Genomic DNA, 144,179 nt, shown 5'->3' on the forward strand with positions numbered 1-144,179 from the left:
AGAGAGAGAGAGAGAGAGAGAGAGAGAGAGAGAGAGAGAGAGACCAATAAAGTTGAAGTGAAAGAGGATAGGGATAGAGGGGGCGAGACTAATGCAAGTCTCATTTTATTTTGTAGTACTGGACCTCAATGAGGCGGGGAAGGCATACCCATACCCACTGAGATAACTTAGTACAAAAATAATGGTTCACCCAGAAATAGAAAACTGAGCAATGAAGTACATCCTGAATGGTACATGACATTTTGGCATAACAGAACCATAAAATAATACAAAGTGTCCCATATACATAATGCCCCTGGAAAAACATGATCTGGGACTGAATACAATAATATCTGAGTACATGAGATACAAAGGACATTCCCTCAAAAAATGGGTGGGAAGGAGGGTAGAACAACCGGAGAAGCCTTACTGAATAGGGAATGGCTCTACAAAACTAAATGGATCATCTGAAGGAGACATGCATGCTATGAACACTATGATCAGTAGGAACCAAACCCATCAACTTTGTGGAATTGCATCTGAGGTTGTAGCATCGTAGGAATGCATCCAAGCATGTGGGAGGCTACCTGAAGGGCCACCCCCTCATTCGGACTGAAACATCTCACACATACCCAGGAATCACTGGTATAATCTGCTTCATCACTAGACCATCAAGTGTATGAATCACGAGTATGAAACAACCAATTCAAAGGGAAATAATGAGTCCCTCTTCTCAATCCAAGGTGTTTAACAAGAATGGGAGATGGAACCAAGATACACCACCCTCTAGGTTGTTCTTCTCAAAAAAATCAGCTGATGTCGATAGAATAGGGCTCGTGATAGGTGAGGCAATGAGGATCCTCAACTAAAGCGTGAGGGAAAATAGTAAAGTGGCTGATGGAATGACACCAGAGATAATGGGGAAAAATGGGACTGAGGGACAAACAGATGACTTCCCTTGGCAGAGCATAAAGTGCATGGTTGACCTGACAGAAACTGACTCAACTCCGAAGGGGATGGGGACTGTTATCACCCAGTAATTTCCCAAGGTTAAGGAAAGAGATCACCAGGGTAACCACAAACCAACTTTTAGGCTTAGGATCTAGCCAACCTAACTCTAGAGAGGGCTCTCTCTATATGATTTAGCTTTTTTCGATGGGATATTAGGCTAGTTATGAAAGTACAAGGGGGGTTTTGATTTGTGTTGAAGATTGGGTGGTGGAATTCTTGGAGCAGATGGATAGAGCTAGGTCTTTAAGCCATTGGGCTATGGAGTCAACAAATGGATAGCATAACTGGACCAAATCATTAAAGGGAATGTTCACAGCGCAGGCTAGCAAAGAAAAATGCAAATCTTTAGGCCTAATGGGTGAAGTGATTCTAACCAAGGTGAAGGGGCACTTAAGAATCCTTGGACCGGGATCAGAATGAAGAATAGAGAGTGTTCATGAACAAAGGGTAATTAAGAATCCTTTGCTATAGATGAGAGGAGAAACTACGGAAGCTAAGGAGCAACTAAGAATTCCATAACTAAGATAGTTTAGGAGAAAAAATTCAGAATGTAAAGCAGTCAAGACAAAGTGCAGTTAAGCAATTTCTGAAATATCATTCCTTGTTATACATTTAGATTTTAGAAATTTACACAAAATATTATGGAAAAAACATAAGGAAAATAACATTTAACGTAGGAGAATACTTATTCGTATTTCACTTTACACGAGAACCGTGCAAAATATCTGATCTTTATTCCTTGACCTAGCAAGCCAATCCAGTCATTGGTACAATAGGACTATGATTTGAGAGAAAAAGTCTATAGAATTGTCTTGGAATCCACCCTACATACTTCGAAATGTGAAGTATCTATACAAAAAATAATTAAAAACTATCTCATATCAGTTTGATATTTAGTCTAGGGAATAAAATATCTTCATGCATGAAGATAGAGATAGATGTGAAACTGCTTCTTGTTGTCCCTTTTATTATGGTGTTGCTGGCTGTTTCTATTGAGTTTTGAGCCCTTTTAAGCTGGCTAATAGTTGTGATATTTCCATGCTGGAATCTTCTTTACTTTGATCTTTCACTGATACTCTTTGACTCTGTTACTCTTTGACCCTGCTTATCTATCTTTCACCTGTTTCACCTAGCTGCCTTCAGATTTATTGTGGTAACTTTCTAATGTAAAACTTTTTCATAGTAAATATGTCATTTTTTCCCACCATTCTAACTCAAGCAATCTCACCTTCAACATTCTCCTGTAAATTTTGTCTACCTCTGTCTATTTTGCAAAATTAGGTCTGGTGAGAAACAAATGATTCACCTCATGTTCTAGGAAAAATAAGTTTTCCAATGTATCATATAATACTTTACCATTGGGCAAAGCTTTAATGCCTGAAGAGTTGGCTTGTTCCTTGGCCAACCTCCTAAGTCTATCACTATAGTCCAATTGGGTCATGAGTTCATCATTGATGACCATAGAACTGGGAAGGCCTTTGTCCCTCAAAATTTGAAATTTGGCCATAAACATGTCAATGGCCACCTGCATGTTATGGCACTTTTATTCTAAGTTGAGCAGGAGGTTTCTTTTGGAAAGAACCTTTTTAATATTTATGATGGCTTCAGTCCTATCCTCTACACCAAGCTCATGGAGCTCATATCTATTCTTACTATTTAGGAGGTGGATGAGTCGATCTACATCCTCAAGTTGGTCTCCCAATTCTTCCCTCACTTTCTGGATAGCCTCAGTGGCTACCTTCACCAATTCAGTTTGCTCAAATATAACTTGAATTGATGGCCAAATATCATTAACAGAGTCAATGATATTGGCCCAGAGCATCTCTTTAGTCTATCCTAGTGGCTTCTTCAGTGTAAACTCTTTCTCTAGGACTTTGATTTTCTCACCCATCCTTAGGGCCTTCTATGTCTCTTCTCTTTACTGAATTTGGGTAAGTTTACAATTATTTTCTAAACTTGCCACTTTATCCTATAATATTTTTAGCTTTGTAGCTTGGATGGACATCTCCTCCATAGCTATTACCAGTTCTGTTTTTTTTTAGTTGAAGTACCTGTTGTTGTAGTGGACTCAGTTGTAATTGGTAGTGTTGCGGCAGTTGGAGCTATAGGTGCCAATGATGTTGCCATTGTGGAAGGAACTCTTGTTGTCACTGTGGGGATGGCAGTTGTGGAATTTGCGGCCAGGTTACTTTACTTGGACTAAATCAAAGTTTCCAACTCCTTCTCTATTTATTTAAGCTGATCATTTAGCTTTAGGACTAGGTCCATAAGCTCTTCATGACCCTTTTGTGCTTCTAGAACATCCATTGTTTAAGGGTGATGTAGCTGGGGAATTTTGAGTTGCTTCTTCAGTGCAACAATGTCATCATTCTTATTTTTAATGAGCTGCTATGTTGCTTTCACATCCTTGGGATCATGTCCCAATCCTATCACTAAGTCCTCTAAGGACTTGATTCTTTTTCTTTGGCCTATGAAGAGGCCTTGTCCCACTGAAATTGAGCTGACATATTGTTTAAAGAGTTCTGCAATTGGTGGGATGCTATGGCTTTCCCTGTCAATGTAGAATAAATCATCTCGCCTGTCTGCTTATGCAGCTCAATCTAGTGAATGGGATGAATATCCCTTGCCAGTACTTCAAAATCCACTCTTTTAAAAAAAATTCCTGTCCTTGGCTGTTGAGTGGTCAGTTTGATGAAGGTCACTTTCATCTTCCCCTCTTTGACATCATAGGCTGACATGAGCCTTGTTTGATTGGTAGGGGTCATTTTCAGGTATTGTTCATAGGTTTAGGCTTTCAGCCTCTCATTTCTAGCCTTTATCTCTTTGTATCTCTCTTTGATGTCTTGGTCTTTATCTGCTGGCATTCTGAAAGAGGATACCTCAACACTTTGATGTCTTTCCAACATCTGAGTGTGTGGTGTGGAAGGTTCTAAGATGCCTCCAAATGGAGTGGCATTCCTGATCCAATCTCTTTCTATGCTAGTAACCTCAGTTGTCTCCTCTGTATATTCCTGTTCAGAGACAGGATTCACTCTTTGCCTCCTTGTCTCGCTTGTTTCTGCATAGGCTTGAGATATTGTTCTTTGTGAAGGAGTAGCCCCTTCCCTATTTATCTTGAGTATTTTCTCCTCATTTAGAGGATTCTGTAAGACTAGGGGGTACTCATGGTAGCCTCTAGTCTATTTTTTTTCTCTGATTGCTCTGGTATGTCTGATTTTTCTGGTACCTCTGATAGGGCTGGTGCTTCTGATTCTTCTAGTGCCTATGATTCTTATTGCACTTGTGATTCTCCTTGCACCTGTGATTCTCCTGGAACCTGCAGGAAAGAACCCTCATCAAGTTGTTTCTCTAGATCAATTAATGTGTTTTCCACAGCAACTTCAGTACTATCCCTATCCTCTAAAGTGTTTTCCACCCATTCCAACTGGTTGGCATACTTTTCTATTTCAGGGATGTGGTGATGAATGTAGGGAGCCATATTGTTTTTCTACCTTTTGTTGCAGATGAAATCCAAGGGATCATATCTCCATATGAAGCTCTGTTTTATATTTAATCTTTGAAGGATTTGATCTTTCTCCTTTCTAGCTTCTCGGCTATTACAAATAAAGGGACCTAATTGGTCTTTGATCTTGAGTTGGGCCTTCTTTTTAGCTTTGACAAAGTGTACCTCATATGAGTTGATTATCTACCTGGAGTACTCCAGAGCAAATAACCTCATTGGGAGGTATTTAGGTAGTTTGTATGGGCCTAGCTCACAGCCATAAATCCTGATCTCAGTGTGACTTTGGTATAAGTACCAATCCCCCACATTGGATTGTTTTGAGAGTTGAAGGATCCTGTTTATATCTGAATTGATTCTTGGAGGAGGGTTTCCTATCAGCATTGTCACAATGGGATGTACAAATAGGTCTATGAAGTCTGTATATGAATATGGGGAGTCATATTTGTGGATCAATGGAGTCTAGAAAATTACTAACCTAGGGTGACTTTTTGTGTCAAGCTTCTGGAGAGTAAAGGGGAACTTATCTGCTTGGTAGTATAGGAAAAGTTGATAGAAAACAAAGGAATACTTGCAGACTCGCTCAATACTCATCCTAAGGAACTGGTCATGCATCCTATCAGCTATAAACTTGGCATAATCATAAATAACAGCAGGAGGCTATCCTGGATTGTATATGGACATGAAAGCTAGGATGATTTCATCTATATACTCACTACTGGTATAACCTAGGACACTAGATATCATTGCTACAATGTCTTGGCCAAATGGGGAAAATATGGTATACACATATGGAGGAGGATCTTTGGGGGTATATTTCTCTTCTACAATGAAGGTTTGGATAATTTGGGCCAATCTTGCAAGGCTGAGCTTGGGAAATGAGTCCAACAGGTCTCCAATGGAGAGAGAAGTCAAGTTTTGCCCTGGTTGAAGTTGCAGCATCTCATTTATTGATTCAGCAGTGATGGTGAAAAGTATAGTCTGGTTAGGGGACATCATCGCTCTTTGATTGGGGATATAGTTTGCATGGAAGGAATGGACAATTTCGTGGAAAATGTGAACTTCAGCGAATTGGTACTTGGGCAAATTGGACTCCCAAAAACCAATTTTATTAGCATGGTTTAGGTATTGGTCTCTGTATTGACAGTAGAGTTTGAGAGGGGTGAACGGTAAACTTTTTGGTGCCACTATGTTATCACTCAGAAGTTTTCCCTAGAAGTTATCAAAAGAAGGAATCATCCAAGGTAACCACAAACCAATCTCTTAGGCTTCAGCTCTAGCCAACCTAAGTCCAGAGAGGGCTCTCTCTTTATGATTTAACTTTGTTTTTATTAGATTTTAGGCTAGTTCTTAGTGTTCATGGGGTTTTGATTTTAGATTGAAGGTTGGGTGGTGGAATTCTTGGAGCAAGAGGATAGATCTAGGTCTTCAAGCCATTGGGTTGTGGAGTCAATCAATGGATAGCATAACTGGACCAGATCATTAAAGGGAATGTTCACAAGGCAGGCTAGCAAAGTAAAAGGCAAATCTTCAAGTCTAATGGATGAAATTATTCTAACCAGGGTGAAAGGGCACTTAAGAATCCTTGGACTCGGATCATAATGAAGAACAGAGGGTGATCATGAACAAAGGGAAATTAAGAACCCTTTTCTATAAACCAATGGAGAAACTATTGAAGCTTAAGGAGCAGTTAAGAATTTCGTAGCTAAGATAGTTTAGTAGAAAACATTTAGAATGTAAAATAGTCAAGAGAGAGTGCATTCAAGCAATTTTTGAAATATCATTCCTTCTTATACATTTAGATTTTAGAGAAAGAAACAAGATTATGAAGAAACATAAGAGAAACAACAGTAAACATGATATAATACTTATTTGTATTTTGCTTCACACAAGAATCCTATAAAATATCTAATCTTTATTCCTTGATCCAACAAGCCAATCCAGTCATTGATACAATAGAATTTTGATTTTAGAGAAAAAGTCTATAGAAATGTCTTGGAATCCACCCTACATTCTTTGAAATGTGAAGTATTTATACAAAAAATAATTACAAAATATCTCATAACAGTTTGAGATTTAATCTAGGGAATAAAATATCTTCATGCATGAAGATAGAGATAGATGTGAAACTACTTCTTGTTGTCCCTTTTATTGTGGTGTTGCTAGCTGTTTCTGTTGAGTTTTGAGCCCTTTAAACTGGCTGATAGTTGTGGTATTTCCACTCTGGAATCTTATTTACTTTGACCTTTCACTAATACTCTTTGACTCTATTACTCTTTGACGTTGTTTAACTATCTTTCACCTGTTTCACCTGGCTGCCTTTAGATTTACTGTGGTAACTTTCTGATGTAAAACATTTTCATAGTAAATCTATCATTTTTTTCCACCATTCTACTCAGGAAATCTCAACTTTAACATTCTTTTGTAAATTTCGTCTGCCTCTGTGTATTCTTCAAAATTAGGCTTGGTGAGAAACAAATGCTTCACCTCATGTTCTAGGAAAAATAGGGTTTCAGTGTATCATATAATACTTTACTAGTGGGCAAAGCTTTAATGCTTGAAGAGCTGGCTTGTTCCTTGGCCAACCTCCTGATTCTATCACTATAGTCCAATTGGTTCATGTGTCTAGGAAGTCCCTTGTCTCTCAAAATTTGAAATTTACCCATAAACCTGTCAATGGCTACCTGCATATTATGGCATTTTTCTTCTAAGTTGAGCATGAGGTTTCTTTTAGAAAGAACCTTTTTAATCACTAGGATGGCTTCAGTCCTATCCTCTACACCAAGCTCATGGAGCTCATATCTGTTCTTACTGTTTAGGAGGTAGATGAGTTGATTTGCATCCTCAAGTTGGTCTCCTAATTCTTCCCTTACTTTCTGGATAGCCTCAATGGCTACCTTCACCAATTTAGTTTGCTCAAATATAACTTGGATTGATGGCCAAATATCATTGAAAAAGTCAATGATATTGGCCCAGAGCATCTCTTTAGTATGTCCTAGTGGCTTCTGCAATGTCAAATATTTCTCTAGGACTTTGATTTTCTCACCCATCCTTAGGGCTTTTTGTATTTCTTCTCTTTGCTAAATTTGGGCAAGGTTACAATCAATTTCTAAACTTGCCACTTTCTCCTTTAATCTTTTGAGCTCTGTAGCTTGGATGGACATATCCTCCATAGCTTTTACCAGTTCTGTTGTTTTTTATATGAAGTACCTGCTGTTGTAGTGGACTCAGTTATAATTGGCAATTTTGTGGTAGGTGGAGCTATTGGTTCCAATGATGTTACCATTGTGGAAGGCACTATTTTTGTCACCGTGGGGATGGCAGTTGTGGAAGTTATGGCCAAGTTATTTTTCTTGGACTGAATCAAAATGTCCAACTCCTTCTCTATTTCTTTAAACTGATCATTTAGCTTTAGGACTAGGTCCATAAGATTTTCATGTCCCTTTTGGGCTTCTAGGACTTCCATTGTTTGAGGGTGATACAGTTGGGGAATTTTGAGCTGCTTCTTCAGGGCACCAATGTCATCATTCTTATTTTTAATTAGTTGCTCTATTGCTTTCACATCCTTGGGATCATTCCCCAATCCTATTACTAAGTCCTCTAAGGACTTGATTCTTGTATCTTTGGCCTGTGAGGAGGCCTTCTCCAACTGAAACTGAGCTGACATATTGTTTAAAGAGTTCTACAATTGGTGGGCTGCTATGGCTTTCCCTGTTAATGTAGAATAAATCATTTCACCTGTTTTCTTATGCAGCTCAATCTGGTCAATGGGATGAATATCCCTTGCCAGTACTTCAAAATCTACTCTTTTAAAATATGTTGTTGTCCTTGGCTGCTGAGTGGTCAGCTTGATGAAGATCATTTGCATCTTCCTCTCTTTGACATCATAGGCTGATATAAGCCTTGTTTGATTGGTAGGGGTCATTTTTAGATACTTTGCATAGGTTTGGGCTTTCAAACCTCTCATTTCTAACCTTTATTTCTTTGTATCTCTCCTTAATGTATTGGTCTTTATCTGCTGGCATTCTGAAAGAGGATACCTCAACACTTTGTTGCCTTTCCAACATCTGAGTGTGTGACGTGGAAGGTTCTAGGATGCCTCCAGATGGAGTGGCATGCCTACTCCCATCTCTTTCTGTGCCGGTAACCTCAGCTGTCTTCTCATTATATTCTTGTTCATAGACAGGATTCACTGTTTGTCTCTTTGCCAGGCTTGTCTTTGTATAGGCCTGAGATGTTTTTCTTTCTGAAGGAGTGACACCTTCCCTATTTCTCTTTAGGATTTTCTCCTCATTTAATGGACTCTTTAAGACTGAGGGGGTACTCATGGTGGCCTCTGGTCTATCAGTTTTCTCTTATTACTTTGGTATGTTTGATTTCTTTGGTACCTCTGATAGTTATGGTGCTTTGGATTCTTCTTGTACCTGTGATTCTTCTTGCACCTGTGATTCTCCTGGCACCTGCAGTAAAGAACCCTCATCAAGTTGTTTCTCTAGATCAATTAGTGTGTTTTCCACAGCAATTTTAGTACTATCCCTGTCCTCTAAAGTGTTTTCCACCCACTCTAATTGGTTGGCATACTTTTCTATTTCAGGGATACGGTGATGAATGTAGGGAGCCATCTTGTTTTTTTGTCTTCTATTGCAGATGAAATCCAAGGGATCATATCTCCATATGAAGCCCTGTTTTATATTTTATCTTTGAAGGATTAGGTCTGCCTCCTTTCCAGCTTCTCGGCTATTGCAAATAAAGGGACTTAATTGGTCTTTGATCCTGAGCTGGGCCTTCTTTTTGGCTTTAACAAAGTGTACCACATCTGAATTAATTATCTGCATGTAGTACTCCAGAGCAAATAACCTCATTGGGAGGTATTTAGGTAGTTTTTATGGGGCCAGCTCACAGCCATAAATTCTAATGTTAGTGTGGTTTTGGTACAAGTACCAATCCCCCACTTTGGATTGTTTTGAGAGTTGCATGATCCTCCTTATATCTAAACTGATTCTTGGAGGAGGGCTTCCTATCAGCATTGTCACAATGGGATGTAAAAATAGGTCTATGAAGTCTGTATATGAATATGGGGAGTCATATTTATGGATCAATGGAGTCCAAAAAATTACTGACCTAGGGTGACCTTTTGTGTCAAGCTTTTGGAGAGTAAAGGGGAACTTATCTGCATGGTAGTATAGGAAAAGGTGATGCAAAACAGAGGAATACTTGAAGACTCCCTCATTACTCATCCTAAGGAACTAGTCATGCATCCTATCAGCTATAAACTTGGCATAATCATAAATAACAGCAGGAGGCTATCTTGGAGTGTATATGGACATGAAAGCCAAGATTATCTCATCTATATACTCACTGGTAGTTTAACCTAGGACACTGGATATCATTGCTACAATGTCTTCGCCAAATGGGGAAAATATGGTATACACATATGGAGGAGGATCTTTGGGGGTATATTTCTCTTCTACAATGAAGGTTTGGATAATTTGGGCCAATCTTGCAGGGCTGAGCTTGGGAAATGAGTCCAACAAGTCTCCAATGGAGAGAGGAGTCAAGTTTTGCCCTAACTAAAGTTGCAGCATCTCATTTATTGATTCATCAGTGATGGTGAAAAGTATAGTATGGTTAGGGGACATCACTGCTCTTTGACTGGGGATATAGTTTGCATGGCAGTAATGGACAATTTTGAGGAAACATGAAATTCAAGGAATTGGTGCTTGGGAAAATTGGACTCCCAAAAACCAATTTTATCAGCATGGTTCAGGTATTGGTCTCTATACCGGCAGTAGAGTTTGATAGGAGATTCATGGACAGAGGTGTCCTTTATCTAGAAATCCTTTTCTGCCAAGGGGAGATGGTCTAGGTCTAGATGAGGAGTGGAAATAGTTCTCACATCCATGGCAATTGGGGCAGCCATTCTTAGTTCTTGTGGATTTGAGAATGGGGGAGGTGATTTTCAATTTTTTAGGGCAATGGTGTTTCATTACAGAGTAGGTTTGAGCTACTAGATTTTCTTTAATTAATTTTTTACCTTATCTAAGAAAACTCAGTGACTGGTTCTAAAATTGACAGGGTGTTCCAGTGAATTATGGTTTAAATACTTGGAATTAAGGAGAACTTGCTCTGAACATGGAAATTGGCAACTGTGAACAGTTGAAAAGGTTCTAAGTAGGCTGGAAAGCAAACTGGGTGCTCTATGGCATCTTTAGGGTGCAATTATATGTAAGTTGATAGCTTCAACATTTGCGGGTGCATGCATGAAGCTTTTCAGTTGAAAAAAAGATAAAACAAATGACTTGGGGCTTTTTGGCTTTATGCACGAAAGTCAATTTTGGCGGTTACGAGTGAACAGTAGTCATTTTGTCATCTAGAGGAGTGAAAAGTAGCTATTTTGGCATGTAGCAGGCGAGCGGTAAGTGGCTTCCATCACACCACTTTTGGGTGCTCAGTGGTATTGGTGGGAGGCCGCCCGATTCCACATGTTGTACGACACGTAGCATTAGCGGCTCGGTGGAAAACAACTCCTTTCAGGTGGGTATTGTTCGGACGTCGGGACCATCTGAAATGGATAAGGGTCATCAGATGTGAAGGGAAGTGATCGTGCGGTGATCGGGCGGGGGAGTTGCACGGAGGGTAGTGGGGGGGGACAGCAGGTGATTAAGTGCGGCAGTTTTTAGTTAGTGAGGGATTAAGGTGGGGCTAAGGCGTCGGGGTCATTAGCAAAGGGTTTAATTGGGTTTTCTTACTAACTTAATCACAGATCGATTAGTTACTAGGTTTGTCGGGGTTTTCGTAGAAAATCATAGTTTGTATAATTAAACTAGGGTGGGGTTAATTAATATTGCGGGAGTTAAATATATATGGGAAAAGGGTTTTTGTTTGGAATTTAATAAATAAATTAGTAATTAGTAAAATGAGCGGAAAGGGGCACAATACCTTAAGTATATGATATTTCATGTTTTAATGCTTTTTCGATAATAACATAAAAACTTAGGATATAGTGTTTTCGTGGGTTTTTAATATGAAAATGGTTTATGTGGGGAAATAAATACTTTTCCTAGGTAAAAGTAATTTAACCTTAGGAAAAGAGTATTATTAGGGAAAATGAATGAACTGAAGGGGGGATGAATTTTTATAAGGAGATTTTAGTACTTATTGTTGTATAAGTCATTTAGCCAAGTGTCTGGTCCCTCCAAAAGTAAAAGAAATGCTCCGAGCCTCTTTGGCTTAGGGATTTTAAGTAGTTTGAACTTTATTGTGGGAAATTAGTTAAGTAAAAGGTGAAATGAATGAGGGAAGTTAATTAATTGACTTTGATATCCATCTACATGCTTGATTTCCCATTCACATTTGAAATACATGTTGAAAGATGATAAATGTGCTTTTGTCTAATCAATCATCATACTTCTACAGCCTTTCTTCTACTTACCCATATACTCATCCTACCATTTTTAATTCTCTTTATTATGGTGCATTTGAGCTAGCAAACCCTTATCAAACATTTTTCTTTCTCTTTACAATAGTAAACTAGCTAAATCTAACATTATTACATCCAAGGGCTTAGATTAAATAGTTGAGCTCCTTTTATTTACTCTACCTATCTAATTATCTGACAAGGTTAAACTATTTGGCCAGATTTTTATTCTCTATCTATAGACATGAAATTTAAAACATGAAATAGCCAAGTTTGAACATTTTGACTATCATGGATTGTGGCAAATATTACAAACTTCACACAATCATTATTATACACAAAAGTTAAATAGTAGTGGAATTTTCGCTTGCTCACTTTCATGGTATTTTTTCTTTTCTTGGGGTTCATATTTTTCATCTTTTTTTACCTTTTTGTTCTTTTTGTCCTTTGATTATTCTTTTAGGACATACTCTCTTTACATTTTTTAATTTTTTGAATATGGAAAACATTTTGTAGAAAGTAAAGGTATGTACATATTACAGGTTTAATCTCAGACATTCAAAATTATGGCTCCTATTGGTATAGGAACCTAACAGTGGCTCCATTTGGGGATGGCATTTCCTAGTGAAATGTCAAGAACTTTGTAGACCAATAGCCTTCAGAATTGTTGTGATCTTACCCTGTAACTTTTCCTTTTCATGTTTTTGCATTATTTCTATTTATGACAGTAAACCTTTTTGAAGCTTACAACCTTCTCTTTGGGCTTCAACTTTAAAAATCACCATCCTCTCAACTCTAGACTTTTGGAAAATAAAGTATGTACAGATGATCAATGAAATCAGTAACTAGGTTCAATATAGCGTTTGAGTGTTTGACCATTCACTGGTCCTCCTTCTGCTTCTGTGCCATCCATTTCTCTAAGGAAGAAAGCATTATTACCTCTGAAAACATAAATGATATATGGGCCTTTCCATAGGAAATAAAATTTCCCATGTTTACCTTTATCTTCTCTCCTTGAATCCCATTTTAGAACTTTCTCCCCTGGGTAAAAATCTTTCTCCGTAGTCCTTTTATCAAAAGTCTTCTTGATCCTTTCCTAAACAACTTGAGATCTGACGTACACTTCTTCCCTGGTTTGTTGTAAGTGAATTGTTTGGTCGATTCTTCTTTGGATGTCATTTGGTTCAACCTGCAACTCTTGGAGTAGCTTCATCGCTGGTGTTCCCAAGGAATATGGGAAAAAAACTTCCATTCTATAAAATAATTGATAAGGACTAGTACCAATGGATTTCTTTGTGGTTAGCCTATCTACCCATAAGGCATTTACTAGCTTTTTATTCCATGTTTTCTTGTTATCCTCTAACAATTTTTTGATGATATTACCAGACTTTTGTTTGAGGACTCCGCTAGTCCATTTCCTGGAGAGTAATAAGCTATAGAGTGGCCCAGGGTTATAAGATACTTATTATAGAAATCAATCATTCTTTTGGATATGAAAGCTACTACATTATCAATGACGATCTTGGTTGGGTGCCCAAATCTAGATAGGATGTTGGACACGAGGAAGGTTATTGTAATAGTGTAAGTGGCTTGTCTTGATGGTATGGCTTCTATCCATTAGGTAAAATATTTTGTAACAGTGAGGATCCATTTGTGTTGGGCAGAGGAAGGTGGGTGAATTTCAGTAATGAAGTCAAGACCCCATTGTTGAAAAGGTGCTTCAGCAGAGATTGGTTTCAGGGACAGGGGTAAAAACTTTTTATTTCCTTCAAAATTTTGACATTTATGACATGAGGTTACAAACTTTTTTACATCAGAAGAAAAAGTATTCCAATAGAAACTGGCTCTAATAATCTTGCCAACAGTGGTTTTCTAGTAAAGATGTCCTCCACAGTCACCTGCATGAAACTCTTGTAACAATTTGACAGATTCTTATTTCAATAAACATTTAAGAAGGATACCTTCATGATTCCTCCAAAACAAAGCATTGCCGATTATGCAAAATTTTAAAGATTTCATTTCCAAAAATTTTCTTTTGGTCTTGGGTAATTCAAGAGGAGCTTGTAGATTTTGTAAAACATATATGATTTCAGAATACCATGGTGATACAATAAAGGCCTGGTTGATTGGTGGAGTCGACATCCCCTCTCCATTATCCATTTCTGCAATAAAATTTATATCTAAGGCCTGATAGTTCGATTCGGCCATGAGCTTGGTTAAACCTTGGCCTTTGATTAACTTTGTTGGTTTGATTTCTAGGTCATATTCTAATATAGTAGCAATCCATTTCCCTCTCTTTCCATCTGGACCATCCTGAGTTAGGATATCCTTGACTACTGAATTGGGGACATAGGCTATTACATGAGAATATAAAATGTAAACTCTAAAATCTTTGATAGCTTTGACCAAAGCAAAGGCTTTCTTTTCCATTATATTATATTTTAAGGGGGCATCTCTCAGGGCTTTGCTAAAAAAGGCAATAGGTTGTTCATAACCCTCATTATTCTTTTGCAGTAGAACTGCAGCAATTGTGTGTTCTGTAGAAAAGGAAAATATAATGAAATCTCTATCAATCTTTGGACTGATCAAAATTGGTGTTTTTGTTAAGGCTAGCTTAATATCTTCAAAGTATTTATTAGCCTCAATAGTCCATTTTATGGTCGAATCTTTTTTCAGCATATTGTTTCATGACCTAATTAACTCTGCTAAGTTAGAAATAAATATCCTAAGAAAGTTAATTTTCCCTAAAAAGGCTTGTAATTCCTTAATGCTCCTAGGATGTTGTATCTATAAAATGGCTTCAATTCTTGCGGGATCTATTCGGATACCATCGTTAGAGATTATATGGCCTAATAAATTTCCATATTCTAACCCAAATAAAGATTTTTTGGGATTCAGAGAAATTCCATACTTCCTACATTTGATGAAGACCTGCCTTAGATGATCTAAGTGTTGTTTATCAGATTTTGAGAATACAGTGATGTCATCTAAGTATATTACTAGGAAGTCATGAATTTCCTTAGAAAAATCTATGTCCATGGCTCTTTGGAAAGTGGCCCCTACATTATTTAACTCAAAAGGAATCTTCACATACACGAATGTGCCCTAAGGAGTAGTAAATGCAGTTTTAGCCTAGTCATCTCGGTGAACTAAAATCTGATTATAACCAGAAAACCCATCCAATAATGAGATTCTGGTTGACCCTACTACCCTCTGTAATATATGATCCATATTAAGGAGAGGGTAATTGTCTTTGAGTGAAACTTTATTAAGGTTCCTAAGATCAACACAAAGTCTAATCTCACTATTTTTCTTCCTTGTTGGCACCAAATTTGAAACCCAATCAGAGAATCTAATTGGTGCTATTATCTTCACCTCATACATCCTTCAGATTTCCTTTTCAATAGAAGGCAATAAGATGGGATTGATCCTCCTAAGATTCTTCCTGAAAGGTTTTCGATTTTCTTTTATGGGGATAGTGTGTTATATGATGTTGGTGTCATAGGACTTGAGGTCCTCATAACTCCAAGCAAAGACATCTTGGAATTCCTTTAATAGTCCAAGGAATTTCACTTTTTTCGATGGGGGCTAAGGACTTTGAAAGTTTGATCAATTTTGGATTTTCCTTAGTGCCTATATTACACCCATCTATATCATATTTTTAGGGTTCCATCTTTGGTTTTCTAGGGACATCATTTTGAATCAAACAAGTCTTCCAAAGGGGTTAATCCTTTGGGCAAAAAGTTGTCTTTGAGATTAATGATTTCAAAGTCATCGTTAATTATCTCATCAATTTCAATTTGCTTTAGTTTTTCTACATCTAATTTTGTAAATTTAGTGGGATGAAATCTATCTATATTTTCATCTTCTATTTCATTAATGTCTATTTTATCTTTAAAATCAGGATCTAATGTTATGTCAGTGTCTATATTACTATTTACAAATTCTTCCTCTAAGGTTAAAAAATTGTTTATCTGTTTGTCATTAGCAAATAAATGCCAGTTTTTCAAGTTTTCTAGGATGGAATCTCTCTGCCTGACCTCAGCAGTGTACTGATGGTTAGGTTGAAATGGTAACTTACACGTGTTGGCAAGCATTGCTAAACTATGAGCCTGCATATTATGCTTCCTAGGAATTACAGCAACTTTGGTTTCTAGGAAAGTGTTTAGTATTTCTATAATAGTTCCTCTGTAACAACTTAATCTAGGGTCTTTGGTCATATATTATGCTTTAATATATTTTATCACTAATTCAGAGTCTCCCATTACAGAAACTCTTATAGCTCCTAACTTTCTAACTAATTTAAGACCTAAAAGAAGTCCTTCATACTCAGCCATGTTGTTAGTGCATTTGAAATTCAGTCTATAAGCATGGCCCTCTGAGTGATCATTCTCCAGATTATATATCCACACTCCTACTCCTGCTCCTAACTTATTCACTGATCCATCAAATTCAAGGTGCCATAATATCTCATGTTCATAATTTTCACTGTCAAGGGGGAGAAAATTTTCCTTGTTTGCTACATTTTGATTATCTTGTTTATTGGAAATCTCTTGAGTTTGGACAGTTTCATTTTTAGCTGTAGCTACAATTTCTTTTGGTTCTGAAATAATATTGTTGAAGTGGTTTGTTGTGTTTTCTCAGCATTATACAAAATAAAAGAATCAATATCTAAATGCATGGAGTAGATAGCAAATTTTTGAGGTCTATCCCGACTACTCACCACATATTTCATTAGGGTTTCTCTGTACAACTTTTTAGGTTGTCCAAAGACTGAGATTGTAGCATATGACATGTCAAGTTGCAAATATCCTTGGAGTTTAGCTCCCCATGATCTAGATAATAGCATGCCATATTTAGGTAGGATGTCAGCAACTACTATATCCATGAGAATGATCTTAGCATGATATTGTACTAAGGAAACACACAGGTCTTTGATTAAGCCTAGACACTTGACTTGAGTCAAATGATAATAAGTCCTTGTAAGGTCTAGTAATGTCCAAGTTTAACTTTTCCATAACCAATTTAGGCATTAAGTTGTGTGAAGCCCCTAAATCTAACATTGCATTGTGTAATATTTTATCATGAATGCTAAGGCCAATATAAAAGGGTGGTATCCCTCCTTCTAATGGTTTTCCATTAACATCAGGACCGAGTATAAGCTCGGGATGATCATCAAACAAGTTGACAGATTCTTCATTCTCAACAAAGTTTAAGGTTTTTCTTATTTGAGACTTACAGGTTTCATTTTTAATCAGCTTTGTTAAGGGAACTGTAATTTTTAGTTTAGCTACCTGTGCTCCCAAATTGAAAGGCAAAGGGCCTTTTTCTATTTGAGTGCTTGGAATTTTCATAGCAGGAATTGGAATAGGTTGCTCTTCTTCTTCTGCATTTGAAGTCTTTTTCTATGGATTTTCTAATATGGTGTTTGGAGATTTCTCCACTGTCTCCTTGGAGGGGATTGAAGTGGATGGTTGATCATTAGGGGCTTGGTCATGTGTTATATCTACAATGGTGGGACCAGAAGGGTTCTGATTTGGTCTAGGGAGGATATGGAGAGTCTTAGAAACTGGAGCTATTTTGATTTTCTTAGGTTGATTTGGCACTATTTTCTTTGTTTGGTTAGGAGTATCAGTATTCTTTTTACTCCTCAAGTTGTATTGTTTGTGTACTTCAAAAATGGCAGAATCATACCCTTGTTTATAATCAAATGATTCTCCGAATTGGATCTACAATTGCTACAGCATATGCAGTTCCTGCTCATCTTGGGTCAAGAAGACAATTTCCTCATCCTCTAATCCCATCAAGTTAATTTGTGTGTCTTGTTCAGGGTCATATGAATGGGACGTTTTAGCATAGTTTTCTTGAAAGGGGGGCCTAATGTTCTGGACAGGTCCATTCTTTCCAGTATTTTTATTCTGATCCTTTCTAAAGTTTGGATTTCTCACTGGAGGTGCCTGTCGATTATCCCATTGAGGCTTTCTCTCAATGATCTATATCCTATCCATCAATTTTTCCATACCCTTGGTTAGAACATCTATTTTAAGGTTAGAGGGTGAGACTTCATCTTTGGCAAATCCTCTCCTCTCATTCCTAACCCTAGCTCTTTTTGCTAGCAAGTTGGCTTCTACACTAATTGCTACACTTTGCATGTCTTCTAAAGTTGGAGGATTTCTCTCTCTGAATTGGAATGCCATATCAGTATCAAACCCATCAGGAAAATTTATCAGAGCTAAGCCAGGTGGGGGTCTAAGATTGACTAGTATTGCATTGTATATATTGTTAAATCTGGTATAGTAATCCTGGACTGTTTCATTTGGTCCTCTTCTGATGTTTTCGTATTCTGAAAGGATCTGCAGAGGGTTCTTTTTCTTGTCCCATCTATTTAAAAATTGTTGATAAAATATATCTAAACTATCTATGCTATTACCATGTAATGATCTAAAGCATTTCCTAACATCACTAGCTAGACTCTGAGCAAAAAGTCTCATTTGAACATCTCCAATATCAATTTCATGTAATTCAAAGTAGCCTGTCATTTTGTTTACATGATGTTGTGTTGTATAAGGTCCTATGCCATCAAATTGGACAATTTTGTGTTGGTAATCTTGTGGCATGGCACCAAGTGGAACAGGTAACACAAGAGGAGCATATCTATTTTCTATGGCTCTAAGTTGGGTGGGGCTAAGAAGTGGGGTTGGGGTACCAGGAGATGATACAGTAGTAGATGGATAACTAGGAGTAATAGGTGATTGATGGGTAATGATAGGTTCGTAGGGAAGTGAAGGTATAAATGGAGGTGAGGAATGAACTTCAGAGGTGGAAAGTAATAATGGTGAACTAAGGGTAGTTGAGACTGGTTCAAAAAGCTGAGGGATCTTAGCAGTAGTAAGGGATGACTGAGGGGAATTTAGAATATACTCATCAATTGACTAGTTTTCCTTTTGGACTTCGAGTTCCGCAATAATCTCTCGATCTAGAACTATGTCATCAAGTGCACTTTTAGACTTGGTTCTAAATAGGGAAAGGTCAAATGACTCATCAAATGCGAGGTATTCTAAAAAAAACCACTCCTTAGGGCATGAATCTGCTTTGATTGAAGGTGTTGGACTTACTGAACTTTCTGGTCTTTTGAATCTTCTCGAAATTAGGTTGGGATTATCCACTACTGAGGCAGGGTTTAGATCTGGATTATCCCTAGTATAGTGAGTTCTCTTTGAAGCCAAAATTTCGAGCTTTCTAATTACTTTCTTTTTTAGAAAGTTTGTAAATAACTTCTAATAACCTTCAAGAGGCTCGAAATAAAGATTTGAAATTTTCTCAAAGGTTTATTAAGACTGAGGGTTTGAATCCCCAGTGGAGTCGCCACTATGTATCACTCAGAAGTTTTCCCTAGAAGTTATCAAAAGAAGGAATCATCCGAGATAACCACAAAACAATCTTTTAGGATTAGGCTCTAGCCAACCTAAGTCCAAAGAGGGCTCTCTATTTATGATTTAACTTTGTTTTTATTAGATTTTAGGCTAGTTCCTAGCATTCATGGGGTTTTGATTTTGGATTGAAGGTTGGGTGGTGGAATTCTTAGAGCTTGTGATTAGAGCTAGGTCTTCAAGCCATTGGGATATGGAGTCAATCAATGGATAGCATAACTGGACCAGATCATTAAACAGAATGTTAACAGGGTAGGCTAGAAAAGCAAAAGGAAAATCTTTAGGTCTAATGGATGAAATGATTCTAACTAGGGTGAAAGGGCACTTAAGAATCCTTGGACTAGGATCAGAATGAAGAACAGAGGGTGGTCATGAACAAAGGGCAATTAAGAATCCTTTGCTATAGACCAGTGGATAAACTACGGAACCTTAAGGAGAATTTAAGAATTCCCTAGCTAAGATAGTTTAGTAGAAAACATTTAGAATGTAAAACAGTCAAGACAGAGTGCATTCAAGCAATTTCTGAAATATCATTCCTTGTTATACATTTAGATTTTAGAGAAACAAACAAGATTATGAAGAAACATAAGAGGAACAATAGTAAACATGATATAATACTTATTTGTATTTCGCTTTACACAAGAATCCTGTAAATATCTGATCTTTATTCCTTGATCCAGCAAGCCAATCCAATCATTGATACAATAGAATTTTGATTTGAGAGAAAAGTCTATAAAAATGTCTTGGAATCCACTCTACATACTTCGAAATGTGAAGTATTTATACAAAAAATAATTAAAAAATATCTCATAACAGTTTGAGATTTAATCTAGGGAATCAAATATCTTCATGCATGAAGATAGAGACAGATGTGAAACCGCTTCTTGTTGTCCATTTTATTGTGGTGTTGCTGGCTATTTCTATTGAGTTTTGAGCCCTTTAAGTTGGTTGATAGTTGTGGTATTTCCATGTTGGAATCTTCTTTACTTTGATATTTCACTCATACTCTTTGACTCTATTACTCTTTGACCTTGTTTAACTGTCTTTCACCTGTTTCACCTGGCTGCCTTCAGATTTACTGTGGTAACTTTCTGATGTAAAACTTTTTCATAGTAAATCTGTCATTTTTTCCCACAATTCTACCTCAGGTAAACTCACCTTTAACATTCTTCTATAAATTTCATCTACCTTTGTGTATTTTAAAAAATTAGGCTTGGTTAGAAACAAATGCTTCACCTCATGTTCTAGGAAAAATAGGTTTTCCAATGTATCATATAATACTTTTCCAGTGGGAAAAGCTTTAATGCCTTAAGAGCTAGCTTGTTCCTTGGCCAACCTCTTGAGTCTATCACTATAGTCCAATTGGGTCATGAGTTTATCATTGATGACCATAGGATTGGGAAATCTCTTGTCTCTCAAAATTTGAAACTTAGCCATAAACCTATCAAGGGCTACCTGCATATTATGTCATTTTTCTTCTAAGTCGAGAATAAGGTTTCTTTTGGAAATAACCTTTTTAATCTCTAGGATGGCTTCAGTCCTATCCTCTACACCAAGCTCATGGAGCTCATATCTGTTCTTATTGTTTAGGAGGTGGATGAGTCGATTTGCATCCTGAGGTTGGTCTCCTAATTCTTCCCTTACTTTCTGGATAGCCTCAGTGGCTACCTTCACCAATTTAGTTTGCTCAAATATAACTTGGATTGATGGCCAAATATCATTGACATAGTCAATTATATTGGCCCAAAGCATCTCTTTAGTCTACCTTAGTGGCTTCTGCAATGCCAAATCTTTCTCTAGGACTTTGATTTTCTCACCCATCCTTACGGCTTTTTGTGTTTCTTCTCTTTGTTGAATTTGGGCAAGTTTACAGTCAGATTCTAAACTTGCCACTTTCTCCTTTAATATTTTGAGCTTTGTAGCTTGGATGGACATCCCCTCCATAGCTTTTACAAGTTCTGTTGTTTTTTCAGTTGAAGTACCTATTGTTGTAGTGGACTCAGTTGTAATTGGTAATGTTGTGGCAAGTGGAGTTGTTGGTGCCAATGACGCTACCATTGTGGAAGGAACTATTATTGTCACCGTGGGGATGGAAGTTGTGGAAGTTTTGGCCAGGCCACTTTGCTTGGACTAAATCAAAGTGTCCAACTCTTTCTCTATTTCTTTAAGTTGATCATTTAGCTTTAGGACTAGGTCCATAAGCTCTTCATGTCCCTTTTGGGCTTCTAGGACTTCCATTCTTTGAGGGTGATGCGGCTGGGGAATTTTGAGTTGCTTCTTTAGGGCAGCAATGTCATCATTCTTATTTTTAACTAGATACTCTATTGCTTTCACATCCTTGGGATCATGTCCCAATCCTATCACTAAGTCCTCTAAGGACTTGATTCTTGTATCTTTGGCCTGTGAGGAGGCCTTCTCCAACTGACACTGAGCTGACATATTGTTTAAAGAGTTCTGTAATTGATGGGATGCTATGGATTTCCCTATCAATGTAGAATAAATTATTTCACCTATTTGCTTATGCAGCTCAATTTGGTCAATGGGATGAATATCCCTTGCCAATACTTCAAAATCTACTCTTTTAAAATCTGTTGCTGTCCTTGCTTGTTGAGTGGTTGACTTGATGAAGGTCATTTGCATCTTCCCCTCTTTCACATCATAAGCTGACATAAACACTGTTTGATTGGTAGGGGTCATTTTTAGATATTGTGCATAGGTTTGGGCTTTCAGCCTCTCATTTCTAGCCTTTATTTCTTTCTATCTCTCCTTAATGTCTTGATCTTTACCTGCTCGCATTCTAAAAGAGGATACCTCAAAACTTTGTTGTCTTTCCAAAATCTAAGCGTGTGATGTGGAAGTTTCTAGGATGCCTCCAGATGGAGTGGCATGCCTGCTCCTATCTCTTTCTATTCTGGTAACCTCAGTTGTCAACTCTCTATATTCATGTTCAGAGACAAGATTCACTCTTTGTCTCTTTGCCTGGCTTGTCTTTGCATAGGCTTGAGATGTTTTTCTTTCTGAAGGAGTGACCCCTTCCCTAGTTCTCTTGAGGCTTTTCTCCTCATTTAGTGGAGTCTGTAAGACTGGGGGGGTACTCATGGTGGCCTCTGGTCTATTTTCTTTCTTTGATTGCTCTAGCATGTCTAATTTCTCTAGTACCTCTAATAGGTCTAGTGCTTCTGATTCTTCTTGTACCTGTGATTCTTCTTGCATATGTGATTATCCTGGCACCTGCAGGAAAGAACCCTCATCAAGTTGTTTCTCTAGATCAATTAATGTGTTTTCCACAACAACTTTAGTACTATCCCTATCCTCTAAATTGTTTTCCACCCAATCCAATTGGTTGGCATACTTTCCTATTTCAGGGATACGGTGATGAATGTAGGGAGCCATCTTGTCTTTCTGTCTTCTGTTGCAGATGAAATCCAAAGGATCATATCTCCATATAAAGCTCTATTTTAGATTTAACCTTTGAAGGATTAAGTCTACCTCTTTTCCAACTTCTCAGCTATTGCAAATAAAGGGACCTAATTGGTCTTTGATCTTGAGCTAGGCCTTGTTTTTGGCTTTGACAAAGTGTACCTCATCTGAATTGATTATCTACCTGTAGTACTCCAGCGAAAATAACCTCATTGGGAGGTATTTAGGTATTTTGTATGGGGCCAACTCACAACCATAAATTCTAATCTCAATGTGGTTTTGTTACAAGTACCAATCCCCCACTCTGGATTGTTTTGAGAGTTGTACGATCCTCCTTATATTTGAACTAATTGTGTCAAGCTTCTAGAGAGTAAAGGGGAATTTATCAGCTTGGTAGTATAGGAAAAGGTGATACAAAACAGAGGAATACTTGAAGACTCACTCATTACTCATCCTAAGGAACTAGTCATGCATCCTATCAGCTATAAACTTGGCATAATCATAAATAACAGTAGGAGGGTGTCCTAGAGTGTATATGGACATGAAATCCAAGATGATCTCATCTATATACTCACCGGTGGTATAACCTAGGACAATGGATATCATTGCTACAATGTCTTAGCTAAATGGGGAAAATATGGTATGCACATATGGAGGAGGATCTTTGTGGGTATATTTCTCTTCTACAATGAAGGTTTGGATAATTTGGGCCAATCTTGTAGGGTTGAGCTTGGGAAATGAGTCCAACAGGTCTCCAATAGAAAGAGGAGTCAAGTTTTGCCCTGATTGAAGTTGCAGCATCTCATTTATTGATTTAGCAATGATGGTGAAAAGTATAGTCTGGTTAGGGGACATCACTGCTCTTTGACTGGGGATATAGTTTGCATGGTAGTAATGGAAAATTTCGGGGAAAATGTGAACTTCAAGGAATTGGTACTTGGGCAAATTGTACTCTCAAAAACCAATTTTATCAGCATGGTTCAAGTATTGGTCTTTGTATCGACAGTAGAGTTTGAGAGGGGATTCATGGAAAGAGGTGTCCTTCACCTGGAAATCCTTGACTGCCAAGGGGAGATCGTCTAGGTCTAGATGAGGAGTGGAAATAGGTCTCACATCCATGGCAATTGGGGATGCCATTCTCAGTTCTTGTGGATTTGAGAATGGGGGAGGTGATTTTCAATGTTTTAGGGCAATGGTGTTTCAGTGCAGAGTAGGTTTGAGCTACTAGAATTTCTTTAATTAATTTTTTGCCTTAGCTAAGAAAAGTCATTGACTGGTTCTAAAATTGACAGGGTTCTCCAGTGAATTATGGCTTAAATTCCTGGAATTGAGGAGAAATTGCTCTGAACAGGGAAATTGGCAACTGCGAATGGTTGAAAAGGTTCTAAGTAGACTGGAAAGCAAAATGAGTGCTCAGTGGCATCTTGATCTAGGTGGATATTGGTGGCCACCTGCCAAGTCCACCTGGACCCCCACCATTGTTTCTCTCAGCATTTTCAGTTTCCTTAATTGTAGCACAACTTACTATTTTTAGCAGTTTTTCGGGTCCTGAACTTCTGGAGCCGTTTTGAGGCCCTTAACGACGTTTTTTGGGAAATCTGGGGGCAACATGGGTCCATGGACCGATGTTTCCCTTTCCAAAGTGGTAGTTCTCAGATAGATCTTTCTAACAAGCTATTGTACGCGTCAAATGGAGATCGTATGCCAAAGTTACGACCCGAGGAAGTTGATGTACCAATTTACCCAAACGGGGCCCACAGTTTGGTGTTTCATCTCCTAGGGTTAGGTTTTGGAATGTTAAGGGTTTTCCATTGTTTCTCAACAATAAATAGGCCTTCGAGCCTCATTGTAACACAGTTCAGAGGCATGTAGCCACCACATCTCTTCTCAGAGATAAGCTACCATCACCCTAGCTGGTTTATTTCCATTTCTGGTTGTAAGCATATTTCCGTATTTTCCACTAATGAAATGAAGCATTATTTCCACTGCATCTTTGTGTATATGGTTATCTCTGTAATTTTTTGCATTCCTATTTAAATCCGGATCAGTGGTATCAGAGCGGTCTGCTTTTTCTCTGTTTTTCTTTGCATGTCCCCAACAAGGTCGGGATATAAGGAGTTAGGGCTTGAACTAGTCGAACCTTTGCAAGACCAGCCTCGCAAATCTCGACGGCCTCCCATGGTGGATGAGAAGAAAGACGAGGGGGAAGGAGATCCCATCAAAATCTTGCTCGAAGAAGCCCTCAAGCGACAACGGAACGCGATGATGGACAGCTTTGCCCAGATCCTTCAGCGGCTACCCAGAAGCGACACATCGGCTTCCAGCAGCTACTCTGGAAAGGCCACGCCATTTAAGGTACAAGTTAATTTTGAAATCCCCATATTCGAGGGTCAGATAGATGTAGATGCCATAGATAAATGGTTAAATCTGCTAGAGGGTTATTTTTCTGTACATGAATTTTCGAGTCGGGAAAAGATTATTTTCGCTCTTCTCAAAGCAGCCCCCCACGTCAAGGACTGGTGGGAAACCTACTAAGAGCAGAAGGATGAAAGTACTGGCTCACTATTTTCAGCCGCACCCACCTGGAATTCATTCCGGGATGCCATCAAGGAGCAGTACTACCCTGTCGGAAGCTATGAGGATGAATACATAAAGTGGACCACGCTGCGGCAGGGAAGGGACCAAGATGTGCCGGAGTTCACCAATCTTTTCCATACCCTTCGCACAAAGTTGGGTATCAAGGATTCGGAGCAACATTTGATACTCAAATACCGTGGCTGCCTGCATAAGTACATCTAGGAAGAAATACAATTCCTGAACATCTCCACGCTCGGCGCAGCATATCAATATGTCATCAAGGTCGAGTAGAAGTTTAAACAAAAGAAGCGAGACTTTGGATCTGCGAATCCAAAGCAGGGGAAAGGTGCCCCTAAACCACGGAACAAAGGAAAAAGCCAAGGCGTGACAGCCCAAGAAAACCCACCGAAGCTGTAAGCAAAGAACAGCGCCGCGAAGCCTAAAAAGGACACTCGAAAATGGTGTGAGTTCCATAAGAGCTCCACTCACAACACAAGTGAATGTCGGGCCAAGTAGTCACTGGTGGCTGAGCTAAAGGTTTCAGAATCAAATGCATGTTTCGACTCTGAGTCAGAACCCGATAAGGGGAATGACAAAGGGAAGCAGATCATTGATGTGGATCCCAACGCCACTGTTGCTACCGCCAAGATCCAGAAAAATGAACCCGAAGATCCAGAGGAGGAGGAGCGTCTCTTCCACTCCCAGATGTGGGTAAAGGGCTCCCCGATACAATTCATTGTTGATAGTGGGAGTCAAAAGAACCTCATTTCGGCAGAGGTCGTGAAGCGGTTGGGCTTACCAACCACATCACATCCACAACCATACACCATTGGGTGGCTTCACCAAGGACGAGATCTTCACGTGAGCCAACAGTGTCGACTTCCATACAACATCAAGCCCTTCATGAATGAGGTATTGTGTGACATTGCTCCCCTTGAAGTTTGTGATGTATTATTAGGACAGCCATACTTGTGGAAGCGACATGCTATGTATGAATCAAGGCCCCGTGTTGTTATTATTACATTGGGAAATAAGTTGTGCAGGATACCAGAGGTAGCACCACCTATCGCCATCTCTTTGATTACTGCAAAACAATGCAGTAAGATCATTTCCAAAACCAGGAAATTTGTTTTCTTGATGATACGCCCTCAAGGAAAGAAGAAGACGGTGGCCGCGGCCTCCAGACGGGGTCCCTCTGCACGACAACTACAAATGGACAAGGTTGTGGAGGAGTACGAGGACATCTTCACCTCCCCTGCAGGGGTTCCTCTGCACTGTCAGGTCAAGCACTCCAACGATCTGACCCCAGGTGTGCCGCTACCCAATGGACCAATTTATCGGCGCTCCGTTCTAGAGAACAATGAAATCAAGAGGCAGATTCAGGAGCTCCTGCAGAAAGGTCACATCCGTCTGAGTTCATCGCCTTGTGGAAGCCTAATCGTGTTGGTATAGAAGAAGGATGGGATGTGGAGACTCTGTATTGACTATCGGGCACTGAACAAGATCACTGTCCGTAATAGGTACCCGATCCCGCGGATTGATGACCTCCTGGACCAGATAAAGGGGGCGAAATATTTCAGCAAGATCGATCTGAAGTCAGGATATCACCAGGTACCAATCGAACCCTCTGATGTGTGGAAGACTACCTTCAAATCCAAGGAGGGCCTTTTCGAATGGTTGGTTATGCCTTTCGGATTGACGAATGCTCCTGCAACCTTCATGAGGCTAATGGATGACATCTTCCGACCATTCACCAACTCCTTTGTAGTAGTATACTTGGATGACATTCTGATCTTCAGCCAGAGTTGGGAAGAGCACCTCCACCACATCCGACAGGTTCTCCAAACACTGCGACAACACAAGCTATGTGCCAATTTGGAGAAATGCACTTTTGGCATGACCCAGGTTTAGTATCTAGGATACATCATTGATGAACAAGGGGTGCATGTCGATCCAGCCAAGATCCAAGTCATTCGGGATTGGCCATCTCCAACCACTCTAACAGAGCTCCGCAGCTTTCTAGGTCTTGCGAACTTCTACCGCAAGTTCGTGTTGGGGTTTTCTCATATTACTTGGCCCTTGAGTCAAGTCACCAAGGGAGGGGCGAAAGCAAAATTCTTTTGGTCTGAATCTCAACAGAAGGCATTCAGGGAGTTGAAGGATCGCCTCTGCATGGCACCAGTGCTCGCGTTACCAGATTTACAACAACCATTTGAGGTCGAGACAGATGCCTCTGACTATGTTATTGGGGCAGCCCTTACTCAACATGGACATCCAGTGGCATATCACAGTGAAACACTTTCAGACACAGTCCGGAAGTACCCCACTTATGATAAAGAGATGTATTCCATTGTACAGGCCTGCTGACAATGGAAGCATTACATTTTGGAGAAGGAAACGGTCATCCAGACCACCGACCCCTGCAGTTCATACAGACCCAAGGGAAATTGCAGAATGATCGCCATCAGAAGTGGTCTACATACCTGCAACAGTTCCACTTGAATATCAAGTATAAGAAGGGCAGAACCAATAATGTTGCAGATTGCCTCAGTCGACCACCGATCATGGCGTTAACCACCGTGCTCAACTCTTGTGGGCACGAGACTTCTGATTGGCCACTTCTCTACAAAAGCAAACCAGAATTCGGCCACATATACCAGACACTCTTGGAGGGTCGGCATGTTCCAGATTTTCACCTCCAGGATGCCCTGTTATGCCACCTGGGTCACCTTTGCGTTCCTTCAAGCGAGTGTGCCAAGATGATTTGGGAAGCACGCTATAGTCAGGCTGCTGGGCATTTTGAGGTCGAGAAAACAGTGGCAGTACTGCAAAATTATTTCTATTGGCCGAATCTTCGACAGGATGTTGGGAAGTACATCAGATCATGTACTGCCTGTGCCATTGCCAAACCGACCATTAAGAAGCACCGCCTCTATACCTCGTTGCCTACCCCTAGTCGACCTTGGGAATCCATCTCCATGGATTACATGTCAGGCCTTCCTTCCACTAAGCACAGAAATGACTGTGTTTTTGTGGTCGTCGATAGGTTCTCGAAGATGGCCATTATGGTGGCCTGCAAGAAGAATATCACAGCAGAAGCCACTGCTAAACTCTTCTTTGAACGAGTGTGGGTGCACTTTGGGATCCCACCATCTATCATCTCAGATCGGGACAGTCGGTTTCTCAGCACATTTTGGTCGAGTCTCTGGTCAATGCTGGACACCAAACTCACGAAGTCCATAGCCTTCCATCCTCAAACTGATGGCCAGACAGAGGTTGTCAATAGGATGATTGTGCACATTCTGTGCATGTATAACTCGAAGCATCCACGCACATGGGACGAGAGCCTCCCCTATGTTCAGCACAGCTACAACCGAGCTCTTCACAGCTCCACTGGCCATAGCCCTTTTCAGGTGGGTTTGGGATTCCAGCCACTATGCCCCATTGATGTGGCCATGCCACTTGCAGCTACTCACATAAATTTATCTCATGTCCAATCCGAAACAGATAAGGCCACTAGCTTCATTGAGCACATCCAACATATTCACCAGCAGGTCCATGACATTCTGTAGAAATCAAATGCCAATTACAAGCAGCGACATGATCAACATCGGGTGCCACACAAGTTTCAGGTGGGCGACAAAGTTTGGTTGCATTTGCAAAAGGATCGCCTTACTGGAGCCTATCGGAAATTGAGACCACTCCAATATGGTCCTTACACCATTACTAAGGCTATGGGAGACAATGCATTTGAGCTCAGCATTCCCCCATTCCTTGGCCTGCACCCAGTGTTCAATGTGGACCGCCTTCGGCCATACTTTCCACCATCGGTAGACACGTCCGACATTGCAAAACAGCTCAAACCCACAGAATTAAATCCAGATTGCATGGAACAAGATGCAATTGATCGGATCATGGACACACAGATCAAGAACACTCGCCAACAGAATATCCAACTGTATCGAGTTGTCAAAGCAGGCCAACTCCTTCAGCAGGGCAAGTGGCTCACCAGGGAACAAGTTCAGCAAAAGTTTCCTCATCTCATGGAGGAACTCAACGCACTGGGGACCATTGCTTCCTAACGGGGGAGGAATGATCCAGGTGGATATTGGTGGCCACCTACCAAGTCCACCTGGACCCCCACCATTGTTTCTCTCATCATTTTCAGTTTCCTTAATTGTAGCACAACTTACTATTTTTAGCAGTTTTTCAGGTCCTGAACTTCTGGAGCCGTTTTGAGGCCCTAAACGATGTTTTTTGGGAAATCTGGGGGCAACATGGGTCCATGGACCGATGTTTCCCTTCCCCAAGTGGTAGTGCTCAGATAGATCTTTCTAACGAGCTATGTACGCGTCAAATGGAGATCGTATGCCAAAGTTACGACCCCGAGAAGTTGATGTACCAATTTACCCAAACGGGGCCCACAGTTTGGTGTTTCATCTCCTAGGGTTAGGTTTTGGAATGTTAAGGGTTTTCCATTGTTTCTCAACAATAAATAGGCCTTCAAGCCTCATTGTAACACAGTTCAGAGGCATGTAGCCACCACATCTCTTCTCAGAGATAAGCTACCATCGCCCTAGCTGGTTTATTTCCATTTCTGGTTGTAAGCATATTTCCGTATTTTCCATTAATGAAATGAAGCATTATTTCCGCTACATCTTTGTGTATATGGTTATCTCTGTAATTTGTTGTGTTCCTGTTTAAATCTAGATCACATCTTTAGGGTGTAATTGGACGTAGGTTGACAGCTTCAAAGTTCGCAGCTGCGTGCATGAAGCTTTTTAGTTGAAAAAACAATAAAACAAATGATTTGGGGCTTTTTGGCTTTATGCATAAAAGTCAATTTTGGAGGGTATGGGTGAACAATATTCATTTTGTCATGTAGCTGGGTGAACAATAGCTATTTTGGTGTGTAGTGGGCGGGTGGTAAGTGGTTTCCATCGCACCACTTTTGGGTGCTCGGTGGTGTTGAGGGGAGTTCGCCTGATTCAACACGTTGAAAGACACATAGCATTGGGGGCCTGGCAGAAAACAACTCTTTTTCAAGCAGGTATTTTTCAGACTTCGAGATTGTCTGAAAGGGATAAGGGCCATCAGATGTGAAGGGGAGTGATCGTGCGGTGATCGGGATGGGGAGTTGCATGGAGGGTAGTGGGGGGGGGGGGGCGCTGACGGGTGATTAAGTGTGGTAGTTTTTAGTTACTGAGGGATTAAGGCGAGGTTAAGGCATCAGGGTCAATAGCGGAGGGTTTAATTGGGTTTTTTACTAACTTAATCGCGGATCAATTAGTTAGTGCGTTTGTTGAGGTTTTCGTAGAAAATCATAGGTTATATAATTAAACTAGGTGGGTTTAATTAATATTGTGGGAGTTAAATATGTACGGGAAAAGGGTTTTTGTTTGGGATTTAATAAATAAATTAGTAATTAGTAAATGAGCGGAAAGGGGCACAATACCCTAAGTATATGATATTTCATGTTTTAATGCTTTTCCAATAATAACATAAAAACTTAGGATATAGTTTTCTCGTGGGTTTTTAATATGAAAATGATTTATGTGGGGAAATAAATATTTTTCCTAGGAAAAAGTAATTTAACCTTAGGAAAAGATTATTATTAGGGAAAATGAATGAACTGAAGGGGGGATGAATTTTTATAAGGGGATTTTAGTACTTATTTCCTATAAGCCATTGAGCCGAGGGTCCAGTCCCTCCAAAAGTCAGAGAAATGCTCTGAGCCTCTTTGGCTTAGGGATTTTAAGTACTTTGAACTTTATTATGGGAAATTAGTTAAGTAAAAGGTTAAATGAATGAGGGAAGTTAATTAATTAACTTTGATATCCATCTGCATGCTTGATTTCCCAATCACATTTGAAATACTTGTTGAAAGATGATAAATGTGCTTTTGTCTAATCAATCATCGTACATCTGCAACCTTTCTTCTACTTACCCATCTACTCATCCTACCATTTTTACTTCTCTTTACTAGGGTGCATTTGATCTAGCAATCCCTTATCAAACATTTTTCTTTCTCTTTACAATAGTAAACTAACTAAATCTAACATTATTACATCCAAGGGCTCAAACTAAACAGTTGAGCTCCTTTTATTTAGTCTACCTATCTAATTATCTGCCAAGGTTAAACTGTTTTGCTAGATTTTTATTCTCTATCTATAGACATGAAATTTAAAATATGAAATAGCCAAGTTTGAACATTTTGACTATCATGGATTGTGGCAAAGATTACAAACTGCACACAATCATTATTATGCACGAAAGGTAAATAGTAGTGCCAATTTGGCTTGCTCACTTTCATGGTCTTTTTTCTCTTCTTGGGGTTCATTTTTTTCATCTTTTTTTACCTTTTTGTTCTTTTTGTCCTTTGATTATTATTTTAGGACATACCCTCTTTAAATTTTTTAATTTATTGAATATGGAAAACATTTTCAGAATGCAAATGTATGTACATATTACAATTTTAATCTCAGACATTCAAAATTATGACTGCTATTGGTATAGGAACCTAACAGTGGCTCCACTTGGGGATGGCATTTCCTGGTGAAATGTCAAGAACCTTGTATACCAATAACCTTCTGAATTGTTGTGATGTTACCCTATAACTTTTCCTTTTCATTTTTCTACATTATTTCTATTGATGACAGGAAAGATTTTTGAAGATTAGGGCCTTCACTTCGGGCTTCAACTTCAAAAATCACCATCCACTCAACTCTAGACTTTTGAAAAATAAAGTATCTATAGATGATCAGTGAAATCAGTAACTAGGTTCAATATAGTGTTTGAGCATTCGACCATTCACTTGTCCTCCTTCTACTTCTGTGCCATCCATTTCTGTGAGGAAGAAAGCACTACTACCTCTGAAAGAATAAATGGTATATGGGCCTTTCCATAGGAAATCAAATTTTCCATGTTTACCTTTATCTTCTCTCCTTGAATCCCATTTTAGAACTTTATCCCCTAGGTAAAAATCTTATGCCTTAGTCCTTTTATCAAAACTCTTCTTGATCCTTTCCTGCACAACTTGAGATCTGACGTACACTTCTTCCCTAGTTTGTTGTAAGTGAATTGTTTAGTTGATTCTTCTTTGGATTTCATTTGGTTCAACTTGCAACTCTTGGAGTAGCTTCATCACTAGTGTTCCCAAGGAAGATGGGAAAACAAATTCCATTCCATAAACTAATTGATAAGCACTAGTACCAATGGATTTCTTTGTGGTTAGCCTATTTGCCCAAAGGCATTTACTAGCTTTTTATTCCATGTTTTCTTGTTATCCTCTAACAATTTTTTGATGATATTTACTAGACTTTGGTTTGAGGGCTCTGCTAATCCATTTCCTGGAGGGTACTAAGTTGTAGAGTGGCCCAGGGTTATATGATACTTATTACAAAAACCAATCATTCTTCTGACTTTGAAAGTTGCTACATTATCAGTGATGATCTTAGTTGGGCACCCAAATCTAGATAGGATGTTGGACACAAGGAAGGTTATTATAACAATGTCAGTTGCTTGTCTTGATGGTATGGCTTCTATCCATTTGGTAAAATAATATGTAACAATGAGGATCCATTTGTGTTGGGAAAAGGAAGGTGGGTGAATTTCACCAATGAAGTCAATACCCAATTGTTTAAAAGGTGCTTCAACAGAGATTGGTTTCAGGCGCAGAGGTAAAAGCTTTTTCTTTCCTTCAAAAATTTGACATTTATGACATGAGGTTACAAACTTCTTTACATTAGAAAATAAAGTAGGCCAATAGAAACTGGCTCTAAGAATCTTGTCAGCAGTGTTTTTCCAGTAAAGATGTCCTCCACAGTCACCTGCATGAAACTCTTCTAACACTTTTTCATATTCTTCTTTCAATAAACAGTTAAGAAGGATACCTTCACGATTCCTCCAAAACAAAGCATTGTCAATTATGCAAAATTTTAAAGATTTCATTTTTAAAAATCTGCTTTTGGTCCTGGATAATTCAAGAGGAGCTTGTAGATTTTGTAAAACATATATGATGTCAACATACCATGGTGATTCAATAAAGGCCTGGTTGATTGGCGGAGTCACCATCTCCTCTCCATTATCCATTTCTGAACTAAAAATTATATCTAAGGCCTGACAGTTCGATTCAGACATGAGCTTGGTTAAACCTTGGCCTTTGATTAACTTTGTTGGTTTGATTTCTAGGTCATATTCTAATATAGTAGTAATCCATTTCCCTCTCTTTCCATCTGGACCATCTTGAGTTAGGATATCCTTGACTACTGAATTGGGGACATAGGCTATTACATGAGAATATAAAATGTAAACTCTAAAATATTTGATAGCTTTGACCAAAGAAAAGGCTTGCTTTTCCATTATATTATATTTTAAGGGGGCATCTCTCAGGGCTTTGCTAAAAAAGGAAATAGGTTGTTCATAACCCTCATCATTCTTTTGTAGTAGAACTGCAACAATTGTGTGTTCTGAAGCAAAGAAAAATATAATGAAATCCCTATCAATCTTTGGACTCATCAAAATTGGTGTTTTTGTTAAGGCTAGCTTAATATATTCAAAGGATTTCTTAGCCTCAATGGTCCATTTTATGGTCGAATCTTTTTTCAACATATTGTTTCATGAGCTAATTAATTCTGCTAAGTTAGAAATAAATCTCCTAAGAAAGTTAATTTTCCCTAAAAAGGCTTGTAATTCCCTAATGCTCCTAGGATGTTGTAACTATAAAATGGCTTCAATTCTTGTAGGATCTATTCAGATACCATCTTTAGAGATTATATGGCCTAATAACTTTCCCTCTTCTAACCCAAATAAAGATTTTTTGGGTTCAAATAAATTCCATACTTCCTACATTTGATGAAGACCTGCCTTAAATGATCTAAGTGTTATTTATCAAATTTTAAGAATACAATGATGTCATCTAAGTATATTACTAGGAAGTCATGAATTTTCTTAGCAAAATGTATGTCCATGGCTCTTTGGAAAGTGGCCCCTGCATTCCTTAATCCAAAAGGGATCTTCACATACATGAATGTGCCCTAAGGAGTAGTAAATGCATTTTTAGCATGGTCATCTAGGTGAACTAAAATATGATTATAACAAAAAACCCATCCAATAATAAGATTCTAGTTTACCCTACTACCCTCTATAATATATGATCCATCTTAGGGAGAGGGTAATTGTCTTTGAGTGAAACTTTATTAAGGTTCCTAAAATCAACACAAAGTCTAATCTCACCAGTTTTCTTCCTTGTTGGCACCAAATTTGAAACTCAATCAGAGAATCTAATTGGTGCTATTATCTTCGCCTCATACATCCTTCAGATTTCCTTTTCAATAGAAGGGAATGCGATGGGATTGATCCTCCTAAGCTTCTGCCTGAAAGGTTTCTAGTTTTCTTTTATGGGGATAGTGTGTTGTATAATGCTGGTGTCATAGGACTTGAGGTCCTCATAACTCCAAGAAAAGACATATTGGAATTCCTTTAATAGTTCAAGGTATTTCACTTTTTTGGTAGGAGGTAAGGACTTTGAAAGTTTGATCAATTTTGGATTTTCCTTACTGCCTATATTACACTCCTCTATATAAGATTTTAAGGGTTCCATCTTTGGTTTTATAGGCACATCATTTGCATCAAACAACCCTTCCAAATGGGTTAATCCTTTGGGTAAAAAGTTATCTTTGAGATTAATTATTTCAGAGTCTTTGTTAATTATCTCATCAATTCCAACTTGCTTTAGGTTTTCTACATCTAATTTTGTAAATTTAGTGGGATGACATCTATCTATATTTTCATCTTCTATTTCATTAATTTCTATTTTATCTTTAAAATCAGGATCTAATGTTATTCCAATGCCTATATTACTATTACAAATTCTTCGTCTAAGGTTAAAAAATTGTTTATCTGTTTGTCGTTAGCAAATACTTGCCATTTTTTCAAGTTATTTGGGATAGCAGGTATGTGCCTGACCTCAGCAATGTACTGATGGTTAGGTTGAAATGGTAACTTACAAGTGTTGGCAAACATTGCTAAACTATGAGTCTGCATATTACGCTTCCTAGGAATTACAACAACTTTGGTTTCTAGGAATGTGTTTTGTATTTCTATAATAGTTCCTCTGTAACAACTTAATCTAGGGTCTTTGGACATATATTCTACTTTAATCTATTTTATCATTAATTCAGAATCTCCCATGACAGAAACTCTTATAGCTCCTAACTTTATAACTAATTTAAGACCTAAAAGAAGTGCTTCATACTCAGCCATGTTGTTAGTGCATTTGAAATTCAGTCTGTAAGCATGGCCCTCTGAGTCATCATTCTACAGATTATATATCCACACTCCTGCTCCTACTCCTAACTTATTCATTGATCCATCAAATTCAAGGTGCCATAATATCTCATGTTCAGAATTTTCACTGTCAGGGAGAAGAAAATTTTCCTTTTTTTGCTGCATTTTGATTATCTTGTTTATTGGAAATCTCTTGAGGTTGGACAGTTTCTTTTTTAGCTGTAACTGAAATTTCTTTTGGTTCTGAAATAATATTTTTTGAAGTGGTTTGTTGTGTTTGCTCAGCATTATACAAAATAAAAGAATCAATATCCGAATGCATGGAGTGGATAGGAAAGTTTTGAGGTCTATCGCGGCTACTCATAACATATTTCATTAGGGTTCCTCTGTACATCTTTTTAGGTTTTCCAAAGACTGAGATTATGGCATATGACATGTCAAGTTGCAAATATCCTTGGAGTTTAGCTCCCCATGATCTAGACAACAACATGCCATATTTAGGTGTGATGTCAGTGACTACTATATCCATGAGAATGGTCTTTGCAGGATATTGTACTAAGGAAACACACAGGTCTTTGATTAACCCTAGACACTTTACTTGACTTGAGTCAAATGAAAATAAGTCCTTGTAAGGTCTAGTAATGTCCAAGTTTAACTTTTCCATAACCGATTTAGGCATTAAGTTGTGCGAAGCCCCTGAATTTGACATTGCATTGTGTAATATTTTATCATGAATGTTAAGGCTAATATAAAAGGGTGGTATCCCTCATTCTAATGGTTTTCAATTAACATCAGGACCAAATATAATCTCAGCCTGATCATCAAAAAAGTTGACAGTGTCTTCATTCTCAATAAAGTTTAAGGTTTTGCTTATTTGAGACTTATAGGTTTCATTTTTAATCAGCTCTATTAAGGGAACTGAAATTTTTAGTTTAGCGGCTGTTGCTCCCAAATTCAAAGGCAAAGGGCCTTTTTCTGTTTGAGTGCTTGGAATTTTCATAGCAGGAATTGGAATAGGTTTCTCTTCTTCTTCTGCATTTGAAGTCTTTTTCTGTCGATTTTCTAATATGGTGTTTGGAGATTTCTCAACTATCTCCTTGGAGGGGATTGAAGTGGATGGTTGATCATTAGGGGGTTGTTCATGGGTTAAATCTACAATGGTGGGACCAGAAGGGTTCTGATTTGGTCTAGGGGGGCTTTGGAGAGTCTTAGAAACTAGAGCTGTTTTGATTTTCTTAGGTTGATTTGGCATTGTTTTCTTTATTTGGTCAAGAGTATCAGTATTCGTTTTACTCCTTAATTTGTATTGTTTGTGTACTTCAAAAATGGCAGAATCATACCCTTGTTTATAATCAAACGATTCTCCGAATTGGGTCTACAATTGCTGTAGCATATGCGGTTCCTGCTCATGTTAGGTCAAGAAGATAATTTCCTCATCATCTAATCCCATCAAGTTAATTTGTGTGTTTTATTCATGGTCATCTGAATGGGATGTTTTAGCATAGTTTTCTTGAAAGGGGGGCATAATGTTCTGGTCAGGTCCATTCTTTCCAGTATTTTGATTTTGATTCTTTCTAAAGTTTGGATTTCTCACTAGAGGTGCATATTTATTATCCCATTTAGGCTTTCTCTCAATGATCTCTATCCTATACATCAAATTTTCCATACCCTTTGTTAGAACATCTATTTTAAGGTCAAAGTGTGAGGCTTCGTCTTTGGCAAATCCTCTCCTTTCATTCCTAACCCTAGCTCTTTTTGCTAGCAAGTTTGCTTCTACACTAACTGCTACACTTTGCATGTCTTCTAAAGTTGGAGGATTTCTCTCTCTGAGTTGGAATGCCATATCAGTATCAAACCCATCAGGAAACTTTATCAGAGCTAAGTTAGGTAGGGGTCTAAGATTGAATGGTATTGCATTGTATATATTGTTAAATCTGGTACAGTAATCCTGGACTGTTTCATTTGGTCCTCTTCTGATGTTTTCGTATTCTGAAAGGATATGCAAAGGGTTCTTTTTCTTTTCCTACCTATTTAGAAATTGTTGATAAAATATATCTAAACTATCTATGATATTAGCAGGTAGTGATTTAAACCATTTCCTAACATCACCAGCTAGAGTCTGAGCAAAAAGTCTCATTTGAACATCTCCAATATCAATTTCATGTAATTCAAAGTAGTCTGTCATTTTGTTTACATGATGTTGTGTTGTATAAGGTCCTATGCCATCAAATTGGACAATTTTGTTTTGGTAATCTTGTGGCATGGCACCAAGTGGGGTAGGTAACACAAGAGGAGCATATCTATTTGCCATGGCTCTAAGTTGGGCAGGGCTAAGAAGTGCAGTTGGGGGACCAAGAGATGATACAGTAGTAGATGGAGAATTGGGAGTAATAGGTGATTGATGGGTAATGATAGGTTCGTAGGGAAGTGAAGGTATAAATGGAGGTGAGGAATGAACTTCAGAGGTGGAAGGGAATAATGGTGAACTAAGGGTAGCTGGAACTAGTTTAGAAAGCTCAGGGATCTTAGCAGTAGTAAGGGATGACAGAGGGGAATTTAGAATATACTCATCAATTGATTGTTTTGCCTTTTGGACTTCGCGCTCCGCAATAAACTCTGGATCTAGAACTATGTCATCAAGTGCACTTTCAGACCTGGTTCTAAATAGGGAAAGGTCAGATGACTCATCAAAGGGGAGGTCTTATAAAAACAACCACTCATCAGGGCATGAATCTTCTTTGATTGAAGGTGTTGGACTTACTGAACTTTCTTGTCATTTGGATCTTCTCGAAATCAGGTTGGGATTATCCACTACTGGGGTAGGGTTTGGGTTTGGATTAGCCCTACTATAGTGAGTTCTCTTTGAAGCCAGAATTTCAAGCTTTCTAATTACTTTCTTTTTGCCAAAATTTGTAAATAACATCTAATAAATTTATTTATAAGAAATTGTTATTATAAATTATTAAAAAATTACTATTATTCTGAGAAAATCATTAATTATGAATAGAAAAAGTATTACTATGAAATCTCAACTTTATTATTTATTATTAGTATTAATTTATCATCAGAAATAAATATTATATGATTAGAATTAAAATAAAATTGAAAATTGAATATTATTTACAGAGAAATCAGAGAAATCAAGACCTCTAGTGCCTCCTAGGTTTGCCCTCTATAAGGTTTTTATGTCCTAAAATGAGTCTCTAGACATTAATAATTAACATATAAATATAATAATTTTTAATCTATGAATTATTAATAATAATGAAGTAGTAAGTAAAAGTTATAATATGTACTATTATTATTAATTATTAAGTATGACTATTAAGTGTCAGTATACATATTAAAATTAACTTTTTATTTAATAACTATTAACAAAATTAGTTTAAAATTATATTATATTACTTATTACTGAGTATTAATTGTTATCATTTTAAAATTATTACTTAGTATTACTGAGTATTAATTGTTATCATTTTAAAATTAATATTGATTATTATGAACTATTAATATTACCATTAATTCATAAAAATTAAGAATAAATCCAATTAACCTCTAAAATAATCCTATTTATATTCAAATTAATAAATAATCTCGTCAATATTAATAAATTATCTCATTAATACCCAAATTAAATAGAAACCAATCTCTATTATAATGATATTAATATTTATTATAACATAACATAACATTTATTAATTATTATTAATATTTATTATTTATAAATAACTTTAAAAAATAATAATTTATAACAATTATAATACTTACAATTTATTACTAGTATTGTTATTACTCCTATAAATTAGCATAAATTACTATTATCAATCATTTTATTTTATTAATAAATTTATTTATAAGAAATTGTTATTATAAATTATTAAAAAATTACTATTATTTTGAGAAAATCATTAACTATGAAGAGAAAAGATATTACTATGAAATCTCAACTTTATTATTTATTATTAGTATTAATTTATCATCAGAAATAAATATTATATGATTAGAATTAAAATAAAATTGAAAATTGAATATTATTTATTACACAGCCGACCTTAAAACAAAGCAGTCGACCTTCTTTTTTTTTCTTTCCCTTAATCAAAATAGCTTACCTCATTACTATTTATATCTTGTAATTGAGCTCTTCTTCTATCAACATTCAATAAGAGTCCTGATGATGGATCCCTGTTGGTGTATGAAACGTTGACAGCAAAATGGTTTTTACTGTGGGTTCTCCGGTCACAAAGTTAGAAGAACTTCTAATAAACCCTTCAAGAGGCTCGAAATAAAGATTTGAAATTTTCTCAAAGGTTTATTAAGGCTGAGGATTTAAATCCCCAGTGGAGTCGCCACTATGTTATCACTCAGAAGTTTTCCCTAGAAGTTATCAAAAGAAGGAATCATCTGAGGTAACCAAAAACCAATGTTTTAGGCTTAGGGTCTAGCCAACCTAAGCTGAGAGAGGGCTCTCTCTTTATGATTTAACTTTGTTTTTATTAGATTTTAGGCTAGTTATTAGTGCTAATGGGATTTTGATTTTGGATTGAAGGTTGGGTGGTGGACTTCTTAGAACAGATGGATAGAGCTAGGTCTTCAAGCCATTAGGCTATGGAGTCAATCAATGGATAGCATAACTGGACCAAATCATTAAAGGGAATGTTCACAGGGTAGGCTAGAAAAGCAAAAGGAAAATCTTCGGGTCTAATGGATAAAATGATTCTAACCAGGGTGAAATGGCACTTAAGAATCCTTGAACCGGGATCAGAATGAAGAACAAAGGGTGATCATGAACAAAGCACAATTAAGAATCCCTTGCTATAGACTAGTGGAGAAACTACAGAAGCTTAAGGAGAATTTAAGAATTCCTTAGCTAAGATAGTTTAGTAGAAAACCTTTAGAATGTAAAACATTCAAGACAGAGTGCATTCAAGCAATTTCTAAAATATCATTCCTTGTTATACTTTTAGATTCTAGAGAAACAAACAAGATTATGAAGAAACATAAGAGAAACAACAATAAACATGAGAGAATACTTACTTGTATTTCACTTTACACAAGAATCCTGTAAAATATCTTATCTTTATTCCTTGATCCAACAAGCCAATCCAGTCATTGATACAATAGAATTTTGATTTGAGAGAAAAAGTATATAGAAATCTCTTGGAATCCACCCTACATACTTCGAAATGTGAAGTATTTATACAAAAATAATTACAAAATATCTCATAACAGTATGAGATTTAATCTAGGGAATAAAATATCTTCATGCATGAAGATAGAGAAAGATGTGAAACTGCTTCTTGTTGTCCATTTTATTGTGGTGTTGCTGGTTGTTTCTGTTGAGTTTTGAGCCCTTTAAGCTGGCTGATAGTTGTGGTATTTCCACACTGGAATCTTATTTACTTTGATCTTTCACTGGTACTCTTTGACCCTGTTACTCTTTGACCGTGTTTAACTGTCTTTCACGTGTTTCACCTGGCTACGTTCAGATTTGCTGTGGTAAATTTCTGATGTAAAACTTTTTCATAGTAAATCTGTCATTTTTTCCCACCATTCTACCTCAGGCAATCTCACCTTTAACATTCTTCTGTAAATTTCTTCTACCTCTGTGTATGAAAAATTAGGCTTGGTGAGAAACAAATGCTTCACCTCATGTTCTAGGAAAAATATGTTTTCCAATGTATCATATAATACTTTGCCAGTGAACAAAGCTTTAATGCCTGAAGAGCTGGCTTGTTCCTTGGCCAACCTCCTGAGTCTATCACTATAGTCCAATTTGGTCATGAGTTTATCATTGATGACCATAGGACTGGGAAGTCCCTTGTCTCTCAAAATTTGAAATTTAGCCATAAACCTATCAATGGCTACCTGCATATTATGGCATTTTTCTTTTAAGTTGAGCATGAGGTTTCTTTTGGAAAAAACCTTTTTAATCTCTAGGATGGCTTCAGTCCTATCCTCTACACCAAGCCCATGGAGATCGTACCTATTCTTACTATTTAGGAGGTGGATGAGTCAATTTGCATCCTAGGGTTGGTCTCCTAATTCTTCACTTACTTTTTGGATAGCCTTAGTGGCTACCTTCACCAATTTATTTTGCTCAAATATAACTTGGATTGATGGTCAAAAATCATCAACATAGTCAATGATATTGGGCCAAAGCATCTCTTTAGTCTGTCCTAGTGGCTTCTGCAGTGTCAAATATTTCTTTAGGACTTTGATTTTCTCACCCATCCTTGGGGATTTCTGTGTTTCTTCTCTTTACTGAATTTGGGCAAGTTTACAGTCAGTTACTAAACTTGCCACTTGCCACTTTCTCCTTTAATCTTTTGAGCTCTATAGCTTGGATGAGCATCTCCTCCATAGCTTTTACCAATGCTGTTGTTTTTTCAGTTGAAGTACCTATTGTTGTAGTGGACTCAGTTGTAATTGGAAATGTTGTGGTAGGTGGAGCTGTTGGTGCCAATGATGCTGCCATTGTGGAAGGAACTGTTGTTCTCACCGTGGGGATGGCAGTTGTGGAAGTTGTGGCTAGGTCACTTTTCTTGGACTGAATCAAAGTGTCCAACTCCTTCTCTGTTTCTTTAAGTTGATCATTTAGCTTTAGGACTAGGTCCATAAGCTCTTCATGTCCCTTTTGTGCTTCTAGGACTTCCATTGTTTGAGGGTGATGCAGCTGGGGAATTTTGTGTTGCTTCTTCAGGGCAGTAATGTGATCATTCTTATTTTTAATTAGTTGCTCTGTTGCTTTCACATCCTTGGGATCATGTCCCAATCCTATCACTAAGTCCTCTAAGGACTTGATTCTTGTATCTTTGGCCTGTGACGAGGCCTTCTCCAACTGAAACTGAGCTGACGTATTGTTTAAATAGTTCTGTAATTGGTGGGCTTCTATGGCTTTCCCTATCAATGTAGAATAAATCATTTCACCTATTTGCTTATGCAACTAAATCTGGTCATTGGGATGAATATCCCTTGCCAGTACTTCAGAATCTACTCTTTTAAAATATGTTGTTGTCCTTGGTTGCTAAGTGGTCGACTGATGAAGGCCATTTGCATCTTCCCCTCTTTGACATCATAGGCTGACATAAGCCTTGTTTGATTGGTAGGGGTCATTTATAGATACTGTGCATAGGTTTGGGCTTTCAGCCTCTCATTTCTAGCCTTTATTTCTTTGTATCTCTCCTTAATGTCTTGGTCTTTATCCACTAGAATTCTGAAACAGGATATCTCAACACTTTCCTATGTTTCCAAAATCTGAGTGTGTGATGTGGAAGGTTCTAGGATGCCTCCAGATGGAGTGGCATGCCTGCTCACATCTATTTCTGTGCTGGCAACCTCAGTTGTCTTCTCTGTATATTCCTATTCAGAGACAAGATTCACTCTATGTCTCTTTGTCTGGCTTGTCTCTGCATAGGCTTGAGATGTTGTTCTTTCTAAAGGAGTGACCCCTTCCCTATTTCTCTTGTGGCTCTTCTTGTCATTTAGTGGAGTCTGTAAGACTGAGGGGGTACTCATGGTGGCCTCTGGTCTATCTGTTTTCTCTGATTTCACTGGTATGTCTGATTTCTCTGGTACCTCTGATAGGTCTGGTGCTTCTGATTCTTCTTGTACCTATGATTCTCTTGCACCTGTGATTCTCCTAGCACCTGCAGGAAAGAACCCTCATCAAGTTGTTTCACTAGACCAATTAATGTGTTTTCCACAACAACTTTAGTACTATCCCTGTCCTCTAAAGCATCTTCCACCCACTCCAATTGGTTGGCATACTTTTCTATTTCATGGATATGGTGATGAATGTAGGGAGCCATCTTGTTTTTCTGTCTTCTGTTGCAGATGAAATCCAAGGGTTCATATCTCCATATGAAGCTATATTTTATATTTAATCTTTTAAGGATTAGGTATGCCTCCATCTAAGCTTCTTGGCTATTGCAAATAAAGGGACCTAATTTGTCTTTGATCCTGAGCTAGGCCTTCTTTTTGGCTTTGAAAAAGTGTACCTCATCTGAATTGATTATCTACCTGTAGTACTCCAGAGAAAATAACCTCATTGGGAGGTATTTAGGTAGTTTGTATGGGGCCAACTCACAGCCATAAATTATAATCTTAGTGTGGTTTTGGTACAAGTACCAATCCCCCACTTTGGATTGTTTTGAGAGTTGAAGGATCCTCCTTATATCTGAACTAATTCTTGGAGGAGGGCTTCCTATTAGAATTGTCACAATGGGATGTACAAATAGGTCTATGAAGTCTGTATATGAATATGGGGAGTCATATTTATGGATCAATGGAGTCCAAAAAATTATTGACCTAGGGTGACCTTTTGTGTCAATCTTCTAGAGAGTAAAGGGGAACTTATCTGCTTGGTAGTATAGGAAAAGGTGATACAAAACAGAGGAATACTTGAAGACTCGCTCATTACTCATCCTAAGGAACTAGTCATGCATCCTATCAACTATAAACTTGGCATAATCATAAATAATAGCAGGAGGCTATCCTAGAGTGTATATGGACATGAAATCCAAGATGATCTCATCTATATACTCATTGGTGGTATAACCTAGGACACTAGATATCATTGCTACAATGTCTTGGCCAAATGAGGAAAATATGGTATACACATATGGAGGAGGATCTTTAGGGGTATATTTCTCTTCTACACTGAAGGTTTGGATAATTTGGGCCAATATTGTAGGGTTGAGCTTGGGAAATGAGTCCAACAGGTCTCTAATGGAGAGAGGAGTCAAGTTTTTCCCTAGTTGAAGTTCCAGCATCTCATTTATTGATTCAGTAGTGATGGTAAAAAGTATAGTCTAGTTAGGGGAAATCACTGCTCTTTTACTGGGGATATAGTTTGCATGGCAATAATTGACAATTTCGGGGAAATGTGAAATTCAAGGAATTGGTACTTGGGCAAATTGGACTCCCAAAAACCAATTTTATCAGCATGGTTCAAGTATTGGTCTCTGTATCAGTAGTAGAGTTTGAGAGGGGATTCATGGACAGAGGTGTCCTTCATCTGGAAATCCTTGTCTTCCAAGGGGAGATGGTCTAGGTCTAGATGAGGAGTGGAAATAGGTCTCACAGCCATTGCAATTAGGGTAGAAATTCTCATTTCTTGTGGATTTGAGAATGGGGGAGGTGATTTTCAATTTTTTAGGGCAATGGTGGTTCAGTATAGAGTAGGTTTGAGCTGTTAGAGTTTCTTTAATTAATTTTTTACCTTAGCTAAGAAAACTCAGTGACTGGTTCTAAAATTGACAGGGTTTTCCAATGAATTATGGCTTAAATACCTAAAATTAAGGAGAACTTGCTCTGAACAAGGAAACTGGCAACTGCGAACGATGGAAAAGGTTCTAAGTAGGCTGGAAAGCAAACTGGGTTCTCTGTGGTGTCTTTAGGGTGAAATTGGACATAGGTTGATAGCTTCGACGTTCACAGGCGTGTGCATGAAGCTTTTCAGTTGAAAACATGATAAAACAAATTATTTGGGGCTTTTTGGCTTTATGCGCGAAAGTCAATTTTGGCATGTACGGGTGAACAATAGTCATTTTGTCGTATAGTGGGGTGAATAGTAGCTATTTTCGTGTGTAAAAATCGAGTGGTAAGTGGTTTCCATCACACCGCTTTTGGGTGCTCAATGGTATTGGGGGGAGTTCGCCCGATTCCACACGTTGAACGACACGTAGCATTGGGGGCCCGGTAGAAAACAGTTCTTCTTAGATGGGTATTGTTTGGATGTCAGGACCATCCAAAATGGATAAGGGTCATCAGATGTGAATGGGAGTTATCGTGCAGTGATCGGGAGGGGGAGTTGCATGGAAGGTAGTGGGGGGGCCCAACGGGTGATTAAGTGCGACAATTTTTAGTTAATGAGGGATTAATGCGGGGTTAAGGCATCAGGGTCATTAGCGGAGGGTTTAATTGGGTGTTTTACTAACTTAATCGCAAATCAATTAGTTAGTGGGTTTGTTGAGGTTTTCATAGAAAATCATAGGTTATAGAATTAAACTAGGGTGGGTTTAATTAATATTGCGGGAGTTAAATATGTACAAGAAAAGGGTTTTTGTTTGGGATTTAATAAATAAATTAGTAATTAGTAAAATGAACGGAAAGGGGCACAATACCCTAAGTATATGATATTTCGTGTTTTAATTCTTTTCCAATAATAACATAAGAACTTAGGATATAGTGTTCTCATGGGTTTTTAATACGAAAATGATTTATGTGGGGAAATAAATACTTTTCCTAGGCAAAAGTAATTTAGCCTTAGGAAAAGAGTATTATTAGGGAAAATGAATGAACTAAAGGGGGGCATGAATTTTTATAAGGGGATTTTAGTACTTATTGCCTATAATCCATTGAGCCGAGAGTCGAGTCCCTCCAAAGGTCAAAGAAATGCTCTGAGCCTCTTTGGCTTAGGGATTTTAAGTAGTTTGAACTTTATTGTGGGAAATTAGTTAAGTAAAAGGTGAAATGAATGAGGGAAGTTAATTAATTGACTTTGATATCCATTTGCATGCTAGATTGCCCATTCACATTTGAAATACATGTTGAAAGATGATAAATGTGCTTTTGTCTAATCAATCATCATACTATGTAGTGTTATTTTCTGGAGTCATCGCATTCATGATTTTTATTGTATCGACATTTCTATCCAACCTCTGTGGTTCATCATTAGGATCAGATGTGTGAAAAAGTCACTAAATAATGGACCAATAAATAGAGGATAGGGTTGGGAAGATAATAGCCTTGGTGAAGATGTGATTGTTTCTGTGGTTTTTGAGGTTGTGCTTGATGCAAGCAAATGGAGGAATAATAGAGGTGTCTCTTCACCATTTGAGAAAGGTAAGGTCTGACTTCTTCATTGGAATTTTCGCCCTATACGGAAGGGAGAAATCACAGGAAATTCATGCATTGGGGCATTGAAAGGTACAAATTGCAATGAAGAAGTCAGACCTTACCTTTCCCAAATGCTGCAGAGACACCTCCATTATTCGTCCATTTTCCTACATCAAGAACAACCTCAAAAACCACAGAAACATTCACATCTTCACCAAGGCTATTATCTTCCCAACCCTATCCTCTATTTATTGGTCCATTATTCACTAAATTTTTCACACATTTGACCCTGATGATGAACAATAGAGGTTGGTTCAAAACATCGATATAATAAAAATCATGAATGAGATGACTCTGGAAAATAACACTACAGAAAATGAAGATCACAGAAGCCTCAAATCTACAATCATCATACTTTTGCAACCTTTCTTCTACTTACCCATCTACTCATCCTACAATTTTTACTTCTGTTTCTTAGGGTGCATTTGAGCTAGCAAACCCTTATCAAACATTTTTCTTTCTCTTTACAATATTAAACTAACTAAATCTAACCTTATTACATCCAAGGGCTCATATTAAATAGTTGAGCTCCTTTTATTTACTCTACCTATCTAATTATATGCCAAGGTTAAATTGTTTGGCCAGATTTTTATTCTCTATTTATAGACGTGAAATTTAAAACATGAAATAGCCAAGTTTGAACATTTTGACTATCATGGATTGTGGCAAAGATTACAAGCTGCAAATAGTCATTATTATTCACAAAAGGTAAATAGTAGTGGCATTTTGGCTTGCTCACTTTCATGGTCTTTTTTCTTTTCTTGGGGTTCATTTTTTTCATTTTTTTTTACCTTTTTTTTTTTCCTTTTTTTCCTTTGATTATTCTTTTAGGACATACCCTCTTTACATTTTTTAATTTTTTGAATATGGAAAACATTTGCAGAAAGCGAAGGTATGTACATATTATAGGTTTAATCTCAAACATTCAAAATTATGACTCCTATTGGTAGAGGAACCTAGCAGGGACAGTATGAATGGAGGCCAAAATGGGAAACAAAGGATGAAAGGTATGAAAATATGGATGGAATACTGTGACATGATATGATGGGACATGAAATAGACTCCAAGAAGGCAAGGGTTAATCGTTGCGCATGCTCTGAACAAGGGTGACTCGATAACGCTGCCACACACACTAGGTCTGGTAGGGACCATGAAAACATGAGAAAATGATGGTTACTCATGAGGAAAGTTGAAATATGGTATGACAAGTGTTAATAGGAGGTGGAACTCAAAGTACAAGTGTCTCTTTATGATGAAATTTTATTTTGAGAGGTGACGAAGTGACCTTTCTTGGAAAAATGGCTTCCTAATGAAGTGTCAAGTCAACAACAACTGAGGAAGACCCATTATAGAGCTAGATGAGAGATTTCCAACAGTTCTGGCAGTTTGTCAAATGGAGCAATAGTTTAATCGTAATGTGCGAGATAAAAAATGGGGGTTTTCCTATAAAAGGGTGATTTCTCTCTAATTTGGATTCATTTGCTAAGTGAGCTATGGTGAATTTGTAGAGGAGGAAAAAGGCCCTAAATCTTGTGCAGATCGTAGTGGAAAAACCAACCGTCGGAATCAGGATCTGCGACTTTCAGGTAAGTAGCCTTACTTGTCTAAAGATGGCCTTAATGCTTCTTGGAATGATGGTTCCTGGTGAAGTATTAAGGGAGGAGGAAAAAAAGAATAAACTACTAGAGGAGGTCTAGAATCATCCTCACCCACCAAGTTAAACATGGCAACTATGTGGACATATAGTATAATATTTGAAGATATGGTATCAAAGGTCTACGATATGCGATGTGCATATGGCTCGCCAGAGAGGTCAGTAGGACAAACTATCCAAGGAATGGGAGGATAATCAACCATACCTAGATCCAGTGGGATCTAGGCCGATACTTATCTTAGTAAATTGAGAAGATGGACACGGGAAAACCATCATGCCCCCAAGCATGGGATGTTGATCTAGTATGCAAAGTTGGGAATGATGCCCCCTAGTAGGAGGAGTTTGTGGAGTGCCATTGTGTTCCAAGTGCTCGAAAAAGGGATTCAAGTATCTCGGCCCAACTTGGCACCAAATCCTCCAAAGGATATGTAGGGGCCTATGTGCCCCCTAGTATGCTATGGGCGTATTGGATGTGTTTAGAGTTATGGGTTCCAAACACTTTTATGATTCATAATGTGATTATGCATTTTGTATGACGATGATGGTTCGCCATTTATTTTGTTTATGGTTATCTTTTGTGGTATACATGTGATAAATGCCAATCTAGAATGTTGTTTGCAATGGAATCTACATAGTTATTTTGGGCTCTAGGAACATGAATGAATGTAATGGTTTCAAATTCACATACCAACAACTTAACTCATAGATATTTTCTAAATAGGACTTGGTTATGCACATGATACACACCATTAAATTGCATGACAAGTAGCAAGGAATCCAAATGAACATGAAGATGAAGGATGTGATGAGCAAGGGCATCGACTAACAAACCTATCAATACATCATATTCAGCCTAGTTATTGGTGGTAGATCCAATGCACACGCCGTTTGAAAGGACTAACGTATGCAAGGGGGTAAAAATGGCCCAGGCTGCCAAGGCTAGATTCTGGGAGAAGCGACTTGCACCATCGGCATGACCGATATACAATGTGGATGATGGATCCATCTGAAAGATGCAAAAGACAACAAATGAGATGATGCAATCTACCCAACTTCATGGAAGAAATAAAGACATGCAAATCAAAGGGATGTGTTATGAGGAAAATTTGTTGAGGTAGAGCACATGGGGAGAATTAGGAAGGGAATGGCCTTCAAAATCCTCCACATAAATGCCCCCTTTCTTAAGTGCAAGGGTAATCAAGGGTAGACATAGATTCCATGGTGTCCTTATCAAGCTGGGAGATGGGTAGATGGGAGGAAGACTGACTACATGATGTGGCAGCGTTACCTAGTGCATCAACCTAAGAAAGGAGGTTCACATACACGTCATCTTTAATGGTATACGATGGGCTAGTAGATGGAGGATCTACGGATGTTGAGACCTGGGATTCTATCAGAAGGTGTTCGATAGAAGCACGTGCAGAAACCTCAGAAAGGTTTGGTTTTGAGGAACTCAAGGATGACGATAGGTAAAGAACATGGCCCGTGGAGTCCATCATCTCGACATTGGGGGGAGGGATCACGATGGTGGGACTGGAGTTCCCTATCCTGTTTTAGTGGTACTAGAATCCATAGGTAGACGAGTAGTTCCACTACGAGTGGTCTCGTATTCGCGAAGTGCCTGAAGGCAATCGCGAAATTCATCGAGATGAGAGAAACAATGGGAATAGTGACCATGATGATCACACAAGAAGCAAGGGTGATTTGTGCACAACATTTTGAGTTTCTAGGATGGTTCCGGTAAGGTAATTTAGACCTCAGGTATATTTGACTCAGGGAATGCTTCATGAACCAAAGGTTTGAGATGAGGAAGCTCAAGACAATTATTGGTGGCATGCCCAACAACCTTATAAAAAGGGCACGAATGTGATGATGTCGAGGTCTTGGGGGTTGGAGGAGCTTAGGGAGCCTTGTCCTTCAATTCTTTGTTCTTCACTTTTCCCCCCTATCTAGATGCTTTTGCAAGAGGAGTGGGTTCCTGTTGAGGTTGGGATGGAACTAGAGTAGCGACAGGGGTCGTAGGGACCAGTTGAACCGAGGTCAAATCATGATAAGGTCTTAGCTAACCAGGCAGAATGCTTGGAGGGGGATCTATGTACCATACTGGGATCCTCAGAGTCATGTTAGGAAGGACCAGCGAAGCCATGACAGGTATAGAAAATACTCTCGGAGGGGGGAATAAGAAAGGTATCTGGCCTGCAGGGTAATGTCCCGACGAAATAGCTACTGGATGGTTGAGACCTGGAGTAACGATTCCTGGTGGAAACATAGGAAAGGCACGCACTAACAGAGGAGGTCCTAGGTGGGTGGATCCAGATGGCTCGACTAAGATGGTAACAATAGGGTGTTGAGGAGCTGGCTATTGATCAGAGGTATTGACCTCGTTATAATCCATCATGAGGATTTGGTAGTCACCAGGACCAGAAGGTTGGGTGGGATGGGATGCTTGACCCAATTGAGGTTGAGCAACAACAAATCCTTACTAAGGAAAAGGATTTTTGAGCATAGACGATTGAGATGGTGTAGGATTCTGAGGTGATTTTTTACCTCTAGAAGTTGCTTGAGCTTCCCACATTTGGTGCATTTAGGGTAAGAGAGGACACTCATGTGTATAATGTCCATGCACACCACAACATACAAAAGGTTTGTTTGTATGAAAGCCTTGTTCTACTTGGGTTGGATGCCTTGTTGCTGGTTGTTGGTGTTATGCTGGTTCCCCTATGGTTCACTAGGTTGGTTACCTTGATTATCGTAGTTACCCTTGTGACATTTCCTCTTATTCTTTTTCTTCAAATTTTGGGAATTTGTTGCACTCTGCTGCACAAACACTTGACCCTGAGGGGGTGGTGGTTTCTAGGGATGGGGATGCATCGGAGGCTACAATGCTAATTCTTGAGGGGATGACTTGCTTGGTTGTGCATAAGGAGGAGCGACATTTTGGTAGATAGGTTAGCATCCTGAAACATGTTATTAGCAGGAGGAGCATGAGTGTTAGAGGAACTGGTGCCCCCTTACAGATAGCCATAACTTTGTTGATTATATGGAAAACGGTGTGAAAGGGTTCTAATGATACCGTCGGCAGCGTGAGATGCCCCCGATGCATTGGCACTTCTAGGACAAGGGAGGTCTGGAATGACAATATAGGCGTAACTTGATTTCACACAAATCATATCATATCTCAGAACGATTTGGAGATCTTCTTCCTCAGTCTGAGAAAAATGGGACACGACATCATTTCCAATGGGTGCTAGAAGGTTCCTATGAAACCAATCTAGATAGACACATCTTCGAAAGGCAGGGCACGACATGTACTCCTCCTCTGACGCCACTCTTGAACATGGTCATAAATGTGAGTCATAGAGGACTAACCAGTGTCATATTGGAGAGGTAACTGGAAATATGAAAATAGCACTTTAGCAAGAGTCACGAAAATGGAATGAGATGCATAGGGCTGGTCTATATACCATTTTGCAGCATCTCTAGTGAGCTTGCATTGGAATAGCCAAAGATGAATGGAGTCATCGGTTATGGAGTTGGATGAGCACCACATGTGGAAGGATCAGACATGGTTGGTAGGATCCTCTCTAGCATTACCCTCAAACTTCGGGATGTCAAAGGGAAGCTTAGTTAGCATAGAAGGCCAATGAACATCATGGTCTATGGGGTCATTTATCAACTGGTTAAAAACTAGTAGACTTAACCCAACCATAAAGGGGAGCATGGGGGCTGCTGCAACGATTCCTGAGACTACTCTGCTTGATGTGACTACCAGCATAGAACTGGAGCTAGCACCAGGTTGGGTTCCTACACTAGTTGTGGGTCCAGACATGGTGACGATATGTGATGGAGGCTCACAACCAGATAAGGAATCAGATGAAACAAGAGAAGATTTGGTGTGGGGACTTGAAGGGCTATGAACTCAAATCAACAGGAGGGGGTGTGGGGGGGGGCGGGGGGTAATATGCCCAAGCAGAAACTGGGGGTGAAGTCCTAATAGTCTCCGTGACAAACGCCTTGGTATCACAATGGTGGTAAGACATGCTTGACATTGAAATGGTGAAGGGAGATCAATAATATGCCTTTGTCTCGATGAGGGGAGATAAATTTATTATGTTAAGTCTTGGCTTAGTGGTGTAAACCAAGCACCCTTTGCTTGAGGTGTGCTTGTGTGTGCAAGTGTATTTATTTATTAAGCCCATATCATGTTTGTAAAAAAGGAAAAAATCCTGCTAAAAATAAACTGAAAATAATAAGAGAAAATGAATAGCAAAACAATTAACTAAACCCCACCCAAACTGGATTTGCAAACATTATGCTGGTTAGTGTTTGAATCGATAGAAAATACACTAAAATGGTCAAGAGATATAAATTTCTGTGTGACTGGGATCAAGTGACACTAAGATGCTAGAAAGTGATGCAGAAAAAACAAAAAACCAGAGGGCAAGATCGCTACAAAAAGATACGGAGATGGGTGAAACACCTAGGGCAACCGATGGGACCCTAAGGCCAATGACCAAATAAGTTTAAATGTGAAACTATGGATGGTGGAAACCTATCTTTACAGATCTGAAACATAAGGGTATAGATCTGGAAAATTTGTTTGAAAGTGCTACAGAAACTCAAAATACTCACTCAGCTAACCTCCTATAAAGGTGGAATCATAATAGAGGCCCTGGGGGGGCTAAATTCGACTTCGATGAGTAAATCGGAGTATATCAAGGCCTAAGTGGGATGAGAGAGAGGTCAAACAACCCAGCAAACAACTCTCTACAAAACCTAAAAATGAATCTAAGAAAAACCCTAAAACCCAGAAATCGCAGGCACTCACCTGTTTTCCAGTTCGGATCACACTTTTTGGGCTGATAAGTGCACTCTCACCTCGAGATCCCACTTTTTTGGCCAAAAAATGTGATTTCTGCTCCATGGATCCCGGTCGGTAAATCTTCAAAAAAATTGTTGCCTTTGTCACAGATGGTTCCTGTGACCTGCAGAAATGACCAAATAGTTGCTAATGTCAGAAATTTAACAGATCTAGGGTTAAAATACTAGGAAACATTAAGAGAATTAAAAGAAAAAAAAAAAACCTAAGCTGAAAACTGAAGGTCACCCAAGTTTTTGGATCTGAAGTATAAACCCAATGGAGTCGCCAATTTTGTTTAGTGTTTTTTTCTCAAAGGTGTAAAAAAAGAAAACACTTAAGGTTGTGGATGACAAACAATCTCAAAAATATAAATGGATGCTAAACATTGTAGATCTGTAGCAACTGATAGAAACAAAACTTGCCAAAGTCTGGATCTATGCCACAATCATAGTTAAACAACAAAAACAAAGAGTAATAACTCCAATCATCCAATGGAAACCAGATATACAAAGAATAGTTTTATTATAACACCTGTGAAGGGAACAAACAGTTGTTACCAATCCCCCTCTATGGGATGGGTTCTTGGCTATCCTCAAATGTCTTCAGCTTGTGTAGAGTTTCTCTCCTCTATAATGTGTAAACTCAGCAAAAATATGGTGTGCGACAATGAAATAATCAGAGTTACAACAGCGAGTGAAACAATGAAAATAATCAAAAGTGAATAATGAATGGAAAGACCTTCTATTTATAACAAAATATTGAGTTATCCTCAAATAATGAGAAATAATAAAATATTATTGATCCCATTCTTGGAATAACCACTTGGAATATTTTATTATATTTTTTTAGGAGGGAAAAAGTATTTAAACTTTTATTTAGAAATAATAAATAAATAAATGATTTATTTGTCATCTCAAGGAACTAGTTAAGGAATAATAAAAAAATGATGATTTATTTAATTATTCCTAAGGGATTTAGTCAAATTTGACAAAGAATAATAATTAATTAGTGATTAATTAGTTATTCTTAGAGAAAAATAAGATAATTAATGATTTATCTGTTTATTTTTCATGATTGGGTCAACTATGACATGGAATAATAATTGAAAATGGTTTAATTAATTACTCCTAGAAGAAAATCAAATAATAGTGATTTATTTAGTTATTCTTCATGTGTTTGACTATAAATTACCTAACAAAGGTGGTTTACTAAGTAATTTCTCGTAGTGAAAGCAATTTTACTATGGTAAAATTGCCTTCACATGGTGTACTTCGATCCATCTAGTAAATTAGGCTAGATGATCAATTTTTTGGTGATAACGCTATGGACGATCTCACAAGCCTGCATTCCTATGTCTAGGGACTTATCCCAGTAGACTTGTGTCAGTGTCCGTGAAATTTAAGGCACTTTTGTAGCCCAAAATTCTGGCCACTGCCCAGAACTTATTGTAACTTCTAGAATGCATTAAACACATGATGACAAAAATAAGAAACCAAAAATAAACTTTAGGATAGCGCTTGACCATCCCTAATTAGGATTGACATTCTATCAAACAATTCGCATCAATGCAATCTACAGGTCTAGGATACAAGACATAACATGAATGACTCAAAACTCTTATGAATCATGACAAGAAGGATCATCACCTTCTCCCTTGAAATTTTATGACATCAATTAGGTCTTGCATCCATAATTTTAACCATTATGAGTAAATACATGAAGTAACCATGACATGAACCAGTCAATTAACCATGCTTATAACCAACATAAAACCATGAGAATAGCAGTGAGATAATAACCATTAAATAAACATATAAACAAGTACAAAAGCAAGAGAACTTAACTTTTATTAACCATAGGCAAATCTGACCAAGTTTAGGACTTCCACATACTACCAAACTATAGACATGGCTGAATCAAAGCGTTCATCCAACCACTCACCCCCATGCCATATTCCAAGCATGAATGTGGGATCTTATGGATAAACCAATCAAAAACAACCAAGGGAATCCATAGGTTAAACTACCTCCACCCTCACCAAATCGTGATCACACCAAAAATAGTGCTCTGATCACAAAATCGAACCGAACTTGGAATGCAATCCAAAATCCATCACTATCCTTGAGGAATTTTTCATCTCCTTGTCTCTCAAGCTTTATCGCAATCCAATCCCAAACCACTAGGCCCTAAACCGAGACACCAACCTCTCATGTTTTACCACAATCCACACCAGATCACTAGGCCCTAAACCAATACCTCTCCCTTAGGCTTTACCGTGTATCCTGCCAAAATCGGTCAAGGGATACCTAGGACTTTGGGAATGAAAGTTGAGACCACCTCTACCCCGGATTCTGAAATCCATCCGGAAATTCCAAAGCTCAAAACCGAGATAAACATCCCAACACAACATGGCATCCAAAAAAATCAAGGCTAAACTAAAATCAATTTTCATAACCCGGCGAAACCATGCCACCAACAACAAGAGAACCATACACCAACATGCAAATACATGCATGTCAAAACCAGCGAGGAAATCACACATGAAATATGTTACTCGCAAGTATTCCTACTGAAGTTTCCTAACCCTACTCTTCCTTCCTTGATCCTTGCTTTCCTTCCTTGCTCCAAAGATAGAGTGCTCCAAGAAAAATCTAAGTGTCCAAGAGTGAGAGAGAGAGAATAATGAGAGATCTCCAAAACTAAAATGACCAATCTTACACTGACCAAAATCTTGCCAACTAATCCTCAAAAGATTTTTTATCAATTAGGCCTCCATTTTCTTCATTTTCCATTATTTCCTTCAATTTCATCCTCACATGCAACCTGTGGACTTTCACCTTACTTTTCTCCTATTTTCCTTTATTTTCATTAACAAATGTGACAAAAATTCCTTTTTTTCTTTTTATACCTTTGCCTTTGCCAATTTCCTTTAGCCATAAACACACCTAGTGATGCCCACTAGGATATATTTTCCCAACATTTAGCTTGGAATAATTGTCCCTTAACTATGGTCTTATTATTGCTTTATTGACTTTTACTACATGTAATTTTCACGAGGGTTGTTACAGGTTTGGTATTTACAGCTATATCAAGAGTGAAATTGATCCGGATAAACAAGAATGCAATAGATTACAGAGATAACCACAAATATAGATATGCAGCGGAAATCATACTTCATTTCATTAATTTAAAATACTGAAATATGCTTACAAACAAAAATGGAAATAAACCAGCTAGGGCGATGGTAGCTTATCTCTGGGAAGAGATGTGGCGGCTACATGCATCTGAACTATGTTACAATGAGGCTGGAAGGCATATTTATTGTTGAGAAACAATGGAAAACCCTTAACATCCCAAAACCTAACCCTAGAAGATGAAATGCCAAATTATGGGCCCTATTTTGGGTAAGTTGATACATCAACTTCCCGGGGTCATAACTTTGGCACCCGATCTTCATTTGACGCGTAAAATAGCTCGTTAGAAATATCTATCCGAGCACTACATATTTGGGAAGAGTAACAATGTTCCATGGCCCCATGTTGCTCCCAAATTTCCCAAAATACGTCTTTTAGGGCCTTAAAATGGCTCTAGAAGTTTAGGACTCGAAAAACTACTAAAAATAGTAAATTGTGCTACAATTACGAAAACTGAAAAACTGAAAGAGATAGTCGTGGGGGTCCAAGTGGGATAGGTGGGTGTCCACCAACATCCACCCGGATCATTCCTGCCCAATTAGGAAGCAATGGTCCCCATTGCGTTGAGTTCCTCCATTTGCTGAACTTGGTCCCTGGTCAGTTGTTCTGCAATCTCGGATGTGTCCAGTAATGGTGGGAAGCATGGTCGAGGGAGGTACACATTGAACACTGAGTGCAATTGAAGGAATGGGGGAATGTCATGCTCCAAAGCATTGTTTCCCATAGCCTTGGTACTAGTGTAAGGACCATGTCGGAGTGGTCTGAGCTTCTAATGGGCTCTTGTAAGGCGTTCTTTCTACAGATGTAACCAAACTCTGTCGCCCATCTAAAACTTGTGTGGTACCCCTATGGGTGAGGAGAAGTTGTTCCTATGTTCTTTCATGACTGTATTCCTCTACTGCTGTTGTTGCGTGGAGGAAACCTTTGTGGGGGTCATGGATGTGGCGATGACCTTCCGCTTACTTGGGGAGCGAACCAGACAGAAAATGAATTTCCTAGTCTAGGAGACGATCTTGCTGCATTTCTTAGCAGAGATCAAAGAGGTGGTGGTAGGTGGGGCTACCTCTGGTATCCTGTATAATGAATTACCCAAAGTAATAATAACAGTGTGAGGCCTTGACTCATACACAGCATGTCGCCTCCACAAGTATGGCTAGCCAAATAGTACATCACAAACATCAAGAGGTGCAACATCACACAATACCTCATCTATGAAGGGCTTGATGCTGTAGGGAAGGTGGCATTGATGGTGGACTCGGAGATCTTGTCCTTAGTGAAGCCACTCGATACTGTACAGCTACGGGTGTGGTGTAGTTGGTAGCCCCAACCACTTCACAACCTCTGCTGAACTGAGGTTCTTTTGGCTGCCACTGTTAACAATGAATTACAACGGCGAACCCTTCACCCACATCTGTGAGTGGAAAAGATGCTCCCTCTCCTCTGGATCTTCGGGCTCATTCTTCTGGATCTTGGCAGTGGCAACAATGGTGTTGGGCTCTGCATCAATGATCTGCCTCCCTTTACCATTCCCCTTGTTGGGTTCTGACTCAAGGTCGGAACATGCATCTGATTATGAAGCCTTCAACTCGGCCACCAGCGACTGCTTGGTCTGACACTCACTTGTGTTGTGAGTGGGGCTCTTATGGAACTCACACCACTTTCCTGTGTCCTTCTTCGACTTCATGGTGTTGTTATTTTCTTGTGGCTTCGATGGGTTGTCTTGGGTAACCCCGCCTTGGCTTTGTCCTTTGGTCTTCAGATTTGTAGATCCAAAGACTCGCTTCTTCTGTTTGAACTTTTGCTCGATTTTAACAGTGTATCAGTACATCGTGCCGAGCAAGGAGATGTTCAAGAACTCCATCTCTTCCTTGATGTACCTATGTAGGCAACTGCAGTATTTGAGTACCAAATGCAGCTCAGAATCCTTGATACCCAACTCTATGTGAAGGGTATGAAAAAATTTTGTGAACTTAGGCACATCTTGGTCCCTTCCCTGTCACAGTGTGGTCCACTTTATGTATTTGTCCTTGTAGCTTTTGACAAGGTAGTACTGCTCCTTGATGGCATCCCGGAATGAATCCCAAGTGGGTGCGGCTGAAAATAGTGAGCACGCACTTTCATCCTTTTGCTCGTAGTAGGTTTCCCACCAGTCCTTAACATGGGGGACTGCTTTGAGAAGAGCGAAAATAATATTTTCCCTACTGGAAAAACCATGAACAGAAAAATACCCTCTAGCAGATTTAACCATTTACCTATGGCATCTACATCCATTTGACCCTCAAAGATGGGGATTTCAAAATTAACTTGTACCTTAAAGGGTGTGGCATTTCCAGAGTAGCTGCTAGAAGCCAATGTGTCGCCTTCAGGTAGCTGCTAAAGAATCTGGGAAAAATTGTCCATCATCGCGTTCCTTTGTCGCTCGAGGGCTTCTTCGAGCAAGATTTTGATAGGATCTCCTACCCCCTCGTCTTTCTTCTCATCTGCCATGGGAGGTCGTTGGGATTTGCGAGGCTGGTCTTGCAAAGGTTCGATCAGTTCAAGCCCTAACTCCTTATATCCCAACCTCATTGGGGACATGCAAATGAAAATAGAGAAAAAGCAGACCACTCTGATACCACTAATCCAGATTTAAACAGGAATGCAATAGATTACAGAGATAACCATAAATACAGATATGCAGTGGAAATAATACTTCATTTCTTTAATGTAAAATACTGAAATATGCTTACAAACAGAAATGGAAATAAACCAGCGAGGGCGATGGTAGCTTATCTCTAAGAAGAGATGTGGCGGATACATGCCTCTGAACTGTGTTACAATGAGGCTTGAAGGCCTATTTATTGTTGAGAAACAATGGAAAGCCCTTAACATCCCAAAACCTAACCCTAGAAGATGAAACGCCAAATTGTGGGCCCCATTTTAGGTAAGTTGATACATCAACTTCCCGGGGTCGTAACTTTGGCACCCGATCTTCGTTTGACACATACAATAGCTCATTAGAAAGATCTATCCAAGAACTACAACTTCGGGAAGAGCAACATCAGTCCATGGAGCCATGTTGCTCCTAGATTTCCCAAAAAACGTCGTTTAGGGCCTCAAAACAACTCCGGAAGTTCAAGACCCGAAAAATTGCTAAAAATAGTAAATTGTGCTACAATTACAGAAACTGAAAAACTGAAAGAGACAGTCATGGGGGTCCAAGTGGGATAGGTGGGTGGCCACCAACATCCACCCGGATCATTCCTCCCCCTTAGGAAGCAATGGTCCCCATTGCGTTGAGTTCCTCCATCTACTGAACTTGGTCCCTGGTGGGTTGTTCTGCAATCTCGGATGTGTCCAGTAGTGGTGGGAAGCATGGTATAGGGCAGTACACATTGAACACTCGGTGTGATCAAAGGAATGGGGGAATGCTATGCTCCAAAGCATTGTTTCTCGTAGCCTTGGTACTGGTGTAAGGAACATGTTGGAGTGGTCTAAGCTTCTAATGGACTCTTGTAAGGCATTCTTTCTATAGATGTAACCAAACTCTATCGCCCATCTGAAACTTGTGTGGTACCCCTATGGGTGAGGAGAAGTTTTTCCTATGTTCTTTCATGATCGTATCCCTCTGCTGTTGTTGTTGCATGGAGGAACTCTTTGTGGGGGTCGTGGATGTGGTGACGATATTCCCCTTACTTGGGGAGTGAACTAGACAGAAAATGTATTTCCTAGTTTGGGAGATGATCTTACTACATTTCTTAGCAGAGATCAAAGAGGTGGCGGTAGGTGGAGCTATCTCCGGTATCCTATATAATGAATTACGTAAAGTAATAATAACAGTGTGAGGCCTTGACTCATACAAAGCATGTCGCCTCCACAAATATGACTAGCCAAATAGTACATCACAAACATCAAGAGGTACAACATCACACAATACCTCATCTATGAAGGGCTTGATGCTGTAGGGAAGGCAACATTGTTGGCAGACTCGAAGGTCTCATCCTTGGTGAAGCCACCTGATACTGTATGGTTATGGGTGTGGTGTAGTAGGTAGGCCCAACCGCTTCACGACCTCTGCTGAAATGAGGTTCTTTTGGCTGCCACTGTCAACAATGAATTGCAGCGGCAAACCATTCACCCACATCTGTGAGAGGAAAAGATGCTCCCCCTCCTCTAGATCTTCGGGCTCATTCTTCTGGCTCTTGGCAGTGGCAACAGTGGTGCTGGGCTCCACATTAATGATTTGCTTCCTTTTTCCATTCCCCTTGTGAGGTTCTAACTTAGGGTCAGAACATGCATCTGATTCTAAACCCTTCAACTCAGCCACCAGCGACTGCTTGGTCTGACACTCACTTGTGTTGTGAGTGGGGCTCTTATGGAACTCACACCACTTTCCTGTGTCCTTCTTCAACTTCGTGGTGTTGTTATTTTCTTGCGGCATCGATGGGTTGTCTTGGGTCACCCCACCTTGGCTTTGTCCTTTGGTCTTCAGATTTGCAGATCCAAAGTCTCGCTTCTTCTGTTTGAACTTCTGCTTGATTTTGACAGTGTATCGATACACCATACTGAGCAAGGAGATGTTCAGGAACTCCATCTCTTCCTAGATGTACCTGTGTAGGTAGCCACGGTATTTGAGTACCAAATGCAGCTCAGAATCCTTGGTACCCAACTGTGTGCGAAGGGTATGAAAAATGTTTGTGAACTCTGGCACATATTGGTCCCTTCCCTATCGCAACGTGGTCCACTTTATGTATTTTTCCTCGTATCTTTTGACAGGGTAGTACTGCTCCTTGATGGCATCTCGGAATGAATCCCATGTGGGTGCAGCTGAAAATAGTGAGCCTGTACTTTCATCCTTCTACTCACAGTAGGTTTCCCACCAGTCCTTAACGTGGGGGACTTCTTTGAGAAGAGAAAAACTAATCTTTTCCCGACTAGAAAAATCATGAACAAAAAAATACCCATCTAGCATATTTAACCATTTATCTACAGCATCTGCATCTATTTGAACCTCGAATATTGGGATTTCAAAATTAACTTGTACCTTAAAGGGTGTGGCATTTCCAGAGTAGCAGTTGGAATCTGATGCATCGCCTCTGGGTAGCCACTGAAGGATCTGGTCAAAACTGTCCATCATCGCATTTCTTTGTCACTCGAGAGATTTTTTGAACAAGATTTTGATAGGATCTCCTGCCCCCTCATCTTTATTCTCATCTGCCATGGGAGGCTTTTGGGGTTTGCGAGGCTGGTCTTGCAAATGTTCGACTAGTTCAAGCCCTAACTCCTTATATCCCGACCTCGTTGGGGACATGCAAAGAAAAACAAAGAAAAAGTAGACTGCTCTGATACCACTGATCTAGATTTAAACAGAAATGCAAAAAATTAAAAAGATAACCATAAATACAAATATGCAGCGGAAATAATACTTCATTTCATTAATGTAAAATACTGAAATATGCTTACAAACAGAAATGGAAATAAACTAGCTAGGGCGATGGTATCTTATCTCTGAGAAGAGATGTGGCGGCTACATGCCTCTAAACTGTGTTACAATGAGGCTCGAAGGCCTATTTATTGTTGAGAAACAATGGAAAACCCTTAACATCCCAAAACCTAACCCTATAAGATGAAACATCGAATTGTGGGCCTCATTTTGGGTAAGTTGATACATCAACTTCCCGTGGTTGTAACTTTGGCATCGGATCTTTGTTTGATGCGTACAATAGCTTTTTAGAAATATCTATCCAAGCACTACAACTTTGGGAAGAGAAACATCGGTCCATGGACCTATGTTGCTCCCAGATTTCCTAAAAAACATCATTTAGGGCCTCAAAATGACTCCAGAAGTTCAGGACCCAAAAAACTGCTAAAAATAGTAAATTGTACTACAATTACAGAAACTAAAAAACTGAAAGAGATAGTCATGGGGGTCCAAGTGGGATAGGTGGGTGGCCACCAACATCCACCTAGATCAAAAATCAATAGATGGTTTAAGGATTTTTCCACCCTTCTCTTTTTAGTGTTATGAAAAAATGAAAAACATCACATATGATACACATAGGAAGAAAGATGAGAAATGATTGAACTCCATATCATTGTAACATCTATATGCTAGATAGGTTTTAGTTTTTTATCATATTTTTCAAATGATATGAATACTTGGTTTCCTTTAGCATATCATGGATTGGAATTTGGTTTCCTTTAGAAGATAATGTGGCTCCAATGCACTCCTTCTCTTCATCAGCTCGACGAAAAGGGCGACTAGTAATAAAATGCCATTTTATTCAATTTATTCATATTGATGTTGTAGACTACCTGTATCTATTTATATATCCTAACCTTTGTCTTTTTGTGCAGATTTTCCTCCTGCGATTCAAAGTCGTAGGAGGTCGTCCCTACCTCGACTTTATTTCCAACTCGTGGCTAATTCTAGGTATTAATCCAAGTTTCAGTGGTTGGAAAGAACAATCTAGTTTTCACTTTATCTAACTCTGAGAGGTCTATCTCGCAGGTTTTTGGTGACAATCTCTCTAGATCAGTGGGGTTCAAATGCTAGTACAAGTGACATGTTTATCTCTTCTACCTTCATTTTCCTTCTTTTGTCCTTTTTGGGGTTTCACCTATATTCAGTCTTATAGTCTATGTGACTGTCTTTATTATCTTATATAATGAAAATTTCCATTCTCATAGTTTTCATTAGAGGGTTTCAGGCACAAGGGTTTATACTTCATTCACTTTGGTTAGGATCTTTAATTTCTATTGTATACCCATGATTTTTCTGTATTACTATGTTTCTCCTTTGCAATCAGGGAGGAGAATGGTGGTGTTGTTTCATTTATAGATATATGTCTTTTGATATTGGTTATCAATTTATCCTAGTGATTCCTTAACTTATTCTCACGATTTTGTTTCTTCATGTTTGTTATAGTTATGGGCACAACTCCTCCAGGTTTCCCTTTCTGGCATGCACCAAAGGGACTTCTCCCACCACTAATTGCTATATTAATTTGCTATATGTTGGTTCTAATTATTTCCTTATGTTTTTGTTGTTCATTCAGAATACCTTGGTAGAAGGGTCCTCCTAGTTGTAATCAGTTTATTGTAGAGACCCTTTCAGCCATGTCCCTCCTACCGGGAAGGAGTTGTTGTTGAAGATAGCTTTAGTATAAGAATTTTAAAATACAGTGGCCTCTAGCCCATTCCTGGCTTGCCATGCCTTGGGTTTATGTTTCATTACCTCATAAGTGACTGTATTATTATTTTTTTTTATTAGTATAATTCCGTATACTAGAAAAAACCATTGAACTCTATTATGGATTCAATTATATTTGTGCACAGATGAGGTTTCTATACTCATTTATGTGTAGCATTACTTCTTTATTATCCAAATTTTTTGTAAAAAAATTCCTTTTTGCAATGTTCTACTTCCTTTTGTGTCGAAGGATTATTTAAATGAGTCATAATGATAATAAATGGATACTTGGAGAATTTTCTTGATGGATATGAAGAGTTTTTCTACTCCTCCTACCTATAATCAGTCTTATCTATTTTTTTTATAGTATTATAACTTTTCAGTAGTTATCACTACCTTTTTGGAGGTAAAGGTAGCTTAACTTAGTGTTGGTTATAATGTATCCCATATTTTGTTTTGTTTATTGCTTCTCCCTTTCCACGGTTATTTATTATGCATGTACCATAATTTATTCAAAATCTTCTTGCTGGCTTGATGGGGGCCTGACCCAAGTTCATCTTTAACTGCACCAACCAACAAAACCCTAAATTATTGGCCCTTTCGGAAAAACCCCACATAGTGCAGGTTGCAATCTCACCCGAAGCAGTATTAGGGGATGCTAGAACTAGGTTTCTACATCCAAAGGCCTATGTGATTGTTTCCTAATGTTATTATGGTTTAGATCTTCCTTCGCCCAAATTTATCCCTTCCAGATGGACAACTACTGCAAACCTATCTAAACGACTTCTAGATCTGTGTGAAGGTAGTTAATTATACTTATCATGCTTAAATATTACATATCTACTAGTTTCATGCAGTAAATAAGCCTTAATTCATATTAAACAGATTACAAAGAGGAGATACATAAACTTTGTAGAAGTAAATAAAAGGACACAGATGCTTCAGTTTCGGCTCAAAACAATCTTTATATGAATGTTTAGATACATAATTTTTTATCCCTGTGCACTCAGCTGTAGGGGCCTATGCACTTAGCTTGCAAACTTACCCAGGTCTTCGCGCACTCAACTATACAAGCCTTCCCCTTTCGCCTAAGTACAAGAAATAGACATTTCCTGCCTTAGCACCTTTCCCTTAAAATGATTCTTTTAATCCTATCATCATCTAAGACTCGTCATGACTCAAATTTATATAGCATTTTCTTTACAAAACCATGGTCCGCAGACCATGGGAAGGTATCAAAACAACTCTATCACCTATCCACCTAAGGGACTAATGTCCCTTTGACTTCTACTAGCTTCACGCTCTGTTTTCCACATGTCGCAGAGACTTTACATTTGCTACAAAAGATAATACAAAATTGACTCAAAACCTAACAAAATTGACCCAGGGACCCCATCCCAATAGGCCCCCAACACAAATTGGGTGACTCACCCTTGAGTCACTCAATTGGCACCTCTATCTTGTTGTGAAGATCATTGAACTCCGTATTCAACATAGCTATGTCAACAAAACCCTGCACCACGACATGTTGTACTTCCTCTACCAACTTTTATGTAGATGAGCCTTCCATTGCGAGGCACATCATCCTTTGAGTCTACTAGAGTGTCTTCAAATTTTCCTAGACTAATAGAGTAAGCTAACTTGCTTCCTCTGTCCATGGCTATATTATGGACTTTAAGATGGCCTATTTTCTTTGTAGCTCTTCAATTTTTTATTGCAGTTTTTTTCCTTCTTGCAATCGAGTGAGGCATTGGACTAGCACCAAAGTGAACTTAGTCGCCCTAAGTTCATCAAAATTTTACTATCTCTCCCAGATATATGTACCAATTTTCTATAGGTTTGGGTCCTCCTGCAAAGTTGTCCATAATTCCATTGTGTTTTCAAAGATCAGTGTGCATCTTGTGACTATGGTGTCCAAAGTGGCCATGCTCTCCTTAATGGTTGTTCTGCACTGCTACCAGACCTCTGGCAGAGTGGTTAGCAGAAATTTCAACTCGAGCTCTAAGATCTTCATTTGGAATTCAAATGTTACCTGGTCAACCTCATCCTTTGATTCTCTGACTCTGGCAACCAACTTCCAAATATTCGTTGCTGCTTTTGCATCTTCTGGAATGTGAAGCTCTAGCAATGTCTGACGAGCCTGTGTAATTCTTGCCTCCAAGCTCTGGCTTCGTGTAGCCAATTCTTCCTTTTTCTTTAGCACCTGAGCCTTTCTGGAAAATATCTGCTCATTGTTCATCTTTACCTCGTTGATAACTGCTAGTGCCCGCTGGTCCCTAATCCACATCTCATCTGAGACCCCCTGATGACGTGCGTGGAGGGTCCGAATAGGTAGAGTGACTAAGTTGATACCCACCTCCTTGATCTGTCCGATCTAGGCATTTTCTTCATCTACTTCTACATGCAATGATCCCTCTAGTAATGTTATGACTTTGAGGTCCAAAGTATTGTCAGTTTCTAGCACAGTCATGCTCATTTTCTACAAGATCACTTGAATCCCACTCGCTTTTCCCATACTCACCTAAAGTCAACCTGTTTGAGTCTGCAACTCGCGCAGATCCTTCTACATGCTCCCCAGCATCAACATGTGTTGTTGCTCTAACTGTGTCCACAACTCCATCATTGTGTTGTGGACCTTGGCTCCAATCCCATCCAAGTCCCCCTCAATGAGGACCATATGATCCGCATGTGCATTCTTATCAGATTTTTCTTTCTTTCTAGGCTTGAAATTGGTCACCCTGTTCCGCTTCTACAATTTAAAGGGGGTGCTCTACTCCTCGCCATTTCCTCCTTCCTCTGACCCTTCTTTATCTGTAGTATGTTAAGAAGTAGACTCCTCAACCTCTAGGGTAGCCTCCTTCGCAGCACACTCCTTGTCAGCAACTGCCTTAGCAACAACTTCCTTCTTTTCTGTGCTTCTTTTTCTTAGGTTGATTCCTGCTCAGTGTCTTTCTTTTTTTGTGCTACTTTTTCTTGGGTTGATTTCTGCTCAACCTCTTTCCTTTTCTGCGCTACCTTCTCTAGAGTGGTAGCCTGATCAACATCCTTTTTCTTCTACCTTGTTGTGGCCTACGCAGAGGAACTCTCCCCAGCCATGCTTGTTCCTGCGTCGAGATCTGATCATTGCTGCCACTCACCTGGCCATTTTCCCATGACTTCTTATACATCTGCATCCATGAATAGGTATGGCAACTTGTACCATTCTTTCTTAGGATCTCTCTTCATGTGTATGGGTACGTTGTGAAAATCATCTTTAAACTCCATGTAGGCCTCCAATTGCCCAAATAGGGTAGGTGACAGCCTCAACCGATGGTTGATCACCATGCAAAGGTCCATCTTGACCAGAGCCCATAATATCTTTGTCTCCATGACCCTCTCTGGGTCCTTCATCACCCATAGCAAAGAAAACTTTGCTGCCTCCTATAACTCTGTGTCCTATGGAGGGAACTAGCTGTCCTCTGGGAGCCTCCACGTGACTAGGGAAATCAATAATAGTAGCCAGGCATATGGAATGCCTTATCATTGTCCTATGCTTCGTGATAATTCAACAGGAACTCTTTGTAGAGGTACTGCACCCAATCATATTACACCCCCTTCACGCACTATGTAGCCAATGAAATAACTAGTGTCGGAACCTCATCTGCGTGAAACTTTCTCATGATATTGCAAACCAAGATCTGAGCAGTGAATTGTATTGCCTGATCTGTGATGGAGCTAATGCAGTATCCATGTGACTTCTTTATCAAGCTAAACTCGTTCTTCATTATATACGTGAGTTGTTTTTCTTTACTCTTACCTCCAAACTCCGTAGCTAGATCCACCCGTTGGTAGGGAAACCTTATGATACGGTGGATCAACATATTTGTGATGGGGATGGTCTCTCCGAGTGGTTCGGCTAAACTGTGGTACCCACAACATATTCAACAACCCGGATTTTTCAACCCCCGCGACCCACTTCATAGTCTCCAGTGAAATGACTCTGGTCTCCTCATAGTATATCTTCATCAAATATTTATTTGTCACTAAATGCAAGAATTTCTCATGATCAGCGAGATACCAATCCTCCATCTTGAGTGCGAGAATTCACCCTAAGAGTGCGCCTTCAAATGTTACTTTCTTTGGAAATAGCAATGTGGACACCATAAACTTGCTAGAATCGGGATCCTTGGGTACCTTTGCTTTTCCCTTTCGCGGAGGGATATACTCCAAGAGCCTAGTCATAGGCTTGCCCTCCTCAGCATGTAACTCTTCAACCCCTTCACGAAGCTTCTCTTCATCAAGATCCAGGGGTTTTTATAGTTGTTTCACCTTGTCCAGCTTCCCTTTCTGCCGAACCTCCATAGGGTCCTTTCTTGGTGACTACCTCCCCAAAACATCATGTGGTTTATTTTGTTTCTCCTTAGCAGCGGATGGTTTATGCCTAGGTGACCTTGGCGTTGTAGGCACAAATGGTGTATCTTCCATTGTCGAAACAATTTCAGGGGTTGCGGCTTCAGAGACAACGACTTCTGCAAGATCAGTCATTTTCTCAAGGATGATCTTACAGCTCCAATCAAGCAAGTTTGTGCACCCAGGTTGTGAAAGAAGTTCCTCCCAATATTCTTGGTTCATAGACTTAAGGCAAGAAAACTCACAAATGATTTTTAGAAGGAAACGTGCTCTACTACAGGCCAATATGCCAGATTTATAGGAAGTTTCAAATTCAAATCTAACTGATCCCTCTAACTCCTGATCATAAATGCATCTTTAGTGGCAGATTGCCAAATATTTGCACCATAAATGCAACCTACCTGGTCCTCCTAATGGGATTTTTGCCATCTAATCAACTACAGTACATCCAACAGCTCTTTTTAGACCCTGCTGCATGGCACCCACCTCCATGGCACAACTCTGTTGGTGCAGCTCCTCCTGGCGCACTTCTGGCTTCCCTCCCGCTGCCCCCTTACTTTGTTTTCCTAACCTTTGGGTAGTGTAGTTTATAGTTCCGTACTCCCTTGCAACTGCTTGGAGTACTAATATTGTCCTACTATCATGTAGTCATTGCTCAAGAGAAAGATCCCCTAGATATAGCTTCAATAAACTTCCATTGACTCTTCCCGGAAATAATTCCACATTCAACGTCGCGAGCTGAACTACACCACCATCTGTAATTTCCTTGACTACATAGGGTCCCAACCAGTGAATTTGAAACTTCGTAGGGAACTTCGTGAACTTGCTATGATAAAGTAAGACCAAATCATTCACCTTGAAGGCGCGCAACTTAATATGTTGATCATGCCATGTCTTTTCATGTTTCTTTTGCACCTGTTGGTGAAATCTTGCTAAATACCTATCTCGTGGTCTGCCATATTATTTAATGTTGCAATGTGCAAGTTGGACACAATATACTCCATAGGCATCACAACCTCTATCCCATATACCAACCTGAACTAGGTTTGTCCTATCAAATTCTTAAACTTCAACCTATAATCCCATACGGCCACTAGTATGCACACATCCCAATCATTCCTCTACACATTGTAGACCTTACTCAATGTTTTTTCTAAAATTTTATTGAATTCTTCAACCATACCATTTTCCTAAGGATGATAGGGCATACTCTTCTGATGATAATCCTAAAACTATTCTCATGACAATAGTTTCATTGAGAAAGTGCATACCACTGTCACTCATCAGTATCTTAGGACACCCAAACCTTGTCAATACATACTCAAGTAGGAACTTCGCGGTTGTAGCAGTGCTACAGTCCTTCACTGGTTTTTCTTCTTCCCACCTTGTCAAATACTTTGTTGCAGTAATAATGTATCGCGCCCCATCTTTTTCCCTGGTGGTTGTATCAGACCCACAAAGTCAATAACCCATTTGTCAAACACCGATAATGAAATTTGAGGATTCAAGGGAAATTCATCCCTTTGCGATGGCTTTTTCATCCTCTGACATGCATCGCATGCCTCGCAATATGCCTTAGAATCCTTATGTACCATTGGCCACCATAACCCTGTGCGTAGAATTTTCTGCGCAGTTGCTCTACCCGAATAGTGTCCTCCCACCACTCCTCCTCGTGCTTCGGCAAGGATGCTATAGCATTCAAAATCTAGAACATATCGGAGCAATATTTCATTAGTACCCATCTTATACAAGTGTCCCACAATCACAGAAAATTCGGCAACGTGAACCACTAATTCCTTCTTTTGTTGAGTAGAATTTTGCTTCGGGGTTGTTCTAGTAGTCAAAAACTAGATTATATTAGCAAAATGATCATTTGTGACACACACAGCAAAGAGAAGTGCATCCAGAAACCCTTCTTCCAAACTAGTAGATTCTTCACCTATCTCAATTCTGGAAAGATGATTTGATCCCACATTCAATCATTTAGGCTCTAAAATCACTTCAAAATCATATTCCTGAAATAAAAATAACCACCTACAAATATTCCCCCCCAACACAGGTTTATTGGCCAAGTACTTGAGAGTGGAGTGATTTGTATACATTTTGAAATGCATGCCTTGCAAGTAATGTCAAAATTTCTGGAGCACGTAGACTATCGTCAATCGTTCACGCTGTCTTGTTGAATAATTTTTCTCAAAATTTAACAGTTTCCTACTCACGAAGGCTATAGGGTGTTCTACCTTGCCTTCACCTGGATGGATCAATGCTACACCCAACACAATACAAGAGGAATCCACATGGACATGAAACTATTTATTCCAATCTAGAAACACCAAAATGGGTGCAGTCACCATCTTTTCTTTTAAAACATCCAAATTGTGCTGACACTCTTCATCCCAGCAGAAAGTCGCATCCTTCTTTAGTAATTTCTCCATCAGCGCAATTATCTGAGCATAAGCTTTGATAAACTTTCTATAATAGCCAGTGTGTCCCAACGTTGCACGCAACTACTTTACATTCTTTGGAGCTTCTAAATTGACAATCACTACTATCTTCGCAGGGTCTACCATTAGTCCCTGCTTGTAGACCACATGGCTGAGAAATATCTCGCGAGGCACATAAAATATACACTTCTTCAAATTTAAAGCAATTTGGTATCTGCGACAAGTATCCAACATAAGGCGTAGACTTGCAACATGGCACTTTACAAATCCAAACACAGTCGAGTCATCAAAATACACTTCTAAGAATTTATGGATGAATTCTTTGAACACTGCAATTAGAACTCTTGAAAAGACCGTGGGCGCATTCTTCAACCCGAATGGCATCACTAGTTATTGGAAGCATCCCCACTCCGTTGCGAAGGTCATCTTGTTGTGATCCTCTGATGCGATCTTAATCTGATGGTACCCTGAAAACCCATGAGTGAATGAATAAGCTTCATGTCCTCCAACATTTTCAAAAACTTCATCCATAAATGTTGTGGGAAATAGGTCATGAACACATGCGTCATTGAGCTTCCTCAGGTCTACACATATTCTGATTTCACCCTACTACTTCTACTCTTGAACTACCATAGGGCTCACCGAATCAGATTCTTCTACTAGCTCAATAATTCCAGCGTCCAGCATCTTGTCTAGCTCTTTGCACACCTTCTCCTTTTACTTTGGATTTAGGCGGTAGGGTATCTATTTCATGGGCTTCACATCGGGCTTTAAAGTGATCTTCATCACTCCTAGATCCCCTACTATTCCTTTTAGGTCCAAGAACTTAGTGGGAAGCAAGTCCTAGCACTCGCATAGTAGCTCCACAACTTTATCAATTGTATCTTCATCCCAATAATCGCCTATCTTTGCAAACTTAAGCTGCGCGTTGGACCCAATATTTACTTGCCTGGTCTTCAAAGGTTATGATATTTTAGGGTTCGTTGCTTTAGGACCTTCAACCACGTGTTGTCCTTCGGTCTCCAGAATGTTGATTTTTCGCAGATCTTTTTCTTCTTCTTCTGCAATCACATTGTAGCATTCGAGTGCATGGCGCAACTGTGTACTCTATGTTGGAAATAATACTGAGAGGGGGGGGGAGAATCAGTATTAACAGATCAATAAAACTTTTCAAATTTCATGCTCAGAAACATATACGCTACTTCAGTTAAGTGAACCAGCGTGTACACGCTACTGTGTCTAAAGCAACTAGCGTATATCCAGAAATCTTATGATTCAGTTAGCTTATCTTCAGTAAATGCATCAGAACATTATTAACCACATTGACAGTAAACAGGTGTAGTATAACAGAATAGATCATCACATAAAAGCCACACACATGAACACCATGATATAAGGTGGAAACCCAATTTGGGTGAAAACCACCTGCTGCAAGTCGTCTCTTTCTTTCTTTAATAAGAAACTTCAGTTTACAATCTTTTGTACTGGTGCAGCCTTATACCAGTACGCAGGCTACAACCTGCAGAGGGCTACAACCCTCTCTCGTTTTCCAACTACTTTTGGAAGGGAGCTACAACCCCCTCAACTCTTGTGCTAGCCGATCCATTTACTAGTACCTAGGTGCTGACCCTACAGAAGGCTACAACCCTCTTTCCTTCAGGGACCATGTTTCATCAATTTTCAGACTGGATCCATGAGTACAAAACAAACATTACTGCAATACAATCATCAACTTATACTTGCATCATAATTCATTAAACAACCCAATACTAAATCACTGAAACCCTGTCACCAAGAACACAGAACCCAAACCAGAGCCCAGAACTCTGCAACAACCACCAGAATCAACAGCAACCTGAAATATCAAATCTTATTATGCATACGCTACTTCACTGTACCAAAACCGCGTGTATACGCACTTTCTCCAAAGGCAACCCGCGTGCAGATCTAGAAATAATTACTTATACCTCCGCTGTCAGATCCGACCCTTGCCAAGCGTCCCGAACAGATAACCAGCAATACCAGATCTTCTCACTTCGTCAGACACCCAATACATACCCTACTTTGCCTAATGATCTTCTCCTTATATAGCCTTAGGCACTTCACAATACCACGGACCAAAACCATAGTAACACAATACCATCAACTTCAAAACTAGGGATCGACACGCCCGTCGAGACACCGTGGTCCAAAACCATAGGCACAACTTCCAAGGACTAACTGCCACGGACCAAAGGTACTTTTCACATGTACGCGCTTTTACTGAAGCCAACCTGCGTGTACACGCTGGTTTTCCTTAATGAACCTGCGTGTATCTCTTTCTTGTCCTGCTGTACGGAGATCTGTCCTCTGATCAAGTTGCCATCACTTGTACCTGTCTCTGAGTGAGTTGCCATCAAGGACAACACTTGTATCATAATGCCAACACTCTAATCTAGTTGAGCCCATTCTACTGGCTCTTAAGACGTTCTAAAGATAGCGACCTTGATTTGTTGGAGCACTTCATCAATGCACTCGAATTCGTCCTCAAAGCTGAAAGTTAATAAGAAACTCTCCCTTAAGATATCCCATTCAGTTGTAACATAGTTACCGATGAAATGGGAAAATGACCTAGTACCCGTTCTTTCGAGGTAGCAAAAATCACTCGATTTTCAAAAATGGTGATTCAGAATACACTTTCTTTTTTTCTTTTTTTTCTTTTCTTTTCTTTTCTTTTTCTGAGCATATTTTTGACACTTTAAATTTTTTATGTATCAAGTATGAACATTTTTGTTAAATGTTAGTGATTTTCATGTTGATTTTGAAAAGTGTTGACACAACATCAACACATTTTTTTAGAAGACTAATTTTTGACACTTTAAATTTTTTTATGTATCAAGTGTGAACATTTTTTTTGTTAGTAATTTTCATCTTGATTTTGAAAAGTGTTCATGAGCATCAACCCTTATCATTTAGAGGGCTTATTTTTTACACTTTAAATTCTTTAATGAATTAAATGTAAATAATTTTTTTTTAAAGTTGGTGATTTTCATGTTGGTAATAAAACATAAAAATAAAAATTAAAGAGCATGACAAAAAAAAATCAAATACAAAAAAATATATTAAAAAAAAAAAACAAAAAAACCTATAAAAATGTAAAAAACAAAAAAAACAAAATTAACCTGTAAAAATAAAAATGTTGAATAAAAAATTAGTGGAAAAAACAAAAAATAAATTAAAAGAAAATAAAAACATTATATAATTTAAAGAAAAACAAATTAAACTCTTAAAAAAAATCTTATTTCTTTTTAAGTTAAAAAAACAAATAAAAAAATTAAAAACCTTATTAAAAAAATTAAAATAATTACCAAAAACAAATTAAAAAAAAAATTAAGAAAAAGAATCAATTAAAGTTATATATATATATATATATATATATATATATATATATATATACACACAAAAAATAAAATATATATATATATATATAAATTTTATTATAAAAATTCAAAAACAAAATTTAAAAGAAAAAGCATTAAAAAAATCAAAACAATTAAAATTAAAATTAAAACACATATATATATATATATACTATAAAATTTAAATTAAAAAAATAAATAAATAAAATATATATATATATATATATATATATATATATATATTAAAACTCGCCCCCCTCACTCACCACTCGACCCTACCTCCCCTCCCCCTACCACTCCCTGCCCAAGTTGAACCCCACTACCATCCCCCTCCTCTCCTCCTCGCCCCACTCGACCTCCCCTCGCCTCTCCTTCCTCTCCTCACCGCCCCATCCAACCTCCTCCACCCACCCACTCCCACACCCCCCCTCCCCTCCCCACCCGACCCTCCCCGCCGACCCGAACCCCTAGCCAGCGGCCAAAGGTGTCACAGCCCGATTCCAGGAATCGGCCAACGGTCCCTTTGGATGCTGACTGGGGACCTAGGCCAGGGGGGGGGGGGGGGGACTGTGCGCAGCCCCTCCCGCCAGCCCGGGCCCCCAGCAAGCAGCCAAAGCAGCGATAGGTTGATTATCGGAATCGGGTTATGCCCCCTTTGGTCGTTGGTTAGGGGACTGGGCCAACAAGCAAGGTCGAGCGGGGTAGGGAGAGGAGATCGGGTGAGGTGGGGAGGGTGAGGTGGGGTGAGGTAGGAGGAGGGGAAGTGGAGGGAAGGTTGTATGGGGCAGTGGGGGAGGACAAGGATTAGGTGGGGCTTTTTAATATATTTTTTTTAATGGTTTTTTTTTATAATTTGAATTTTATAATTTTATTTTTATTTTTAAATCTAAATATTTTTTAAATTGTTTTTCTAATTTTAATTTGAACCTTTTTTTTAATTTAAATTTTATAATATTAGTTTTTTAATTTATATATTTTATTATTTTTTTAATTTTAATTTATTTGGTTTATAATTTATAATATAGATCTTTTTAATTTGAATATTTTAATTTTTTTCATTAATTTTAATTTTATTTTATTTTCAATGGTTTTCAAATTTTATTTTTTTTATTGTTTTCAATTTTGTTTTTCAATTGTTTTCATTTTTTTTTGTAATTTTAATTTTTTTTTTTAATTTTAATGGTTTTCATTTTTTTTAAATGTTTATTTTTTTAAATTAATATATATATATATATATATATATATATATATATATATATATATATATATATATATAATTTTTTATTTTTATAATTTTCATTTTAAAAAAATAACTCTTAAATTTTTATTTTATTTTATTTTTTATTTTTTATTTTTAGTTTTGTTTATTTAAATTATTTATTTTTTATTTTTAATTTTATTTGATTTTTTTCTTAACATTTTTTTGTTATTATTTTTTTCATAATTATTTTTTTTTTTTTTGTCTAATCAGGTTTTTATATATTTTTTTTCTAACTTAAAAAAATGGTTTTAGATTTTTTTTTTTTTGTTTAATTTGTTTTTCGTTAAATATATATATATATATATATATATATATATATATATATATATATATTTTAATTTTGTTATTTAAATTTTCTTTTTCTTTTTTTCGTTAATATTTTATTCAATTTTTTTATTTTTATAAGTTAATTTTGCTTTTTTTTACAAATTTCTAGGTTTTTGTTTTTTCATCTCTTTTTGTTTTTTTTTATATATTTGTTTTGATTTGTAATTTGTTTTTTATATAATTCTAATTTTTTATATTTATTTCTAGACTTAAATTTTTTTTTTTATATAAATCTTAAAAAATTATATATTTTTTATTTTTGTTTTTTTATAATTTAAACTTTATAATATAATTTTTACAATTTAAATATTTATATATTTTTTTTAATTTAATTTTAGTTTTTTTCAACTATTTTGATTTTTTTATCATAATTATTTAAACTTTTTCTAAATGATGTTTTTGTTTTTATTTTTTATTTTTAACTTAATATTTTTTAAATAATTTTTTGTTTGTTTTTTTACTTTTTTGGTTTATTTATTTATTTTTTATTTAAGTTTTTCATTTTTACAAGTCAATTTTTATTTTTTATTTATTTTTATTTTTTGTAGTTTTTTTATTTTTTTAAATTTTTTTTATTTATTTTCTTATATTTGATTTATTTTTTGTCATGAATCGTCCCCTTGCCACCCTTGGCCGGTTGGGTTTCGGGGTGGCCAATGAAATTTTTTTTTTTTTTTTAAGTTTTTAATTTGTTTTTAATGTTGTATTTTATTATTGTAACTTTTTTTATTTTTAATTTTTACTTTTTTTATTTGGTTTTTATTTTATTTTACTCTTTTTTTTTTCTTTCTAATTTTATATATTAATTTTTTTACATTTTATAGTTTTTCTTTTATGTCATTTCTATATATTTTTAATATTTATTTTTTCATGTTTTCTTATGTTTTATTACTTGTTATTATTTTTTATTTTTTATTTTTTTCAATATTTGAATTTTTGTTTTCTTATTTATCTTTCTTATAGACACACACACACACACACACACACACACACAGATATATATATATATATATATATATATATATATATATATATATATATATATATATATATATATAATTCTAGGACCCATGTTGATGCTTGTCTAGAAACCCAATCCCATTATGTTCAATTTGATAGTTGATTTTAAATTTTTCGTTATAATGAATCGAATCTGCCCCTCAATGTATTAATTTCATGGTTTGTCTTTAAGTTTTTATTACAATGGGTTGAGCTCACCTACACTGCATGTCAATTTGATAGTGGATTTTTAATTTCTTTTTGCAATGTATCAAGTTGTCTTAGGCTAAAATTTTAAAACCACTATACATTTAGCATAAAATAGATTACTCTTAGTATAATAACTCGTTCATTCAGGTGTTCATTTTTTAAGTTTTTTTAGTCATAAAATTTTTCCATAATGTCACGCTTGAAATATTTTGAAAACTTCAGATTTTTTTATATTGATAGCCTTTGGTTTTAATTCCATAATTGAAAAATTGTCAAGATCTTAATGTTTTTCTAAGTCGTGATATTTTATCTTTAATGCTATGGTTGAAAATAGTTATAAGTATTTTATCTTAGCACCATGCTTGAAAATTGTTGGAATTTTAAGTTTTTTCAAAGAAGTGATATTTTAAATTTAATGTCATGCTTAAAAATCATTGAAATTTTAAGGCTTTTCAAAGACGTGGTATTTTTATCTTTAATATCATGCTTGAAAATCATTGGAAATTTAAAGTTTTTTAGAGTCATGACATTTTATTTTTAACGTCGTTATTAAAAAATGTTGAAAATGTAACCTGAAAAAAAGACGTTATTTTGGCATCAACACTTTTCGATTTCAAGCTGTTTTTTATCCACTATTTCAATTACCTCAAAGTTAGCCAATGCGCTTGCTCCTTCGATGTCTACTTTTACCCCATACAGGTGCCCCATAGGAATGATTTTCTGTTGATTGGTCATGTGCAACTATATAGGTGACCATTGTAGCATAGGACTCCCCATTCTTTCCCATATTTTCTTAGGCAGTACATTAGCATTAGACCCCAGGTCTAAGATGACTTGATCCATCTCATATTCTCCAATCTGTGTGGTCTGCCTCATCTTGCGCCCTTTCTGCTTCTTCTTTTTACCCAGTTTCCTCATAGTGTGTTATTCTAAAGGAATCTTAATATTTCTCGTACAGTTATCGATCAACTCCTGGAGCCCTTCTACTACCTTCTGATCTTTGAACAGCTTCGTACATGTTTTTAGAAAAGTAGCTAATAGCGAAGGATCCACATTTTGCACTTTACTCTTTCCAGCTGATTTCACTTGACTTTTGGATGTAGAAGCTTCAACAAAATTCTTCTTAGCCTCCATAAAAGTTTCTTTAGCTCAGTTGAGGTCAAACCCAACTTCCTTATCAGTAGCCTTGCGCACCCATCCTTCGGTTTTGGTTACTTTCCATTATCTTCTCCTGTGGCCATACCATTGCGTGTTACAATATTGATGCTATGATACTCATCGTGAGGCTCTGCCCTCATCATATAGATATTTTGTGTAATTTGTTGTGTCGTTTTCTTCTACAACTTGGCAATCAACACTAGGCAGTCTTCTATCACATGATCGAAAAGTCTGCAATATTGACAAGATGTATGTGTTGGGTTCTGACACTGGAGTGCAAAATGTCCAGCTTTGCCACGATTATAACAAATAACATGTCCGCGATCTCTGTGAGTCCCTCCTCCTCTTCCTCTTCCATGACCTTGGAATCATATACGCACTGCACGTACGCCTTGGTCCTGAGGCCGGTTTTCCACATGCATTCGATAGGTAGGGGTCCTTTCGATCATCAATTTGTAACTTCGGTAGTTTCACGCATTGTATCCAAATGATTTACCAAATGTACAAAACAATTTTTGCGGTGTCTGAAGAGACTTTTGTAAGACATGATAATTATCAGTTGCATGCTTCCAGCTATCTGGCAGATAACGCACCATAATGGTACTCTCGTGCTCTGTCCCATGATATTTTCAAGCTTCAAAGGCACGGGACCTCCTCCAATCAGGTAAATCTGATAAACAAGGCAATGATCATTATCAAGTCCCTTGTCCTTGCATTTTATACACCAGACTTTAGCGCACACCTTTGGCTGAGCTTCCTTGCCTGTTTTCAAGCTCTATAACTCCATGTGCAGACTTGCCAACTGCGACTGAATCTGTTGTACTCCAACATTCGTATCTTGTACTGGAAATACTTCCAACCTCATCGCGATCTCCACAGCCTCTTCTTGTGTTCCTATCTTCTGTTGTGATAATGGTAATCTTAGGTGAGGCAACAATGAAGAAATGTACCAATCTCTATGTTGATCATCTGTGATGTTCATATTAGCCTTCCAGATCAAGAATTTTAGCCTCTGATCGAAATCCCACGAGGATTCATTTACCTTTCATTATATCTCCTTAAACTCTGTGACATACTACATTTGAGACTTAGGCTTATTAAACTCAATGTTCAATGCTTGTTGAGTCTCTGCCAATGTTGCACCAGGTCTATATTGACATAATTTAACAGACCAAGTCAGCACCCTATCCTGCAGCATTGTGACCAGTTTCTCTTTTTTAAATTATCATCAATTATCTATTGTGTTATCCATACAACATTTGCAATGAACCAGAATTGTTTGGGGTCTTCGCTTCCTACCCATTTAAAAATCAGCATCTTCATTACGTTCGCCATGTTGAATGGTTGATGTGGAGGCGGAGGTGGAGGTGAGGGTGTAGGTGTATGTGGCAAAGGTGGTGATGGAGGTGGAGTGGATGGAAGAGGTATCTTGATCTAGATTTAAACAAGAATGAAAAAAATTACAGACATAACCACACATACAGAGATGCAGCAGAAATAATACTTCATTTCATTATTGTAAAATACTGAAATATGCTTACAAACATGAATAGAAATAAACTAGCTAAGGCGATGGTAGCTTATCTCTGAGAAGAGATGTGGTGACTACATGCTTCTAAACTACGTTACAATGAGGCTCAAGGGCCTTTTTTATTATTCAACAATAATATCAAACCCTAAACAACCAAAACCCTAACCCGAGGAGATATAACACCAAGAGTTTATGGGCCCCTTTGGGGTGAGTTGGACAACCAACTTCCCGGGGTCGCGACTTGGTCATATTATATCTGTTTGATGCACATGATAGCCCGTTGGAAAAGATATCTCCAAGGACTAATGTTGGCTTGATGGGGCCTAACCCAAGTTCAGCATTAGTTAGCCAAAATAATCCCTACACTACTTTTCCTTTCAGCATCAGCCCACGGAGCGCAGACTAAAGCCTCACCCGCAGCAGTATGGGGAGATGTTGGAACCAATTTTCCACACCCTTGAGATGGTTGTGATGTCGGTTTAGCTCGACTATACCTGCATGCGCATAGGTTTCTTAACTCTCTATTCCACCCTTCAGTACCTTCACAAAAGGGTACAATCAACTTCCATGCAGCCCTAACTAGGGGCTAAAGCCCTTTCGCATTGCTAGGGTAGCCAACTGTGATGTTTCCCAAACTAGGCTAAGTATCTTACTCGTCTTACTAACAAATCTTAGTTAGCTTCACATAAACTAATTTTCTTACTTTCATTCACTTAACCAATACATTTACATATATTCCCGCATCATATAAGCATTATAAGTGAAATTCATACCCAACATAACCAGATGCATAAACAGGAAATAAAGGTGTAGAAATTGTAGAATACTTCTCTTTATTGATACTTTCGAAAAATTACAGACTCGACCTGCCCTGTGCACTCAGCTATAGGGGTCTGCGCACTTAGCTGCATACTTCTAGGTCTCTGTGCACTCAGCTGCAGAGCCTCTACCTACGCTATGACCCAAAACTTAGACTTCTACTTCAGAGCTATCTCTTATACATGTTCAATTTTTTTCGTTGATTCCTTCTTAATTGATTTTTCTAACTACTTAGAGCTTAGCTCTATTTATATAATCCCATGGTCTGTGGACCATGGGCAGATATTATAAAGCCAACATTACATTTCCAAAATAAGGGTGGACAACCCTATGAATCTTTAACATCTACGCGCTCTGTGACCACAAAATGTGAAGTATTTACACTTGGATTCAAAAATTGACCAAAATATGGGTTTTAAGCCCTAAAACGGCCCTTGGGGGATGCCGCACCCAAAAGGCCCCCAACACAAACATCATGACTCGCCCTCGAGACACTCTGCAAGTGTGGAGATCTTAGCGAAAAGACCTCCCAACTCCATTTGGATCACTGCAACATCAGCAGTGCATTGAGCGGCCTCCTGCTGTTCTTCTTCCACTCATTGTTCCATGACTGCCGCTGAACTACTACCTTGAATCTTCTACTAAGTTTCCTGTAGTTCCGCGAACTCCTTCAATGAAGGCGGTGATCACATAAGCCTCGTCTATCCATGGCTGTAAACACGCTTTTAAGACCATTTCTTTGTGCCTAGAAGCATCCACCTGTTCCTTGAGCGCCTTTGCCTCCTACATCTGTGCGAGCCTCTGTGTAAGGGCAACCATTTGCGCAGTCCCTTTGACCTCGTCATATATTTTCTGTAGCTCGTGCACCTTTGTCCCCAAGTGCTCTACATTTAGGTCCTCCTACAAGGTGGTTAGGACCTCTAATGATTGTTCAAAAGCTACATACAATCTACCACTTCACTGTCAATCGCTGCTATTGCATGTTATGACAGTGGTGGTATGTTGTTTCCTAACTTCTGGTGAAGTTGAAGGTTGCACCTTCAACTGCAATTCTATGATCTGTAGGTTCAACTCCAGTTGAACCCTGGCCATCTCTGCTTGAGCATCGCGCACCCTCGTGGCTAACTTGTGGATGCATGCCTCCACTGGTTCTTCTACCTGAATGTCCAACTCCAAGACCATCCAACAAGCTTCCTCTACTACCTGCATAATCTGCTTATTCTACTCCACTACCTCATTGTGCTACAAGCCCAACTACCCAATGTTAATGCACTGCTCGCTCATCACCTATACAGTGTGACTCTCCCAAGCCCCAAGTTCCGCACTGACTCCATCTTGTAAGAGGTAGAGCATCTCCCGAGGGAGAGTGGCCATGTTTAATTTGACCCCTTTCAAACTGCTAACCGTGGGCCTATCAACCTCCTTCTCTATAGTAAGTGCCCCATCTGGTAGCACTATCGTGTTGGTCACCCTTGTGTGCAACATCTCCTTGGCAACTGAAGTGTCGATCGCAAGGTTGGTGGACACTGTGCCAACCTATAGAGTGTGAACCTGCAACTCTTACAACTCTGTCCAAAGAGCCCCCAATGCCAACTACTACTACTCCTCGAACTCTTAGAGGGCATCCATAGTGACATCCCTCACCATTTCTCTAATATCATCCAAATCCCCCTTAGTGAGGGTGATTGGGTCAAAGGATGTCTTTGATGCCTTGGTTTTATTTCGTGGTACTGCTTGCTCTCACGTTCGTGAATGCTTGAGTTAGGTGGACATCGTCTGCGATTCTGCACCACCTTGTTCTATCTTTGTTTCTGCCTCAGTTCCGGGCAAAGGTGACTTCTTTCCTTCGTGCCCTTCTCCTCCTATTTTCTGTTGTTCCACCAATTTTGTGGTGTCACGTACTGCCTAGGCCTTAGCCTCTGCTTCCTATTTTCTGTGCTTCTCCGCCAGCTGTGCCATTCAGAGCTTTGTTTCTTACTTCTTGCATTGTGCGGCAGACTTGTTCGTTTCCACAACGGAGCCTGCTGAAGCACGCCACTCCGACAGCCAAGACTCAATGACTGCGAAAATTACATCATCAGTCGCCATGTACGATAGGTTATGCCATGTCTTTGTAGCATCCTTCCCCACCATGATAAAAACATGGTGGAAATTCGCTTTGAATTCTGCAAACTGGTGTATACTATGGGCGACAACCATGGCTTGCGATTGTTCCCCATCCGGACATTCATCTCCATTAAGACCCAGAAGCTCTTGCTTTCTTTTATTTGTTGTGTGTCCTTGGTCGCCCACAGTGAAGTGTACTTCGCTGCCTCTAGAAGATCCAGCGTGATTGAAGGGAATTGGCTATCTTTGTGCACCTCCCATGCCACCAGTACGATTGACAACAGGAGTCACACATAGTGAAATGTTTTTCCTTGCTCCTCTGCCTCACAAAAGTTCACAAGGAACTTATCGCATAGATAGTTTGTCTAGTTGAACTGGAATCCTTTCTCGCATTGGGCCACTAGTGAAATCACGGGCGCGGGCACCTCATCCGGGTAGCATTTCCCCATCACCTTCCCTGCTAGTATTTGTGTTGCGACATTGACTACTGGGTTGCTAATGCTAGAGATAGCATATTCTCGCTTCTTCTTCTCCAACTTGAACTTCTTATTCATTGCTTCCACGAGGGCCAAATCACTACCTTTTCCTTCTGATATATTGGTTGGATCCTCGCTTGAGTAAGGAAGCGGTGTAATTCAATGAATCAAGTGGTTTGTTATGGGAATGGGCTACTCCAGCCACAAACCCATCATGCACCAAGTAGAGCAGCTGCCTAATGATGAAGAGGGTCACTAGGGCGTGGTGGTAATACAGCACCTAGAGCAAGTTTAGCAAACCAGCGTTTTCTACACCCCTGAGGCATTTGTGTAGCTCCAATTCAACCATTCCAGCCGTCACGTCAATCCGTCAGTGCATTAGTTGCTCAGTCACTAAATTTGGGAATTTCGCATGATCCGTGAGGTCCCAATCCTCGAATTTCAGTACAGGAACTCGTCCTAAGTGCAGCCCCTCACAAACAATGTCATTTGGGAGAAACAGAGTTTGTAGGGAGCTCTTTCTCTCGTCTATGTCCTTCGGCACCTTGTCTTTACCCTTGCATGGAGGAACATATTCTGGTAACCAGGTAATAGGGTCTGCACCCTAGGTTTCTACTTCCATTTCCACGTCCTCCTCATCCACCAGGATTTCTTCATATTCTTCCTCATCGGCCTCCAAATTAATGGCCTTCGCCTTTTCCTGCAAGGTGAGCTTGGTCCTCTGTGGGTTTCCTAGTGAGACGCGCACAGGGATCATAGCCTACTTATCCTTATTAGGTCTCGATGTTCTATGTGATTTAGGGACATCAACTATCACTCTGGAACTCTTTGGGGCTTCTACTACTGCAATTTCCTGCGCGGCTTCCTCGGCTATGACCACTCCTATGTTCATGGCTTCTGCGGGTGCTGACATAGTGCTATTCGACAATTCTAGAAGTGTCTCTGGTAGTTGCTCAAACAATGAATTCTCTTTCAGAGTCTTTAACAGGTCTTGTTTCATGTATCCTTCAGCACGCAACAACTCAGTTCTAAAAATGCCAAGTTTTTTTTACTGGATAGCCACTTGTAATTTATAGCACCTTTTGAATTCAAATCCGACCATTCCCCCCACATACATTCGGCCCATTAATGCTAGATTGGAGGCAAATTTCAAAGAATATAAGCCATAAATTTCACCTTAAATGCCTGTCACCCACTCCATTTGGCCTCAAACCGACTATCAAATCGTGAATAGTGACTTTAATGGTCACTTTCTGATAGACCTAAGCATTAGCGCAGCTATCTTCTTATTGTCGTGAACCCTATGACACTTTGCTGCTTCGCACAATCCTGAACTCGTGCAACTCTCCAACACAGGCAGTGTATTTTATAGTCCCACGCCTCCTTTCATCTACTTGGAGCACTAAGACTATGCTTCTGTCGACTAGTCAGATGGTCAGGCCACCTGTGTATGGATTCAAATCACTACCATTCACCTTTCCTGGGAAGGGATCGCCAATTAACTTAACCAACTAGACCGTGCCATCGTCAGTAATCTCCTTAATAACATATGGCCCCAGCCAATGCATTCTGAGTTTCCTTGGAAATTTATCAAACTTATTGTCCTACAATAAGATGAATTCATTCACCTTAAAGGTGCGCAACCTAATATGGTAGTCATGTTGTTGGGTAGCGGAGGTCCCTCGTAACAGTTTTGGGGCTTAGAGCCTATAAGTTAGGATGAAAATATTGTAAAACTCTGAAATATGTGAAGTGCAAAATGTAGTAGGTCGAGTCAAAGGGTTGTTCGCCCAAGAAATAATATAGAATAATAGGAAGTAAGTCGGCTTGCCCATGGTCTGCGTACCATGGGAATGTATAAATAGAGCAAGGCTCTAAGGGTAGAAGGTAGCTTTTTGGAGGATTGGAATGAAACTTAGTGCTATGGGTCTATGAAGATAGTATATTTTGCATCTGTAAGTTTGAGTCAAGGGTGTTGTTGGGGAGATAGAGGCTCTGCAGCTGCATGCGTAGAGGTCTGGTAGAGTCCGCAACTGTGTGCGCAGACCCCTGCAGCTAAGTGCACAGGGCAGATCTAGATGTATTGGCGAAAGAGTTGAATAAAGATAATTTGGTTCTAAAATACTATGTTAAATCTGAAATATTGTGGATCTAGTTAATTTATGGTTGATATATCTATTTGATATGTGCGCTTATGCTTATATTATGAGTTTATGCAAATCTATAACTTTTCTGGGTGTGCGAACTTGTTATCTCTATTAAATGTTTGTTTAAAGACCGTAAAAAGTAGACCTAATCTATAACAGCTCATTAATATTAAGTATTAAGGAATTTCCTTGGTCCGGATCTACACGGAAGCAGATTAGCGCAAGGACATAGAATGGTGCACGACTCCTCCAGACGACATCACGACATCCCAAGGGTGTGGAAACCTGGTTCCAGCACCCTCCCCTGCTACCTCGGGTGAGACCTCAGTCCGCGCCCCACAGGCTATTGCCGAAAGGGTCGGTAGCTGCGGGATTTGTTTGGCTAAATAACTCTTCCAAACATGGGTCAAGCCCCTATAAGCCAACAAATGGTTCTGTTGCCTGGACCAGGATCTACCTAAGGGATGTCTGATGTCGAAACATTGGAACCCTGCGAAGAAAGAGTTTGAGGATTGATTGGATTAGGAGCAGTACGAGTTCATAGTACACCGACATGCAAACTAAAGGTTAAAAATGATGAGCGCGATCCAATTACTAGTATTCAAAGGAGCAGGAAGCGAAGATCCAGAACAATTTTGGTTCATGGTAACAACAGTATGGGAAGCGCATGGACTTACGGATGATAACATCAAAAAGGCTACCTTAGTTAGCACTCTGCAGGACCGAGCGCTGACATGGTATATAAAATACTCAAGCAATCACCTGAATGTGGGAACAACAGAGATCCAGACCTAATTAAAAAAAGAATTTAGTCGGCTGAAATCAAAAATGCAGCCGATCATAAGGTTCAAGGAGATCACGATGATACCTGGTGAAACTCTGTGGGATATAGAATAGAGATTGAAAAGTACAATCCGTGAGGCGAACATGACGCTGTCAGATGCGCAGCATTGCGTGTGGTTTGTGGTGTCACTAACACCCCACCTGAGGACGGCTCTGTCACAGCAAAAGATCACAACCCAGGCTGAAGCATTAGAGATAGCGATGGGGTTTCATGAAACTCCAATACAGGATCCAAGGTTGGGAGTTTAGCAAATCGACGTGCAAATACAAAACCTGTTTTTAGAAATGCAGAAGTTAAAATAAGAACAGGCACCCCACCCAGGAGCCCGGGAGGAAGTGTGGTGTATAAAGTGTAGAAACCAGGGTCATGATAAAGATCATTGTCTAGTCTTTGTGAACTACGTGGCAACGGGGGGACCAACACTGTTGCGACCAGAGGCACAGGCATGGCCAAGTGTGACACCCTCGCTCTGGTGTGCAATATGCCAACTGGGAGGAAAGAACAACATGGACAACTGTCATCTACTGCCAAAATTTAACCAGACCACCCAGCAGCTATTTTGCAACTTTTGCAGATCGGTGGGCCATGAGGAATGAGACTGCCATAGTTACGAATTATTGATGGACTAGTAACCTGCCTACAGAATGCAGACTGAAGTGCGAGGTCAGGATCCAATTGCGGCGGTAGCGCGCGGTGGGTTCTAGGGACATGGACAAGGACGAGGAGGAATGGGGCCAGGAAGGAGCCGTGGGCAGCTCATCTGTTACAACTGCGGAGGACCAGGACACTACGCGCGGGACTGTACCAACCCAACCAGAATATCGTGCCCTTACTGTGAGCAATTTGATCATGAACTGATAGATTGCCCCACAGTAATAGTGCAGATTTGAGAGAAAAGGGCAGCTCAACCTACGACGACAAGGAACATCCAGATGATGAGGCGTGAACCATGCGAAGAAGATCCCAACGTAAACATGGTGCTTGGAATTAGCATGATCACAAGAGAGGACAAGGGGAAACCAGCCAAGGAAGACGCAGGGGTTCGCAAGGGGACATGTCTGGAAGCTAGGGAGAGCTTCGTGGAGGTCTCTACCCCAGGTAGTAGGGATCAACTCGAGTCAGAAAGGGATCCCTTGATGCTGACTACCTTTTTAGAGACATGCATGAAATTGATTCACGACAATAGGGCGATTAAGGGCTTGCAAGAATTGATAAATAGGTGCGCAAGGTCGAGTGAACCTCACGTGGTCCGAAAATTGGGAAAACATGTGTCACAAACTGGGCGGGATATGTAGTTAACGGCTTAGATTGGTGACTATGAGATGGATCAGATCATTCTGGACTTGGGCTCATATGCAAATGTACTACCTAAATAGACTTGGGAGCGCATGGGCAAGCCCACAATGCAATGGTCTCCTATTCAATTACAGATGGTGAATCAATAGAAGATCCTACCCATGGGAAGACTACAAGGAATTACAGTAGATATAGAAGGCTCGAGCACCTGAATGGACTTTGAGGTAATTGAAATCGTGGATGATAGTAGCCCTTACCTTACATTATTAGGAATAGACTGGGCCACCGATATGAATGGAGTTATTAATTTAAAGAAGCGGAAAATGTTCTTTGAGAAGAAGTCACTCCGCGTAGTCATTCCGCTAGACCCAGCTGAAGGACTGCGTTACACTGAACCCGTGCACAACGAAGGAAGTGATGATGAATTAGATTGTATCTACAAAATTACTGCATGACATCAAGAGTTGGACAATCTGACGGCAGAAGAGAGAATATCGTGGGGGCATGCAGAGTCCTACACCGAAGATTCAGATGAAGAAGATGAGCGGTGGCATAACCGGTTGAATGGAGTAACCACGTTAAACTGCAATATGGTGACTAAATCGTTGTATTGCATTCAAGCTCAGGATCATGAACTACCGATGTATGATGGGCTAACAATAGTAGATGAATTCTTGATCGAGTTTGAGAGCATGGTACCAGAGCACCAATAGTTTGATGTGTTGAAATGGGCATTGCGTGCGACACCTGCGCATTGGTGGGGCACACATGAAGGAACATTCAAAAATTGGTGCGGCTATAGGCGCATGATGCAGATAAGATTTTGGAGGTCGGAACTACACATAATGGAGAAATACGATGGACGTGATGACCCGCGCATGCACCTGACCAGATGGGTCCAAGCCTATGGAGAATAGCCTCAACCGGAGTGGGTACACTTATTTTATCATGCCCTGGACATCATTCCAATGAACTGGTATACTAAAACAGAGATCCGACATGGCACAGGTGAATGGGATATCTTGCGTGAAAGGGTTTCTGTCAACATTTCTCTTTGAAGATCAATGGATGGATACTATGGACAACGCGTTGCAGGTGATGAAGGACGCTATTTTCAAAATACCATTGGAACCAGAAGAAATCGTGCAGCCATACTGGTTGCGATAGCTGAGCCAGGCCCTGGAATGCTACAATGTGCAGGTAGAAGATGATGAGGACGACCCTATAAACTTCAATATTCCAGAAACAGAGGGGAGTCGCAAGGTGTGCAAACTAGCAATCGAGGATCTAAACATCACTATGCTACTAAAAATGAAACAAGTAAACATCGGAACAGAGGAAGAGCCAAAGTATGCAATGCTGGGGGAATATTGGGACGATGCCACAATGGAAAAGGTAGTCGAGTTGCTTCGAGAATATCAAGATTTATTCCCAACAAAAATCATGGAGTTAAAAGGGATCCTCGGTGACCTAGGAATGATGAAGATAACCTCGAAGCTGGATGCAAAGCCAGTTAAGCAGCAGCCTTACCCATTGAATCCAAAATACAAAGTGAAGGCCCATGAAGAGTTGGACAAGATGCTTGCACTAGGAATAATTGAACTAGTAGAGGAGTCTGATTGGGTAAGTCCTATGGTTGTGTAGGAGAAATAGAAGGGTGAAATTCACATCTGCGTGGATCTAAGAAAGCTTAATGATGCATGTGTCAATGATCCATTTCCGACGCCATTTATAGACAAGGTACTAGAAAATGTGGGAGGACAGGAAGCCTACTCCTTCACAGACAATTTCTCGGGGTACCACCATATCAAGATCGCGCTAGAGGACAGGAGTAAAACAACTTTCACCACCGAATGGGGTTGTTTTTAGAATATGGCGATGCCCTTTGGACTAAAGAACGCACCGATGATATTCTCCCACATTGCAGTAGCTGCATTCAAGGAATTTATACACAAGTTCTTAGAGGTATATCTTGATGATTGGACTTATTCGAGCTAGTTAAGAAACATACTGCAAGCTTATGGTTAATATTGGATACTTGCCGAAGGCACCAGATTGCACTAAACCTGAAGAAGTGTACTTTCCTCATCCCCTTCGGGAACCTGCTCGGCCATGTGGTTTGTAAGCAAGGTCTTATGGTGGATCCGTTGAATATCACTGTCATATTCAATTTGCAAGCACCACGAAGTGTCAAATAACTACACGCCACACTAGGACACACTGGTTATTATCGGAAGTTCATAAAAAGCTACACGTAGATCACAACACCAATGGAACAGTTACTGAAGAAGGATGCTACTTATTGCTGGAATGAGGAATGCAACAAAATTCTGGAAATGCTTAAGGAAAAGACGACATTAGCCCCTATATTGGTCTTTTCAAAATGGGACATCGAATTTCATGTGCTCGTTGATGCGTCATGTATCGCGTTGGGCGTGGTACTCACTCAAGAAGGAGCAGAGGAAATTGATCATCCGATCTCATTTGCAAGTTGACGATTGTCAGAAGCTAAGAAGAACTACTCCACTACTTAGTGAGAAGGATTGGCGATGGTATACGTGCTCTAGAAATACCGCCACTATCTGCTTGGAGGACACTTTAAGATGTATACTGACCACTCTAGGCTAAAATACCTAGTGAATAAGCCTGTGTTAGGGGGCGCATTTGTAGATGGCTACTATTGTTTCAAGAATATGACTTTGAAGTCATCGTAAAGCTAGGACGTATAAATGCAGGGCTAGACTACCTATATCGAATTGAGAATGACAAAGAGCCCACAAACTTAGAGGAAGGACTACCAGATGCACAGTTGTATGCAGTGCACATTGTGGATGGCCACTTTGAGGATATAATCCACTTCTTAACCACAGGAACCACGCTGTAGGGATATTCTGTTCAGCAAAAGAAAGAATTGGTGATACGCGCAGCAGACTTTACTGTTATTGCAGGACACCTCTACAAAATGGGCAACGACGAAATATTACAAAGATATGTACCTGAATTTGAGTGAGGACAGATCCTGGTCGAAGTGCATGGGGGGGTTGCTGGAGGACATTATGCGGGTCATGCTATAGCACAGAAGATTCTTCACGCAGGATTATGGTGGCCAACTCTATGTCAAGACTCGAAAGCGTATTGTCAGGCCTGCGACGTATGTCAATGGATAGGGAAACCATCGCAGAGGGATGAAATGTCGCTCAAGCCACAGATGACATTGCAACTGTTCGAGAAGTGGGAAATCGACTTCGTGGGACATATTGCACCTCAAGAGAAGACGAGCGCATGCTATATCATCACCGTGATAGAATATTTGACCCGGTGGGCAGAAGCACAACCAGTTAAGGACTATACGATTGCTACAGCTGCGAAATTTGTGTTCGAAAACGTGCTGACACGGTTTGGATGTCCCAAAATTCTCATGAGTGACTAGGGGACACACTTTTTGAATGAAATGATCAACATGTTCACTGAGGAATTCCAGATCTATCAACAACAGAGCACACCATACCATACGTAAGCAAATGGGATTGTCGAAGTGTTCAACAAAATTTTGGAGACTGCGTTGACTAAGGCCTGTAATGCACAACGAAACGATTGGGACTTATACATCCCTGCTATGCTATGGGCCTACTAAAACACCTGCAAGAAGTTGATAGGCTAGACACCTTTCCGCTTAGTCTATGGCAAGGAAGCCGTTATGCTCATGGAATGCATCGTACCTAGTTTGTGAATCGCAGCAATAACAGGCATGGTAGACTGTGGGGCTTTGGAGGAACGGCTCGCGCAAATGGAGGAACTTGAGGAGGAATGGTTTTTGGCTAGATTCCATTAGTAAGTATAGAAATAGTGGGAGAAAGCATGGCATGATAGCCATATCAAGGTTCACACTTTCAAGGAGAATGATCTAGTATTACTATATGGCAGCAAGTTCGAGAAATTCCTTGGCAAGCTCCGAATGCATTGGTTGGGTCCCTATGTAATCAAAGAAGTTACAGATGGAGGCGCGGTCTAGCTTTCCAAGCTCAATGGAGACCCCTTCCCGGGAAGAGTAAATGTCAGTCGCCTAAATCCCTATACGGGTGGGCCGACCGCCTGACTAACCGAGTGAAGAACAGTATCACCACTCTAGCCAGTTGAAAGAGAGCACAGGATCATAAAGAAATCTGGGGGGAAACTGCGCGACCATTGGGGTGCACGTAGGTGTGGTCGATCACAAGGATCACGGTTGGGCAGAAAGGGATGCACTGCTACATTGACAAGTAGAGAGGTGACCATTGTTGTCACTATTCATGACAAGATGTTTGAGTTATGGCAAAAGGGAGTGGGCGGCGGGAAATTAAGAGATAGGGTACAAGCCAGATCTGGAACAATCTACTGCAGGCTTAACATGAGGGCACCAGAAAAGGCAGGAGCCAACGAATTTGAATTTTGAAACACTTATAAATCACAAGGGGGCCTCCACCGAATGCACTACGCTTATGAGAACCATAAGCTGTTGTGTTTTCCCACTTCTATGGAACTCTTCATTATCTACGCTCAGGAAGTAATGTTGAGGCTTGTGATATGGCCAAAGATGCAGGGCTTTTTGAAGAATACGTTGTGGACAACTGTGGCCACTACGCAGAGTTCAGCATCGATGAGAGGGGATGTGCTAGAAATTTTTAGACACGAAGCAGAACTAGTCCGGATGTTGCGGCTTCACACATGGGCTAGTCGGTGAACCATAAAGGATAAGGGAAAGGCTATAAATAAAGAGACAAATGGTGAAATTGCAGTTAACAAGTCATCTCTGATGTATCTTGAGATTAGGATCTCGCGGACAGTAGCAATGGTCTTTCAAAATTGCAACACAAGCTGCAGCAAACAGTGCGAAGAGAAGATACAAAATTGGAAATTGGCTACATTGGTGCGAGGAGGTCCTGTATGCGGCACCCCAGCTAAAGCTAAAATCCTATGAGGGGGTGTTTTGTGTTAATCGAGTAGAGCAAAAGGAGCATTATCGGTTGCGAGAATTGGTAGACACAACAAAGCAGGAGCTAGAAAAAGCGTTGCAGGAGACTCAGAAGGAGCAGCAGAACGAAGGACGTCACTCACAGGGAGGTGAACCACGGAGCCTAGGAAGTGTGTCTCACCACACCGACGAGTGACTCGGTACGAGCCACGATGATTATGTTGGGGGCCTGTTGGGTAGCGAAGGTCCCACGTAATAGTTTTGGGGCTTAGAGCCTATAAGTTAGGATGAAAATATTGTAAAACTCCGAAATATGCAAAGCGCGAAATGTAGTAGGTCAGGTCAAAGGGTTTTCCACCCAAGAAATAATATAGAATAATAGGAAGTAAGTCGGCTTGCACACGGTCCCCAGACCATGGGAATGTATAAATAGAGCGAGGCTCTAAGTGTAGAAGGTAGCTTTTTGGAGGATTGGAATGAAACTTAGTGCTATGGGTCTATGAAGATAGTATATTTTGCATCTGTAAGTTCGAGTCAAGGGTGTTGTTGGGGAGATAGAGGCTCTGCAGCTGTGTGCATAGAGGCATGGTAGAGTCTGCAGCTATGTGCATGGACCCCTGCAGCTGACTGCGCAGGGCAGATCTGGATGTATTGGTGAAATAGTTGAATAAAGATAAGTTGGTTCTGAAATATTGTGTTAAATCTAAAATATTGTGGATCTAGTTAATTTATGGTTGATATCTGTTTGATCTGTGCATTTATGCTTATGTTATGAGTTTATGCAAATCTATAACTTTTTTGCGTGCATGAACTGGTTATCTCTATTAAATGTTTACTTAAAGACCGTAAAAAGTAGACCTGATCTATAAAATCTCATTAATAATAAGTATTAAGGAATTGCCTTGGTCTGGATCTACGCAAAAGCAGAGTAGTGCGAGGCCATAGAACGACGCGCGAATCCTCCAGACCACATCACGACATCCCAAGGGTGCGGAAACTTGGTTCCAACACCCTCCCCTACTACCTCTGGTGAGACCTCAGTCCGCACCCCGCGGGCTGTTTCCGAAAGGGTCGGTAGCTGCAGGATTTGTTTGGCTAAATAACTCTTCCGAACCTAGATTAGGCCCCTATAAGCCAACACATGCCATGCTTTTTCACGCCATTTTTGGACCTGCTGGTGAAATCCATCGAAAAATCTCTCTTCTTCCAACTCATCCAACTGCGCGAGCCTCTCTTCTAAGGCTTCGCGATCTGTCATACTTGTGAGTACTACTATGCACAGACTGGGCACGATGTATTCCATAGGCATCATCGATTCAACCCCGTATACCAGCCTAAAGGGTGTCTGTCCCATTAACTTTTTGCATGTTTTCCTATAAGCCCACAATACTGCAGGTATGCATAGGTCCCAATCACTTCATTGAGCATTGCATACCTTAGTCAGTGAGGTCTCCAGTACTTTTTTGAACACCTCCATTGTCCCATTAGCCTGTGGGTGATAAGGTGTGCTCTTTTGGTGATACACCTGAAATTCCTCCATTATTGCATTGATCGTCTCATTCAGGAAGTGTGTACCACGATCACTCATCAAGATCTTTGGACATCCAAATTGTGTCAGTACATCCTCAAATAGAACTTCGCTGCCATCACACCCATGCAATCATTCACCAGCTGTGCTTCTGCCCAACGCATCAAATACTTTGTCACAGTGATAATGTACCTTGTGCCTGTCTTTCCTCGAGACTGAATGGGTCCTACAAAATCTATTGCCCACTTCTCAAAAGGTTACAACATCATTTGTGGATTCAAAGGAATTTCATCCCTTCACGATGGCCTATCTATTCTTTGATATACATCACATGCCTTACAATATGATTTTCAATCCGGATGAAGGGTTGGCCACCACAACCCGGTGCGTAGAATCTTCTACGCAGTTACTCTCCCTGCATAATTTCCTCCCGCGGCGCCCCCATGAGCATCCGTGAGGATGCTACTTCGTTCAAACTCAGGTACATACCTTCACAGTATCTCATCATTCCCCATCTTGTATAGATGCCCAACAATGACAGAGAAATTTGTCGCGTGCACCACTAATTCCTTCTTTTGTTGGATAGAGTAGCCTTCTAGCGCAATTCCAGTTGTTAGTAATTGTATTATATCCTCGAAATTTCCATCCGTGATGTGCACACCAAAATGGTTGCACGTTAGGTAATCCTTCCTCCAAATTAGTGGGTTCCTCCCCCGTCTCAATGCGTGACAAGTGGTCAGGTCCTGCATTCAATCATCCAAGCTTTACAACAACTTCAAAATTGTATTCTTAGAACCATAAGATCCATCTGCAGATGCACCCGCCAACACAGGCTTATTGATGAGACACTTTAGCACGGACTGATCTTTATACATCTTAAAGTGGCCTCCTAGCAAGTAGTGTCGATACTTCTGGAGCACATACAACATAGTTAGCCCCTCACGCTCAGTCATGGAATAGTTCTTCTCTTCTTTGGATAATCTGTGGTTTGCGAACGTGATAGGGTGGTCCAAGCCCTCTCCGCCATCTTATGTTAGTACTGCCCCTAGCACTATACATGACGCATCAACATGTACATGAAACTCTTTCTTCTAGTTCGGGAAGACTAGAATCGGTGCCGTAACCATGTTTATCCAAGCTTTTGTTACAGTCATCGTTCCAGCAGAACAAGATATCCTTCTTCAAAAAAATTTCCATTAGCACGATGATCTAGGCATAGCCTTTGATAAACTTCCTATAATATCCCATATGTCCCAGAGTAGTGCGCAACTGTTTCACACTCCTTGGCAGTTCCAAGTTCAGGATCACCACAATATTCGCGAGGTCTACCATCAGCCCTTGTCTGTTGGAAATAATACTGAGAGGGAGGGTGAATCAGTATTATCAGGTCAATTATTTTTCATTTCACAATCAGATTTGTATACGCTACTTCAACTAGTAAAATCCACGTATGTACGCAACTGCAGTTAAGGAAACTAGCGTATAACGAGCAGACTTGTAAATTAAATTATTCTTTAGATATTGATCATTAATCTGTGCATCAAACCATATAGACAATAACCAGGAATAGTAAAACAAAACAAGCAGTCACACATAGGAACACAAGATATAAGGTGGAAACCCAATGTGGGTGAAAGCCACCTGCTGCAATTCGTCTCTATCTTTTTAATTAGAAACTTCTTTTTGCAATGTATCTGTACTGGTGCAGTATTATACCAGTACACAGGCTGCTACCTGCAAAAGGCTACAACCTTCTCTCATTCTCCAGCTTCTCCTTGAAGGGAGCTACAACCCTCTTAGCTCTTGTACTAGCTGAGGTACTAGTACATAGGTGCTGACCTACAGAAGGCTACAACCTTCTTTTTCTTCCAGGGACCACATTTCATAGATTTTCAGACTGGATCCATGAATAATATCAATCAAACATCAAGTATATCTGTATCAACCAATCTCCTTTTTACAAACCATTATTGAATCAACCAATCACTTCTCAGAATGCTATAACCAGAAATCAGTAACAGTAACCAGACACCAATTCTGAACCCAGAACATTGTAGCAATAAAAGGAAGTAGTTAAAACAGATTTCATCAAACATATGCTACTTCAATATGCAGAAACTTGCATATATACGCAGCTGTATTAAGGCCAAATAGCGTATAAACTGTCTTCACTTGCTGAACCCATGTGTATATGTGCTTCTGATGTGCTGAACCTGCGTACAGATCTATAAAATATAATTTACCCTTTTCACTTAATTAGACAACAGTTATACCCAGATTATCATATTTATAGATCTAATCATGAGCCAAATATAACAAATCAAAGATCACACAATGATACTACTATTCAAGCCTTAAGATCTTGACCCATCAATAGAACTTATCCATTTTTTAGCGCTCAGGTTCCTCCTTGGTTCAGACCCAAATCTATGTCTTGCTCTTCATAAGATATTCAATTCTTTTGTCAATGCCTTTGCCTAATGTTCTCCTTCCTCTTTTATATTCTTAGGCCTTACTCAACACCATGGTCCAAAACCATTTAGAACCAATACTAGGGACCCAATACCTGGTTTCAACACTCTGGACACAATACCAAGGTCCAAAACCATAGGTCTAAATACCACAGACCCAAAAATAAGCTTTCTCACGTGTACACGCTTTTCCGTGCATGAAAGTGCGTGCATACGCATACGCGACCTTTTATCAGCAATCCCACGTGTATACGTGCCTTTGTATATAGTGAACCTGCGTGTATAACCTACATGTATACACTACTTGGTATATAGTGAACCTGTATATACGTGACTTGGTATATAGTGAACCTACGTGTGTACACGACTTGGTATATAGTGAACCTGCGTATATACTTTTCTTTCTTCATTCTTTGTAGTTTGATCATCAATTCTTTGCTACTAACCTGCTGCACTATGATCTATCATCTATGTGAGTTTCCATCAAGGACAACACTTGTATCATAATGCCAACAATCTCCCGCTTTGGACTTGATGGCAACAACCATACCAAGTCACTCTCCCCCTTTGACATCAACGGCAAAGGGAAAACCAAGATATTCTCTTCCTTGATATACATTCTACTGTCCATACTCCCTCTGAGTACCTACTGAAGTCTCTAATTGCACTCCCTCTTTGTATATGCCAAGATGTACCAATCCATCCATGCTCCCTCTAAGTATATGCAGAAATCTCTACTCTACTGAAGTGTGCTATTCATGCTCCCCCTGACTGTAAGCAAGGTCTGCAAAAATATGTTCTACAAGAAGAACATGACTCTATACATCACAAAGAATCATACATACATCAATCTCCCAACCAAGTGGGGATATACCAATACTGACTTATCCCCCCAACCAAGTGGGAATACATCAAATGTTTACACATGATAAATAGGAACATTACATCATCCATCCCAGGCATAGTGGGGAAAACAAAATAGGCCGTTACATGACCTTGATAAGAAAAGAAATACATGACATAGAGACAAAATATCTACAACAAGACCATGATAGTTATCAACAACTATCATCAGCAGCATCTGTCAATCATCATTCAGACCAGCAACCATGTTCTCCCTCTGCACTTGTTCCACCTGAAGCCAAAAACAACTGTGAAATTGAACCAAGATCTTCTAAGATAATGCCAACAATGCATTATTAGAAGTATATATGCTCCCCCTAAACCTGTGCCAGATGGTCTCTATCAGACCCATATCAGACTCTTTTCACTTTAGTCTGGCCCCCTGATTTCCTTCAAACTAACATATGCGCGATTGTATCCACAAAAACCGGCATATGTACGCGGATACTCCTCATGAAACTCGCGTACAACACTTTTCTTTGAAACAGACAATTTCAACAGCAAGATGTTGCATCAACTACCCCCATCTTCTATCTGAGGTATTCAAATGTCTCCCTGGGGAGTGGTTTGGTGAGTATATCAACAACTTGTTCTTTGGGGGGGACATAATCCAATTTGACCTTTTGTTCGAGCATGTGTTCCCGGAGAAAATGATATTTGATAGGTATGTGCTTGGTCTTCGAATGCATGACTAGATTCTTTGAAATACTGATTGCACTTGTATTATCACAAAAAATGGAGATAGGTGGAGTACAAGTGATTTGAATTTCTTGCAATGTTTGCATCATCCAAAGGAGTTGTGTGCAACAAGATGCAGCAACTACATATTCTGCTTCAGCTGTAGGTAATTCAATTGAACTTTGTTTCTTGTTGAACCATGATACTAATCTAGAACCCATGAAGAATGCATCACCACTAGTGCTTTTCCTGTCATCCACGCTTCCTGCCCAATCTGCATCATTATATGCATGAAGTGTGAGATCTGTACCTCTAGGATACCATAAGCCATAGTTTTGAGTTCCATGAAGATACTTGAAAATTCTCTTATCTGCTTGAAGATGAGTTTCCTTTGGATTTGCCTGAAACCTTCCAACTATTCCCACTGCATTCATAATGTCTGGTCAACTACCTGTTAGATAGATTAGACTACCAATCATGGATCTATAGGTTGGTTGATGTACTACTATTGATTCATCATTTGCGCTGAGGCTGCATCCTGTTACCATAGGGGTACATACTGGTTTTGAATTCTCCGTCCCATATTTCTTCAAGATTTGTTTGAGATACTTGGTTTGTGATAGAAAAATACCATCTTTGTTTTGTTGGACTTGTAAACCAAGAAAATATGTGAGCTCACCAAGCAGGGACATTTCAAATTCTTTTTACATCACCAAGGCAAAGTTTTGACTCATGTCTTCTTCATTTCTACCAAAGATGATATCGTCAACATACACAACAAGTATTAGCAACTTATCATTGTCAATTTTTATATATAGATTGCTCTATGTTGATCCTTTTGTAAAACCTTGTTGATGGAGATACTTATCCAAACGATAATACCAAGCCCTTGGAGCTTGTTTAAGGCCATAGAGAGCCTTTTTGAGTTTGCATACAAGTTTTGGATCATTTCCAAGGATAAACCCATCTGGTTACTCAATATACACTTCTTCATCCAAGTCTCCATTCAGAAAGGCAGATTTCACGTCCATTTGAAATACTTTGAACTTCTGAAAGCTAGAAAGAGCAAGGAACATTCTTATGACCTCAAGTCTAGCAACTGGTGCAAAAGTTTCTTCGAAGTCTATACCTTCTTGTTGCGCATACTCTTTACAAACAAGTATGGCCTTGTTTCTAATAACTTCTCCATTTTCATTCAACTTGTTTTTGAATATCCATTTTATCCCTATGACATTCTTATCATTTGGTCTAGGGACCAACTCCCAAGTGTTATTCTTTTCAATCTGCTCCAGTTCTTCATTCATGGCCTTGTCGCAGCATTCATCTTTGCATGCCTCACTTACATTTTGTGGTTCAGTGGAGGAGAGCAATGCTAGATAGCTTGAAGCTTCTGAAATGGTTCTTCTTGTTTGTACACCTACCTCTTTCTGCCCCAAAATTTTAGTTTCTAGATGATTCTTCTAAACGTACCTGGATGGAGTCTTTTCTTCTATCCTTATCTGTTCTTCTGGTGCCTCATGAGTTTCTTCTTCATCATAAGTCTGATTTGATGTTGAAGGATAGTCCTCATCATCTTCGAAATCTTCGGATTTTACCTACCTAGGAATGTTTCCTTCTTCATCAACCACTACATCAATACTTTCAACAATTTTTCCAAGTCTTTTATTGTAACACTTATATGATTTTCTGTGGGGAGAGTAACCAAGGAGAATGCCTTCATCTGCTCTAGGTTCAAATTTGCCAAGGTTTTCATCAGTGTTTTTGATGTAGCATTTGCTTCCAAAAATTTTGAAGTATTTTACTATGGTAGTCTTACCATACCAAATTTCATGAGGAGTTTGAGTGCTATTTACCTGGACGTTTGTCTTATTGAGAATAGTAACTGTAGAAAATGCAGCTTCACCCCAGAAGGTTGCGGGAGTTCCAGATTCATCAAGCATAGCACAAGCCATTTGTTGAACTATTCTGTTCATCCTTTCCACTACTCCATTTTTCTGAGGAGTCCTTGCAGTAGAGAATTCCCTTCTTATTCCATGTTCTTCACAAAAATCAAAAAATTCATCCGATGTAAATTCCCCTCCTCGATCAGATCTAAGGCATTTGATTCTGCGATCTGATTCGTTTTCAACCAAGGCTTTGAATGCTTTGAACTTTTCGAAATCTTCATCTTTATGCTTCAGAAGTCCTATCCAACACATCCTGGAAAAGTCATCAATGAACAATATAAAATATTCTTCTCCTCGAGGTGACCTTTTCCTAGATGGACCACATACATCAGTATGGACAAGTTCAAGTGGCATGCTAGTTGATCCTTCCTTCTCAGGGAAATTAGTTCTGGTTTGCTTACCACACTGACATGATTTGCATATTGTATTGTCTGGAATTCTGATGTTAGGGAGATCACGAACTACCTGATATTTGCATGCTTTCCTTATTTGAGAGAATCTTAGATGCCCCAATATTCTGTGCCATAGCCAGTGTTCATCATTCTTGCTTAGATAGCACTGTTGTTGTCCTCCCTTGAGTATGTATAAATTATTGGGAGTTCTTATGCCTTTGATCATTGTTTCTCCTGTATCAAGCTCATGAACAATACATCCATTGGATCAAAATATTACTTCATTTCCTTGATCACACATTTGACTGACACTCAATAGATTATGCTTTAGGCCATCAACATACATAACATTTCTAGCTTTGACCTTTTCTTTCAAAAGAAAAGAACCTTTACCTTTTATAAGTGCAGGGGTGTCATTTCCAAATGAGACCTTCCTTTCCTTTTCTAAGGCACTATATGACTGAATTTTTTCTTTATCACCTGTCATATGTTTCGAGCATCCACTGTCGATGTACCACTGATTTTCCTATCCTTCCGCATATAAGGCTATCCCATATCTTTCTGGTAGTGGTTCTTTCTTTCTCCATGTTTTGGGACTCAATGAAGCTTGCTCCTTCTGAGTTATTTGCCGAAACCTACTCTTGCATTCAGAATCTTCATGATCGAAGTTGTTACAAATATAACATTCTATTTCATTCTCAAGAGCAGAAAAGTTATTGTAGGTCCTTTTCATGATCCCGGTCATACTCCTTTGTTTTTGAGATTCTCTAGTCATTATGGTCTTGTAGGCAACACATTGAGTAGCTTTGTGACCAAATTTATGACAAGAGAAACATTGGCCATTGAAGAAATTCCTGCGATTATCAAACCTACCGACCAAATTATTGTAGTTTCCATTGAAATCCATTCTTGAGGCAAATTGAGGATGATTTACCTATGGTTGGATGTAGCTTCTGTTCATCCTTGAAGAAGATTGCCCCTGATTTACTTGGTAATCTGCAAAATGATTTTGTTGTCGATTGTCAACCTGTTCACTTCTCCTTGCTGCATCAAGATAACTTTTGGAGGTGGATGGCTTCTGTGCTTGCTTTTGTGCCTGAGAGGCTTCTTCAGTATATCCTAGACTTTTCTTGATTAGAGGAGAACGCTGCACTTTGATAATCTCATCTAAAGTTTCAGATCCTTTAGCAAATTTAAGATTAAGAGCTTTTGATTTCTCAATATCTTTTCTAAGTCCCACAATTTCACATTCTAACTTTTCATTGTGTTTTTCGTTTTCAGCAAGTTGGAATGTCAAAGTATCTATAATCATATTCTTTTCCTCTAAACTAATTTTAAGTTTAGAAATTTCTTCATAAAGACCTTCTTCATCTATAGCATCCAAGAAATCATCATCTTCAAAGGCCATGAAAAGTCTATAATCATTACATTGTTCATCTTCATCACTATTTGAAAATCCATCACTGTCTTCATGTGTATAATAGCTCTTCTTACATACATTCTATTTTTTGTTCCATCTAACTGGTTCCTTACCTTTTTCAAGCTTATCTTTATGAGGACACTTGGCAGCATAGTGACCGACTCTTCCACAAGCAAGGCATTTGAAAGGTAGCTTACCTCTGAATCTTCCAGTACCCCGTTGAAGGTTCTTGACAAAGTTTGATTCTTCCTCTCCTTCTGACATATGTCCTGACTCATTGTAATCTCCTTTTCCTGAGGCTTTGAATGCGGCTTCTCTCCTGTCTAATGGTCCCCCTTTTCTCATTTCGTAAGCAGTTAGGATTCTGTGCAACTGTGACATGGTAATGCTCTGTAGATTCTGCTTTTCTTCTATGGCAGAAACTTTTGAATCAAACTTAGAAGACAAAGATCTTAGAACCTTTTCAACCAAAGTAACTTCTTTTATTTCTTCACCCAAGTTTTTCATACAATTAACAATCTCATCTATACGTAAAAAATAGTTAGCCACACTTTCATCATTGTGCATTCTAAGATTTTCATACTGAATTCTGAGAGTTTGTAGTTTTGCCCATTTTACCTGATCATCTCCTTCATAGCTCAGAACGATCTTGTCCCATATTTCTTTTGCAGTTTTGAGCTGCATAACCTTGACGAATTCTGATTGAGATAGACTCCCTAATAGAGTATTGACAGCCTTTTCATTTGTTTCATACTGCTTCTTACCAGCCGTATCTGTAGGAGTTGCTGATGGAAATGAGTATCATGTTTCCACAATATCCCAAACTTCTGTACCAAGAGATTGAAGATAGGCAGTGATTCTTACCTTCCAATAGACGAAGTTGTTCCCATCAAAAATTGGTGGCCTGATCGATGCTTCTTTTTCGTAGTTGCTCATGATGATAGATCTTCCTTCAAGCGATCAAGATTCTTCTGAAGGACCTGCCATGATACCAATTGTTGGAAATAATACTGAGAGGGGGGGTGAATCAATATTATCAGGTCAATTATTTTTCATTTCACAATCAGATTTGTATACGCTACTTCAACTAGTAAACTCTGCGTATGTACGCAACTGCAATTAAGGAAACGAGCATATAACCAGCAGACTTGTAAATTAAATTATTCTTCAGATATTGATCATTAATCTGTGCATAAAACCATATAGACAGTAACCAGGAATAGTAAAACAGAACAAGCAGTCCCACATAGGAACATAAGATATAAGGTGGAAACCCAATGTGGGTGAAAACCACTGCTGCAATTCGTCTCTATATTTTTAATCAGAAACTTCCTTTTACAATGTATCTATATTGGTGTAGTCTTATACCAGTATGCAGGCTGCTACCTGCAGAAGGCTACAACCTTCTCTCATTCTCCAGCTTCTTCTGGAAGGGAGCTACAACCCGCTTAGCTCTTGTACTAGCTGAGGTACTAGTACGTAGGTGCTAACCTACAGAAGGCTACAACCTTCTTTTCTTCCAGGGACCACGTTTCATAAATTTTCAGACTGGATCCATGAACAAAATCAGTCAAACATCAAGTATATATGTATCAACCAATCTCCTTTGTACAAACCACTATTGAATCAACCAATCACTTCTCAGAATGCTATAACTAGAAATCAGTAACAGTAATGAGACACCAATTTTGAACCCAGAACACTGTAGCAATAAATGGAAGTAGTTAAAATAGATGTCATGAAACATACGCTACTTCAATATGCAGAAACCTGCGTATATACGCAGCAGTATTAAGGCCAAACAGCGTATATGTTGTCTTCACTTACTGAACCCGCGTGTATACACACTTCTGATGTGTCGAACCTGTGTACAGATCTATAAAAGATAATTTACCCTGCTCACTTAATCAGACAACAGTTATACCCAGATTATCAAATTTATAGATCTAATCATGTGCCAAATATAACAAATCAAAAATCACACAATGATACTACTATTCAAGCCTTAAGATCTTCACCCATCAATAGAACTTATCCATATTTTAGTGCTCAGGTTGCTCCTTGGTTTAGACCCAAATCTAGATCTTGCTCTTCATAAGATATTCAATTATTTTGTCAATGCCTTTGCCTAATGATCTCCTTCCTCTTTTATAGTCTTAGGCCTTACTCAATATCATGGTCCAAAACCATTTAGAACCAATACTAGGGACCCAATACCTGGGTTGAACACTCCGGACGCAATACCACGGTCCAAAACCATAGGTCTAAATACCACGGACCCAAAAATAAGCTTTCCCACATGTACGCGCTTTTCCGTGCATGAAACTGCATGCATACGCATACGCAACTTTTGATCAGCAATCCTGCGTGTATAACCTGCGTGTATACACTACTTGGTATATAGTGAACTTGTATATACGCAACTTGGTATATAGTGAACCTGCATGTGTACACGACTTGGTATATAGTGAACCTGCATGTGTACTTTTCTTTCTTCATTCTTTGTAGTCTGATCATCAATTCTTTGCTACTGACCTTCTGCACTATGATCTGTCATCTATGTGAGTTGCCATCAAGGACAACACTTGCATCATAATGCCAACATTGTCTGCAAACCACATGCCCAATAGGTTCCCAAAAGGAACGCAAAATAGACACTTCTTGAGGTTGAGAGCGATCTGGTATCTTCGACAGGTGTCCAACATCAAGTGCAAGCTCATTACATGGCTCTTAACTAGTCCAAATACAGTCTAGTCATCAAAATATACCTCCAGGAACTTATGAATGAATTCTTTGAATGTCGCAACAACCACGGACGAAAAGATAGCAAGCGCATTCTTCAACCCAAACGGCATTACAGTATTATGATAGATTTTTCGGCGAAAATCACATGAGAAACCAGTTGTCGACGCGTTTCGAACCAACCAGTGTGGTTCATCGTCAGGACAATGAACCACACTGGTTGGTTCGAAACGCGTCGACAAATGGTTTCTCATGTGATTTTCACCGAAAAATCTATCATAAACTTGTTATGGATCACAGAAGCCTCAACTCGGCATTACAGTATATTGAAAGAAACCCCACTCAGTTGCGAAGGTTGTCTTGCTCCTATCCTCTGGCGTGATTTTGATTTGGTGGTACCCAGAGAACCCATCAGTGAAGGAGTATGCTTCCCAGTCACCTACATTGTCCAACACTTTATCCGTGAACAGAGGTTGGAAAGGATCATGCACACAAGCATCATTCAGCTTTCTAAGATCCACGCATATTCTTATTTCATCCTTCTACTTCTTCTCTTGCAGCACCATAGGGCTTACCCAATCATATTCTTCCATAGGCTCAATGATGCTCGCTGCTAGCATTTTGTCTAGCTCTAAGCAGACCTTCTCCTTGTATTTCGGATTTACGTGGTAAGGCCTCTGCTTAACTGGCTTCGTGTCGGGTTTTAACATGATCTTCATCACATAGATCTCTGATTATTCCTTTCAAATCTGTAAACTTGGTATGGAATAAGTCTTGGTATTCTTGGAGAAATTCAGCGACCTTATCCAACGTCGCATCGTCCCAGTAGTCTCCAATCTTCATGAATTTGGGTTCTATCTCCATACCAATATTCACCCATTTAGTTCTCACTGGCACGGTTATATCAGGGTTCTCAATCTGTGGTCCTTGAACCTCATGGTGGCCTTATATTTCTGGAATGTAAATATTTCATGTATCCTCATCCTCTTCTTCATCATTTACATTATAACATTCCATCGTGTGACTCAACTGAGTAGCCCATTCAGGTTGCATTAGGTCTAAAGGATCCTGCGATATCCTAAAGATGGCTACTTTCACCTCTTGTAGCACTTCATCAATACTGTCAAATCCATCCTCAAAACTGAAGGTCATCATGAATCCTTCGCGCAAGATATCCCATTCACCTATCCCATGGCAGAGCTCTATTTCTATATACTAGTTCATTGGGATAACATCCAGGGTATGATAGAATAGGTGAACCCACTTGGGTTATGGATTTTGTCAAAAGGCCTGTGTCCATTTGGCCAGATGCACACATAGATCATTCTTCCCATCGTACTTGCCTGTCAGTTTCATCTTAGGCTTCCCAAATTGCACTCTCATTATTCTCCTACATTAGCGCCAATCATCAAAACTCCCCTGTGCATACCCCACCATCTTGCAGGCGTAACGTGCAGTGCCCACTCCAAGGCCTGGAAGCATCGCTTTTCTGGAACTTCCCTTTCAAATGAATCCAAAAAGGTGTCTACCTCATTTAAACCATCATAAGTAGGCAGATTTCTTACGCCTGACGACACACAACACAACAACCGGGTCATCATGATGCAATTCAACGTAGTTACTTCGTGTAACAGATTCTGCCAGCGTTTTATTTCTTCGTCAGAGTCTGAAGTGCAGGAAATATTGTGCTCCCATGTAATCCTCCCATCTGTGGTGGGATACACCCAGTCTTGGTCTTGCGCTGTTATCTTATAGATGCAGTCTAGATCATCATCACTCTGACAATCACGGACTGGTTTCGTATAGCACGGTCCTTCAGTAGGATCTGGGGGTATTATTATGCGCAGTGATTTCTTCTCAAAGATCATCTTTCACTTATTCAGATTGATTACCCCATTCATATCAATAGCCCAATCAATTCCCAAGAGAGCAGGGTAGGGATTGTTGTCATCAACAATCTCTATTACTTCAAAATCTGGCAGCGCGCTCACTTCCTCAATATCCATGGTCACTCCCTATAGCCACCCCATGGGTATGATTTTCTATAGATTCGCCATCCTTAGTTGAATCAGAGACCATTGCAGCGCAGGTCTCCCCATTCGCTCCCATGTTTGTTTCAGTAGAACATTCACATCTGATCCCAAATCCAGAATGAATTGATCCATTTCATATTCTCTGATCTGCGCGGTGAGTCTCATTTCACGCCCCGTCCTTGTCTTATGCTTTTTGATCTTGTAGACTACGCATGGTTCATATGGTGTGGTCCCAGCACATCTATTGATAATTTCCTATAAACCTTTCACAGCCTTACTATTGCACAATAACTTCATACAGGTTTCTAGGAAAGTTGTGAGCATAGAGGGGTCCATCTCTAGCTCTAGTTTATCCTTGCTTCCTGAAGCAGAGGCCTCAGTGAAGCTCTTCTTAGCTTCCATGAATGCTTCACGAGCACACTCCAAATCAAACTCAACCTCTTTCACTGGGGCTTTGCAAACCCATGTATTGTCTTCTAGTTGTTTCTCCTTGTCATCTCATGTCGTGATTCCACTTCGAAGCACTATATTTATGTTTAGATCTTTCTCGCGTGGCTCAAACCTCATCATCTGTAGGTTCTGAGTCGCGGGAGGTGGTAGTGCTCCTTTGTCATGTATCCTAGCTATCAGCATAGGACAATATTATGTTTCATGATCAAACAGCATGCAATACTTTCACGACATGCATGTTGGATTAGTGCAATCGCAGACATAGTGTCCTGGCCCTCTGCAATTGTAACAAATCAATTGTCCTCGACCTCTACCAGGTCCTCCTCCACCTCGGCCTCATCCACGCCCCCGAAATCCTGTTTGCACCATCCCTGCATTCTGGTCAAGGGGCTGTATTTTGCCGTGAACCCTATAGGTGGTAGTTCTATCCATCATCAATTCATATCTCCTGCAAGTACGCTCATCATGTCCCACTGATCTAAAAAAGTTGCAGAACAACTGTTGCGGTGTTTGCACATACTTCTGTAACAAGACATAGTTATCTGTGGCATGTTTTTGGGTTGCTTGACAGATAGCGCACCACAAAGTAGGTGTCACGCTAGGTCCTACTTGAGCTTTCAGCCTTAAAGGCATTAGTCCCTCTTGCAAGGTAATTTGTAAAGACCAGGCAATGGTCTTTGTCAAGACCCTGACTCTTGCATTTCAAGCACCATACCTCCTCGCATACCTCTGGTTGAACCATCGTGTTGTGCTTCAGACTTTGCATCTCAAGGCACAGATTCTTCAGCTGTGCGTGGATATACTGAACTCCTAGATTAGGATCTTACATCGGAGTCTCATGTAGTCTCATGGAAATATCCAAGGCTTCTACCTGAGTTGTTATCTTTTGCTAAGATAATGCACTCCTTAAGTGTGGTATTACCGAAGCCACAAACCACTCGCAATGTTATCTATCTGTCAAATTCATGTTGGCCTCACAGATTGTACATTTCAGCCTCTGATCTAGTTCCCAAAGCATCTCGCCTGGTAGCATCATGATATCTTTGAATCCCACAATCGACTATGCTTCAGATTTAGGCCTGCTAAATTGCCTATTCAGTGTTTCTTGGATGTCTGCTACTCTAACATTCAGGTTATCAATGGAGTACTTAATATACCAGGTTAGTGCACGATCTTGCAGAGCACTAACTAGTGTTGTCTTCTTTATGTGATCATCTATAACACCTTGAGCTTCCCATATAGCCCTTACAATGAACCAGAATTGGTCTAGATCCTCATTTCCCAAACCTTTGAACAAAGGCAACTTCACTATGTTTTCCATACTGAATCGTGGTGGTGGTGGAGGTGGTACAGGTGAAGTTGGAGGTGATGGCGGTGAAGATGGAGTTGGTGTCGGTGGAGGTGGTATTCATAGAAATCCTTGTCTTATCAACTAAATAGCACTTCGCGGAGAGACCTTCACTATCTCTTCTTCGTCCCTTCGTGGAGGTGAAATCAAGGGGCTATCCTCTAGAGCCTTATTTCCTTCATTTCTATAACTTCTTCCACTTTATGTAGTCCCAAACGTCAAGGTATCTGCATAACCCATTTTTCACACAATACCATTTTAATCCAAGTATTCAAATATTTTATGTACTTACCTCGCGGTCCTTTGAAAAATCGTCGCTCCGCCTCACTATAGCTGATAGAGGTGTCAACCACAAATTCAGTGACAAATCCTCCTATGATGTGATCGAGCCAATGATCAATAGCTCGCGCGATCTTATCCTCTGATGCTTCCAACCTTCACACTAGCTTTGGGGTCCACACAATAGGACCATCAAGTTTCCACCTTCCTTAGCTATCTGTTAGTTTTGTGATCCACTCGTATAGCTCAGTAGGAAAGGAGGCGAAAAAGATTTCGTGGATCTCCATACACAGGTATCGGCCCAACCACTGTTCTTTTGAAAGTCTGTTCTTTTGACAGTTGCGGGTTTCTGTTTTCTTGTGCCACGAACTCGTGAATCCTTCTGTCTAACCGACCTTCGATTTCTTTCTTAGCTGGATTCCAGTTATACAACATCACACATTTGTTATGCAGATTCTGGTCCCGGAAAAGGAACCATTTTTTGGCTTGATGGGGCCTGACCCAGGTTCAGTGTTAGTTAGCCAAACAAATCCCTACACTACTGGCCCTTTCAGAATCAGCTTGCAAAGCGCGGACTGAAGTCTCACCCAAAGCAGTATGGGGGGATGATGGAACCAAGTTTCTGCACCCTTGATATGGTTGTGATGTTGGTTTATCTCAACTATACCTTCTTGCGTGCAGGTTGCTTAACTCTCCATTCCACCCTTCAACACCTTCGTGAAAGGGTACAATCAGCTTCTGCGTAGCCCTAACCAGGGGCTAAAGTTCTTTTGCACTACTAGGGCAGCGAACTGTGATATTTCCCAAACCAGGCTAAGTATCTTAAGCGTCTTATTAACAGATCTTAGTTAGCTTCACGTAAATAGGTGTTCTTACTTGCATTCACTTAACCAATACATTTACATATATCCGCGCATCATATAGGCATTATAAGTGAAATTCATAGCCAACAGGAAATAAAGATGCAAAAAATGTAGAATACTTCTCTTTATTGATACTTCCGAACAATTACAGACTCGGACCACCCTGCGCACTCAGCTGCAGGGGTCCACGCACTCAACTGCAGACTTCTAGGCCTTTGCACACTTAGCTACAAAGCCTCTATCTATGCTACAACCTAAAACATAGACTTCTAATTCAGAGCTATCTCCCATACATGTTCTATTTTCTTCATTGATTCCTTCTTAATTTATTTTTCTAACTACTTAGAGCTTATCTTTATTTATGCAATCCCATGGTCCATGGACCATGGATAGATCTTCTATAGCTGATATTACATTTCCAAAATAAGGGCGGACAACCCTATGACTCATTAACATCTATGCACTCCACGACCACAAAATGTGGAGTCTTTACACTTGGATTATAAAATTGGACCAAAATATGGGCTTTAAGCCCCAAAACTGCCCTTAGGGGATATCATGCCCAATAATTATGACGAAAAAGATGATTTTAGCCAGAGAATCTCTCACGGTAGATTTCAAAAAAAGGTCGTTTAGGGCCTCAAAATGGCTCTGGAAATTTAGGACCCGAAAAACTACTAGAAATAGTAAATTGTGCTACAATTAAGGAAACTGAAAAATTGAAAGAAACAATTGTGGGGGTCCAAGTGGAATTGGTGGGTGGCCACCAATATCCACCTAGATTATATCCTCAAGAGACCTTGACTTACTATCTATAGTGTGTTTCACAGTGTACCTAGAATAGTCCCTTCGTTGTCACTGGAAGATGATCCTAACAGTGTACTATATTCAGAGGTTGATTCTTTGTTCCTTCTAATGGGTTTTTTGCTTCATGTATTCCCAAACATCAAGGTAATGGCATAAACCGTTTTTAACACAACAACATCTTAATCGAAGTTTTCAGACATTTTAAGTACTTACCTCGAGGTCCCTTGAAGAGTTTGTGCTCTCCTTTGCTATAGTTGATGGTCATATCAATTGCGGGTTCAATGACAAATCCTCTAATTATGAAATCAATCCAGTGATCAACGGCCCACGCAATGTTGTTTTCTAAAGCTTCCAGGTGCCTCACTAGCTCTAGAGTCCACACAATAGGGTCATCAAGTCTCCACGTGCCCAGATTGTTCACTAATCTAGACAACCACTCATGCAGTTCATAGGGAAAGAAACAAAAAAAGGCTTCAGTATCGTCTGTGTATAGGTATCTATTCAACCATTGCTCCTTGGATAACTGTGGGTAACTATTCTCCTGAGCTGCAAGTGCGTGCAACTTCTGATCGAGCCACTTTTCAATTTCCTTGTTTGTAGGGAACCACTTATTCAACATCACACATTTATCAGATAGATCTCAGTCCCGGCAATGGAACCATTTGTTGGCTTGATGGGGGCCTGACCCAGGCTCAACTTTAACTACACTTACCAACAAAACCCTAAACTCTTGGCCCTTTCGATAAAAACCAACATAGTCTCACCTTAAGCAGTATTGGGGGATGCTAGAACCAGGTTTCTGCATCCAGAGGCATGTGTGATGGTTTCCTGAAGTTCTTATGTCTTAGATCTTCCTTCGTGCAACTTTACCCCTTCCAGATGGAAAACTACTACAAACCTATCTAAATGGCTTCCATATCTTCGTGAAGGTGGTTAATTATACTTATAATTCATAAACATTACAAATCTACTAGTTTCACGCAATAAATAAGCCTTAATTTATATTAAACAGATTACAGAGAAAAGATACATAAATTTTGCAGAAGTAAATAAAAGGACACGGATGCTTCAATTTCGGCTCAAAACAGTATTTATTAGATACAAACATTCAAATACATACATTTTATCCCTGAGCACTTAGTTGTAGGGGCTCACGCACTCAGCTGCAAACTTACCAAGGTCTCCGTGCACTCAGCTGCAGGAGCGTTCCCCTTTCGCCTAAGTACATGAAACAAACATTTCCTGCCTTAGCACCTTGCCCTTACAATGATTCTTTTAATTCGTCATCCCCTAAGACTGGCTATGACCCAACATAATATATAGCTTTTTCTTTACAATACAATGGTCTTCGGACCATGGGCGGGTCTCAAAACAAATCTATCACCTACCCACCTAAGGGACGAAAGTCCCTTTGACTTCTACTAGCTTCGCACTCCGCTTTCCACATTTCACAGAGACTTTACATTCACTACAAAATATAATACAAAATTGACTCAAAACTTAACAAAATGGACCCAAGGACCCCATCCCGACACTTCCTATCTTGTCCTAATGATGAACCACACTAGTTGGTTCGAAATGCATCGATTTCCTCATTAATTTTAATTATAACCCTTGTATGTTGTGATGTATGTCTTAATTTCCATTATACAAATTGTATAGCAAAATGTATGATTATGGAAGTTTTTATGTTTTTAGGCCTATATGAAATTTTTGGGCTTATCTTTTCCCAAAATCCTAATAGAGAGCTTCACTCTACTTATATCCAATATCTTTGATTTTCCATCTTTTACATCACAACCTTTAATTCAAGATTTCTATGAAAATATTGTAAATGACCTTATAGCTTTTAATTTAGCTTAACTTACTACCACCTCGTCTCATCAGATCTAGTCATATGTTTCATCTGCATGAGATTGTTGCTTCCTTTACTATTGTAATATTAGGATATGGAAAAGAATCAAATCTCTTATACTCTCTACCTTTCTTATATATCTTCTCTAATAGTGATTGTGCCCATGAATCTGCATTAACCAAATTTTATTGTAATACAAAGTTGAATTGAAATCGGGTTTATAATCCTAAGAGGTATTTTCTAGATGCAAATGTTTTAACTGTGTTATTACCAAAATTAATGTAAAGAGACTTATTCAACAAATTCCCATTCTCATAGCATCCCCTTTATGTGAATTACTTCCATTTATCTACTCATTTATTATTTAGTATATTGTTGTTGTTGCAACAAAAACCCTCCAAAATTTTGCATACACTCAAATTTTGGAGCCTTCTATGGATCTTGCAGTTGATCATTCCATATTCAGTTCTTGATCAACTTATGATTTTGAGATCCCTTCTTAGATTGGAACTGTCAAAGTGACTTGCTCACACATGCTTTGTCCATAACAAGAGCATGAGCGCATTCGTTTACGGAAGCTCAGAGAAGCACAACACATTCCATCAAGACTGTCCTCATGCGATGTTCAATAAATCACGATAGTCAGTGCACACTGACAATGACTGTTTCTCACATTCTAGTTACGTTCGTACTTTCATTTTGGTGAGTTTTTCAAACTATCGCTTTCTTGCACCTTTGTTTTCGCGAGTGTCATATTCATGTTTTCATATGCCACTTTAACTTTCCTTCAGTCTAATTAGTGTCATTTTCATGTTATCTTTTCTTTGGCATGTGTTAATTTCACTGTCATCCACATATCACAAGAGTCATTCGCTCTTTATCAATTGTCGTATTTTCGCATGTTATCTTTTGCACGATATATGTGCTTGTCCTGGTAGTTTCAAGGGGTTATATTTGTGTGAATGAGTTGATATAACCATGTAAATATCATTCACACTCATTCCCAAAGTTTTAATCATTGTCGCACAAGTGTTGTCACGATCGTCACAAAGTGTACCTTTAGTGTCGCACTTGTCGTAATGTCATCGAAAAGTTGTCACATTGAGGGAAATATGGTTTTAACGTGTTTTAGATGATCTATGTTGTTGAGTCATCAAATTGTTTCAAGTGTGTAATCATAGTCAAGTCATATCACTATTTACAAAAGTATCTTCGGTTCCACACTTAGCCAAATTCTAGAAAATGCTAGCAACCTAGCCTCATCCAACCCTCCTGAACTACGCATTGTATAGTCTCAGCCCTTAAGTAGTGACCTTATCTCTTGGCACTGTGTAATGCACAATGTCTACCTCCCAGAACTACGCATTTCGTAACTTCAGTGCTCAAACCCTGACCCTGGCTCCGAGAATTACGCAATTCCTCCTCCTAGCATGGCCTTATCTATGCATTTCATAGTCTCTAGCCTCAAGCTCATCCTTGAGCTCCTAAACCACATAACTTCACAATGTCCTAGCCTCCCCTACCTCCCAGAACAATGCAATTCTCCCAAGCAATGCAAAACCCTACAATTAAGCCCACTGAGTCCAGAAACTGTGAAATTTGTCTCCCAAGTCCTACCTGAACTACACACTGTGTAGTATCAAGGCTCAATCTCACCACTGAATTGTTGAGTTGTGAAATTGTGCAATCACTTGGGCTCATTTGTCCTCGAGAACTGTGCAATAGGATGATCTAGTGCCCATTCCCTCATCTTGTCACCTTGAGCTCCCAGACTATGTAGTTTTCTTCCTCAGCCCAACATGAACTGTGCATTATGAAGTCTAGGTGGTCAAGCTCACCCCTGACTACCTGAGCTATGAAATTGCATAGTTACTGAGCCTCTTTCTCAACCTATGATTTGGTCTGAGCTTAGTTAATGGATCAATATGCACCATCTCATATTAGCAGTTTATTGGATTGATATCATCTTATCATGAGTGGATTGGAGACATAGGTACTCTACCATGCTATGGTAAGATAATGAAGAAAGATATGGAGAAGGATGACATGATAGAATACACATATGGATTTAAAGAGATAATATGATCTTCAGGCAAGAAGATGAAGGAGCACTAGACTATAACAGAACATGAAGATCAAAATCACATGGAAGACCCCTCATCTTCAAGTCATAAGGAGGGGGAAGAAGAAGGACATATACGATATTTTCAAGAAGACACAAAGAAAGAAGTAACAAGAAATACAACTTGGCACTCTAAAATCATCATGCAATCCATGACATCAATGTCATGTCATGTCCTATAACAAGTCATCATATGCCATATAATTATTGTGGATTATATAATTACCTATTTAAAATCTATTGTAAAGTGGAAGTACAAAGGACACATTCAGAATATGAAGATTCATGTAAAGTCAAAAAACCATAGGAATTCAAATATTCATGAGGGTAGTCAAAGAGTCACAATGAAGGTGAAGCATCACCTCTTGGTTATATATACACCCTCATTATATGAGCAAAGGAATTTTCACCTTGGCTCCTCCCGCAAGGCATTAGATAGATAAGCTAGTTCTTTTGAAGAGCAAGGGGTGGCTCCAACGCTCCCCTATTGGAGCTAGTGGTGCTCATTGTATACATTTGTCTTGGAAATTTTACTTAAGATAAGAAGCCCTATGGGCCAGCACGTTCTTCATGCATGGGTTATGGATACTTGTAAGACTATTCTGTTAATGTTTGTAATTCGTGTTTTCTTTCATCTATGATAAAGTGGTTGAACTATTTTTTTTTATTTTGGTACTTATCATATCAGGAATGTGTTGTAATTTCTATGATCATTGTCGCACCGTCGTGTACTCTTCTGTGTGATATTATATAGGTCTTCCTTGTTATATTGTTTGTATTGACCATCGCATCTCTACGAACTATTCTGCTTGATGTTGTACAGATCCTTCTTGTTCATGTGCGTCTCTATTAGGGTGGTGCTACTACCTCTCTCTTAGAGGCTCACTTCCCTTCCCCTCCACAGTGAAAGAAGTTTGACACATATAAGATCAAACACTCACCAGCCACATCCACTTTCTTTTTGAAGGCACATTCACAATCCTCTCTCTTGCTAACATCTAGGGCCAAGGCATATCATTAAGAATACATGGAAACCAAGTCAATATTCTAAATGGGGCTCCTACTCCAAATGGTGTGAGGTCAAATTGGGACTTCAAATCGGGTAGACCACTTGGTTGACGAATTTCTAGCACCTTCAACAAATGGCATAAGAAGGAAGGCCAAGTGACAAGTTGTGCCCGTTGAGTCTGCTTTAAACCTCTTATCTCAAATATCTCATTGTCAAATATTACTTCCGGGGTGCTTCTCAAATTTATCCATTTATCAATTTTCAATCCTTGATGAGCCTCTCTATCACTTGTCTCAGTTAATGTTTTATGGTGAGGATGGAACATCCGTAACCATGCACATTTCTGATTTTCTTAAGTTTTGTGAATTTTACGAAATCGGTGATGAAGAGTTTGATTGTGTTTTTTTCTTCCTCACCCTTGAAAGTCATGTTAATAAATGGTGCCATACCTTACCACTTGCCTCCATCCATTCTCTCCATAATTTGCTCAAGTATATCTATCAATCCTTTGATAGGTATGATTACTGAGATGTTTATAAGAGAATTAATCAGTTAACAATGAAGCATGATGAATCAGTTGAGGATTTATCTAATCGATTCCTTAACCTTTTTTATGAATTTCCTTAAGAAGATGAAGATTGGGATTTATTTAAACAAAAATTTCAGCATTTGGTTCATGTCTCTTTGTACAGTGAACTTGAACTCCCTAATGTTTCTACTTTCCCAACTCTTACGAATCATCAGACACCTCTAATTTTAGAGGAGGAATTTACTTCTCTTTTTATTCATTGGCCTCCTCCTTTTCCAGTTCCAATGAGGGTGTCTCTATGTGGTGATAATAAAGTTGGGAAATATGAAATTCAAATTCCTAATCCATCTTCTCATTTTTGTTCCACTTTTCATGACTCTAATTCAATGGAGGAAATCCCAGAATGGATCATGAAGTCCATGGTGAAAACTAAATCCTTCATTATGTAAGGTAATTTTGTTGTTCAAAACTCTAGTCTTGAATCTAATTCAGATTTTTGCCATCCTTTATCATCTACATGTCATGACTCTTTGTACCTTGATCTTCATGATCAGTCTACTCCATCAACTATTTTTTTGCACTCTCCTAATTTTCAAGTTGTTGGTCCAAATTGTGATCGGGTTCAAGATAGTCACATTACATAGGTAGGGGAGAAGGAAGGTCAAGATTACTTCAATATTTATTCTCTTTTCAAACTCCTCCATGTGAAGGTGGTGTTCCTCATTCTTAGATGATACCGAATCTATGAATCTCGGTAGTGAATCCAATGAAATTAAACTGTTTATATTTATAGCCTTGGGAAAAAATCATTCCAGTGATGATGATTTTGTTGATGTATGTGATGATGAATGCCCAAGTGCAACAGTTGATATTTCATTTTCTCATGAAGAATTTAATTTATATCTAGAATCTAATTTGGTCAAAGAATAATTTCTTATCAAAACTTCCTCTTCATCTCACTATCCCTTGTGCTCTACCATTTTCGATGCATCTACTTGTGATGAAGGTATTCCATTCTCTTCAATTTCTTCATCCAGTGTGTTAATGTCTCAATTGACACAAGGTGGTGAGGTTATTCATGATGAGAATGAAAACAATAAAATCATTGAGTGCTCTTTCCATCCCTCATCATCTTGTCTATTGCATGAACACAACTCTTTTAATCAACTTACTCATGAAATTTCTTCGATTCATACATCTTCATATTTGTGATCATAAGAATATTTTGGTTTGAGTAATTCGGTTTTCAAAATTGTAAAATATGATCAACTCAGTGATAGAGATAATTTCCATCCAGTCAATAGTGATCTCATCAAAATAAGTGAAAGCAACTATCCTCACACCATGAATGATCTGGTTCAATCTTCGGAATGCAATTTTACAATCCTTGAAAGTTTCGGGACTTTCGAGGGAGTCAAGGCACTTCAACTTCTGTTGATGGTTATGTAAGGATCTCACAACTTTGGAAAGGCCCCTTAACTAAGTCAGGTCTGGTGTTATTCACAAAATGCTTCCTTCTACATGGTTTCGCTCGATGTAAATTCTTTTTTGAAATATATTTGGCATAGCAGACATGATATCTCGAACTTTCAAGATTCGATTTATGATTGGATTCAATTTTATATTTCAGATGATTCATCTTCATGAAAAAATCTTGTATCAAACTTGCATTTGGAATGTATATCTCTCATAGAACAATGTAACTATGAAGTTGATTATTCTAAATATTATCTTTGGCCAAAGGATTCATACTTGTCACACTTTTTTGAAAACAACTAGCTCCTGATCCTTCTTGTGAATATTTCGATACTAATATTTGTCTTAATTGCACTTGAAATCCTCTTGAGAGTCACTTTCTTTATATTGAATGGTTTCATTTGTTTGTTATACTAGCATTCCTTTCTACTCCTTTCAACGATTACAATGTTAGTGCAATATGTAACCAGTCACAAGAAAATGGTTTGTTACATTCATCACGCGAGGAAGGTGATTCTATTATTCAGAGCATTTGCGAAATTATTCAAATTTATCTTCATATATTACAAACTGGGAAACTGATTCTTTAATCATCTCATCTAATCATTATTCTATAATTAATTATTATCATGTGTTTTATCATTTTCCAACCAGTATATCCAATAACATTTGTTTTACATCCTTTGATCTTCATCATTCAACATATCACTATTCATACTTTTGTCGAGTGGTTGAGGCACTTCAACCTTCGTTGATGGTTATGTTAGTTCCTCACTATTTCAACATGACTGTTGAATATGATTAGATCTATTTTCCATCACAAGATTCACATCGTAATCTCATGCCTCTAATTGAAAATTCATCTATTCAAAGATTTCGAGGATTTCAGGAAGATTATCATGAATTATACGATCCAACCATTGAATGGTTGGAATAGTATTACCTTGAAAGATCCATCTGAAATAACAAGTTTTGATATTTCCTTAGGCTTCTTAAGGAGTCCGGTGCAGATGAAGACACATTCATGGGAAACTTTAGAGGATTTTTGAATGATGGTTCTCATAAAAATGGTAAGAATATCAACTAGTTAGAAGCGGTGGTTATGGCCTATCTTTTGTGCAAATTATTCAATCTCTTTTCTTTCCTATTGCACATTATTTTATATATTTTTTTAATCGATCGCATATTTGTGATTGCAGGTCAGAAATAGTTACGGTGGATACATTTAAAATTCAAGTTTACGTAACCTCGACCTTCTAGATGGTTAGGTTAGGAGTAGCTCCGGTTGCATTTTAGTTTACCTGCACATCCATTCTACATTTGTTTCCTGTAGTTTGTCTTTTGTTTTCTATTTTTGGTGTCACGTCATGGTTTTTCTATAGCAATTTTTTGTCTTGTCTTCTAGTTTGTTTCCTTGTTGTGTTCTCTTTCCCTTTGTTTTGTGAGACCATGCATGAAGACGCTTTGTTGGCTCAAAGGGAATGTGGAAAAATAGAAAAGGACTTTGTAACATTGCAACATTTGGCTAACTTTCTGTCCTTCTTCCTTGTCTTGGTTACATCTTTTGGTCCATGACGTTCCGACGGAAAATATGATCCTTGTTTTAATAAATCCTTGTGTCAAACAATGACCTCCATGTCTATTATGGAAACCTCATGCCCACACTCAGATCTTTATGTTTCGGTGTTTTTAGGCTGATCCAATCAAGTAGAGAGGGACAAGGGGGAAATCGAAATGAGAAAACCAATATCAGAGGTCTTATATATGCTTCTCTGAAGGGACAACCTCTCCTTCTCTTAATAATTTTGGATCCCTCTTCTGCCCATGAAAGAAATAAGTGTCGATGCACAGTCCTATATAAATAAATAAATAAAGGAGAAAGAAGAGAAAGGCTTCCTGCACACAAAGGTGAATCAAGCAACTCTGTCGAGGTACTATTGAAGCTCCCTGGCAGGGGAGAAATGTTTGTTTCCCTAAAGTGACTACATTGGGGTACTCTCCAGGCCTGCTCGCATTGGAGCAACAACAGATATGGAAAACTATACTCTGAAAATCTAAAGCTTGTGAAACTTATTACCTTGTCTCGATTTGAAATATTGTGTGATCATCGGTCTTATGTTTATGTTTAACTGAGTAAAGGAATGAATGGGGACTATGTTTATGCACGGGGTAAGGGAGAAGTCATGGTTATCTAAGCGATGAGTCAATACTTTCTGAAGAACTGTACCCTTCACGAAAGAAGCTGGAGTTCTACCAGTTTGTCTCCAAGTGTTGTCGTTGCGATAAACACCCTCCAAATTTTTGCATACACTCAAATTTTGGAGCCTACTATGGATCTTCCGGTCGGTCGTTCCATAGTCATTTCTTGGTCAACTGATGCTTTTGAGCTCCTTTCTTGGATTGGAACTTTCAAAGTCATTTTCTCACGAATTCTTAGTCAGTTATAAGTGCATCAGCACATTCTTTTACACAAGCTCAGACAAGCATCAAGACTATGTCGGTGCAATGTTCAATCCATCTCAACAATCAGTGCACATTGACAATGATAATTTTTCACATTCTAGTTGTGTTTGTGCTTCCATTTTGGTGAGTTTTGAGAATTGTTTCTTTCATGCACCTTTTTTTTTGTTAGTGTCATTTTCATGTTTTCAATTTCCACTTTTGTTTTCCTTCACTTTAATCACTTTTATTTTCACCCTATCTTTTCCTTGACATGTGTTACTTTCACTATCATCCACATATCGCAAGAGTCATTCATACTTTACCAATTGTCATATTTTCACATGTTAGCACTCACAACATGTATGTATGCTTGTTCTTTGGGTTTCAAGGTGTAAGCTTTATGTGAATGAGTTGGTCTAACCATATAAACATTAGTCACACTCATTCCTAGAGTTTTAAGAACTATCACATAAGTGTCGTCACGACCGTCGTAGAGTGTACCTTTGGTGTCAGACTTGTCATAAAGTCATTGCAAAGTTGTCACATTGAGGGAAATATGCTTTTAACATGTTCCAGATGATTTTGTTGTTGGTTCGTAAAAGTGTTTCAAGTGCGTGATCACTGTCAAGTCATATCATTGTTCACAACAGTCTCTTCAGTCCCACACTTAGCTGAATTTCAAAAAATCCCAACAACCTAGCCTCATCCATCCCTCTTGAGCTACCCATTGCAAAACCTCAAGCCTCATGCAATGATCTTGTCTCTTGGAACTGTGCAATGCATAGTCTATGCCCTCCAAAACTATGCATTTCACAACTTCAGTGCTCAAACCCCAACCTTGGATCCCATAATTGTGCAATTCCTCCTCCCATCCTAACCTTAACTACGAATTGTGTAGTATCTAGCCTCAAGCTCATCCTTGATCTCTTTAACAACATAAATTCATAATGGCTCAGCCTCCTCTACCTCCGAGAACTACATAGTTCTCACAAGCAGTGGAAAACCTTGCAGCTAAGCTCACTGAGTCCACAAACTGTACAGTTTGTCTCCCGAGTCCTACTTGAACAGCACATTGCATAGTGTCAGGGCTCAATCTCAATATTCACTCCCTGAGATGTGTAACTGTGCAATCACTTGGGCTCATCTGTCCTCCATAACTACGCAATAGGCTGATCTAGTTCTCATTCCCTCATCATGTCACCCTAAGCTCCCAGACTACACAGTTATCTTCCTTAGCCTAGCCTAAACTATGCATTATGTAGACTCAAGGCTCAAGATCACCCTTAACCACCTGAGCTGTGAAATTTCACAGTTACTGAGCCTCATTCCCAACCTATCATTTGATTCTAGCTCAGTTAATGGATCAATATGAACCATATCAGATTAAGGGTTTATCAGACTGATATCATCTTTTCATGATTGGATTGCGGAAATGGGTACTCTACAATGGTGTGGTAAGATGATGAAGAAGGAGATGGAGAAGGAGCACATGCTACAAGACACATGTGGAGCTAAAGAGATAATATGATAATCAGGCGAGAATATGAAGGAACACCAAACTATAACAAAACATCAATATAGAGATCACATGGAAGACTCCTCATCTTCAATTCATAAGGAGGATGAAGAAGAAGAACATATACCATCTTTTCAAGAAGACATAAAGAAAGAAGCAACTAGAGGGATAACATGGCACTGTCACACCATCATGCAATCCATGTCATCATTATCATGTCATGTCCTATCACAAGTCATCATATGCAACATCATTATTATGGATTATGTACTTATTTATTCAAAATATATTGTAAAGAGGATGTCCAAAGGACACATTCATAATATGAAGAGTCATGTAAAGTCAAAAAGCCATACAAAGTCAAACAGCCATGAGGGTAGTCAAAGAGTTGTAAGGAAGGTGAAGCATCACCTCTTGGTTATATATAAACCATCATTGTATGAGCAAAGGAATTTTCATCTTGGCAACTCCCACAAGGCATTAGAGAGATAATCTAGTTATTTTGAGGAGAAAAGAGTGGCTCCAATGCTCCATTATTAGAGCCAGTGGTGCTCATTTAATACATGTGTCTTAGAAATTTTACTTAATATAGGAATCTCTATGGGCCAACACGTTCTTCATGCATGGATTATGGATATTTGCAAGACTATTCTGTGAATATTTGTAATCCATATTTACTTTCATCTATGCTAAATTAGTTGAACTATTTCAGTGATTTTGGTACTTATCATATTGGGAATGTGTTGTAATTGATATGATCGATGCCGCATCCTCGTGGACTATTCCATTGGATATTAGACAAGTCTTCCTTATTACATTAGCTGGAATGACCATGGCATATATGTGGAATATTCCACTTGATACTTTACGAATCCTTCTTGTTCATGTGTGTCTCTACTAGGGTGGTACTACTACCTCTTTCTTAGAGGCTCACTTCCCTTCCCCTCTACAGTGAAATAAATTTGACACATATGATTGATTTCTCATTAGGCACACCGCATTTCTTTTCAAAGGTGCATTCACACTCCTCTCTCTTGTTGAAAGCTAGATGTTAGGAGTGGGATCCCCCAAGGGAAGTTTGGGGCTAAAAGCCCATGTTTGAGTCAAATTTTGTAATAAAATTGTAAATTCCCCGCATTTTGTGGCCACGGAGCGCAAATGTGTCATGTGTCACAAAGGGTAGTATGCCCTTAGTTTTGTAAAGTAAAGTCGGCTATAAGAGATCTACCCATGGTCAGCGGACCATGGGATTGTATAAAAGGAGCTAAGCTCTAAGTAGTTTTAGGAGAGAAACAATGATAGACGATGTAGGAGAGTCATAGATTTGAAGCAAGAAGTCTAAGTCTTGGGTTGTAGCGTAGGTCGAGGCTCTGCGCTGAGTGCGCAGAGGCCTAGGGTAGAAGTCTGCAGCTGAGTGTGCGAACCCCTGTAGTTGTGTGCGTAGGGAAAAAAGAGTTTGTAAACACTTGGAAGATATCAATAAAGAGAAATATTTGGAAATTCTTGTGTCTTTGTTCTATTAATGCATCTAGATATGTTATGTATGAATTCCATTTATTATGCTTATGTGATGTGCAAATGAATGCAATTATGCATCTAGATATGTTATGTATGAATTCCCTTTATTATGCTTATGTGATGCACAAATGAATGCAATTATGTTGAATAATTGAACGTTTCTATGATTATATGTTTATGTGGTGTTAACTATAATTATTTGATAAGATAATCAAGTCACTTAGATTAATTAGGGAATCTGCATGGTACGCTGCCATAGCAGCGCAAAAGTACCTGAGAAGTAAGCTACGGCTGCACAAATTTCGATCATACCCTTTCACAAAGGTATTAAATGACAAAATAGAGGGCTTGTCTAGTAAGCCCTAGAGCGAAGCGACCTACGCGAAGGCAAGGATAGAGGAAATCAATGACATCACAACCATCTCACAGTGCAGAAACTTGGTTCCAGCATCCCCCCATACTGCTTCAGGTGAGACTTCGATCCACGCTTCGCGGGCTGATGTCGAAAGGGCTAGTAGTGTAGGGATTTGTTTTCCTAATTAACGCTAAACCTGGGTCAGGCCCCACGAAGCCAAAAAATGGTTCCGTTGCCGAGACCAGCATCAACATAAGAGATGTATGATGTCATATCACTAGAATCTGACTAAGAAAGAAATTGGAGAGTAGTTGGATAGGAAGATCCACGAATTCGTGGCGTAGGAGAACAGAAACCTATGACTGAGAAAAGAACAGTGGTTGGAGAGGTACCTGTATACAGAGATTCACGAGATCTTTTTCTGCTCCTTTCTGATTGAGCTATATGAGTGGATCGCGAAGCTAGAAGACATCCAAGGAAGGTGGAAACTTGACGGTCCTATTGCTTGGACACCAGAGCTAATACAGAAATTGGGAGAATCTGAGGACAAGATCGCCCACGCTGTTGATCATCGGCTCGATCACATCATAGGAGGATTTGTGACTGAATTCACGATCGACACCTCAATCAACTACAATGAGGTGGAGCGACACTTTTTCAAAGGACCAAGAGGTAATTACGTAAAATCTTTGAATACCTGGATTAAAATGTTATTGTGCGAAAAATGGGTTATGCAGCTACCTTGATGTTTGGGGCTATGCGAAGCGGAAAAACTTATAGAAACGAAGGAAAAAAGGATCCTGAGTATAGTCCGTTAATATCACCTCTGCAAGGTGACGAAGAGGGACTAGTGAAGGCTTCTCCATGAAGTTCTATTCAGTTAATAATACAAGGATTCCCGTGAATACCACCTCCAACTTCACCACCCTCATTGGCGACTTCACCCATACCACCTCTACCGCCACCGCAGTTCAGTATGGCAAACTCAGTGAAGCTACCTTTGTTCCAAAGGATTGGGAAATGAAGACTTGAACCAATTCTGGTTCATTGTGAGGACTATATGGGAAGCTCAAGGGTTTACCGATGATCATATAAATAAGGTGCCATTGGTTAGTGCTCTGCAAGATCGCACGCTAACCTGGTATATTAAGTACTCTAATGATAACCTAAATGTTGGAGTGGCAAACATCCAAACAACACTGAATAGAGAATTTAGTAGGCCTAAATCTGAGGCACAGTCGATTGTGGGATTCAAAGAAATCGCGATGCAACTAGGCAAGATGCCTAGGGAACTAGATTAGAGGTTGAAGTGTACAATCTGTGAGGCCAACATGAATTTGACAGACATACAACATCGCGAGTGGTTTTTTTCTTTGCTCTTACCACACTCAAGGATTGAGTTTTCGCAACAGAATATAACAAGTCAAGAAGAGGCCTTGGAGATCACAATGAGGCTGCATGAAAGTCCGATGCAAGATCCAAACCTAGGGGTTCAGCAGATCCATGCACAACTGAAGAATCTATGCCTTGAGATGCAAAGTCTAAAGTAGGACAAGATGGTTCGACCAGAGTACGTGAAGAGGTATGGTTTCTAAAATGCAAGAGTCAAGGGCATGACAAAGACCATTGTCTAGTCTTTGCAAACTACCTTACAAGAGGATGACTAATGCCTTTGAGGCTAGAAACTCAAGTAGGACCAAGCGCGAGGCCTACATTATGGTGCGCTATATGTCAGGTAGCAGGAAAACATGCCATGGATAACTGTCATTTGCTACAGAAGTTTGTACAGACATTGCAATAACTATTCTGCAACTTTTTTATGTCGATAGGGAATGATGAGTGTACTTGCAGGAGTTATGAATTAATGATGGATAGAATTCCTGCCTATAGGGTTCAAGAAAAAATGCGGCCCCCTGAATAGATCGCAGGGATGGTGTGGAGAGGATTTCAAGGGCATGGACAAGGCCGAGGTAGAGGAGGACCTCATAGAGGTCAGGGACAGTTCATTTGCTACAATTGTGGAGGACCAAGACACTATGCCCACAATTGCACTAACCCAACACATCTTTCATGCAAGTATTGCACATTGTTTTCTCATGAAACAGAAGACTTTCCTACGCTGATAGCTAGGATACATGAAAAAGTGGTGCTACCACCTCTGTTGACTCAAAACCTACAGATGATGAGGTCTGATCCGCGCGAAGAGGATCCAAATGTAAATATAGTGCTTAGAAGTGGAATTGCAACAGGAGATGACAAGGGGAAACACCCAGAAGATATTATATGGGTTCACAAAGCTCCGACAAAGGAGGCTGAATTCGATTTGGAGCATGCACGTGAAACCTTCATGGAAGCTAAGAAGAGCTTCACTGAGACCTCCACCATAGGAAGCAAGGATAAGCCCGAGTAGGAGATGGACCCCTTTATTCTCACAACTTTCTTGGAGACCTGTATGAAGTTACTACACGATAGTAAGGCTGTGAAAGGGTTATAAGACCTCATTAATAGATGTGTTGGAACCGTGTTGGGTGAGTCGCGCATATTACGAAATATTGGCAAGCATAAAACAAGGACAGGATGGGATATGAGACTGACTATGTAGATAGGAGAGTATGAGATGGATCGGGTTATTTTGGACCTAGGGTTAGATGCAAACGTCCTACCAAAGCAGACTTAGGAACGAATGGGGAGACTCGCACTGCAATGGTCTCCAATGCAGCTAAGGATGGCCAATCAGCAGAAGATCATCCCCAGGGGGCGGCTGCAAGGGTGACTGTGGATATTGAGGGAGCGAGCGCACTAGCTAATTTTGAAGTAATAGAGATAGTGGATGACAACAATCCCTATCCAGTGCTCCTAGGAATTGACTAGGCCACTAATATGAATGGCGTAATCAACCTAAAGAAGTGAAAGATGATATTTGAGAAGAAACCACTACGTGTAATAGTACCTCTCGATCTTGTTCAAGGATCACGCTATACAGAACCAGTCCATGATTATGAGAGTGATGACGATATAGACTATATCTATAAGATAATAGTGGGAGATCAAGATTGGGTGAATCCCACTATGGATGGACAGATTACCTGGGATCATGAGATTTATTACACTTCAGATTCCGATGAAGAGTTAGAGCGCTGGTAGAATCAGTTACATGAAGTGACTATGTTGAATTGCAACATGATGACCCGATTACTGAACTGTGTGTCCTCAGAGGTAAGAAATCTTCCTACTTATGATGGTCTGAATGCGGCAGATATCTTTCTAGATGCATTTGAAAGGGAGGTACCAAAAAAGCAGCACTTCCAAGTGTTGGACTAGGCACTGCGCGCTACGCCCACAAGATGGTGGGGTACACACAAGGGAAACTTTGATGATTGGCACGAATGTAGGAGAATGATGAGAACTCGCTTTGGGAAGCCAAATATGTGAATGGAAGACAAGTATGATGGGCAGAATGATCCATGCACACACTTGGCCAAATGGGCCTAGGTTTATGGAGAGAAGCCCCAACCTGAGTGGGTGCACTTGTTCTGTCATACCTTGGATATTGTCCCAATGAACTGGTATGTAGAAACCAAGCTCCACCATGGGACAGGTGAATGGGATATCCTGCACCATGGATTCATGATCACATTCAATTTTGAGGATGGGTTTGATAGTATTGATGAAGCGCTACAAGAGGTGAAAGCAGCAATCTTTAGGATACCACAGGATCCTTTAGACCTGATTCAACCTAAATGGGCTACTCAATTGAGTCACAAGAAAGAATGTTATAATGTAACTGTTGAAGAAGAGGACAAGGATCCACGGAAGATTAACATTCCAGAAATAGAGGGTCACCGCGAGGTTGAAGGACCGCATATCGAGAACCCTGATATAACCGCATCGTTGAAAACAAAACAAGTAACATTGGAATGGAGCCAGAACCCAAATTCGTGAAGAGTGGAGACTACTCGGACGACACGACTGTGGATAAGGTCACTGAATTGCTCCGCGAATACCAGTATTTACTCCCTACCAAATTCATGGATTTGAAGGGGATAATCGGGGACCTAGGTATGATGAATATCACATTAAAACCCGATGCGAAGACAGTTAAACAAATACCTTACTATCTCAATCTGAAATATAAGGAGAAGGTCCACTTAGAGCTATACAAGATGCTTGCAGCAGGCATCATGGAGCCTGTGGAAGAATCTAACTAGGTAAGTCCAATCGTGGTACAGGAAAAGAAGGAGAAGGATGAAATAAGGATATGCATGGATCTCAGAAAGCTGAATGACACTTGTGTACATGATCCTTTCCTGACTCCATTCACTGATGAAGTGTTGGAAAATGTAGGTGGCCAGGAAGAATATTCCTTTACTGATGGGTTATCTAGGTACCACCAAATCAAAATCATGCCGTAGGACAAGAGCAAGACAACCTTCGCGACTGAGTGGGGTTGTTTTTAGTACACTATAATGTCGTTTAGATTGAATAATGCGCCTACGATATTCTCACGTGTAGTTGTTGCTACGTTCAAGGAATTTATTCATATGTTCTTGGAGGTATATTTTGATGACTAGACTATGTTTGGGCTGGTTAAACACCATGTAGCAAGCTTGCCCTGATGCTGGATACCTGTCGAAGATACTAGATTGCCCTCAATCTCAAAAAGTGTTTGTTTTATGTTCCTTTCGGGAACCTACTAGGGCATGTGGTTTGTAGACAAGGATTGATGGTAGACCCCGTGAAGATCACGGTGATACTAAACTTGGAAGTGCCGAGGAGTGTGAAATAGTTGCGTGCTACCTTGGGACAAAGAGGATATTACAAAAACTTTATCAAAGGATATGCCCAGATCACCGCACCTATGGAGAAATTGTTGAAGAAGGATGTCACATTCTGTTGGAATGATGACTGTAAGAAGAGCTTGGATATATTGAAAGACAAGATGGTCACCGCTCTGATTCTAGTCTTGCAGGATTGGAAGAAAGAGTTTCATGTACATGTCAATGCATCATGTATAGCACTGGGAGCAGTACTGACACAGGCTGATGGAGAAGGCTTGGACCATCCTATCGTGTTCACAAGCCAAAGATTATCCAAATTATCCAAAGCAAAGAAGAACTATTCCACCACCAAACGCAAAGTGGCTAGCTATGGTGTATGTGCTCCAGAATTTTAGGCACTACTTGTTGGGAGGCCATTTTAAAATGTATACAGATCACTCTGCGTTGAAGTACCTGGTCAATAAGCTTGTGTTGGGGGGGATAATTTGCATATGGCTCTTATTATTCCAAGAGTGTGATTTTAAAGTTATTGTGAAGCCCAGATGACTGAACGCGGGACTAGACCATCTGTCACGCATCGAAATAGGAGAAGAACCCACTAATTTGGAGGAAGGATTGCCTGACGCACAACTACTTGTAGTGTGCGTCACAGATGGTCACTTTGAGGATATAATACATTTCCTAACGACAGGTACTACATCAAAAGGATACACTATCCAACAAAATAAGGAATTAGTGGTGCGCACGGCAGATTTCTCTATCATTGCTAGGCATTTGTACAAGATGGGGACTGATGAGATATTGCAATGGTATGTACCTGAGTTTGAAAGAAGTAGCATCCTCGTAAACACTCATGGGGCCGCCACAGGAGGACATTATGCAGGGAGAGTGACCACACAAAAGATTCTACGCATAGGTTTGTGGTGGCCAACCCTGCATCAGGACTCAAAAGCGTATTGTAGGGCGTGAAATGTCTGTCAAAGGACTAGCAGGCCATCACGAAGGGATGAGATGCCTTTGATTCCTAAGATGATGTGGCAACCCTTTGAGAAGTGGGTGATAGATTTTGTGGGACCCATTCAGCCCCAAGGAAAGACGGGAGCAAGTTACATTATCACCATGACGGAGTATTTGACTCGTTGGGCAGAGGCATAGCCTGTGAAGGATTACACGGGCACGAATGATACGAAGTTCCTATTTGAGCATGTACTGACGCTATTTCGCTGTCCAAAGATCTTGATGAGTGATCATGGTACACACTTCCTGAATGAGACGATCAGTGCACTAACAGAGGAATTTCAGGTATATCACCAGAAGATCACACCTTATCACCCGCAAGATAATGGGACAGTGGAAGCATTCAACAAAGTGCTTGAGAATGCATTGACCAAGGTTTGTAATGCTCAACGAAGTGATTGGGACCCACGCATACCTGCAATACTATGGGCTTATCGAATGACATGTAAGCTGGACAAACCCCTTTTAGGCTTATATATGGTGTTGAAGCAGTAATGCCTATGGAATATATTATGCCTAGTCTGCGCATAGCAGCGCTTACAAGTATGATGGATCGCAGAGCCCTAGAGGAGAGGCTCACATAGGTGGATGAGCTAGAGGAAGGATTTTTTCTAGCTGGATTTCACCAACAGGTCCAAAAGCAGCGCGAAAAAGCATGGCATGATCGGCACATCAAGCTGCGCACATTTAAGGTAAATGACCTAGTTTTGTTATATGATAGTAAGTTTGATAAATTTCCAGGGAAATTCAGAATGCACTAGTTAGGTCCCTATGTCATTAAGGAAATTACTAATGGAGGAGTGATACAGCTGGTTAACTTGAATGGATAACCCATCCCCAAAAAGGTGGATAGTAGTCGCTTGAAGCCATACACATGTGGTCTGGTCATGTGACTAAATGAAGGTAGTACAGTCTTAGCACTCCAGGCAGCTGAAAAGAGGCACGGGACTATAAACTACACTACCCAAGTTTGGGAGTTATGCTATTGGAGGATGGTGCGAAGTAAGGAAATGTCACAAGGTCCGTGGCAGTGTGGAAGGAGCTACGCTACCCAGGGAGAAATTGCGTAGGTCGACTAGAAAGTGACCGTTACAGTTACTATTCATGAAAAGACGACAAAAGTGAGGCCAAATGGAGCAGGCGGTTGACATTTAAAACGAAATTTATGGCTCAAATCCTTGAAAATATGTTGTGAATCCGACATTAATTAACCAATTTTGGGGGGAACAATTAGATTTGAGTTCAAAATGCCCTATAAATTACAAGTGGTTGTCCAGCAAGAAACACTTGGCATTTTGAGAATTGAGTTGTTGAGTTCTCAGGCACATATGAATTGTGAGTAATACGAGTTTCTGATAGTTACTGAGGTATTTAAGACTTTTCAGATGAGAACATGAGAATTCTTTCATAATATCATGCCCGCACCCCTAGAGATTATAAATATCAAACAAGTAGTAGAGGAGCCAGCACAGGAAATGGAAATAGAGGAAGAAGTTGCTGCTCCGGAAGTGGCCGAAGAATTGGCAGAGGTCCCTAAATCACCAAGAACGTCGAGACCGAAGCCAACCCCAACTAAGGAGACTGTGAATAACAAGAAGGGAAAACATCCTGCCATACCGGTGCACACATCACCAAGAAGAAACCCACAAAAGCGCACTGCACAGGAGATAGGCAAGGTTATAAACCTAGAACCAGAGGAGGAAGATATTGAAGACATCCCGATGGATCATGAGGATGTGGGAGCTGAAGTAGAGGAGGTTGAAACCCAGGGTGCGAACCCTATTACGCAGTTGCTGGAGTATGTCCCTCCGCACAAGCCTAAGTCCAAGGTCCCAAAGGACATTGATGAGAGTAAGACTCCCCTACAAACCCCTCTACTACCCGATGAAATTGCTTTTGATGGTCCATGTTTGGCATGGATGTCGATACTGAAGCTTGAAGACTAGGACTTGGTGGACCACGAGAAGTTCACACACCTAGCGGCCGAGTAGCTAATGCACCACATCATAGACACGAATACGAGAATGGTCGCATTGGAGCCGTGGAGGTGGGTCAAAGGAGTAGAGAAGGTAGGGTTTCTCAACCTTCCCTGGGTGCCACACTATAACCACACCCTCGTGATAGTTTTGGTCATCAAGTAGCTGTTGTTCTTGGTGCATGATGGGTGTGTGTGGTTGGAGGAGCTAATACCCATCATAGATAGGTTGATTCACCGAATAACGCACCTGTCGTATACAGGTTAGAATCCGGCGATGATCTTTGGCAGCAAGGGTGTGTTGTGGTCACCAACAACCCCCCTCTTTATTTGGTATTAGCAATAACATCAAGCAAAGGGGAACCCTTAACAAAAATCCCAAAAATATTTTTATCAAAATTTTTGTGTTTAACTCCCTAAAAGCTATATCGCATCGCAAAGAGAGAGTGAAGTGTTTTCCTATGCGCATAAGTAAGCTGCAATCAAGCGATGTGACATTCATCACATCGCATATTTTTTAAAGCGCCCTTAAAAGAAAACCTAAGGAATCGCCGACGGCCGATATGCGACGTCGCATATCGCAACGTCGCAAAAGATGCACACATTGACCAAATGAAAATTGCGATCTTGCGATTTGCGATCTGCAATCTTTCATATCTGCGATCTTGTGATCTGCGATCTGCAACGAATGAGACTATAAATTATTGCGATGCGAATCGCAGAAACCACTCATCGCGAAGTTTCTTCGGCATGATCTGTAAACCCAAAATCGAGCGCTCACCTTAAGGGAAATTAATTATCGCACGCCTAAGTATCCAAGGATGATCGTGTTGCGTTTTTCGAAGAGTCAAGTCATTATGAGTGTCATGATTATGCATTCATTAGAACTTAAAGCTTTCATGTCAATCTTTTCGTCAATTCTCTTTTCCTTTGCGTGAACTGCAAGGCAGCAACTAATATAAATCTATATGCAGGAAACATCCAAGGAACAGAGAGGAGATGCCTTCGCAAATGAATGCTACATGCAACAGGGCCGCGGATTCCAGAGTATCACTCAACAGGCACTAATGAAAATAGACTATCCAAGACTCAGAGTCAAAGGCGCACAAAAGCAGCATGTTTGCAAAAGATCCTGAAGCTCAAATTGGATAAAGCAAAAAGAAAAACGCTAAAAAGGGATGATGCTTCAGAAAAGCCTGGAACAAAGAACGGAAGCAATTTTCAATACGTAAGATTGTTCAGGAAACGAAGTCCCTAACTCATTGAGTCATTCGCACGGCCGAAAACCGAAATAGCAACAGCACAATCAGTTTGAAAGAAATCTGGGTTATACTAAGTATACACACAGCAAAAACACCCAGCCAGAGGAAGATTTTCAAAAATATCTTCTAGTTTGTCAGAAAGAGGTGCCAGCTTTTGTTATTTCTACTTTTATCGCTCGAGCAAAAGGAAAAGACAACCAGCCGACTCTTTCCAGGCGAACCTTGCATTGCTTACAACACTAAAGAGCAGATACAAAAACGGTTAGAAATTAGATTCAATTTTTAGAAATAAATTTGTTTTAGTAAAAGGGCGGTCATTTGAAGCTGTTTCCTAAATTTGTGTAATTAAGATTAGTTAGTTAGTAGTATTTAACCCTTCTCATGGAATTTGGAGAAGGGTCCGGAAATTTGTCAAAAAACTTGTCCTCAAAACATGCACTTTTGCACCCTCGGAGGGGGTTTTTGATGAATGGATGAATCGAGATTTATTTATGTTTACATTTTAATGTCTGCTACTGATGTTGCACTTCTGTACTCTTAGTAGATGTTAGAAGTAAGTAGAGATAAATCATTATTGCTTGAAGTTTGTGAGTGAAATCAGTCATAAATGGTACTTTTATCTCTTGATTAATTTATGCTCATATTCTTAGAGTGATATACAGCTGAGCTGTTTATATGTTAATGTATGAATGTGTGGGTTACCATTTGGAACTTTTTTACGGTGGAGTCATTTGTTTGTGCTTGACATATGAATAACTAATTATGCGATATGCTGTTCACAACTGTTCTGCCTAACTTCTTATGCAGAATGGTTTATCTTAATTGATTTATATTCTTATGATAGCTGAATGATCTTTATTACCAGTTGTTGTATGAAATCTTTTTAGATCGCATAATGAAAGAATTTTACCCTGGGTTAGTATAGATTAGATGTGCTGTTTTTGTTAGATTACAGTAGCATAGAGTCAGTTTAGAGTCTAGAATTAAATTAGCTTAAGATTACCTTTAGATTAGCATCGTCAAAATCTACACACACACACACACATCTTTTAGATTGGGAAGCTGGTCCCATTATCCCCAGTCGGACCCGCTACACCAAACGGGCAAGGAGCTGCCAACCAGGTTCCCGACCGGGTGGGTATCCCCCTTGTTGTTGACCCGATTTCGGGGCCCTCAACATATTTGGTGCTAGAAGGAGGGCACGAACTATGAATGGCAACTAAGTCAAAATCTAAATGCCATTCTGAGAGTAAATCACCCTCATCAACTCCTCTGACTTCTCCAGTATGGTTAAACCCGGATTTAGAAGTCGCTCGAGTATCCACCTCTACTACCTACTCTAATATATCAGACCAACTCATTATTGAACCCCCTGAAATTCAAACTTTGATTCGTAAACTCCAGGGATTCTCTATTTTTTCTCATAGGTCTGATAAATCTAACAGCAGTGTGACTTCGCAGTACAATCCTGCTCATCCTCTGACCAGATTGAAGAGTGAAAAATTTGGTATTCAACCAAGTGAACTCCCTCTCCCTACTAGGAAAAGAGCAAGGAAAGCACCACCAGAGTCTGACCGAGAGACTCTTTCATCTACTTCGTCCATCTCAACACCCTCACCGCGAAGTCAACCACCCACATCCTCATCCCAAATCACTCATCCATCTTCCACAACACTTCCTCTTCAATCATCAAAGATCATAATACCTTCACCTTCTCAGCATCAGGGACCATCTTCTGCACTCTCATTAACTAGCGGCTCAACGATGGCCCAGTCTCCATGGAACAATCCTGGGGCGGTTTTCATGCCTCCACCCCTAAGCCCAATACCGACCCATCCTGAGAAGTGGCTACCTAAATTCAATCCAGAAACAGGCATGCTAGCTGAAGAGCATATCAATAATTTCATGCTTTCTATTAACCTCAACGAACTTACTAATGAAGATGCTGTCATCCGGCTTTTTCCTTACACAATGCAAGGAACAGCCAGGTCATGGTACTTTTCGTTAACTTCCGAGTCCATCACAAGTTGGGACATTTTTCAAAATCAATTCCTCACCAATTTTGGCGATGACAGATCAACAGCGACATTGATCAATGACCTATCTAATCTTAAAGCTGAGGCTAGAGAACCCATTAAAGATTTCAATTTACGGTTCAATAAGATCCTCAACAAAATTCTCGCTGCTTCTCAACCCAGCGAGGAAGTAAGGTGTGAATGGTACATCACGGCCTTACCATCAAACTTGGCTATCTTCGTAGATAGGGCAAACAAGACGACCTTAGTTGAAAACTTAATTGAGGCATTAGCAGTAGAAAAACACGTAGTTGCCCTAGAAAAGAGATCTGCAATAGAAGAACGCAAATCTAAGAAGATCTCTTTCAAAGAAGACACCAAGAAGAAGCAAACGAAATATCCTTTCGATGTGGAAGGATTACAGAAGGTGTTAAAGGCCATGTCCAACGAGATGATTTATATAAGAAAGCAAGTTGCAGAAACTTCTTCAAAAAAGCCCTACAAGTCTTTTAAAAGAAACCTTCCTATGGAGGTGAAACCACCCAATGCTGTCTCAAACGTCGAATCTGAAGAAGAAGAAGAAGAAGAGAATACCACTGAAGGGCAGACTGATGATGAAGAAGTTGTAGAACTACAAGGAATGTGGGATTTCGTCCTCCCACAAGAAGAGGATCAAGAAGCATTTCCAGTTAGCACACGAAGCAAAAATCAACTTGATCCTCCCCAAACTACCCCTAAACAGAAGGGTGCAACCCCTGCAACAAAAGATAAGGTCGCAACAAAGAAAACAACTGCTAAAGCGACCCAATTTAGCCCAGTCCAATCAGATCAAGCACCTCCATCAAGAACACTGATAGTGTCGGATGAAATGGAGTATAACATTATCGATGACATGAAAAAGACTAGGGCTAATATCACTCTTTACGAATTGAGCAAATTGAAACATCAACAGAAAATAATGATGAAAGAATTACATACCGTGCCTACTACATCTTTACCTACAGCTGTAGCTTCCCACAACATGGGAAGACCTCCAACCAACATGATCAATAAGATTGATCCGAATGACATTGCTTTGATTGGAGGAAGGTCAAGATCCCATACTCCTCCTTTTCTTCTCACTTATGAAATTTTCAATAAAAACGTGCACAATTGCTTGATTGATTCTGGTGCTTCAACGAATATTCTACCCAGATCAATATGTGCCAAATTGAATGTTCAGCCTCAGAAATCTGCAGTGCGCATAGTTCAACTTGATTGATCTCAAGTCGAAGTGATTGGTGAACTTAACCAGGTGACCATAAGATTGTCGTCTAACCCGAAAGTATGTCAGGTTATCGACATTCTAGTAGCTGATATCCCTAAATTCTATGGTTTAATTCTTAGCAGGGATTGGTCCGAGAAACTCCACGGATATTTCTCAACCGACTGGTCGCACATGTGGTTACCCTACAACAGTAAACCCAATCAAATAAAGGTTGAACGAGAATTGCACCAAAAGTACATAGTGACAGAATTGGAAGGAGAGAACGAATCAATAGCATACAACAGCATTATCATAGGCAATTACTCGGTAGATTCTTTCCTCGGCAATTTCAATGCTCACACTTCACCTTACTTAGAAAATTCAGTTGTGTCCCAAGTTGAAAATTTTTCCCAAACTGATGATTTAAAGTGTTTTAATTTTTTAGATAACTCTGTAAATACGTCTTTATTTTGGAAATTATATTTTGATGGCTCTAAATCTAACGAGGGAGCAGGAGCAGGATGCGTTCTGATTAACCCAGATGGGAACAAGATCATGCTTACATGCAGACTTGAGTTCGATTGTACAAACAATACAGCGAAGTACGAAGCCTTGGTGCAAGGCCTATACAAAGCAATCGGGTTGAATGTTAAGTATCTTCAAGTCTTTGGAGATTCTGAAATTGTCGTCAAACAGGTACGTAACACCATACATTGCCTGTCAAGTCATTTAAAGCACTATCAATCTTTAGTACAAGATCTGACTTCACATTTCATAGCATTCAATATTTCATCAATCCCAAGACTCCAAAATGTGAGCGCAGACCTGTTAGCTAATGTAGCCTCTAGACTGATTCCCTCCGAAGATTTTAGTCCCGATAGGTTTTCAATAGAATTAATCTTTAGACCATCCATCCCTGACAACATCACCAACTGGAGAGTATTCAACGACGATCCAGACATTGTAAATTTCCTCACTTCTGAAGGATCCTACTCAAATCAAATAATTGATGAAGACCATCATGATCACCAAATTCAGCAGAATAGCACTAATAATGCTATACCTAAATCGGTGGTTAAGTTAGAAGATTTATATGATTTGAAAAGTCGGTTTAAAAGGTCTACCAATTCCAAACTCTATAGTTCAACTCTGAATTATGAATTAGTAAACCTAGGAACCGATCAGAAGCCGCAAAACGTTAATCTAGGCCACGGCCTAGCCCCTGAAGAAAACTCAGCATATATCCGTCTTCTGAGACAATACAAAAACGTTTTTGCGTGGAATTACGATGAGCTGAAAACATACAACACTTCTATCATTCAACACACTATCCCTATGATTGACAATGAGAAACCTGTCCAGTAGAAGCTCAGAAAAATCCACCCCAACTTAGAAAATCAGATAAAGACTGAGCTAAATAAATTGTTGAGAGCCAGAATAATTTTCCCCGTCAGACACTCAAAATGGGTATCCAATATGGTGCCTATTAGGAAGAAAAACGGAGATATTAGAATCTGTATTGATTTCTGGAATCTCAACAAAGCCTGTCAGAAAGATAATTTTCCCCTCCCACCTATGGAGCAAATACTACAGGCAGTAGCGGGCTCCGAATTAATGTCTTTCCTGGATGGATTTTCAGGATACAATCAAGTGCTGGTACATCGCGATGATCAGTTGAAAACCACATTTCGAACCAAATGGGGCACATACGCATATCGGAAGATGCCATTTGGTCTGATCAATGTCGGCGCTACCTTTCAGAGAGCCATGGAAATCGCGTTTAAAGGTTTAGTCAATAAATCGATAGTGATTTACCTGGATGATATAACAGTGTACTCCAAGAAGCGAAGCGACCATCTCAAAGATTTGAAACAAATCTTTCAAAGATGCTTAAGGTATGGGATTTCACTTAACCCAAAGAAATAGTTTTTCGCATTAAGTGAAGGGAAATTGCTTGGATTCATAGTGTCGAAATCTGGTATTCACATTGAACCTGACAGAATCAAAGAAATTTCCGAAATATCCATACCCCATAACAAAAAGGCCATGCAATCTTTCCTTGGACAGATCAATTTTGTAAAAAGGTTTGTCCCGGATTTTTCACGTATTATTTCTCCCTTACAAAATATGATAAAAAAAAATTCAAATTTTAAATGGGGTCAAGATGAGCACGAAGCATTCAACTTGATCAAACAAGCTATCATCAACGCTCCATCTTTAGCTACCCCAAATTTTTCAGAATCTTTCATCTTATACACTTTTGCCTCAGAGAAATCTTATGCCGCGATTTTGACTCAAGTAAATCAAGAGAAGGCGGAAGCTCCAATCGCATTCTTTAGCTCGAACTTACAAGGTGTTGAACTCAATTATTCAGACGTGGAGAAACAGGCATATGCCGTTTTCAAAGCAATCAAATATTTCAAACCTTTCTTACTTAAAGCCCATACCAAAGTCGTAGTACCGTTTCCAGCGGTAAGAAACCTTTTGGTACAGAAGGATGTGGGCGAAAAGAGAGCAAATTGGATTACCGCTCTACAAGAATACGATCTTGAGATCAAACCAGCAAACATCGTAAGGGGTCAAGGATTCTGCAAGATGTTAGCTGGAGCGTCGCAAATTCCTGAGAACTCATCTGAAGAGGTACACATGTATGAGGTAAGCCTAAACGATGCAGAATGATTATATGCGAACACCATTTATTATCTTAAGAATGGGTATGCTCCATCACACCTGGATCACACCAAGAAAAGAGCTCTGAGGTTGAAAGCTAAACAATACCAGCTCATAAATGATGTTCTATTTAAAAGGAATTATGATTCTGTACTTCTTAGGTGTCTTGAGAAAACTGAAGCTGAAAAGGTTTTGCAGGAACTCCACGATGGACCAGCAGGTGGACACTATGATGGAGAAGCTACTGCGCATAAGATCTTACGTGCAGGATATTATTGGCCCACGCTGTTCAAAGACTCATACAATTACGTAAGGAAATGCCAAATCTGCCAGACTGCTGCGGGGAAGCAAAGGAAATCGTCCATGCCACTGCAGCCGGTTAACATCGAGCAACCATTCAATCAATGGGGCTTGGACATAATAGGTGAGATCGTTCCTCACTCTTCTAAGCAGCATAGGTATATCCTCACAGCAACAGATTATTTTACTAAATGGGTAGAAGCAGGTCCTCTCAAGACAGTTAATTCTGAAAACGTTATTGAATTCATAGATCAATTTATCATCACTAGGTTTGGATTGCCAACAACCTTAATTTTTGATAATGCATCATACTTTTCTGGAAATACAATGACTGAGTTTGCACTAAAAAGAGGGTTCAAACTGAAATATTCTGCCAATTACTATCCGCAAGGTAATGGGTTGGCTGAATCAACAAACAAAAACCTAATCAGGATTATCAAAAGAACAGTCGACCAAAACCAAAAGAATTGGCACAAAGCGTTGGTAAATGCTTTATGGGCAGATAGAATCACGAAGAAAGCTTCAATCGGCACTTCTCCCTTTAATTTAGTTTATGGGAAAGAAGTGGTTCTTCCAACTCACTTAGTCATTCCCTCTTTGTCTTTAGTACAACACATCGATGAAGTATCTACTTCCTCTTTGCAATTGAGACAAATGGAGATAATAAAACTAGAAGAACACCGAGAACAAGCTAAGAAAACCCATGCTCACCACCAAGCGCTAATAAAATCCTCTTTTGACTCAACCATCATAACCAGAAAGAACTTTCAGATGGGAGATTTAGTTTTGAAATGGGATAAGGCTCATGAAGAAAAGGGCAAACATACGAAATTTCAGAAGTTGTGGCTTGGTTCTTTTCAGATTGTAGAAGTCATAGGCCCATCGACGTTTGTGTTGCAGGATTTGGCAGGTAGAAGAGATTCTTTGCCTGTGAATGGACAGATTCTTAAAATGTATTTCCCATAGAAGACCATTCTTCTATTTTTTGTAGGATAGTTTTAGTTTCTTTTATTTTGTTTTTCTCTTTCTTATAAATAAAACTGGTTGTAAATGATCATTGAAAAGGATTCATGAAAGAGCACACCAACTCTCTATCAGATTTTGATTTCACTTGTACAAATAGCAAAACTTTTCGAAAAATCTGACTTTTATTATTGACAAATAGAGTTAACTTTAACCTGGATTTGATATTAGTTTCAACCTCTCAAAAAACTTTGATGAAATCAACCTTTGGTAAAAAATTGTTTTATGCCAGCACAATGAAAGGTATCATCAATAATAAAATAAATATTCTCTGTAAAGCTGTTGTTTTCAAACGCTATTATTGTCGTCCAGAGCTTTCTTAAGGAAAAACAATGACTTCCTCCCTGCTAAAGGAAACCGCAGCATCCAGAGAGACAATCCGAGAAAACACTATATCTCAAAGAATAAGAGGTCTCATCACGAGCCGGCTTATCATGATCACAGATATTATAACTTGCTGACTTTGCCAATACTGTCTATCAAAATAGGGCAACGACTCAAGATTGTTGCAATCAAAAGACAAGGGGTCTCATCACGAGCCAGCTTGTTCAGCAAAAGTGTAAATCAAGTGAATGACTGTGTCATAATTTGGCCACCAAACCAAGACATTGTTCTTTAGAGAGTAAAAAAGGAAAAAGTGTCAAAAAGGATTTTTCTCTGAAATGTTGTAAATAACATCAAGCAGGAAAAAGGATCATTGCTGGATAACAAGGTAACCCTGTCGAGGCTATGGACGTTTGCGGGCAGCAGAGGCTCTACCTACGACAAATGAGCATATTTTAAAGCCAATACGCAGAGAATACCTTATTTTATCTTTAAAAGGGACCGAGTAATGTCTGGTATGAATGCAAGAACTAAGCCTTAAGAAGCAGACAATTGGAATAAAAGAAAGGTTGAGACAGAGTATCATTGACAGGATAAGGGGTAATCTACTCTATCTGTCCATAACAAAATTTAGACATATGAAAATTTTTCTGTTTCGGAAGTGGAAATGTCAATAGAAAAGCAGAGATAACTGGTTCTTCACAGTGAATCGCCATTGTTGTGGTCACCAACAACCCCCCTCTTTGTTTGGTATTAGCAATAACATCAAGCAAAGGGGGACCCTTAACAAAAATCCCAAAAATATTTTTATCAAAATTTTTGTGTTTAACTCCCTAAAAGCTATATCGCATCGCAAAGAGAGAGTGAAGCATTTTCCTATGCGCATAAGTAAGCTACAATGAAGCGATGCGACATTCATCGCATCACATATTTTTTAAAGCGCCCTTAAAAGAAAACCTAAGGAATCACCGACGGCCGATATGCGACGTCGCATATCGCAACGTCGCAAAAGCTGCACACATTGACCAAATGAAAATTGCGATCTTGCGATTTGCGATCTGCGATCTTTCAAATCTACGATCTACGACGAATAAGACTATAAATTACTGCGATGCGAATCACAGAAACCACTCATCGCGAAGTTTCTTCGGCATGATCTGTAAACCCAAAATCGAGCGCTCACCTTAAGGGAAATTAATTATCGCACGCCTGAGTATTCAAAGATGATCGTGTTGCATTTTTTGAAGAGTCAAGTCATTATGAGTGTCATGATTATGCATTCATTATAACTTAAATCTTTCATGTCAATCTTTTCGTCAATTCTCTTTTCCTTTTCATGAACTGCAAGGCAGCAACTAATATAAATCTATATGCAGGAAACATCCAAGGAAAAGGGGAAAGTGCCAATACTAGAAGAACAGAGAGGAGATGCCTTCGCAGATGAATGCCACATGCAGCAGGGCCGCGGATTCCAGAGTATCACTCAACAAGCACTGATGAAAATAGAATATCCAAGACTCAGAGTCAAAGGCGCAAAAAAGCAGCATGTTTGCAAAAGATCCTGAAGCTCAAATTGGATAAAGCAAAAAGAAAAACGCTAAAAAGGGATGATGCTTCAGAAAAGCCTAGAACAAAGAATGGAAGCAATTTTCAATACGTAAGATTGTTTAGGAAATGAAATCCCTAACTCATTGAGTCATTCGCACGGCCGGAAACCGAAATAGCAACAGCACAATCATTTTGAAAGAAATCTGGGTTATACTAAGTATACACACAGCAAAAACACCCAGCCAGAGGAAGATTTTCAAAAATATCTTCTAGTTTGTCAAAAAGAGGTGCCAGCTTTTGTTATTTCTACTTTTATCGCTCGAGCAAAAGGAAAAGACAACCAGCCGACTCTTTCCAGGCGAACCTTGCATTGCTTACAGCACTAAGGAGCAGATACAAAAACGGTTAGAAATTAGATTCAATTTTTAGAAATAAATTTGTTTTAGTAAAAGGGCGGTCATTTGAAGCCTTTTCCTAAATTTTTGTAATTAAGATTAGTTAGTTAGTAGTATTTAACCCTTCTCATGGCATTTGGAGAAGGGTCTGGAAATTTGTCAAAAAACTTGTCCTCAGAACATGCACTTTTGCACCCTCGGAGGGGGTTTTTGATGAATGGATGGATCGAGATTTATTTATGTTTACATTTTAATGTCTGCTACTGATGTTGCACTTCTGTACTCTTAGTAGATGTTAGAAGTAAGTAGAGATAAATCATTATTGCTTGAAGTTTGTGAGTGAAATCAGTCATAAATGGTACTTTTATCTCTTGATTAATTTCTGCTCATATTCTTAGAGTGATATACAGCTGAGTTGTTTATATGTTAATGTATGAATGTGTGGGTTACCATTTGGCACTTTTGTACGGTGGAGTCATTTGTTTGTGCTTGACATATGAATAACTGATTATGCGATATGCTATTCACAACTGTTCTGCCTAACTTCTTATGCAGAGTGGTTTATCTTAATTGATTTATATTCTTATGATAGTTGAATGATATTTATTACCAGTTGTTGTATGAAATCTTTTTAGATCGCATAATGAAAGAATTTTACCCCGGGTTAGTATAGATTAGATGTGCTGTTTTTGTTAGATTACAGTAGCATAGAGTCAGTTTAGAGTCTAGAATTAAATTAGCTTAAAATTACCTTTAGATTAGCATCGTCAAAATCTACACACACACACACATCTTTTAGATTGGGAAGCTGGTCCCATTATCCCCAGTCGGACCCGCTACACCAAACGGGCAAGGAGCCACCAATCAGGTTCCCGACCGGGTGGGTATCCCCCTTGTTGTTGACCCGATTTCGGGGCCCTCAACAAGGTGGTGAGCAGGCTCTCATAGAGTCAATGAAGGAGAAATTCAAACTAGTGAATAAGCTGCACAGGTATGCTATCTCTAGCATCTACGACCCTACTGTGAAGGTAGCAACGCATATCCCTGCAAGGAAGATGATTCATAAGTGTCACACCGATGAGGTGCCTATGCTTGTCGTCGTGCTCACACAGTAGTGCGCAAAAGGATTCCAGTTTAACTGGTTGGACTACCTTCGTGGAGAGTCCCAAGTGAACTGTCGTGCAGCACAAGAGTTCATCAAGACATTGCACTACACGTGGCTTTGGTTGTCGATTCTGCTGGTAGCATGGGAGCTATTAGAGGACAGCCAATTCCCTTCGATCACACCAGACCTCCCTGTAGCAAGGAAGTATGCTTTGTTGTGGGTGACCAAGGACATGCAGCAAGTTCGGGACAACAAGCTCTTCTGGATCTTGATGGAGATGAATATTAGGATGGCCATCAATTACAAGCCGCAATTTTCACCCATGGTGTATGCTAACCTATAGAGCTATGTTGAATTCAAAGTAGACTTCCATGGAGTATCCATCAAGGTGCGAAAGGACCCTGCGAAGATGTGGAATGACTTACTATATCTAGCCACAGATGATGCCATTGATGCAGTGCTCAATCAATGGCTGATGGAGTGGCACACTACCATAGACTTGGTGGTGGGTGGAAGCAAGTTTGTCGCGCAGAAGAAGAAGGAGGAGGCCAAGCTGAAGATGGCGCAGCTGGTCGAAAAGAGGAAAAAGGAGGACACTAAGAAGGCCCAAGTGGAACAGGTAGGAAAGAAAGCAGGAAAACAAACAGGTGGCACAAAGCAGGGCTTTGACAAAGGCACGAGGTCGCCTTCACCTGAGACCGAAGAGGAAGACACAGAACAGCACGGCATGGATCCTCAGGAAACGACCACCCACATTAAGCGCCCAAGAGATTTGGAGAAGGGGGGTCCAGGAAGAAGTCAAACACAACCAAGACCTCACAAGACCCTATCACATTGACAGAGGGTGACTTACATGATATCGGTGACACAGTTAGAGATGTCACCGCAGAGGCCCTGCAACAATTTGAACAACAACAGCAGATCATCCTAGGGGCCATCCAGATTGGGTTGCAGGAGTTGCAGAACCACTTGTCACAGGCTAGTATGGTGTCTACTAGCTTGGCTATTGGCACTTCATAGGTTTCTGATATGCTGCGCAAAAAGGCTTCCAGTGCGATAGTGCTGCCAGATGGAGCACTGACCATGGAAAATGAGGCTGGCAAGCCCACTTTCAGCACCTTAAAGGGCTTCGGGCTAAACTTGGTAGCACTTCCATGTGAAGCACTCCACCTCTTGCAGGATGGAGTAATTGTAGAGTTGAGGGCTCATGAGCACCGTGCCCTCTATATAATCAGCGAATAGTGGATCAACAATGAGCAGATGGCCCTACAGAGAAATGTTTCCATCGCCGCTAAGACCTAGGCAACCACTCAGAGCAAGAAGATTATGCGGGTCATTTAGGAGGCCTACCGAATGGTCCCAGAGTTGGTCATTCTATAGGAGGAGCCAGTCGAGGTACGCATATGTAAATTGGCCACAAGGGTGAGCGACACTCGAACTGAGATGGCGCAGGTTCAGTTGGAGTTGAACTAGAAAATTATGGAGCTACAGTTGAGGGCCCAACTTTCAACACCATCAGAAGTAAAATAACAGTGGGTGACCGCTGTCACAGAGGCGTGACAGTGGAAAGTGCAGTAGCAGACTACATGCAGTTGTTAGAGCAATCATTTGAGGTCCTGACAAGCTTGCAGGAGGACCCAAATATACAGAAGTTGGAGACAGAAGCGTGTGAGCTACAATAGTGCTACGATGAATTTAAGGGCACAATGTGAACCATCGCGCTGACAGAGAGGCTAGCCAAGCTGCAAGAGGCCAAGTAGCTGAAGGAACAAGTGGACACGACGCTGCACAAGGAAGCAGTGCTGAAGGCACGACTAAAGCCCTGGCTAGAGGAAGCTTACGTAGTCACAGGAAATATTGAAGGCAAGCTTGCGAATCGGCAAGCAATGAAACAAAATATTTAGGATGATAACATAGGAGCAGTGACTGAGAAGACAGTGGAAGATGCAAGGTAGGCCGCAGCTCAGTGCACGGCTGACATAGCGGTCATACGGGTTGAGTTGGATGGGCTTCACGAAATATCTCAACACCTACCGAGTGACTCGAGGGCGAGTCATGATGTTTGTGTTGAGGACCTGTTGGGA

This window comes from Pinus tabuliformis, chromosome 5_1, assembly GCF_031772625.1.
Source record: "Pinus tabuliformis cultivar Carrire ecotype Pingquan chromosome 5_1, CPIR1, whole genome shotgun sequence".
Lineage (NCBI taxonomy): Eukaryota > Viridiplantae > Streptophyta > Pinopsida > Pinales > Pinaceae > Pinus > Pinus tabuliformis.